The sequence below is a fragment of the Lytechinus pictus genome, chromosome 9 (assembly GCF_037042905.1).
Source record: "Lytechinus pictus isolate F3 Inbred chromosome 9, Lp3.0, whole genome shotgun sequence".
Taxonomy (NCBI): Eukaryota; Metazoa; Echinodermata; class Echinoidea; order Temnopleuroida; family Toxopneustidae; genus Lytechinus; species Lytechinus pictus.
Window position 1 is genome coordinate 12,192,110 of NC_087253.1, and position 132,891 is coordinate 12,325,000.

Sequence of the window (132,891 nt, forward strand, 5' to 3'; positions counted from 1 at the left end):
AACAGTAAGGTCAATTTAGTTTTGCCACCAAGTTGCTTGGACACAATATTGAAAATAAATAACTGGTCACATGATTTATTTAAGTCAATTATTTGATTTGATCCATGTCACCATTTAAAAAATGATATCAAAATGACAAATTGTTGAAAATGTCAGATTCTGCATAATAGAAAATAGTAATTAAACAGACAGTCATGGCAGTATGCAGCCAGGGGGGGGCAGTGTCCCCCCCCCCCCAAAAAAAAAAGGGTTACTGAAAATTCTTACAAATTCAGGTAAAGTGTGCATGAAATCCTTCAATTTCACTTTAGGAAATGCAAAAACGCCCAAATAAGAAGCTCAGTCACTTTGCTCGCTTGCTTTCAAGTTTCATCAAAATTTGTATGCGTCCTGCCCACCACCCCCCCCCCCCCCCGGACAAATTTTTCTATACAACTATGCGCACAGTTTTTCATGATGATAAGCTGCGTATGTTTATCAGAGGTGTAGCGTACTGGGATGAAGGTGAACTAACAATGTTTTAAATTGTAAGTTTATTTTTCTTTGAAGTCACATTTCATGTTATAATTTCTAGCATTCGAATTCCAAGATACTACAAACATGTCAAGGAATTAACCAAGTTAACTAAATTATCCAAGTTTTGATATAAAACAGTAACCAATGAAATGTATTATTTAAACAAGGTTTAAGTTAATCATAAGATTATGGCTTTGATGTTTTTCAACAGAGTACAAAGTAAATCAACTTATTATGGAAACCAATGAGAGCATGGAGTACATGTAGGAATGACTAAAATACACCTACTTAATGTTTGATGATTTATGTTGTCTTACTTAATTCAAGAAAAACAAATGTTAGGTCTATTTAAACAATTGTATCGATTCCTTATTCTTTTTTTTTTGTAGTATTCTTTCCATTTGTGTGGTTCTACATGTTCTGCCAGACATTCAAATGCTCTTTGTGTTAGAAGAGTCTGTACTGTCTTTTGTTTGAGTAGGATGTATGGCTTGGATGAAAATGCTATTCATCATCATGATTGTTATCCATCATCGTATTTTAGTTCCTGTAACATGTGACTAGCCACCGTCCCCCAAACCGACAATAAGTCGCCCTGGGTCCCGTAACACAAAGGTCAGTACACTCGATTTTCACAATTGATTGTACATTGTAGTCAATGCAATCAATCGTAGAAAAATGTACTATGATCATTGCTAAGCTTTGTGTTACAGGCCCCTGGAAGGTTCTGTGTAAATAGCCAAAATGGTAACTTGGTCTTCAAAAAGCATAATTCGGAAATTGGCGTCTCTGAAAGAGTCATTTTTCTCCTTCATACTATCAAAATTTCAAGATGTAAAGTTGAATAGAAAAGGGGATGCAATAGTTTCCTTCATGAAAGTTTTTTGCAGACTAATTAGAAGTTTCACCGAGATAACAAAATATAGCAAATTCTGCTCATTTTATGCTTGAGTGAACCCTGAACTTTGAAAATTTCTTTTTCCTTTTTTAGGAAGCTCTTAAGTTTCTTCTGCATTCCATCAGGTACTTAGGGGAATTTTTGTTGATCAGTTTTGACAAGTTGTGTTGGCTCAGTTGGTAGAGCGTCCGTCTCACAACCTGGAGGTCGGGGGTTCAACCCCCCGCGTCAGACCAAAAGACGTTAAAAGGTGGGAGTTGTTGCTACCCTGTTTGGCGTTCAACGATTAAAGGGATAGAGCCTCGTCGATCTGGCGCTGCACAGCGGCTGCCAGGCCCACGATCAATTGGGCAAAGCAAATTTTCTGAGTATTTCATTTCATGTCTATTTCGAACAATAAAATATGGATTTTTATCTTTTCATATCATTTTAAAGCTTAGGATTTGCTTTTTCACACTCAATCAAAATCTCAAAATTCATTTTTGGCACCTAATTGTTGGATTTGGGAGTGGCTAGTCACACAGTGTGCTTGATGTTGCAGGGTGTGCTTTATTTTTATTGAATTGTGTGCCTTTTTATCATCAAATGTCAAAACATAATTGCTTCAGCAACCATTGTCTATTTTTGCTCCCGCCATTTGCCTGACCACGTGGTATCAAAAATAATACTACGATTGTCTGCCTGTGCTGGTTCTAGGATCGCCATGTATAAAACTCTTAGTATAAAACTTTTCTTAAACAAGTGTACACATTGTTTACCAACGATGTTTAGAGCGTTTCCAATTATTTGTATGTAGGGTAGAACAGCACTGTTGATTAATGCCCTCCATGTAGGCATAGGTGTCGTGGCCGGGGATTGAACCCTGGACTTTCGTGTGGTGTTTCTACTCTGGCACCTTAGACCACTTGGCCACGGCATGTCAACACAGTAACATAGTGAAGTGGTAGTGATACCAATGACAATGATGATATTAATTATCGATGATAATCATAATAATATTAATATTGTTTGTAGTAGTAGTTTTTGTAGTAGGGCAATTCCATAAAATGGTCAACCTTTTTTTAACGTCTGACCCTCATTTTTCTCAGGTTTTACTTCACTTCATAAACTGACCAAGTATATATCCATTGAGAACATTACACACTGTCAAAAGAACCAGAAATCAGAGACAGAAAATTTCATGAAGGTCCCCCATATACGGGGTCGGGTGTACAATAATTAAAAAAATAACAATAGTAATAATAATAATAATATGAATAATTAGAATGATAATAATAATAAGACAAACAAAAGAACAACACTAATCATGACCATAAGCAAAACAGATAAAAATTATACTAATAACGATGATTTAAGTAACTTTGAGAAAAGCAATAATGCCACAGAGAAAGCTGTCCCAAAGCATGTCAGTACATAGAAATCAATTAAGAATATTATGTGGCCTATTATTCATATTAATTTAATAATTTTACTGCTTTCAGGGTCCATGGTCAAAACTAACGTCTTAGAAATCTGTATATTGCATTTTATTAGAGATTTTTATTTTAAGAGGGAAAATAGCATAGTAAAGTCTTGCATTAACATGGGCCATAGATCAAGTGAACACATCTACTCCTTATACACACTGTTGAGACATGTTAATGTGCCTGGAAAAAAAAGTTTGACAAATGTGAACACAGTCGCACGTGAGAATGCTCCAATTCATCTGTATGATATAGTATGAACACATATAGTTACTACGTGAGAGTAATTTAATTTATCAGTATGGCAAAGTGTGAACACATAATTACTACACATATAGTTACTATGTGAGAGTAATTCAATTTATCAGTATGGCAAAGTGTGAACACATAATTACTACATATAGTTACTGTGTGAGAGTAATTTAATTTATCAGTATGGCAAAGTGTGAACACATAATTACTACACATATAGTTACTTTGTGAGAATAATTTAATTTATCAGTATGGCAAAGTGTGAACACATAATTACTACACAAAGTTACTATGTGAGAGTAATTTAATTTTTCAGTATGGCAAAGTGTGAACACATAATTACTACGTTAGAATTTATCCAGTTCATTAGTGTGATACAGTGTAAACGCAGTCACTATGTTGGAATGGTCCAATTTATCTGTGAGATAAAATGTGAACTCATTTACTATTTGAGCATGCTCCAATTCATCAGTGTGGCACAATATGAACACAGTCACTATATGAGAATACGCCAATTTATCCCAATGTGAACACATAGTCGCTATGTGAAAATGCTACAATTTATCAATGTGACACAGTGTTAACACAGTCACGATTTGAGAATGCTCCAATTTATCCCAATGTGAACACATAGTTGCTATGTGAGAATACTACAGTTTATCAATGTGACACAGTGTGAACACAGTCACTATTTGAGAATGCTCCAATTTATCCCAATGTGAACACATAGTCGCTATGTGAAAATACTGCAATTCATCACAATTTGACACACAGTGCATAGTCTCTATTTGAGAATGCTCAAATTTGTCACAGTGTAAACAGTAATGACATAAAAATGCTCGGAGTTAACACAGTAATTGCTTGTACTGAATATGTGTTCACATCGTGTTGCACTGTGTTTGTGCTAGCATAGTGTGATTGGTACGTCCAAAAGGGAACTCACAGTGATTGGTGCAGTTTCATGTACATGCAACAAATATTTCTTCACACTACATGTACAGTGTATGCCACACTGTTTCTCCAGTTGGGTAGGTATGGCTAAAAGTTTCAATGCATAGTCAATATGCGAAAATGGTCCCAAGTTATCAGTCAATTGGAGTAAGTTCATATACATGTATTGAGTGTGTGTTCACACTGTCCCACTTTACTTGCCAGTAGGGAAATGAGGGTACTAATTGATGCCTATGTGCTGCTTTCTTCGACAAGATAATGATATTGATCCCTTTTTTGTGATAATTTTCCCTCATCGGAAACCATGTGCTTTCCAAACTGCACTAAGGATCCATGCTGATGGGTCGTAAGTAAGTAATTTTTAGCAGACAAAAATAATGACGCGCCATGTGTGCGCTCTTTGGAAATCACTTGCCTGGGATCCATATTTAGAGATATTAGTTAATACTTGCATAATTCATGTTGTTGCCTATAATTTAATGCTTGTTTTTCCTTTCTTGTCTGGATGTTTTTTGTTTACTGATTTTGAGGCAGTTGATACTTTGATACTTCTGATTTTTTTGTATGTCATCAAAGCACCAAAGTAAGAAGAATGTGTTTGAATTCATACAAACTTGCCTAAAATTGTTTTAAACCATAACAAATTCCTTACTACTGCAATCTTTGGCGGTGTGCTTGATTTGCTTGGAATTGCTTTTTTTTCATCCCTGTCTTACTTACAGTAAATTTTTTTTTTTTTTCAGTTTTCATAAAATTCCACCAACCCAAACCCTGTTCCACAAAATTGTTTCTTGTGACAAGTTGCAATGAATGTTAAAAGCTACTGAAATAGTGGCATGTAATTGGCCGGTTTTAAATTGTTGATGAAATCCGATCGTTGGTCAAACAGGCTTCTTGATACTTCTCATAGTTTTCTGTTTGTATTAAAGCAATGCTCACCTGTAATTTCATGGAGGGAAATTTCCATTGAGACAATATGTGAATATAGATGTTACACTTATCTACTTAATTGGTAGATTGGAAATACTGTCAGCAAAGATTGACATATTGTAACGAAAATCTCTATTTATCTTGTATATATATATAGACAAAGAGGTTATTCCATAGAGTGGATAAATTAATATTTGTATGATTATCAAATAAATATCTTACAATGGTATGTTATAAACTATATACTTTGTGTTGTGTTGTATTCATTATCTATGCAGAGTGTTGTGTGTCAGTTTGATGAGCCACAAGTGTATGTACATCTCTAAGTTTAAAGAGACCCAAAGCCCACGAAAATAATCTTATTAAAGACAACACCAAGTAAAATAGCAGGAACAAGTTAAGTGTCGTCAAAATCAGTTATGAAACAGGGTTATGGAAGTTTGAAAACTCTTGCAACACTTTCAGTAGGGATCCTCATTTGGTTGACATGCTTAAAATGGCTGATTTTATGGACGACTCTCCCTTTTTGTACACAAATTTTTAAGTTTCCCACTTTATTGTTAAACATTTGTAATCAGTGAAACTTGTTTTAATTTGTTCCTCTCATTTTACTCTTCTCAGAAAGATTTTCACTTTGTTTTGTTTTTTAACTCCCTTAATCAGATAGGTTTATATGTTTTTGTTTGTAGAAAAGCTCGAATATTTTCTTCGTTTTTTAGATAAAAATTCAAGTTTTTGTGAATTTGCACATTACAAATATTAGACATATTTCATCGCTCAAATTGTATGTGTCATGAATTCAAGCATAATATGTTGTTTTTTCTGTGCGAATCGTTTTCAAAATAGCAAATTCATAATTCAGAAAAGAAGAAAATTGATACTACTAGTATTTATATAGCGCTCTTCACAATGACTGTATCAAAGCGCTTTTCACATGAGCGAAAATCAAATTAAAAAAAAATACATAAATGACAAGTAATTAACTAATAAAAAGAAACGTCTTTAATGACTGCTGAAATGCTCCCAGAGATGACGATTTACGGATGCAGCGGGGGGGGGGGGTTCAAGATCGAGGCGTGGCGCGGCAGCAGCGAACGGTCGGTCCCCTGAGGTAGCAGTTCTCGGTCTTGCCAACAGAGTAGTATCGTTGCCTCAACTTCACGTTTGTCCTTTGGGACTGCGAAGGTATACAGCTGCACGTCTTCTGAGTAAATATAATAATGTATACCTTCATGCTGTTCGATGATACCCGACATGGGCTGGGTATACAAACTGAAAAGCTGTGGACCAACCACCGATCCCTGTGGAACTCCGAAATTAAGAGGAACCGATTCCGAGAGCTCGTTCGCGACCTTCAGCCTGAAACTCCGATGCTTCAGGTAAGAATCGAACCAGGATTCCACACTCCCAGAGATGCCAAATTGACTAGTGAGATGATTCCCGGGGATGATTCAGTAGAATATCATGGTTGACGAAGTTCAACGCAGCAGAGAGGTCTAGGAAGACAAGAAATGTAAGTTTGTTGTCTATCGCTCGAAAAATGTCATTTTGAACAATTAAGAGAGCAGTCTGTGTGTATGGTCACGTCGGTAGACTGACTGATTCTCCGATTCTTAACATGCAGATCATTTGTATCCAGATAGTCCAAGATTTGGGACAAAGCAGCCCTCTCGATGATTTTGGAAAGAAACGGAACATTGGAGACAGGTCTGTACTTTTATCAGTCTTTTCTCTGTTCATAAAATCATGTAATCCCAAATCCTGGATTTAATTTGGGATTAAATGATTTTATAAAAAGAGAAACGACTGGTTAATTTCCTATTTTCTAAATTATGAATTGGCTAGTTATAAAACAATTCGCACAGATTTTGAAATCCATTGTCATAAGATGACGTCGTAGAATTGAGGCCATTGAGAAATGAAATAAAGCCCATTTCAAGGCTCGCTAATTTGATTATTTATTCGTAATATTTCAGGTCATTCATGTAGCATCTGCCTTTTAATTGGTTTCTTTTGATGTAACTTACTGGAAACAATATTAAATTCAATTCAATTTTATTTTCCACATATTGAGTAAAAAACATGAAATATCATTACAATCCGAATCGAATACATACATAGATAATAACAACACAAGTATAAATAGTTACAATATATTACATAAAAAAGACATAGAAAATCAAAATGTGGAGGGGATTGACAAAGGCCATATTGATCTATCAAGGTCAATCCCCAGTGAAAGGAAAAAAAATGTAAAGAAGATATAATGAATACACTCAAATGTCATTCATAATTGTAATAATTTTATTTTAACGTGTAACAATTTTTTCTGAAAACAATATACACTGTAAAAACTGCGGTGTTAAAACTGACACCAGTTGGTGTTAATAGAGGACCACACCCCGAGGTGTTAAAATTACACCCTAGAGATTAAAAATAACACCAAAGCGTGTAAATGTAACAACCAAAGGTGTTGTAATGACACCTGTAAAACTAACACCACCAATTCAACACCGGTGTAAAATAACTGGTGTGGTCCTCTATGTACACCGGTTAACACCACAGTTTTTGCTGTGTACAACGTAATTCTATAACATGCAACAAATTTCCTGTAGGAACAGCTTCTCACGCGAATACCAGGGGTCCGTTTCACAAAGAGGGTGTAACATTGCCATTATAGCATCTACCATGGTAACAGGGCTCAGCAGCCAATCACGATCAAGGTTTCCATGGAAGTTACATCATTGGCAAAGCTACATTAATTGTAAATCTTTATGAAACGAAGCCCCAGAAGTGGTTTATTTTGTTTTAAACAAAAATGCAATTAACGTTTGAAGAACGTTTAAACATGTGGGAAAAAATGCATAATCGGATTGAATAAATCTATGAGCAAGATAAAAAAATACAATTGATCCAAATTTCACAGGTTCAACACAGCAGCTACTATACCTTTATCATGATATTGAGAAAAACAAAAATTATACGAGAAAATCTTGGAAACAATAAAGAAGAAACGAACCGACTACCGCAAGTGAGTCAACTACTCGAACTGGGCCAGGTTCCTGAACCACAATGCATCGTTCCATAAAGCAGTATAGTCTCGTAATATAGGCCCACTTGAGTGATACGGGCTAATTAGATACTCGACACATTCATACCGAAGTAATTATGTTACCAAGTAGCAAATAGGGGTACCTTTCCTCTAAAAACATTTTAGTTTCTACACAAACATTTTCATATAGCAGCAATGCTGACTTTGGAAACAAGTACAAAATAATTATTCACAAAAAACACAATTTCATATGATAATAAAATACTATGTTCATTGACCCTAAATGACATTTGACTTTGATCGTGTGACCGAAGACTTGCGCAAGACGATCAGTGATACTTGATTATTATACCCTTGTGTCCACATTTTATGAACTTGATCCATAAACTTTCAAAGTTATGATGGCAAGTCAACAAATGCCCCCAACACCGTCAACACGGCCAAAGTTCATTGAACTTGGTCATGTGACCTGAAACTTATGCAGGATGTTCACTGATCGATGCTTGATTACTCTTAATTATGTCCAAGTTTCATGAACTAGATCCATTTAGTTTTTACTTTCAAAGAGCGGTTATGACATTTCAAAAACTTAACATTGATTAAGATTTCGTTTTGATTCGCCCAACATAATCTAAGTTCATTGACCCTAAATGACCTTTGACCGTAGTCATATGACCTGAAACTGATACTGGATGTTCACTGATCGATGCTTGATTACTCTTATGTCCAAGTTTCATTAACTAGATCCATATAGTTTTTACTTTCAAAGAGCGGTTATGACATTTCAAAAAACTTAACCTTGGTTAAGATTTCGTTTTGATTCGCCCAACATAATTGTCCATTGACCCTAAATAACCTTAATCATGTGACCTGAAATTCACAATGGATGTACAATGATACCTGATTACTCTAAATGTCTCGTTCCAAGAACCAGATCCATAAACTTTAAAAGTTATGATGGAAATCAACAAATACCCCCACCATGGCCAAAGTTCATTGACCCTAAATGACCTTTGACCTTTGGCATGCGATCTGAAACTCTGGCAGGGTATTTAATTAGTAATACGTGATTACCCTTATTTTCAAGTTTATTAACTTTGTCTATATACTTTCTAAGTTATGATGACATTTCAAAAACCTAACTTTACCTAGGTTAAGATTTGATGTTGAGGCCGCCGCCGCCACCATCGGAAAAGCGGCGCCTATAGTTTCGCTCTGCTTTACAGTCGAAACATAAAATTATAACCCAATTTATCATCTGTATTCATGGGTGTCGATCACGGGGGGGATGGGGGGATATATCTCCCCCAATATTTCAAGTGGGGGGGATGGCCTGTATTATCATCCCCCCAATAATTTAGGGTAGAAAATTTATAATAATGATGATGAAAAAATGTAAAGGTTTGATCATGATGATTATAGTGATGATTATAGTATGCCATCAATCAGTTTGTTTCCCTCGCAATTTGTGTATATTGTTATTAAATAAAAACATTCTTTTCCAGGACTTTTAAACAGATGGGTGGAGGTTCAAGATGAAAAAGAATGAAATGTTTACGTATATGATATTTTTTAACACATGACATAAAAGGACCCCGACGAAAAACAACTTTTGTTGATAGGGTGTTCCATCCCACCAGTGGTAATATGATCATATTTTTACAATTTTTAATAAGTGAAATCAATTAATGGTTTTAGAAAGAATAATCATTCATTTCTCTCTAAAGCGTATCTTCGGATATGAACATCGGATTTTTTCCCCATGTTATTCTTGTTATTGTTATGGACTTGAATAACTAAACTTGATTGGCTCTTTCTTATTTTGGCAAAAAGAAATCTCTTTTGAGTTTGGAAAGGGATGACAGTTTTGCATTCTATATGAGCACACTCATGCGGTACGTAAATTTCATTTTAACACATAATTAGCTGATATTACACACTGATGGTTCAAGAAAATGTTGGAGAAATATCAAAACATGACAGTTGAGTTTCGATTGTTTTTGTTTGTGTTTGTTTTATGCACTTATAAAGCATTTAAAACATGTTAAAATCGTCTAAGGAATGACGGTAAGTCCGATGGCGCACGAGAAGCCACACAGTTTGTAATTTGTGCTAGTCTTAATTTGTCCAAATCTGCATTTTATCATCATGCATTAAGAAGAAAAAAGATATCGCCAGTCGGGTTAGATTTTAAGAGAGAAGTTGTATACATCATGCTCAATAAACAGATCACTTTGTACATGGTCCAGACAATTTTTGTCATTTTTTCTTTCGTATGAGTTTAGAATAGGCTTACTTGTAACACAAATTGAATCAAAGTACAGTACACTGCAATAATGAAAGAATTTCCTAGAACACAGTGGCGTAACTACGGGGGGGGGGGCATGGGGGCACGTGCCCCCCAATCGGCTGGCCAAAAAAAAAAAACGGGGAAGAGGAGAAAGGAAGAGAAACGTAGTGGGAATGAAGAAATTATTGTTCATTATAATGTTATATTATAATAATGTTATGTTATAATACATAAGAAACATTTTTTCATAACTTTATTTTGCTCAGGCCTAGATTTCTTCATTGTTCCCGGTACTCGGATTGTCTGTTTAACGTTTTTAAGTCAATATACACCAAATATATTTCCTCGCACTTCGACTTATTATTGTTTAATGTAGTGACATATGGTTCTTTTTCATTACTACTTAAAGTGATCGCCCCATTTTAAGGTGTTAATATAAAACATTTCATGTCCGTGCTTACGTTCGCACTAGTAGATTGGTGAGATATGACTGCTCTTCATGAATTCCTAAAAATCAGTCCTTAAAATGTCCCTTTTTCTGATCTGAATATCAACATTTTTCGATCGCATCATTTGTTTAGTGAAATACGTATCGTATGGTCTTAGTGAATTCTTACAAACATGCCTTAGAATGCCTCTCTTCAGGTCTGAATATCCTAAATTTTCAGCTCGCGCTTCGCGCTCGCAATATTTGATGAGTGAGATGCGTATTATCATGATTACATTGACTACAAAAAGTGCTTCATGTGTTTAGATGTAGCAAAATTAGCAAGCGCTTTGCACTCGCATTAGATGACTATGGTGAGATATGTATACTCTTAATGGATTCCTAAAATATAGTCCTTAACATGTCCTTGTTTGGGGTAAATATTTACAAAAATTTCAGCTGTTTGTTAAGCGAGACAGGTATGTATCATGATTACAAAAATTTGCTTATAATGTCCTTTTTTGGTCTGCATATCAGAAATTTTCAGATCGCGCTCGCGCTCGCATTATTTGAGCAGTGAGATACTTATCCGTTTAATGGCACTGTCCTTAAAATGTCCCTATATTAGGTCAGTATACCTGGCAACTGAGCGCGCTTCGCGCGCTCCTAAGTGACTCAAAAATTTTGCTGGTACCCCCCATGCCGTGAATCACGGTACGCCACTGCAAGAACACCATGCATATCAACCACTCCCAAATGTCCTAACTTGTGATTTTAGTGGGGGTAATGTTGAAAGATCCCCATCCACAAGAACATTTGTGTCAATCATCCCCCCCAACCAAGAATACCGATCGACACCCATGTCTGTATTACTAATAGTTGTCTTAAAACGTAGATTTTTAGACTAGCTATTAAAAAAATATTTCAGAACACACAGTCAATGAGAAACAACACACACAGTGTTTGTCAGTTCGCTCCCCTAACCCCTTTTAGCCCTGTAATAATCATTCATTAAAGGGGTGCTCCGGGCTGAAGGTATTTATATCTAGATAAGATAAATAGAGTAAAATTCAAAGAGCAAAATGCTGAAAATTTCATCAAAATCGGATAACAAATAAAGTTATTGAATTTTAAGATTTGCATTAATCCGGTGAAACAGTTCTAGGCATAAAATATTCATTCATGATGATGTCACATCCCCACTTTCCTTTTTCTTATATTATTATATGAAATCATAATTGTTTCATATTTTTCATAAATGTGTAAATGATATGTCTCCATTATGATGAAATAAGTTGCAGCAAGAAATAATTAATGCACTGTTGTCAATTCAATTGTTTTAGATCTTGGCAAAAATTGAATAAACCTCATTTCATATAATAAAATACAAAAGATCAAGCGGGGATATGACATCATCAGCCCACCTGATGAATATTCATGAAGATAAGCCTAGAACTGTTTTACCGGAGTAATGCAAATCTTTAAAATTCAATAACTTTATTATTTGTTATCCGAACTTATTTGATCAAATTTTCAGCATGTTGCTCTGTGAATCTTACTCTATTTATTGAGATATAGATATCTTGAGCCCGGAGTATCCCTTAAATCGAAGCTATCAGACATCAAAGATTTGACACCATCCCTTGTCGAAGAAATTTATTGCCAAATGTATATAATAAAGCGCTCAAATATATAAATAGCATGAACTTTGGGTCATGAATAATGATAATGAATATGTACAAGCGCTAAAAGAAAGAATTGACAGAGACAATTGTAGCACTTTCTACAATATGAATGAGTTCAAAAAAATTATATTTTTTATTAAATCAGTTGGCAGATTTAGCAAATAAAGGCGCTTGTAATCTATCACAACATTATGAACTTTGGGTATATTAAAAATAAGAATGAATATTAAAATGCTGAATAAAAGGGTAAAGGTCAAATCCACACCAGAAAAATGTTGATTTGAATCAGTAGACAAACATTTAGCATAACGCTAAAAATTCCATCAAAATCGGATGTAAACGTAGAGAGTTATGACATTTTAAACTTTCACAAAACAGTTATATATGCACAACTCAGTAACATGCAAATGAGAGAGTCTATGTCTCTCACTCACTATTTCTTTTGGTTTTTTTATATTTTGAATCATACAATAATATCAATTTTTTACAGATTTGACAATAAGTACCAACTTGACTGAATCATTTTTTAATGTTCAACAATGGTGATACCACATGTTCTGGGAGGGGAAAATATTTCACTTGACAATGAGGAAAAAATTATAATCTTATACATACTCCATATTATAAAAAAAAAAAAAAACAGTCCCCTCACATTGATCGGGATGTGCATATACTGGTTTGTGAAATTAAGCGGAACCTAAAATGTATAACTCTTATTTTACACCTGACTTCGATGAAACTTTCAGTGTTATGCTTGTTGGATTTTTCTCTTTTCATTCAAATCACTTTTTTGTTGGGGAGGACTTTTCCTCTAAAAAGCACTATAATACGTGAGTACAAGGAAAACACTATGAAGGGGGAGCCCATAATGATCCATATAAACAATTTATCTGAATAAAAAAAAACATTAAAACGCATATCACTCAAAATTTCTTTAAAATCGGATGTGGCCATGACATGTTGGACATTTTAATTGCTTATTATTCACAAAACAGTCACGCTGTATCCATAACACCGTGATACACAAATCAGAGAGTCGAATGTATCACTATATTTTGTGTTTTGCTGTTTAAATTATACAGTTTTATCTATTTTATGTGTTTTTTGTGTGTGCGTGTTTGCAGAAATGTCAAAAGCGATATTCTAATTAATCGAAATATACGTTACAAATATGGCGATTTCCCTTGTACAAAGATAAAATCAAACTATATTTTCATGTAATAAATTTGTTTTAAAAATCCCCAAAACAGTGAGTGGTTGACGCCATCGATTCCCTCATTAACAAACCAGCCAGCGAGGCTGTGCATAGGTGTAACTGATATCTGAAATGAATTTAAGCGAAACTTTAACAATCATTTATAGACTTAATTAGACCGAAAAATCGGTGTTTTTCAGTCATGATATATGCTCCACTGGGAGTTCTGGCTTAACATCCCTCCCTCCATAAAACGAAAATCAGAAAGTATTTTCCTTAAAAAGTCCTCCGAAACAGACGGATTTTCATTCTGTTAGAGACTTAACCCATTACAGAACCGGGGTTCCAGGACCCGGGGTCAACAGAGTCTGCAGGCCCAAAAGAACTGAAGGAGATGCCAGCATCAAGCCTTCGCTGTAAGTGCCGTTCTCTTGCAGATATATGGAGCATGGGACTCGTAGCAGGTGAACTCCTTCCATGTATGGCTGGCTTCCGGTGGATTTTTCGTGGTTCCACTTCCTCCAGCTCCGTCGTTTGAGTCGCCACGCCAGAGATACGTTGCGTAACACAATGTGGGATCAAACCTGGCGCGTTGGGCATCAGTTTCGTAGTCGTGGTAAATCATCGGGCTGTTGTCCACCCACGACTGCCTCCCGTCACTGATTATGATGCCGATCAGGCATTCGTTCCCGACAGAATCCTGCATGATGATGGTGTGATCGTGGTGGTGATGCATGATGATGATGGGGGTGATGGTGGTGATGATGATGATGATGATGGGGGTGATGGTGGTGGTGATGATGATGATGGGGTGATGGTGGTGATGATGATGGTGACGATGATGGTGATGATGATGGTGATGATGATGATGATGATGGGGGTGATGGTGGTGATGTTGATGATGGTGATGATGATGATGGGGGTGATGGTGGTGATGATGATGATGACGACGATGATGGTGATGGTGACGATGATGGTGATGATGATGGTGGCGATGATGGTGGTGATGGTGACGATGATGGTGATGATGATGATGATGTTGATGATGATGATGGGGTGATGGTGATGATGATGGTGACGATGATGGTGATGATGATGGTGGCGATGATCGATGGTGGTGATGATGATGATGATGGTGGTGGTGGTGATGATGGTGATGATGATGATGGTGAAGATGACAAAAACGATAATCATAACGGTAATGATAACAATAAGATGACAAAATAATAATAATAAATAACGATAACGATGATGATGATGATGATGAAGAAGAATCGTAATAATAATAATAGTTATAACAATAAAAACATCCCAAGTTTAAATATCACTTTTTACAACAATGTCCCTAAGCGCTTTACGGATTATCATAATCTACCTGCAATAGTATAGATATATGGACTGCTTTGAGAGGCATGGTTGTTTCTAGAGGCTCAAGGGGACCGCAACTCGACTATGCCCGAGGGCTTTGCCCGAGGGCATGGTCTGGCCGATGCGGTACCCGCGAGCCGAATTGAAACAACCATGTCTCGAATATAAAAGCAGTCCATATATATTTTATGAACCGAATTATTAAACATTAGATCTAACGTTAGGGCCTAGTCTAGGTCTAGATCTAAAAGCCTGCCAGGGCCCAGTCCTAGGCCCCAAGCTAACGTTAGGTCTAGGCCTTAACTTAGCCCTGACCCTGAAGTTTGATCTCAAAATCGAATATCAAAGCAGTTCATACCGATAGGCCCTACTCTCTAGTCTAGGTCTAGGCTAGATATTTTTATTTTAGTTACCAAATTAGGCTCTGATTCTGAATAGGGTGATTCTAGGCTAGATCTAAAGTTAAGTCTTAAATCTCCATTAGAGTGTAATCTAACGTTAGATCTAGTCGACTAAACCTACGTACGCCCTGAAAACGTTAGTAACGTTAGATCTAGAGTCTACACTTAACTTCTAAGCTAACTAACGACCATTAACATTAGATCTACCCGTCCTAACGCTGTCGTTTGTCATACCTATCTGTCCTAACGTTAATTTGAACGAATAACGTTTATTGTTAGAAAGTGCAGTGACCGTCTAATCTTTTCACCCGACTCACCTTTTGCGAGCATGCATTTGGGCGAACTGCGACAAGACTTGATGATTGATACATCCGTTATGTCCTTAATAAATTAGTTTTCTTTTCAATAAATGCCATATATTTTAACAGGAATTAACAAGCAAAAGTCAAAGATCGGCATTGTTCCATCGATATGTCATATCCGTTGCGCGCACTTGCGCAATAAGCGCGTAAATGCGCGAATTGTCTAAAACTTTCGATCAAATCGCGCGGATATTTATGGTATCCGCAATCACCGCAGAAAGCAACATTTTGCATGCAATCAAATAAGGATTTCAGCCAAATTTTGCTATGCCCGTCGTTAAGGGGCGGATCAGGGGGCAACGGGCAGAAATCTTGTTAACTATGCCCGTTGCCCTTGGTTACCACCTTAGTTTGTTGTTTTGAAGGCATGGTCGTTTACATGACCTTAATTTTGACCAATCAGAGGAACGGATTATTCGAGATTCTTAAAGAGAGGTTTATAATCTCATATATGCCATTCCGTCCACCAACATTTCATCTAACAACTATTTGGTCCAATAACCATGATCGGTCCAATCCTGATTTCGTCTAATTTCATCTATGACCATGCATTTCATCTCACAACCCGAGTTAGTCTAATATCCAGTTTAGTTTCATTCATTTCGCCCAATTAACACATAGGGGGTGTTGCAATATTTAAAATCAGTTGCAAATTTTCTGTTGCAGTTTTACAGTTGATAAATCAATTTTAACTGTAGCAAATCTGATTAAACTGCTTGTTTCAAGAAGCAGACGAGGAATTAATTGCAAATTCGCAATCAAAACCTATGATTGATATAGGAACTAAAAATGAACTTGCAATTGATCGCAAGTTTCTTGCAATGCGCCATTAGTCCAATTAGACCAAATGGTATATGGATTAAATGGTTATTGGGCCAACTGGTTATTGGACGAAATGATGAGGGGATGAAATGGCAATTAGACCATGTGGATAGTCTACGAAATGATGGTAGATCAAATGACAGTAGACGAGTTGGTAATTGGACGAATTTGCATTGGACCCATTGAAAATAATTTTAGTATTCATAATTATGTGATAGCCCTTTTCGATGTCACTATAGAGTACCGAAATATTGACGTCACTAAACCCCTTTTCCGCGTCTTCATATTTTGGTATAGGGATTAGCGTGATGAAAGAAAAAAAACCCACAATTTGGAGGAATCGGTTCATGGGGGCCTTGGCTGGGACCTCATGAATACATAATTAGCCCCATTGAAGTCAATGCATTATGGTCTGGTTCCTAACACTTAGAACAAGCCCAATAAACAATACATTGACTTCAATGGGGCTAGTAATGTATTCATGAGGTCATTATCTTGGAGCACCATAAACCGATTCCCAGCAAATTTGGGTTGTGGGGGGTTTTCATCATGGTATGCCAAAATATGGTATCAAAACGCGGAAAGGGGGTTTTGTGACGTCATCATTTCGGTACTTTATAGTGACATTGAAAAGGGCTATCACATAATTATGCATACTAAGGTTTATTTTCAATTGGTCTCAATGCAAATTCGTCCCAATCAAAAACGCTGACCTGCAAAAAACGGAAAATTGACGACGTCACACTTCGGTACTCTATTGGAAATAAACTCACTGCCGTTTGCCAGAGGTCGAGAAGGAATTCGTTTTCCTCTTTGCTATGGATCGAGACAAGAGATGACGAGACTGAAAGGCAATTACTCCAAGCGCCTGACAAGTACGCTTTATCGGAGTAATAGCGATAACAACTGCCTTGGAAGTAGACCCAGGAAGCCTGGCAAGGTTTTACGTCACCTGTTAAACAAAGGATGTAAAATGAATGAATGGATAAGTAACATATCGCACACGTAACTATGACAAGAAATTGGTTTTAGTACAATGATTGCAAGGAGTAAAATGTACCATATAGTATTGTGGTGGTGGTGGTGGTGGTAGTAGTAGTAGTAGTAGTAGTAGTAGTAGTAGTAGTAGTAGTAGTAGTAGTAGAAGTAGAGTAGTAGCAGTAGTGGTGGTGGTGGTGGTAATAGTAGTAGTAGTAGTAGTAGTAGTAGTAGTAGTAGTAGTATAGTAGTAGTAGTAGTATAGTAGTAGTAGTAGTAGTAGTAGTAGTAGTAGTAGTAGTAGTAGTAGTAGTATCAGTAGTAGTAGTGTAGTAGTAGTAGTAGTAGTAGTAGTAGTAGTAGTAGTAGTAGTAGAAGAAGTAGAGTAGTAGCAGTAGAGGTGTAGTAGAAGTAGTAATAGTAGTAGTAGTAGTAGAAGTAGTAGTAGTAGCAGCAGCAGTAGTAGTAGTAGTATAGTGGTGGTAGTAGTAGTAGTAGTAGTAGAAGTAGAGTAGTAGCAGTAGAGGTGTAGTAGTAGTAGTATTAGTAGTAGTAGTAGTAGTAGTAGTAGTAGTAGTAGTGGTGGTGGTGGTGGTAGTAGTAGTATAGTAGTAGTAGTAGTAATAGTAGTCGTTGGAGCCCTTGTTGTTGTTTTGTTGTTATGGTAGTAGAGGTAATACTAGTAATAGAAAGGCGGATCAAGATTTTGCCAATAAAGGGGGCCGGACTAATAAGAGGTAGAAGATGCAGTCTACGTACGTAGTAACAGAATTATATAGCAGTAGATTGGGTAATGTCGATTATGATGATGGCACCAATGACAATAACGAACTAAGGTCTGAATATAAAACATTGGCGGAATGGTGAGATATGTCTGTTCTTCATGAATTCCTAAAACAGTTCTCAAAATGTTCCCTTTTATCTAGTCTGGATATTTAAAAAAAAGCTCGCGCTTCGCGCTCGCATCATTTGGTGAGTTGTAGAGTTTCCCCGTATTGTGAAAAGTCCGGAATGTCTTACCACAGGTTGTTCCGGTGAACTCTGGCTCACACACGCATTCAAAGCCGGTCAAAGTCTCCTTGCAGGTACCTCCATTTTGGCAGGGTGACGAATAACAGTCTACTCGGGTTGGTGATGTCGTGGGGTTTGATAAAAAAAGCGAGGAAAAAATTACATTAGACATATGAAAATATGTATATCCATGTAATAGTCCTCCCCATCCTCATATCCCGTCCCCTAATTGCAATTGTGTAAAAATACAAATAATAAAAATGGATGGCGAACTGGTCAATTGCGACTGTAGTCGTGCAACCTTACATGCGATTTCTAATAGAAGAGGTTGTTGTATTATTAACGCACAAAGTTGATTGAAAGCAAAAATCAGTTCATATCAAGCAATTATGACCAAGTGAGAATTGGAGGAAGATGAAAATCGCTTACCCTATTAACTTCTTCGATTCAAAATCAAACGAGATCCACATTGAATAGTGCACTCTAAAAAAGGTTTACCCAATATTGGGTAAAATGGAAACATGCGTGTTGGTTGGGTAAAAAAATACCAAATATTTTGTAAATTTTACGCAATGTTGCGTTGAAATAGCCCAATATGGGGTAAAAAAATATACCCAACATGCTTTTTTTCCTTTCTACCCGATGTTGGGTAAAAAATTTAGAGCGTGACAAGCTGAATTTAACACTAAACTGCAAGGACTTTTAGGTTAACTATTTTCATCTAGGTTAACTATTTTCATCTAAATCCTTGGAGATTAAAAAAGAATCGTTAGGAGTCAAATTAAATCAAGGGTTCGATTGTTCACTTGTCACAGCCGATGGGTGTTTCATAAAGATAAATTAAGGGGCTTTCACAATTGCACGTGCGATCGTTTGCCATGTTTGCGATCACTTGATCACAATATATGTTGCTCAGAATCGCAACGGTTGTAAGCAGTCGACACAACAATTGTGAAAGGGGATTTACGAACGACTGGTGATACCTCTTTGTGCTACATATAAAATGAATGAGAAACAGATTATAACATCCAAGAATGTATCACAAGTCGTTCGCAAAATCACTGGTAACTTACAAACAGCTTTATGAAATAGGTACCCGCGATCAGTTTGATTTTAAATCCATGAAATTTAGAGGGTGAGCAGGGTAATAATAAGAAAGGTAATATTGGAACAAAAAGAACTTCAGCTAGAAAATGTTTAATGAAATTGATAATAATAATATTAATAATAATTTTACACTGTAAAAAGGAAGTGCTAATTCAGCACTTACAGTGCTTGTATAGTGACTGCACTACGAGTTTAAATTTGAACTAGAAAATCAGCACTCGTAGTGCAGTCACTATACAAGCACTGTAAGTGCTAAATTAACACTTCATTTTTTTTACAGTGTAATAAACAGAATAATAGTAATAATGAAATTAATACTACCACTATACTACTACTATATACTAATAATAATAATAATGATAATAGTAGTAATAATAATAATAATACTGATAATAATAATGATAATTAATAATGATAATGATTATTTTATCATTATTACTACACTGCAAAAACACCGGTGTTGATTTAACAACAGTCCAGTATCTATATCGGAAAACACCAGGGAAGTGCTGAAACAACACCAGTTTAGAATCAAACCGATAGTGGTTTAACACAGAATAGTGTTGTTCAAATGCCTATCTGGTGTTAGCCTAAAGCCGAAGTGGTGTTGTTTCAACACCTCTCTGGTGTTTTATTTTATAGATACAGAGCTGGTGTTAAATTAACACTGGCTTTTTGCAGTGTACTATTATTATGATTATTATTCTACCGCCATTTCCAATTTGCAAAAAAAAATGTTCAAGGCTCTTTATTATACTTTTCACACTGCATTTCCTTAACCCCATACTATCCTTAACCCCATACTATCTTTTTTTCGATTCACACTGTCTTTCTTAACCCCGTACTATTTGCTTAGCCGGGGTTAACGCCTTAACCCCGGGCAATCACACAGCTCATAAATATTGATGATTTTACCATACAGAGCGGGATGAACGTGCAATTTCGACTTCTGTGATTGGCTAATGCTTAGCCCCACTTTTGCTTAGCCCTGTTTCGTTTTACACTGCATCTCTTAGCACCGCAATTGTGGTGCTAGCACCACAATAAGCCGGCTAACCCTGCTTTTTTGCAGGGCCAGATAGTACCGTACTATTTACCGTGCTAGCCCACTTTGCTAAAACGTAGTTTGAAAACGAAGTGGGCTAAGCCTCACCCCGGGAAATTGGTGGGGCTAAGACCCCCCTTAGCCCCACCAATTTCCTTGGGTTAAGGGAAAAAATTGCAGTGTGAAAAGCATATAAGAATACTATAAGTGACGTGATTAAAACGCAAGTTGTAACAATTCCCATTTCACGTTACTTTTATAGGAAAATGCAGAGTTTTAATTAAACGACAAAAAGTACAATAATACACAATTTCATTTACAAAATGCAATAAAGTAAAATTTCATTTAATAATGTCATAAAACATATTGTCAAACGAACCTGGGACTTCACAGAAGAATTTTTGGGGGACGTTCCGGAGCTCATGATGATTTCGAAGTATCCATAGATTTTCCTGGGTTACTGTTTTCGGTACCATGGTAATAGTCTCGCCGTCGTCCAATGTCTTGGTGCCACAATTTGCGCTGCTGATTTGCAGGCAACTGTCGCACTCGCACACGACATTGCCGAGTGACGCTTAAGGGAGGAACATGTAACTTATTTAATTTAATTCATTTTGCAAACACTGTAAAAAGACGGTGTGTTAGAACTAGCACCTGTTGGTGTTTCTTGAGGGCCACACCTTCATGTGATGTAATAATACACCCTAGATGTTGAACATAACACCACAGAGTGTAAAAATAACAACGGTAGGTGTTTCAATAAATCCTATTCGTTTGTTTCATCATCTGAATATGCCTTTACTCTCTAGTGTCAATTCTTTAAGGCCACCGCACACCTACGTCTGGTCTGCGACTCGACATGGGAACAAAACGTCATAAAATTTGATGCAAATATTGAGGCATGGTGCATTTTACCTTGTAAAGGCCTAAATCGTTGTACTAATACGTATGTTCAAATCTGTGACTATGCTATCGATAGAATAAAGGCGACTTGAATATCCAATCGGAATGACGTCATAACAATCGTACGACTGGCTACGCTTTGACACTAATTTAGTCTTTACTGAAAAAATAGCCTTTACTTCAAAATAAAGACTATCAATCATCCAAAAATAAGAAGATATATACACTTTTCATTCCCATTTTGAGAAAATAAGCAAAAATTCGATTTGTTTCAAAATCAGTTCATGGTCAGGTCGTAAGGTATGCAGTGGCCTTAACACAATTAATTTATCTGAAGAAAAGCTTCATACGTATATAAAAACAATTAGATAACTATATTAAAAGAAATTAGTTATTTGGATAGATTCTTAATTGTACAATTATTTATCATTTATTCTATTCAATTATCGTCAAGTACAAGTTAGTATACATATCATTACAATTTTTAAAGAGTTCATATCGTCAGTTAAGTAACGTCGAGGTGGATCATGTCGATGGCAATATGACGGATTTCATATTGTAATTGTGAGTGACAACTATGAATTAAAAAAACTTTTATAAAAACAAGTACTAAAGTTATAATAATAACAAATGATTAAGTAACAATCTGATAATTTCAGGTCATTATGTAAAATCATATTAAAACTAAGGGGTCGTTGCAAGAAAATATTTGAATCAATTGTTGATTTTCGTTGAAAATTCCCAAGTTATAAATCAAATTTAACAAATCAAACAATATATTATATAATTTTGAATGCAAGAAGCAGACCGGCCAACAATTACAAATTTGCAATTAATTACATGACTTTTGATTGATTTTGGACCTAAAATTGACTTGCAATCGATTGCAATTGAAATTGATGTGACCAGGGGACCGCTCCATAAAGAGTTACAACGGTTGTAACTTTGCCACTATGGCAACTACCATGGTAACCTTGATTTTGATTGGCTGCTGAGCCCTGTTGCCATGGTAGTTGCCATAATGGCAAAGTTACAATAGTTGTAAGTCCTTTATGAAACGGGCTCCAGGTCTCTGAATTGATTTTTAAATAAAGCTGTATAAGTATACACTCTAAAAACAAATCAGTCAAAAATGACTAGTTAATAGGGTCAGCTGCATGGGTGCAACTGTCATTCTAGTCGTATTGAACTATTTTCTAGTCATATTTTACCAGAATTGAGTTATTTCTGACTAGAATATATGTCAGAAATGTGACTAGACAATCAGTTGCACCCAGCTGACTACTGGTCTAGTCAATTTGACTGATTTGTTTTGAGAGTGTATAGTCAAATTGCAAATCGTTTACAAATGATACAATTCATTGTAAATATTAAGCCTATCTATTTATCTCACACCCTCAGAATAATGTTGCGTGCATTTATCATGTCTATAAATGAAAAATCCCTATCTTTTATGCAAATAGTTTTAATACATTCATGACAAATATTAACTAATCTTCGAAGAAGTTCTTCTGATCATCTCTATAAATGTATTAAGGCTTACTGTTTATCTTCCTTCATGTGTAAAGATTTATCTTTTTTCATTGTTGTATTTCAATTCAAGTCAATTGAAATAAACATTTATTTTTCTTCGTTTGACATTTTATCCATAAATCAGTTAAGAATAAAACAATGAGAATAAATGTTTTGATAAAATAACAGTTAAGCGAAATGAAACGCGATGCAAGCAAGTTCTAATTCTATTTGTTTTAGAATTAGGTTCATAATTAAGCACAGACTTGGGGCGTAATAATGTTATATCAATGTATCAATTTAATGCTTGATTTTAGAAATGGTTTATTATCTGACAAAGATGTAAAAACAACTTCTATCCATATCTTGTGTGAAATCTCACCAAATCATGTTTTAAATTTTTTTTTAAATAATAGACAATATAAAAAAAAGCATTACCACATATCACGCAAATGATAAATGAAAGTTCTTTTCCAAGCTGCTCTAACGTAAATGCCATCTCACTTTGCACCGGTCACGGAATGGGTGCAAGAGGTTGAAATTGAACGATAAACAACTCCTAATTTGCTCGTCTTGAAAGAGGCAGTTAGTTTCCTTTGCATCAGGTAAACTATGAACCAGAATCATGCAGACTGAGGTGCAGAGAAAAAACTGAACGTTTTCTCGATTAAGCGACAGCCTTATTTATTAATGAATAAGCAACTTCTTTGGTATTTGCCACCAAAATATTTCCATGCGCCTGCGCAGAAAATTTAGTTCTCGGCGAGCGCATGCGCATGACATAAGTTGCCAGATTTGTCTCGATGCAGCGTCAAAAGTTTATATTGCTGACTAAATAATTTATGCACGCATTCGGCACATGAAGGTGCATTATAAGACTTGTAAGTTTTCCTTTAACAATTTTACGAAAGCAAGTTCAATTTGTGTACTTTATGCTAGCATTGCAAAGGGTACTATTATGAAGAATTCTTCTTTTGAAAATAAATCTTCAGTTTTATATACTGTATAGCTTGTCAGCTCCTTTTCACATATATTTTTTAAGTTTTCTCCTACAATATCAATGAATAGTCAATTAGTCCGGTCAATATAGAGTTTGACCCACCACTAATTGCAACACGAGATATACCACTGCAATTCTCTCAAGGAAGGACCACTAAACAACATACTAAAAGTCCCAAGAAATCCAAGCAGTGGAAATTTATGAAATTTGCATATTATGCAAATTAGCCATAAAAAGTTAGAAAAATAAGGAAAATAGCCCAAAGATTACAAATTGAGTGTCCAAAACAATTTAATTTGAGCGAAAATTCATGATTAATAACTATATTCAATGTTTTTTGTCAAAAGTGCAAAAATATCTACCTCATTTGCATAATATGCAAATAAGCATCCTTATATGGAAAAATGTCAAGGTATTGTGATTTTTCTCTCATTAACTGCTTGAAAATTTCATTAATATTGAAATTTACATGCTGCATCACTAAGGACGTTGAATACATTTGTATTCAGCTTAGTGTCTGTAGTGTAATTTGCATATTATGCAAATAAAAGTATCTAACATGTTATAAATATTCAAGAAAACACACTGGTGATACATCCTCAAAAATTGCAAGTAGATTATCTATTGAAATTTGAATATGGCAATACCTTGCAGGAAGGTTTCCTAAACACCATATTGATAATCCTTAAATATACAAGCATATAGGAAAATCACAAAATTTGCATTTCATGCAAATTAGCCATAATAAATTACAAATAAGGAAAATAATCCAAATATTGGAAATCAAGTGCAGAAAACAATACGAATTGAACTGAAGCCCATGATAAATTTTACAAATTTAGTTATTTTAAAATAAGAAATCGTAAATAAATCTACCTCATTTGCATATATATGAGCATTTTCATATGGAAAAAAATCAAGAAATTTTGATTTTTCTCACAAAAACAGCTATGAAAACATTTCAGTCTAGATCAATATGATGTGATCACTAAGAATGGCAAAAACATTAATAATCAGCTTAATATCTGAAGTGTAATTTACATATTATGCAAATAAGCATCCCACATGTTATAAATATTCAAGGAAACACATAGTAATACTTTCCTCTAAAATTCCATGTAGATTATGTGTATTAACCATGATGACCTTCCCTACACTTCTTGCTTAGTTGATATTGACTTTTGTCACGAGCAGTTACCCCACTCATATTGTACAATGATGAGTCCATTCTACATGGATCCCACTGCTTGAATGCTTCATTATTTCCATCCAAGTCTTGCTCTATTCTTGACTTTGTAGAGACTTTGCGTTTCTTGCGAGTATAGTCGAAGCTAGCAAGCTCCTGGATTGCCAAGTGATCAGCACAAGCAGTGGCGTAACAGGCGGGGGGGCAGGGGGGGCAAGCTGCCCCCCCCCCCCCCCCTGGCGGAGCTCACCGGGAAAAAAAAAACGGGAAAAAGAAAAAAAAGGGGGGAAGAAAGGGAAAGGGAAAGGAAAGAAAAAAGGGGAAAGGGAAAGGAAAAGGGAAAAGAAAACTAAGAAAAAACATAAAAAAGGGAAAACGGAAAGATAACGGGAAAAGGAAGGAAAAAGAACAAGTGACAAAGAACAATTCGCCCCGATATACAAATACATTAGCATGATTAGTAAGACAGGGAAATAAATTAAAGATGACAAAAAGGCAAACAAAGACGGGAAATAAAGGCAGAATGGAATTAGCCAAAATCTAAATTGGAAAATAAAGAATAGGGACAAGATAACGTACACTACCGGGCTGCCGAGGATTGAGATAACGAGCGGGAAGAAAAATGGATGGTATATAGCATAATGTCGTATGAAAGTCTATCATAAACTTGCTAAATCTCCAAAGGCTCTGTCCAAGAGTCAAGACCCCGTGCAGTGGGGGCTCTTCATCTGTAACCTCCAATGGGTTCTATAACGGGCCCCTATATGGACCTTTCCTGCATTAAGCTTTACGTTGAAGCACTGGCGTACCGGGGGGTGGTTCCACAGCCAAGGGGAAATAAAAGAAAATAAAGGAGGCAGCGAAATGAGATGAATGAAAAAAAATATATGACATGATATTTGCTATAATGATGTAAAAATCTATCACATAATTAGAATTTCATTTTAACAGGCCATTTTTTTCTGGCTCGCTTCGCTCGCTGGCGACTTTTTACAAATTTTCCCACATTTGCTATGGTGTGCCCCTCACAATATTTGGATGATTACGATACACAACTGCATTGAATTTATGTGTTGTGTTAAAGCTATATAAATATACACGCAATTTGATTAAAATAAGTGGCCATCTGTAAGGTTTAAAATGGCTTTGATATCAAGAGGTTCCGGGGCTCTGCCCTGGACCCTACCCATAAAGCACTGTTATATGGATGAGTTTGGACCATGGCCCCCAAAAGTTCTACAACCAAACAAACAAAATGAGGAAAGAAAGGAAAGTGTATTATATTTTTCTGAATATCACGTTAAAATCTATCTTCATGTTAGATTCTCATAAAAAGGTGATTTTTTATCTCGCTCGCTTCGCTCGCTCGGGACCTATATCAAGCTACTTCTTGCCAAAAGCGCCATACTCGGCCCCCTCAAGCATATAGAGCTTCGCCCTGATGTTCACAATCATAAGTTCATAACAAAAATCCTGTTCACCGTGGCGTACAAAAAAAGAGAGAAAAAAGGAAAGAGAGGAGGGTGAATATATGATATCATCTTTTTAACATTATGTCAAAATCTATCACAAAATTGGATTTTTTGCAATAAAGATGTCAAAAAAATTTTGCTCGCTCGCTTCGCTCGCTCGCTTATATATATATACATTTTCCCGATACGCCATATCGCCCCCTCAAAATTTTTGCCTTATGACGCCATTGCCTGTTCAATAATATGACCGGGAAATTTTTGGCTCTTGCCCCCCCTGGCCACCGACCCCTGTTACGCCGCTGAGCACAAGATGTCACACCCGTACAAATAAAAGCCCATTAGCTTTGAATATTTGGTCCTTGTAGCACACCACTTAACTTATAAACTTGGGGTCCTTGTATTTAAAGCGCTTAACGATAAATCTCCACACTACATATCAGAGCTCTTATCTCAGCATATAGACCAACACACAGTCTCATATCAGCAGATCAAGCATTGCCGAGGGAATCTCTCAGCCACACAACCTGGGGTGACAGAGCCTTCTACATCTCTGGACCAAAGCTGTGGAATAGCCTTCCCAAATTTATCAGGAGAGCAGAGACCCAATCAACTTTTGAGTCTTATATACCTGAAGACCTTCCTGTTCCCCACTCCAACATTATCCCAAGAATAACTCAATTGCAGCATTACTAGAACAGTACTTGAACTGAATGATGATCCTAAGCACTGTTTGAAGACATTGACATTTGTGAGATATTTCCTATTTTTGAGCAAGCGCCATGAGCGCCCAGCTGAGGCGGATACCGGTGCTTTACAAGAACCCATCATCATCATCATCATCACTTGTCTTGGTGGTGAATATGAGTACTTGCTTGGATCACAAGATCTCTGGGCATGCTTAATAAGAGTAACAATGGGCATTTGCCTATACGAGCGACATGAAAGCCATTCATTAATTCGTGATGAAGGCTGAAAGTGCATTATAGGCATCTTTCTCAGATACAGGAATCGTGATTAGACGTTCTTGCTGAATCCAGTTGCTGCTTCATGATGAAGCATCAATTTTCTGTTCTTTTCTCTTTGATAAATCTCCTATGGCAACTATTTCCAAATATTAAAGCTCTAGTTTCTAAGTTAGTCGTATGCAAATAATAATATTAATGTCCTGATATTTATGGTAAACAGAAATTCCTCAGTGAGACAATGAACAAACCAGATGGAGGACTAAGCCAGATTATTGCCTTTCCAACAAGAGGACACAACATAATGGAACACCCTTAACATCACCATCAAATACCATCCAACATTGATTAGACAGTGTGTACCACTTCCAGGATTTATTTGCCACAATGTGTTACTCATGTGTATACTGTGAGGTTGTCCAGAGGAATAAACCTTTTAGTAATTATGGTACGACTGAGGATGTTCTTCTGGAGGAATGCTGACTTTAATAGTGTCATGCAGATGTACTTTGGACAATCATACAACTCTCTGTACTGAAATCCGACAAGTCGAGCATAGGAAACTGAATGCCAATCAAGAGGACTTTAACAAGAACATCGAGGCACAGACTGGAACTTCAAAAAAACGAAAAAGTTCTCTCCTTCTACCCCCGTCTCGATCGGCCATTTTTGTTATGAATCGTAACAAAATGGCCGATCAAGACTGGGGTAGAAGGAGAGAACTTTTCGTTTTTTTGAAGTTCCAGTCTGTGCCTCGTTGTCAGGAAACTGCCACTCGTTAGACCTTCATCCATATAATCGTGGTAAGTGCATAATTTCTGTTTTCACAATTCATTTGGAGAAATATTTAGACCATAAATCACGCTAGTCCCGGAGTTCCCTGTGTTACATGCATGTATGCCCGTTCCATAGGGATGAATACGCAGTCACACGCAGGCGACCCGTTCCAAGGACCCCCGTTTTCATAAACATTTGTCGTTCCGAAGCCCGTTCCGAGGACCCTCCTTTTTACAATAAGCCCACTCCAAGGCCCCCGTTTTTTGTCTCGCCCGCGGCACATACCCACTACTTTTTTGGTCGAGTGCCCCCCCCCCCCCCCGGGGCTCAGAATTGCTACAATGCATTAAAGAGGACCATAAGAGGGTTTGTAGACAAGCCTATAATACTAATTTGTTGACCGGATTGACAATGATCCAGGCTGTAATAATTAGCATGTTGGGAGCCCTAATATCAATAGCTATGACTACATTGGAATAGCATTATTAAAGGAAGGCAAAGATTTTAGTCTTAGTATTCACCACTGATGATGATGATGATGACGCTGCTCTACAAGTCCTGGGACCCAGTCCTGACCCAGATATGGCCAGATAACATATTGTTTAGTCAAACAGGTGTAGCCAGACTACTGACATGACTGAAGAAATTGTTAAAGAAAACACCCTGCATGAAGCTACTAGGCCAGATGGAATCTCTGCTACACTTCTTAATGAGACTACCATCAGATCTTACCTGCCATAAGTTTGCTTTTCCTGGCCTCCCTTTATCATGTTTATACGATGAATTTTCAACAAAGTATAAATCGTTCCCATCCATATAAGAGAGGGTTGTCAACTCTAACAAACTACATACCAATTCAAATCCAGTGCATTGTTCCTGCCGATCCCATCATCTTGTCAGACTAACAACGCGGCTTAAGAAGCGAAGAACATATTTCCAGTATTTTTCCTTGAATATAAATCATATTAGGACAAATTTGAATGCTTAGTGATAGTTTGATAGCAGCATATTAATTTGAAAAACATATATTTTTTCACTGCAGTCAATGTGATAAAAATCAAATTTCTTGACATTTTCCATATAAGGATACTTATTTGCTGAATATGCAAATGAGGCAGATTTGCTAGCTTTTTAAAATAAAGACATTGAACTTATTTATTCATCATGAACTTTTGTTTGAAATTACTTGCTGTGGACATTTAATTTGTAATCTTTTGATTAATTTCCTCATTTTTTATTTTTTTTAATGGCTAATTTGCATAATATGCAAATTAATTTTCAGGCATTGGGATGAATTCTCATGCTTAGTGATATAGTAGCATATTAATGTCAACATTAATGAAATGTTTTCAAGCAGTCTATATGAGAAATATCACAATATCTTGACATTTTTTTCCATATAAGGATGCTTATTTGCATAATATGCAAATGAGGTAGAAATTTTTGCACTTTTGATTAAAAACATTGAATTCAGTTATTTATCATGAATTTCCATTCAAATAAAATTGTTTTGGTCATTTAATTTGTAATCTTTGGATTATTTCCCTTCTTTTTCTAATTTTTCATGGCTAATTTACATAATATGCAAATTTCACAAATTTCCACTGCTTGGATTTCTTGGGACTTTTAGTATGTTGTTTAGGGGACCTTCCTGGAAAGCATTTCAGTGGAATATCTCGTGTTGCAATTAGTGGTGGGTTACCCCCCTATTCTGGCTAGATTGACTGGACTAAATATGATTACTGAAATCCAACATCGATCTTGTTTTCATCATTAACTTCGTCTTATTTTGTTTTCATATAGGGGACCTACATCACATAAGCTTAGATTTTAGAAGATTCTTCCATCTATCTTTTACCTTAATATATTGTTCTCGTATCATCTGCATACTTGTACTTGTAGATATAAATTTTTGTAGATGACCAGAACTTGATTGGTTCTATTTATTTATTTCAGATAAAATCAGACCGGACGATCGATTTTGAATTGTTGATGAGGACACAAAGGCTTAAGACGATTGTGGTTACTTTAATTTGATGGTAAACTTGTAATAATGATATGAAACATTATATAGCGCTGAATACAAATTTTCTATAACGGCTGCACACTAATACCCCGCCATTAAGAGGTACCCAATTACTAAACCTGGGTGGAGAGTGGCAAACGTACATAAAAGCACTGCCAAAGGACGCGAGTGTTGTGGTGGGAGTCGAACCGCGGACCTTGTTGTTCAGAGTCCGGAGACTTATCCACTGAGCCACGACACCAACACTGACATTTAGACCCATTGAGATCTGTTACCATGGCTGTTATCATCTGACCATAATGAGAAATTTGATTGTAACCATAATATCGACTTTAAGTTGTTCATGAAACCGGCTCGTAATAAACTCCTCAAAAAAGTTTGGAAATCTGACTTTGATCGATAATCCCTCCTCGGTTTTAATAAACATCAATGTGTAATCAAAATAAATAAATAGATTCTTTAATTCTTTTTTTAAATGGCACCCTACATGATATGATTATGGTTCACATGGAGGTGCAGTGCCTTGAAATGTGGGGCAAGGTCAAAATTCAAAAGTTGCAAATGACACAATATTGAAAGTCACTGTTCTTTTTTCCGTGGTGATGAGTGAGTTTCTCAGCGGTTTCTTTTAATTGTTTTCATGCACCTTAACATCAACATTAACATGGAATCAAACACACCTCTGCACAAGGAAACACATAACAAACAAACAAACCATCACTACATAAACCACCACAAAACATAAAAAATGAAGAAGCATGCAGGAGCTTGATTTGGATGGATTTTCATCTCTATTGACACAAACAAAAGTATCATGTTCTGTATTGACCCTTCATGACTATTTCTGCTCGTTTTGCAGCTTTTCAATTTAGACTTCATCCAACACTTTTGAATCCTGCTCTTTTTGTGATGGCATGATCATAACAAGCATCGGTATCATTTCAATGAGAATTAAATGATCTTTTAAATGATGTCAAATATACATTGTGTAAAATTGGGAGTTGGGAGAAATTAATGGCCAAACTCAGATTTCCAAACCTTTTTTGAGGGGTTTAGTTTAGCCTCTGTCGCACTCTTATAATGGCATGAAATGTGGAGCGTTGTGGCCCAGTGATTTAGTCTTTTGAAACAGAGGCTTGTAGGTTCAAATCCCAGCCATGGCGTCAATTTCCTTGAACAAGAAGTATATCCACATTGTGCTGCACTCAACACAGGTAAGGTAAATGGGTACCCGCGGCCGGAATTTATTCCTGTGATATGCGCTATACAAGAACTTGGTTATTTTTGCTATAAGTATAAAATGAATAAACAATCACGTGGATGAAATTATGATCCCACATGCATAAAATGAAGTAAAGAGGAACAGGGGTAATTTTGTATCATCACGACTGGCAATGCATGCACCCAGTAATAATTAAATAACGATTTCTACACGAAGCGAGACAGTAAATTCCTCAAACTTTTATTGCACGAAGTACGTTCACCGACATTAAAAGTATTGTATCGTTATAAATGCGGGGATGGTATGAGATTATTTTGATTAAAGGATATGTTCGAAAGACAATATTATTATTTGATTTAAAAAAAAAGGTGTATTGTACAGAAACTTGTTCAAGCGTTTTCTTCATCACAGGGGCTGCGGAACGGTTTTGAAAGGGGAGGGCCCATTATTCCCCCCCAAACAAAATTATTTTGCTTTTTTTTATGTTTGTGGACATGTATCCAAAAAAAGTGTGGAGCAACCCCCCCCCCTCCCTCCACGACCCTTTACCATACTCTTTCTTTCCCTTCACTGTTAAAACTGTGGGGTTAAAACTGACACCAGTTGGTGTTAATAGATGACCACACCCTGAGGTGATAAAATTATACCCTAGAGATTAAACATATAACACCAAAGAGTGAAAATGTAACAGCCAAAGGTGTTGTATAACACCTATAGGTGTTAAATTAACACTGTCTATTTAACACCGGTGTAAAATAACTGGTGTGGTCCTCTATGTACACCGGTTAACACCACAGTTTTTGCTGTGTTTTATTTTTCACTACGGATGAGGAATTACAGGGTGCGATGGCACATTTTCATTGTAGGCCAACAGTGACGCCCCTGTGAAAGCTAAAGCTGGAAGGGGAAGGACGTATACCTGAAAGAAGAGTTGACGAAAATCTCCAGTATGTCCAACAACATAAATCATTACAACCATGACAATGCAGTAACATAATTATATAGTGGATGATATTGGTGCAGGGGAACCGCGTACCCACTTTGGGAGGACAAAAAATGTCAAACGTTTGGAAAAGGCATAGAAACGTATTAAAGCAAAATAATATTTAGGCCCCATTCCTGGTATCAAGAGAGGTGGAGATAAAAGAAGCTACGTTTTTTCATTATTTTTTGCTTGCCAATTTTTTGTATGGGCGAATGCTCACCATGTGTGTTGTTAATGTTTTTTGTTGGTTGTTGCCTGATTGCTTGTCACGCCACAGTCACGGAATATGGGGGTGAAAGAATTGGGCGCGCTTAAAGCTAAATTACAGTAGTTGCAGTAAAACACTTATTTCGTGAGAAAGTCTGTAAAACCAAGATTAAGTATGATTATACATCGTGGATCTAGATCTAGTACAGTTACATAAACTGAACTTTGTGAAATCATAAAATCTAAGCTGAAATACGATCACGCTGAAGATCGCCATATACAGATAGGCACAAGTGGGACAGTGTATTATCATTGCTGGAATAAAGACCCGACGGAAGTGACCGAATCCGCGCTTATTTTGCTTATTTCTCAGCAATTACACAATTTCTTCCAGAATCCTTTGGCACATATTTTTTATTCGTACAAACAGACACTTGGGTGGTCATTATATTAGATTCTGTAAGTCATTTTGAGATCGTTACCAGAACTGGAATTTACCTTTAAGAGCGCCCCAACCACTCGTCACCCTTAAATTCACCACTGTGCCTAGCAGAAAATGGTAGCATACAAAGTTAAAGCTGACGATGTAAACAAAACAATAAGTCGTATAACATTGCTATAAGTCGTAAATCATTCTAAAACTCTCCAGTCAACCGGCTGGACGATTTTCTATTTCCAATCTAAAGAAAAATGTTTGTTCAAGTTCCAGAACTTTAAGTGCTTTTCGAATTGTTTCAATTTCGCTATAGAAATTACGATTTGAATTTCATTGATCAAAGATATACTTTTAATTAATTAACTATTTATTGCAGGGAACCCATACTAACAAGCGTTGCTTTCCAGCGTGTTCCCTTTTTTCATTTCTGTATATTATCTTTTTTGTGTTTTGCTATACATTGTAACTTTTGTTAAATTTTGGAATGAAAAAGAATAAATGCAATCAATCAATCAAAAAAAAAATGTATACGCAGGGCCGTAGCCAGAAGCATTTTGTTGGGGGGGGGGGGGGTGTACCAGCTAAATTTGCCAACTAAATGTGAGCACAGGGGGAGTTGATGTGCCCCCCCCCCCCTCCTACAATAATCACATGCTAAAAGATTTTGAATTTTTAGAATTGAATTAGTGGCATTTGGTGAATACGTTAAGGTAAATTATACAAAGATATACAAATATTTGCACTGGTTAGTGTGCCGTAGTTGCTAACTTGCAGTATAATGCCCTATGTGCATTAATAATATCAAAATCAAAGATTTGTTAATTTTTAATTGACCTTCTGTGCAAGATGTCTCAACTAAAATTTCAAGAGTGATACTGCTAACAGTGGCGTACCGTGGGTCACGGCATTGGGGGACACCAGCAACAATTTTGAGTCATTAAGTGGGCGCGCGAAGCGCGCTCAATTGCCAAGTATACTGACCTAATAGATACATTTTAAGGACTGTGCCATTAAACGGATATATATCTTAGTGATCAAATAATGCGAGCGCGAAGCGCGAGCTGAAAATGTTTGATATTCAGTCCTAAAAGGGACATTATAAGCAAAGTTTTGTAATCATGATACGTACCTGTCTCACAAAAACAATGCGAGCGCGAAGCGCGAGCTGATTTTTTTTGGTATAACTTAACCCTAAACAGGGACATTTTAAGGACTATCTTTTGGAATTTATGAAGTGCGTACGTATCTCATCATAGTCATCTAATGCGAGCGCCAAGCGCTTGCTGATTTTGTTAAAATTACACTGGTACATGAAGCACTTTTTGTGGTCATTGTAATCATGAACATGATACGTATTTCAATAATGAAATATTGCGGGCGACAAGCGCGAGCTGACAATTTTTTAAATTAGGACCTGAAGAGGGGCAATTTATGGCTTGTTTGTAGGAATTTACTATTTCACTAATTAAGTGATGCGAGCGCGAAGCGCGAGCTGAAAATTTGTTATAATAAGATCAGAAAAAGGGACATTTTAAGGACTGTCTGTAGGAATTCGTGCACTGCAAAAACGCCGGTGTTGATTTAACACCAGCCCTGTATCTATATCGGTCCACACCAATGCGAACGTAAGGACAGACTGGAAATGTTTTATTAAGGCCTTAAAAGGGGGCAATCACTTTAAGTATATAGTCATGAAAAAAGCATATGTCACTACATAAAACAATAATAACTTGAAGTGCGAGGAGATAATTTGGTGCATAATCTTTATGGACTTAAAATACAACAGGACTATACATCTCATTAGTCAGACAATGCGAGCACCAGGAATGATGCCACCCCAACCTGCCCCCACTTCCACCCATCCCCACCCCAAGCACATTCTGACACCATAAATTACAAAAAAATCTTCGGCGACAGAATTTAGTAAAAAATAACTTAAAACATTTTTGTGTTTTTGCCAACTGCAAACTTGCAGACAAGTCTACAAGTTGTAGACTTGTCTTCATGAATTTGCCAACTGCAGAGTTACCAGTTTTTTAAGTCTTGTGTTCTGTTCTTTTCAGATCTGAAACGGGGCAGTACTTGTACATCACTTTGCTGACTGGTAGAGCATATAGTGTTCTGCCACTTTAATAGGCCCACTTTATAATTTGCCAACTATAAGTTGGCTTTGATTATTCAACTTAAACCTTGGAAATTCATCCCACCCCATATTTATTTACCTTGTCTTGCCTCTAATTTTACAAAACTAATGTGTTTGTTAAATCGTCAATAATTGTGGTATAATTTGCAAACTCACAAGCTTGTTTACATTGGGGGAGGACCGGGGGCTTACTTTGTGTGTTATTATAGCTCCATCTGTTTTGTCCTTTGTATTTTGCTCTAAGCCTGGCTACATGGACTTGGATTTGCCAACTGGTTGTCTTTACTCTAAAAGTCGTAACCTTCTTCGAAGTTAGTACTCCTATTTTTCTTTCCTTTTTTTTTTTTCTTTCTTTCTCTCTTTCTCTCTCTCCCGCTCTCCCCCCTCTCTCTCTCTTTCTTTCTTTCTTTTTCTTTCTCTCCCCCTCTCTCCTTCTTTCTTTTTTCTCTTCCTTTCTTTCCCTCTTTCTTTTCTCCCCTATCCTCCATTTTGCCAACTGGTACATGATTTTGCCGACTGCCATGAATGTTGGGGGGGGGGTCTAGCTACGGCCCTGTGTATATATACGTATAGTTTCAATTCAATTTGGAGCTATACCTCATGCGCAAGTTTGTTCAAGAGCCACTTCATTTCTTTCCTCCATTAGGATAGTCAAATTTCAAAGCAAGATATAATGTAAGCATGCCTGACATAGCAGGGTGCAGAAATAGACCATGCAGGTGGTGGTATTTTATACACCTCTACTTAAAAGGTATTAGCATAATGTATACTTGGCCAATTGTTAAATACCAGACGCTAACCAAATTGGCTTATCAATGAATGCATCAATAATTGTTTTCCAGTTGATCGAAGGAAAAGTTTAATTCAATATAATACATGAATAATAAAGACACCAAAGTTGGTACTTGTATCATTGAATATCAAGCCATCATGTTATCTGATCAAATTAACTTCTGATCATGTGTAGAATTCAAGGGGTCGTTTCATAAAGCTGTTTGTAAGACACGACTTTACGCACGACTGATTACCCTTTCTTATGCTAAATGCTATTTTCCAGTTGGTCGTAAAGTTGTGCGTAACTTAACAAATAGATTTATGAAACCCCACCCTGGGCTATTACTTCAACAAAAGTGCAGCGTCCTTGTTTTCTTGTTACCAAGGCAACTGGAGATGAAGAAAATAAAGACATCATAACAAATTACTAAAGAGCCATAAAACTTTTATGGAGGTGATGTGAAGTGCGTCGTCTTTTGTAAATCGCTCAGACGCCGACCGCATCTCTTCTCTTTTCAAAATTTGGAATCAGTCCTCAAGTTCATAATCAAGACTTATGCAAAGGAAAGCTCGCACTGTCAGCGAGATTTCGCTCAGCAACGTACGGGGCTTTCACCGACCCGATGCGGGCGTATGGAAGGCCCTTCTAACATTTATTCCTATTTTTTATATCAAGAAATACAATAATCTTGTATTCAAAAATTATATTTCTTGATAATAGAAAAAAAAATTATATGAAGAATTCAGTTCTCGATATCAAGAAATGCAATTTATTATATTGATAATTGTCTTTCTTGAAAAGTGCGCATAATACACACTTCGGTGCAATAGACGTACACATACCAGTATATTCTCTTAAATATGAACTTTTAATACTAGGTTAGGAGTTAAAAGAAAGGAAAAATTAACAACGTTATTGTTTTGTGCTTCCATTGTTTTATTGATTTCTAATGTATTCCATGGAATTATGCGGAATTACATTATTATTTCATCTATGGTATTTTCACATTCAAAGAAAATAATCTAAACCAGTCATTAAACATGTCGATATCATTACATTTCTTTACGATATAAAATTAATCTTCACGTTGATATTAAAACTTCTTGAGAAGACCTAACAGAATGGTAAATGATTTCTTAGTACTGTACATGGTACAAACAAATTACTGTCATTCTTTCAAAGTATACGTAACCAAAATATAATATAGGCAATGTAGAGAATATATACCACACCAAAATATTTCTTTGAAAGCCTAGGATATCTAATTAAGCTCGAGTTTATACGCTAAATTGAACACCTCTAGCAGCCAATTAAAGTCGGTATAAAAGAGAATCATTGCATTGTAGAGGGTCAAATTAATCCATAATAAAATAACCTAGTATAAAGTCATAGTTTTAAAATGTAAGGCAAAGCGGTATGAAAAGTTCATCGTAAGATATCTTTTAAATCGGCTAATTCGGCTGTAAAGGGTCCTCAAAAACTCATTGCCTTTAGAATTGTGCGATCATCATAAAATATGGATATTGATTACCTAGATTTAGATTAAATGGTTAACATTTTCCAATGGTTCACTTTACTTCATTATCTAAATTAGGAGTATTTAAATCTTCTGCTATCAAAATGTTAAAAAAAATACTTAATCCGTTTTTCAAAGATCATATTTTTTTATACAAGAGGCAGCATCTTTACATTTATCCTTTTAAAAAAATGAATTTTTGGGGTGAACATTACGTCTTAAAAAGTAATACAGAAATAAAAATACACAAACGACATTCGAGACTAATGCTACGCCAAGTTTCTACACACACCAGATAGTTATATAACACAAAAATACGATTCTAAAATGTGAAAGACAAGAGCAGGCTATATATTAAAAACATTTCATCACAATGTATAAAAGCATTTTATAGGCTTATATACACGCGTGCAGCCAACCATTTTTTGTTAAAAATATAATGCACAATTTTTCTTAAAGTACGTAGCAGCTAATCTTAAAGCATCAGTGTTTAAATTACATAATATTCACTAACATGTTGGTACTTAACTTTAAACTTTTTAATTGATTATATACATCTGAATCTGAATAATTTAGTCAGCAAAAATGTCTCTTCCAATGACATCAACGCCAAGTTCAGGTATGATATTCATAATAACCAATGCCTTACTATACTGGCAAAAATACTCTTTTCAAAGAGTGCTTAAGATACTGTACTGTACCTGTACCCTTTAGCTTTACATTAGAATAATAGGCTTATATGATTAGTAAGAATTTCTTACATCACCTTTAAAACAGCGACATGCCCGGTGTATGATTAATTTGTACTAATGCCTGAACAAAGTTACGTGTAGTTTTCGGAAGGGGTTGTGTATATATATATATATATATATATATATATATATATATATATATATATAATGATCTTTGATAAGTCGCCATTACATCAAGGTCATGAACAGTAAGTAAATATACCTAGTCACGTTTAGGGTTTCAACCAATCATAGCATTTGCACAAATGAGCAAATAATTAACAAGTTGCATGCAGCAATGATAATAGTTATCATTATACACGGACTGGCATCATTTTCTCAGGGCAATAGCTTTTAATATCGCACTGCTTAAGAAATGAATGGTATGTAAACCAAATAATGACTGCAAATTTTACCAAAATGTTTACCACTCACTGATCTTCATACGATAGGCCTGAAATAAATTCTCAAGATCACCTTAGGGGCAATCATGATCGGTCAATTTTGTACATCATGAAATATTGTAATATTTCTGGTAGAACTACTTCTACTCTCACTACTATATTACTTCTACTACCCCTCCCCTACTACTATTACTACTACTACGACGACGACGACTACTCCTACAACTAAACTCTAAATCCAGCTGAACTGTAATTAGAGACCAATCATATTCTGGATTTATTTTTAATCTTAAAGATTCACTTTTCAATCTCGAGAAATTTGAATTGAAATCCTTGGAGATTTAAAATGTATCTTTACGATTAGATCAAACTACATTCACAATTTGATTGGTTCCCAATTACATTTTACCTGGATTTATTGCAAGTCTGTGCAATTTACTATTACCAACACTAATTCAGATATCATCATCATATATCATTTTCTGAAATTATCATCAGGCCTATCATAAAGATGTAAATCATGAATCTACAACGGAGTATCTTCACTTTTGCTGTTTCCATACTGGACATCGTTCTGTGGCTCATCCTGTTTATATGCCTTGTTGTCATGACTGCCTCCATTCGCATTGTAGCCTGGAATAATAAAGAGATGTAAAGATTATATCAATGGTAGTATAAAGTACGTATCAATCGTTCTGATTCACATCATATGGATTAAAGTAGAGTCGCAGTTGAGTTTCAAATTGTCAATCTTTACTACTAAAATGCCTTGATAATAAGAGTTATTTTTTTCTTTATTAACCTTACTGATGTATCCTGTTTGACTTTATAACCCCCCCCCCCCCAAATTAGAAAAGAAAAGAAGGAAAACAAAGAAAGGGAAAGGGGGTGAAACGTGATATCATTTTCTGAGTAGGCCTACTTTAATCTACTTTAAAAACTAAAATTTTAACATGGTAAAAAATCCGGCTTCGCTCACCGCTCACCCCTTGCGCCATATTTAGCCTCCACAAAACTTTTAGCTCATGGTCTAGTGGTTATAATGAATACTAATAATTATCATCATCGTTTCATACACCGCATATTGCGAATTGCCTCTAAGCGGTTATGACTCTCGTCTTTCAATCTGAGGGACGTGGGTTCGATTCCCAGCCATGGCATGTTTTCCTTCAAGAAATTTAATCTCATTTTGCTGCAATCGATCCAGGTGAGGTGAATGGGTACCCGGAGAGAAGAAATTCCTCGGAGGCCAGAGCGCCTGTAGGCAGCACGGCTATAGCGGAGACAAAATAGCAGCGCGGCTTTGTATCCTCAGGCAAAAAGAGCTTTGAAAATCCAGTTATTATTATCATCATTATCATTGTTATTATTATTGTTACCATTATTATTGCTGTTGTTATTATTATTTTTGTAGTTATTATCATTGTTGTTGTTATTATTACAATTATTATTATTATTACTGTTATTATCATCATCACCATCTTCATCATCATCATCACCATCATCATCATCACCATCACCATCATCATCATCACCATCACCATCATCATCATCACCATCATCACCATCTTCATCATCATCATCACCATCATCATCATCACCATCACCATCATCATCATCATCATCACCATCATCACCATTACCATCATCATCATCATCATCATTATCATCACCATCAGCATCATCATCATCATCATTGTGAGAATATACTTACTTGGTGGAGGTGAATGAATAGCGTTAATGACCAGATCATCTTCCCAGCCGCTGCCGTAGCTCGAAAGGGGGTATGCTGGCTCACCATGCTTGGGAATATCCAAACCTAGAAGACAAAATAATGTGAAAACTGAATAAGACTTCACCTGAGATGAATATAATAATAATGGTCTTTATTGGTACATCAAAAACATTCGTTGCAGCCAAAGGCTGAATTACGAATGCTAGTACAAGGTAAAAAAATATGACATATAAATTGACAAAAAACGCAAATATACAAACAAGGTATATATTATATATGGATAAAAACAAATAAATAAATAAAACAGCCAGTCAATACACAATAAAGAGTGACCTCCATTCGACCTTGCAAAAGTAGCAAGAAACATAAATGAGTGGCGATATGAAATTAGATTGATAAAAAATTAATAAGTACGTGTGGAACGGAAACAGTAAGAACAACAGGGAAAAAGAAATGCGTAACAATTGGCAAAGTCATTGAATAGCATTGTAAAGACTTCACAAATAGTAATTCTTCTGCAATGTTTTTAATTTCTTGAAGCCAAATGCACTCTTAAAACAAATCAGTCCAATTGACTAGACCAGTAGTCAGCTGGGTGCAGCTGATATGACAATCACTGATAGTCACATTTCTTACATATATTCTAGTCAGAAATAACTGTTCTAGTTAAATAGTCAAATATATGACTAGAATATAAGTTGCACCCAGCTGACCCTATCAACCAGTCATTTTTGACTGATTTGTTTTTAGAGTGTGGCAGCTCTTTAGATTTCCTTTGCTATCTCCTCAATTTTTGCATTACTATCTTACTTTTGATGTATTTTTACTGAAATGTGTTAGTATAATAAATGAACCCCAAAAATGGCCACCTGCAAAATGCACTTGAAAGTGTGAATTTTCCATTTATTCCCTTTGATTAATTAACAGGCATAGTATACAGTTATAGTCATTCAGGCATCGTTGGAATTAAGGAAAGTATTCCAAATTAAAGTAAAGCAATGTAAATTACAGTAGTAAAGTAATGTAAAGTAAAGTAGTAAAGTAATCTATAGTACAGTAATGTAGAGTGATGTTATATAATGTAAAGTTAATGTAAAGAAAAGTTATGTAGAGTAAGTAAAGTTAAGTAACGTAAAGTAAGAAATGTAAAGTAATCTAAAATGAAATAATGTAAAGAAATGTAAAGTGATTAATGATTAAAGTAAATTGATATAACGTAATGTAAAGTATATGTAAAGTTATGTAAAGTTAAGTAAAGAAAGGTACATAAAGGTAAAGTATAGAAACATAAAGTAATGTAAAGTACACTCTAAAAACAAATCAGTCTAAAATGACTAGTTAATAGGGTCAGCTGGATGCAACTGTTATTCTAGTCATATTTGACTATTTTCTAGTCGTATTTTACTAGAACAGAGTTTTTCTTACTAGAATATATGTCAGAAATGTTACTAAACTGACAATGAATGATTGCCATATCAGTTGCGCCCAGCTGACTACTGGTCTAGTCAATTTGACTGATTTGTTTTAAGAGTGTAAAGTAACATAAAGTAGCGTAACGTAAATGAAAGTAGATAAACCAGTCATGGATATATTGATTGTCTGAACGCACCTTTCTTCTCCATCTCTGGATCAACCCGAAGAATCCTTAGACATCTCAACGTACCGAACATGATGAAGGAGAGAAGAGCCGTCCATGTAAATATGACAATTACACCAAGGAGATTCCAAGCGAAATGCTACAAAAAATATATACTTTCGTTTAATCGAACATACTGCATTGATTAGAATGTCAACATATTAGAAGTAAAGGCAAGTATGGATAGCCAGTGACAACAATACGGTACATACAGATAGTAAGAATCAGGGACAATAAATTCCCCAAACTGTTCATTTTGTAAAAGAGACCCTGAAACAATTTTACATATTTTGTGTGATTGTCCGGTTGTTAACATTGTGTGGGAAGATCTTTCATCTATTATAAACCAAAAACAACATTCGAATATTATCATTTCCCCCTTTGCAAAGATATTTGGTATTCAAGGTGATAATTTTTTAACATTCATTTTCCTTGCTTTCAAATACTATGTTCGCTTTTGTAAATTTGATAACAAAACCCATAATTTTGTGGAATTCAAAGCTCGTATCAAAGGTATTAAGGATATTGAATATTTTTTGGCGAAGAAAAATTGTAAATTACCTGTACATTTAAAAAAAATTGAAATTTTAAATTGAATTTGTCTTATGTATCTGTCTCTACAAACTTATACATACTCAAGTGCTGCTCTGTTTAATCATGTAAATAGCTTGTTGATTTGTTGATATTGTAATTTATACTGTGATTGATAAAGATTGAAAGAAAAAAGAGTCAGGGACAACTCGGACCACGGGCCGAGTTGTCCCGACCCCGATAGTAAAACCAATTTGAGAGAAAAGAAATGACTGTGGTCATCATGAATTTATTGGTTTTAAAGAATTACATTTAATGCTCGTTTAAGGGTAAACGGTGGTAAAATGAACGAAGTCACAATTGATTATAAAGCTATTGTAATAAAGAGAAACGTTGAAATAAGGGGAAAATGTAATAAGAAAAAAAGGAGAAAGGAAAAAAGCTGTTATGAGAAAGGTTAAAATAAGAAGAAATGTGTAATAAGGAGAGGATTAAGGAGAAAGTTGTAATGGGGAGAAAAGTCATTAGGGGAAAATATGTAATAAGGAAAAAATGTCAGAAGGAGAAAGTTGTAATAAGGAGAAAGTTGCCATACGGGGAAAAGCTGTAATGAGATAAGTTGTAAAAAGATGAAAGTGTAATAAGAAGAAATATGTATTAAGGAGAAGACCCGTAATATGGAGGAAAGGTGTTAGAGGGGAAAATCGTCACAAGTAAAAAGGTTTTTGAGAGAGAAGTTGTAATAAGGAGAATGATATATGGGATAGATTTTTAATAAGGGCAAAGTTGAAATACGGGGAAAAGCTGTAATGGGATAAGTTGTAAGAAGGAGGAAAGATTTGTAATAAGGGGATAGTTGTAATAAGGAGAAAATTCGTAATAAGGAGAAAATAATTAATAAGGAAAAATTGTAACAAGGAGACTAGCTCTAATAAGGAGAAAGTTTTCATACGGAGAAAAGCTGTAATGAGATAAGTTAAAATAAGGTGAGAGGTGTAATAAGGAGAAATTATGTAATAAGGAGAAATTATGTAATAAGGAGAAATGATGAAATAAGGAGGAAATTCATAAGGAGAAAGACGTCATAGTGAAAAATCATTATAATGAAAAAGGTTGTGATAAGGAAAAACAATGAAATATTCCACTTACCAACCACGGTATTCTATTTGAGATGTCAAAAAGGATTCCATCTGTCATAAAGATAGGCGTGGCTAAAACTCCCCAGAGACCTCCCCCAAGATGAACTGTAAATATAAAGGTCAAAGGTCAAGGTTAAATTCAAAGGTCAATGTTCTAGGTATTGGTCTAGTGGTTCTGACTCTCGCCTTTCAAGCAGAGACTCTTGGGTTCGAATCATGGCCGTGGCGTGTTTTCCTTCAGCAAGAAATTTATCCACACTGTGATGCACTCAACCCAGGTGAGGTAAATGGGTACCGGCAGGAAAAAAATCCTCAAAAAGCTGTGTGCACCTGAATCGGTAGCCTAGCTTAGCCGGGTAATAATAATAGCAGGGCCAGCTGGGAGAACAGTTTTCGGAACTGAAGTGGCTACCCTGGGTAAATATACCGTTATTATTATTATCATCATCATCATTATTAATCTTGGTGGTCAATGACGAAATTTCAAGTTTCAGGCTAGATATTATTTCGATTTTCAAAATTATGTGAAGTTTGCATCTTTGTCCAAACCTTGAAGGTTAAAACTTCGAATGTCAATGATCAGTGTTTTCAAGGTCAATTAAGTTTGGGGGTCAAGGTTTGAATATCTCAGATCAAGTTTTGAAGGTCATTTAAGAGTTTAAGATCCGGTTGCGATTACCATGCTCGTACAGCTTCTCGTTGTAATACAGGAAACGTTGTCAGATATATTTCTTAGTAATATGTCAGATACAGATTGGGGGAAAAGAATACAAAGAAGAAGAAGAAGAGGAAGAAGAAGAAGAAAAAGAAGAGGAAGAAGAAGAAGAAAAAGAAGAGGAAGAAGAAAAAGAAGAAGAAAAAAGAAGAAGAAAAAAAGAAGAAGATAAACAAGAAGAAGAAGAACAACAACAACATTAACAAGAAGAAGACGAACAAGAAAAATAAGAAGAAAATGAAGAAGAAGAAGAAGAAGAAAAAGAAGAAGAAGAAGAAGAGGAAGAAGAAGAAGAAGATGAAGAAGAAGAAGACGAAGAAGAAGAAGAAGAAGAAATTTAAGAAGAACAAGAAGAAGAAAAAAAGTAGCATGGGAGGAATGACAAAACGAAGGAAAATCTTCAAGAGAAAATATAAAAATGAAATGTCTTTGCTACCTGCTACAGCGTCGAGTGGATCATCTATCCTCAGTCGAATAACTGCAGAACTCCAGAGAATATATGTGATACCAGCGACTGATCCGATTGCCGCTGCTCCCCACGCATAAACAACATTACACCCAGCACATATAGCCACCTGGGAGTAGGAGATGCAGCGAAATTGGTATTTGAATTAAGATTATTATCATTAATCGTTAAAGGATTATCAAAAGTGCAATTGCCCATTGAGGAAGTTTGTTTACTGCATGGAATTTATGGTAAGTAGCTTCGGAAGCTCAATCAATTTTTACTCTCTGAAAACATTAATCTACTCAAAGTACCTAGATACTTTATGAGAGGGTCATTTAATAGAATCTAGGTCTTTTTCTTAAAAGTTAAAATAAATCTTCGAAAATATAAGTATCTTGTAATTTACACGAATAGAATCCAATTCATTTTGATAGGTTTCTTTTATAAGCGAAAATCCACTAAGTACCCCTCTGATGATGTGTCTGTTATATAACCCCAGTGACTTGAAAATAAATTTATAAGATATTCTTTTCTCCTGATCATACCACAAATACATTTTTAAGCTTTATTCCTATAGTCAAATATATTGATTTGGCTGTTGTGTATCATGAAGCTTTGAATTTGTATTACTTCATCAATCGGAGGTTTACAAGTCAAGACTTATTATCAGGCCCATATGAGCCTAGCGCCTAGTATATGAACCTCCATGAGAACAGGGGAGGGTGCGCTTAATCTGTTGTGTAAACCCTTCAATCGTAAGTGGTCTGAAAGCGCAGTCTACAATCACTTGTGTCGAGTAGGCCCCCTAAGTAGGCCTTAACAGCAAGTTTAATGTATTTTAGTCTTGTGTGAAGACCCACTTTCTTGTTGATCAAAGTTTCAATCAGTGTCTGTGCCTGCAGACTAAGGACGCAAATGCCTCGGTCTCACCAACGAGACCTCCTCCAATAGTCTCTAAACCGACCGAAGGTATGCCATTGGAAATAGCGTAAATAGCATTGGTCGGCCTGGAGACTGTTTTCGCCGGTCTGACTGGGGTTTTATCATAGAGATATATATATATATATCTCTCTCTCTATATATATTATATATATATAATATATCTCTATGGGTTTTACTTACCATCCCCGTTAGACCACCGTTGATCGTTGTCAGAAGCGACCAGTAACTGCCACTGAACCCAACGCGGCGGCAAATCATGGAAGTGAGGGCGGCAAAAGCGCCAGAGATGATGGTATTGACGATGGCAAGGGCGACCGCCTCCCCGTCCCCTTCGGCGGAGATGCTGGCCTGAGAACCGCCGTTGAACGCAAAGAAGCCAAAGAACAAGATAAAACCGCCAAGGGAAACCATCTAGTTTAAGATGAAAAGCGGGATGAAAAGAAACATCAGATGAGCACAAACGTTGGTTTGTTTCAGCTATAATTAATCAGAAGCGTATATTCTAGAATTTTATATGTACTTGAAAACAGTACTATAAATATATATAGGGCTTACTGACTTGTTCATGTTGTTGAAATGAAATGGATTTATTACTCACATTAATCAATCTGTTTGGGGATTATAATATATTGCACCTTCTGGGCAGGATTCATAAACACTTAAAACATGCATGCTTTAAAATGTATGGAAGCTTAAGTGTCCCACCCAGATGTTCAGATAATCATCTCGTCATATCTACGTCTCTTAAGGGAATATGAGATGACGAGATCTTGGATCTCGTCATGTTTGTATCTTGGAAAAGGGATGATCAGCTGACGTGATCTTATCGTCATGTCTACATGATGACATGACAAGATCTTGGATCTCGTCATGTCTACATCCCGTGGGAGAGATGATGACATGACAAGATCTTGGATCTCGTCATGTCTACATCCCGTAGCAGAGATGATGAGATGACAAGATCTTGGATCTCGTCATGTCTACATCCCGTGGGAGAGATGATCGATGACATGACAAGATCTTGGATCTCGTCATGTCTACGTTCCGTGGGAGAGATGATCAGATGAAAAGATCTTGGATCTCGTCATGTCTAGATCCCGTGGAAGAGATGGTCAGATAAAAAGATCTTAGATCTCGTAATGTCTGAATATTGTGGGAGAGATGATGAGATAAAGGTTCAAAAGATCTTATCATCTCTTCCACTGAATGTACATGTAGACCGTGACGAGATCCAAGATCTCGTAATCTCATATTTTTTAAGAGATGAAGGCATGACGAGATGATTATCTGAACATTTGGGTGGCACTTTAAATCTTCCATAAAAATGTTCGGATATAATTTCGTCAACCTACCGGTACGGTATGTCCAGCAATGACTATCGGATTCCCATTTGAATCGTATCGCCCTATCCGAGGTCCCAAGATGGCGGCTCCTACTAGAGCAGCTGTTCCTCCGACACAATGAACCACTCCACTTCCTGCGAAATCCTGAATTCAGAAGTAACAAAAAAAATATTGGTATCATCTAAATGATGCATTTTCATTTATTTGATGCAAGATATAGCAGTGTAGATTAAAGTGGCTTGGTCGAGGGCCGTGCCGGTATTCAAACCCAAGACATTCATGGTGAAGTCGGGCGCCTGAGACCAATTGGCCACCTCGCTAAATTCATTTTGGAAGAGTATAGAGACATAAGATGAATGAACTTTACAAAATCAGAATATTATCATTTTCGATCTTAGCTAAGGTTGCAAAAGAAAAATCTGCTGTTGATTAATATCAACAACACTTTGGAATTGATAGATAAATAAATAATTAGTTGGTATAGATTAATTACTTCATACTTTGTATTGCGAGAAGCAAACTGTTGCCTGATGTTCATAAAGAGATTATTGTTGAAAATTTATTAAAGTGAATCTCGATCGTATTGTTCTTCTTTTATTAATTCGAATTGATCGACATTAGGGTGGAAGTCCCATTTGATAAACCATTGTCACGCCAACGAAACTGTGACTCCAAATATATCAATACAAATGATATTTCGAGTAGCAGTGGCGTACGAGGGGGGAAGGCTTGGGGGCTTGCCCCCCCCCCCCAAAAAAAAAAAAAAAAAAAAAGAAATTACGCCCAAGAAAAAAAAAGGGAAAAGAAAAGAGAGAAGGGCGAAATATATATGATGTTATATTTTGAATATTATGTCAAACTCTATCACAAAATTTACTTTCTGTCGAAATGTTTGCTCGCTCGCTTCGCTTCTCACAACTTTTTCTTTCTTTTTTTAGATATTGCCCGATACGCAAAATCTCGCCCCCTCAAAAAATTTGGCTCATTACGCCACTGGTCGGTCGGTTTAAAATCAGTTTCGTTGGTTTTATGTGACTGTGATATTAAGGATTCAAATTGGTTACCATGAAAGCTAGATACGTTCCATTAGCAATCTCTATGCCACTGTTGCCAAGCCAACCGTCTGATGACCACGCCCAGTGAGTTACTACTGGGTAAATGAATCCTACAAGAAAATGAAAAAGGTGAGATTTAACGTCAATACACATCTGGCTTTCATCCAGATACCATTCTGACAGATAATATCCCAACAAATTTCTTACAGTAAGTTGAAATCATTTTTTTTTGTTGCCTTTCAAAGGCAATTAAGCAAATTTGGACAGTTGAATACTGCACGTATACTCGATGAGGAAGAGCGCATCAGTGTCCACGCGGTGACATGCCTACCCAGGTAACAATACAGCGTTGGACCAACGTTGGATCAACGTTGGGAAATTTTTTCCCAACGTTGCCTCAACGTTGGCAGGCCAACGTTGCATCATCGATAGAAGTGCACGCGCATACATCGTCAGACCAACAACATTTCCAACGTCAGTTCAACGTTGTCCAGCAACAATGTTTCAACGTTGTCTGGCAACGTTGATCCAATGTTGGCTAAATAGTCAAATACAACATTGCTACAACGTTGGTAAGCAACGTTGGATCATCGATAGAAGTGCACGTCCATACATCGTCAGACCAACAACATTTCCAACGTCAGTTCAACGTTGTCCACCATCAATGCTCCAACGTTGGTATAATGTCGGCTGAGTCATCAATAACAGCATTGCTGCAACGTTGATGGGCAACGTTGAAGCAGCGATGGACGTGCACTTGCATACATCGTCAGTCCAACTATGTTTACAACGTTGGTTCAACGCTGTCCAGCAACAATGCTCCAACGTTGTCTGGCAACATTGCTCCAACATTGTTACAACGTTGTCACAACGTTGCTCCAACATTGCTCCAACGTTATTCCAACGTATGACAGTAATTAACAAAACATTAATTGGTTTCAAGGTGAAGTCCACCATTACAACTCTTCACTCTAATCTTTATCATCATGTCTTATCCTATCCTAAAATCCTACATCCTAATCCTATATCCTATTCCTATCATCCTACACCTATCCACTGTATCCTGTCATTGACTCCTATATATAGAGCAACTTTGCTATACTTGGCAGAATACAGTTAATATCATTTTCCACACTTAACCTTGAATATTTCACTTAGAATAATATGTTTTGATTATAAATGATATGGTAATGGAGCCACATACTTTTCTGAAACTTTTCATGGTGGAAATATTGAATAAACATAAATACTCTAATTATTATAGCAATATTACCTAAAATTTTGGTCATTTACTGATGTAATGAATATTCATGAGTGCATAATCATTGTCCAGATGAGGCAGGTTTGGCAGCGTTGGTCCAATGTTGGTCCAACGTTGGGTGACGTTGATCCAACGTTGGTATAATGTTGGTCCAATGTTGATGGAAAGTTGATTCAACTTTAGTCCAATGTTAGCGTAAACGTTGATTCAATGTTTGTCTAATATCGGTTAAATGTTGTTGTAACGTTGATTCTTTGTTGGTCTAATTTTAAACAAATCCAACGATGCACCATCTCCATCAAACAGTTTTCAACACTGTGCCATCATCATCTGTAACCTGTTCATGATTCTATCAAAAAACATTACAACTATTATTACAGCTATTTATTTCTTTTCATTCTTTCTGTTACAAGTCTCTACACATAATTAAGAGGAATCAAGAGAATTACGTGTGATATTTATTTATCACAAAAACTCACATGTGTAATTGCAGTCTCTCAGTATTTACAAAATCTAAAAGGGAGGTCGCGTAACTTGGCCTCACTCAGAGTAACGTAACTACTGCCTACTGTAACTAAAGAGTGCCTCTTTTTTATTAAGATAGAAGTCAACTGATATCTCAATATGCATGGCCATGGCCCAGTCTCGCTCGTGCTATAACTATTAAATGATATTTCAGCGTCAAGTGTAGCATGCCTCACATAGCAACTACAGGTTTGACTGCAGTTGGAAAACACTCGGTCCATGCTAGGCCAGGCAGGACCGACCAGGTCAATTCAAGGCAGCGTATAATAAATAAGGCAGGAATGCCAGGTAGCAAGTCATTGGGTGATTTCAAGTACGGTGTACGGTGTTGAGAGCGTGAAAGGGCTGCTGAACTGAGCTCCAACACCAAGCGTAATATTATTTTTCATTGAAATGTATTAAAACTCTAATGATTTGCTCTCATCTTAAATGTAAAAGATAATTCACGGAGATGGTTCGTCGTGTTCGCCCCCTGTTCGTGAGCTACAGTTCATCAACACCAACACTGAACTTTAAATCACGATTCTCCCAATCCCTGGGGGCCGGTGTTGCTGAATGGGGAAATTGCTTGTAGATCATCAACACCATGCAGCCACAGTGCAGTGTTGGGTTCAGCAGATGACAATCAACACCAGCCTTCAACACAAACTGCCGGAAATACACCATATTTTCCAAGGTCAATCTCAACACCAGCCTGATTCAAGTACGGTGTTGTCAAAAGACTCACAACTCCAACACCAGATTTCAACACTGTACTTGAAATTATTGAAATCACCCAATGACTGTTGCCTTGCCCTTGGTATCGCATACTCGTTCCCACTCACACGTATTGCGAGGTTAGTATTATATTAGTCACTCACACAAGCTAATTACGAGGTTAGTTAGTATGTTATACTGTGCAGTGACTGGTGTTAAGTACTACTTTACTACTACTTACACGAATATAGTAGCGTCGGACTGTACGCGCACAGAAGCTGACTCCGGGATCTTTCGGAGGGGATCAATGGTTGCAGTTACCGATTATCTGCAAGTGCAAAGAAAATTCCACTGTAGATTGTAGGTCCTAAATATGCAGCTTATAAGTACTGTTCCAGATCACTAGATATTCTGGAATTCAATTGTCTATATCCACTATCCAGTCCAAATTCTACCAGATTCTTCAAGTTCAAAATTGAAGGAAGCAGCCTACACAGACATGACAGAAGGAGTCCGACGTCGAGACTAATTCTGCGCATCAGAATAGTATGGTATTTTTAAATAGGCACATTTGATGCTTGTATTTCCTTCTTCAATTTCTTCTAGTTATGTGACGGTAGGCCTATGAATTATCTCGTACTTACTGTGAAAGGCCGAGCCAGCTGCAAAGGACGAGGGCGTTTCTGGAAATTCTGGTCTTGAACTACATTTTTTTTTTTTTCTTGTTTTTCTCCTTTATTTTCTATATCAATCGACACATTTTCATCCCCAGGTGCATGCAGCCTCTCTATTCTACCCCATCTTATTTTTGTTTTCCCCTTAGACTTAGTTTTAGTTCCTCTTTCCCTTCCCATTATTTTCCTTCTCTCTCGATTTATTTTCCCCTTATTGCTGGGGGATACCAAGGGTGACATGGATAGACAAGCAAACTTACTTGATCGACCCCCCCCCCTTGGCCCCATTAATAATTATGCGAGTAGTCGTCTGTATATCATTATCAATTCTCCAATGAACCAGTTTCTAACGTTCTCAAAACTGTGTATATTATGCCGGGATATTATGTTGACTGTCAAACAAATATCCAACAAACTATAGTTTCCAACATTGTGTCAACAACTCTCCAATAAACTATTCCAATTACGCTGTCCACGTTGTGCCATTGTCCGTTGTTCAACAACTCTCCGTCAAACTAGTTTCCACTCCTTTGTCAACGTTGTGCCATTGTCGACTGTCCAACAAATCTCCAAGAAAATAGTTTCCAACGTTGTTCCTTTGTCGGTTGTTCAGCAACTCTCCATCGAACTAGTTTCCGACGTAGTCAACGCTGTGCCTTTGTTGGCTGTTCAACACCTATCCAATCAAACACGCGTTTCCAACGTTGTGACCAGTGGCGTACCGTGGGTCACGGCATTGGGGGGGCACCAGCAAAAATTTTGAGTCACTCAGTGAGCGCGCGAAGCGCGCTCAGTTGCCACGTATAGTGACCTAACATACATTTTAAGGACAATGCCATTAAACATATATATATCTCACTAATTAAATAATGCGAGCGCGAAGCGCGAGCTTAAAACTTTTGTTATTCATACCTAAAAAGGGACATTGTAAGCAAAATTTTGTTATCATGATACATGCCGGTCTTGCTAAACAAACAACGCGAGCGCGAAGCGCGAGCTGAAATTTTTGTATATATTGACCCCAAACAGGCATATTTTAAGGACTACTTTTTGTTAAGGAATCCATTAAGAGTATACATATCTCACCATAGTCACCTAATCGAGTGCCATGCGCTTGCCGATTTTGTTAGAATAAACACATGAATTACTTTTTGTAGTCATTGTAATCATGATTATTATATTCATCTCACAAATCAAATATTGCGAGTGCGAAGCGCGAGCTGAAAATTTAGGAAATTCAGACCTGAAGAGGGAGATTCTAAGGCTTGTTTGTAAGAATTCACTAAGACCATACATATTTAACTAACCAAATGATGCGAGCGCGAAGCGCGAGATGAAAATTTTTGATATTCAGATCAGAAAAAAGGACATTTTTAGGACTGATATTAGGAATTCATGAAGATCAGACATATCTCACCAATCCTCTATTGCGAACGTGAGCACGGACAGGAAATGTTTTATATGAAGACCTTAGAATAGGGCAATCGCTTTAAGTTGTCATGAAAAAAAAGCATATGTCACGACATAAAACAATAATAACTCGAAGTGCGAGGAAATATATTTGGTGTATATTGACTTGAAAATGGAAGTTTTTAGCACCACAGGATTATATATCTCGTCAGTGGCGTACCGTGGATCACGGCATTGGGGGCACCAGCAAAGAAATTGAGTCATTTACTGGGCGCGCGAAGCACGCTCAATTGCCAGGTATACTGACGTAATAGAAACATTTTAAGGACTGTGTCATTAAACAGATATGTATCTCACTGATTAAATAATGTGAGCGCGAAGCGCAAGCTGAAAATTTTTGACATTCAGACCTAAAAAGGGGATATAAGCAATTTTTGGTAATCATGATACGTACCTGTCTCATTAAACAAACAATGCGAGCGCGAAGCGCGAGCTGAAATTTTTGTATAAATTAACCCCATACAGGGACAAAAGTACTAGTTTTTAGGAATTAATGAAGAGCATACATATCTCACCAGTAATCTAATGCGTGCGTCAAGCGCTTGCTGATTTTGTAAGAATTACACCTTAACACATGAAGCACTTTTTGTACTCATTGTAATCATGAACATGATATATATCTCACTAATCAAATACTGCGAGCGCGAAGCGCGAGCTGAAATTTTTGAAATTCAGACCTGAAGAGGGGCATTCTTAGGCTTGTTTGTAAAAATTCATTCGTATTTCACTTACTAAATTATGCGAGCGCGAAGCGCGAGCTGAAAATTTCTGATAGAGTTTTCAGACCAGTAAAGGGAAAATTTTAAGGACTGTTTTCAGGAATTCATGAAGAGCAGACATATCTCACCAGTCCATTAATGCGAACGTAAGCACTAAATGGGAATGTTTTATATTCAGACTTTTAAAAAAGGGGCAATCTCTTTTAAGTAGTCATGAAAGAGAAGCATGTCACTACATAAAACAATAACTCGAAGTGCGAGGAAATACATGTATATGGTGTATATTGACTTGAAAACGGAATGTTTTAGTACAACATGATTACACATTTCATCAAACAGAAATTGCGAGCACCAGGAATGATGAACACAATGTCATAGGCCCTCAGCAAAATATGTTTCATAAAGTTATGAAAAAAATATTTATGTAATATAATATATTATAAAATAATATATCATATATATAACTTAATATATGCACTAGTTTCTTCTTCCTCTACTACGCCTCTCCTTTTTTCTCCCTCTTTTTCTCCTTTTCCCCGTCTTTTTTTTTTTTTTTTTTTTCTTGCCAGCCGATTGGGGGGGGGGCACGTGCCCCCCCATGCCCCCCCGTAGTTACGCCACTGGTTGTGACGTTGTTGGCTGTCCAGCAAATCTCCAACACACTAGTTTCCAATGTTGTGCCATTGTCTGTTGTTCAACAACTTTCCAACGTTGCCAACGTTGTGTCATCGTCGACTATCCTACTGATCTCCAATCTACCAGTTTCCAACGTTGTGCCAGTGTCAGTTGTTCAACAACCTCCCATCTAACTAGTTTCCAGCTTTATCAACGTTGTGTCATTGTATACTATCTAACTAATCTCCAATCTACCAGTTTCCAACGTTGTGCCATCGTCGACTATCCAACAAATCTCCATCGAACTAGTTTCTAGCTTTGACAACGTTGTGCCATAGTTGGTTGTTCAACAACTTTCCATCGAACTAGTTTCCAACGTTGCCAACCTTGTGTCATCGTCGACTATCCAACTAATCTCCAACCTACTAGTTTCCATCGTTGTGCAATTGTCGACTGTCCAACAACTCTCCAACTAACAAGTTTCCAACGTTGCCAACGTCGTGTCATTGTTGATTGTTCAACAACTTTCCAGCGAACTAGTTTCCAACGTTGCCAACGTTGTGCCTTTGCTGGCTGTCAACAACTATCCAATCAAACGTGTCTCCAACGTTGTGACATTGTCGACTGTCCAACAACTCTCCAACTTACTAGTCTCCAACGTTGTGCCATTGTCGACCGTCCAACAAATCTCCAACAAACTAGTTTCCAACTTTGTCAACGTTTTGCCATTGTCGGTTGTTCAACAACTTTCCAGCGAACTAGTTTCCAACGTTGCCAACGTTGTGCCTTTGCTGGCTGTTCAACAACTATCCAATCAAACGTGTTTCCAACGTTGTGACATTGTCGACTGTCCAACAACTCTCCAACTAACAAGTTTCCAACGTTGCCAACGTCGTGTCATTGTTGATTGTCCATCATCTTTCCATCAAACTAGTTTCCAACGTCGATTCAACGTTAATCCATCAAGTTTTTCCAACGTCCAACGACTTTCAAGTTTCCAACGTGGAGCCAACGTTGGCTTGTTACCTGGGTATAACATTAAAAAGTCTAATCAAAAGAGATAATAGATAAATGAATGTCTTTTGAGGCATCAAACTATACTACGAAATTTAACGTCCTATTATTTCAAAGGTTTTCGATTGACTGAACTTCGATTCGAATACTAATCTTAGTGAAAATTGAAACCCTATATTCTTTATCTCACAAACAGTTCAAGTGAATATTTTTGCTGACTGACGATGGTCATAATTGATACATGTCTGTAAAAAAAAAGCAACCAAGAGTATAAAAGATGACAGGATAATCTCAAATAACACCTTCTTTAAAGGCCTTACGAAAATCACTAAATTCGATTTGTCAGTCAAGTTCCCCGTTGACCTCAAGGCCAGACGCGCAGGCCAGATGCGGGCGGTGTTCTGCCTCTTCTTTGGTACCCTAACCAAAGGGTTTTTGTGCTTTATCTTTTAGGATTCCATGCAAAGTTGGCATCAGATCCTACAATCTAAAATGCCCCCCCCCCCCTCCAAAAAAGGAGAAATAAATAAGATAATTTTTAATGCCATTTTGGTAAACCCGATCGCTTCGCTCTATCACTTCACGTTTCACATGATACACTTCAGTGTATATACCTGTTATTACCGACGAATACAGAAAGTAAGCTACGAACTCGGTTCGTTCCGCCATCGCCCCGGATACGATGGTGGCTGCCGTAGCGGCAAAGACGAAATGAAAGAAGAAGTGCGAATAGTTGGCCGATCGTAAGTTTTCAAAAAAGAAATTCCGATATCCGATGAAAGGGTTTGACTCTTCTCCGAAAGCAAAGGCGTATCCAACGCCCCAGTAGGCTACCGCTCCGATACCTATGGATAAAAAGAAAGACAAATATTTTCGGAAACAATTTAGTAAGTTCATAATCAGGTGTGGCGCGAATATAAGTGTGACTAATTGTGACGTCACACTTTTCCTAGATTAAATGATAGCCATCAAAACTGCTGTAGACATGTTATTATATGCTAAAACGATAATCTCAATTGTACTACGGCACTTACTCTTAAACGTTTACACTTTTTAAAAGCTAGATCCCATTAATTTGTGAGTACTAAAATGTTACAACTTTATTTCATTTTCCACTAATTTCATTGTTTCCTTATTTTTATTCTACATAACATCGAACAGTACCTTAATTATTCATTCAGGCCATTTGGTTGCCTCGGCTTTGATTATAATTATGGTATATGATTGTTGCAGAGCTGATTATTTGGATTTGCATGAATCATATGACATTTACTGTATTAAACATAAACACTCCCACTATAAAATTTGATTAGATCGCGTTATAAAATCTTTATTTTTCAAATTCAATTTAACTTATTCATTGAATACGTTATCTAGATTAGGATGCCATTATTTATTTCAATGTTTTTTTAAATGTTATCGTATGTTCTTTTGTAATATTGTATTAAACATGATTAATTGTAAATTGTACGCAATTCAGCCGTAAGGTTACTACGCGCAAGCAATGTTCTTTTATATCGAAATTAATAAATAAATTATTCTATTCAGAATAATGCATAATGTTTGATGTAATAATGAGTTAATAAAACACATTCTAGGTTTTATCATAACACTATTTGTTGTTAAGTTCATAATAATTATTATATGATTTATGAGGGGCCAATTATCTAGTTGCCTATTCAATGGCACACTATATATTACCCCGGCTATAGCTCCTGCTGCGAAAGGCGCTTGGAGCATTCAATAAATGAATTGATCCTGCTGGGTACCCATTCGCCCCAGCTGGGTCGAGTGCAACACAATGCGGGTTAATTTCTTGCTGAAGGTAAAACGCGCGATGTGGCTTGGATTCGAACCCACGTACCTCTGATTTAAAGACGTGAATTGTAACCACTACACCACGGCGCAGTTTCAACTGCATGGTGTGTCTTTATGTTAACAAAATTAGGGTGTGGTCTTTACATAAAGTGATGATTTAACACTGTATTTTTTTTCTTTATTTTAGTGTACTTTGGCATTTGGGGGTACTTACAAACATCAAGCATATTCTTGAGTAAGATGTTGGTTGTATTCTTAGCACGGACCGATCCAGCTTCCAGAAAGGCAAATCCTAACTGCATCACTAAATAAAGAAAAAAAATGGAGGGGGTGGTTAACTTGATAAGTTCGATGGTGATCACGATGAACTCTGCGACAAAACAGGTAAGGGAAACATTATATTTACTGACTTTGTCTAAACTGTAATCAGAACAGAAATAAAGCGTCGACTGAAAGTATTTTCTTTGATGTGTATACATGTATGTTAATGACACGAATTATGGGATCATGCTGCAGAAGCAGATCCAAGATAGAGGGTAAGAGGGGCCTACTTTACCTAATTAAATACTCTGACGGTCAAACAAGGGGAAAAGAAAGATCATGGCCATTTTTGATAGCACGTTGTTGTCCACATTGTCTGACAAAGAAAAGACAAGCCTCAGACCCACCCTCTTTCATACACTGGGGCACAGAACTTTGAGGTTCTTTATTGTCTTGTCCAAAATTTCCCCCCGCGGGGGGGGGGGGGGGTGGGGTGGGGCTGCAAGCCATACACTCTCCATCTGAATCCGTACACGGCTTTTTTTTCTCTTTGCCTCTTCCTTGAGGATTTATTGTTTCAAAATTTTACATATATACATATTTACACAGGAATAACTTTTTTTCAAGAGTCAAATGATATAATATTTATAACAGGAATTACAATATATCAATAATTTTCTTGACCTCTAATACACAAAATTGTTTAGATCCGTATGATTTAAATAAAACTTCAAATATGAAACAAATTCGTGATCAATCTCTTATTGCTATGATTTAGATTTTGAAGGTTGCATTTTACATAATGATTATAAACTACAAACTGGGCAACATTGATCGTCAAATTAATAAGAACAAATTTTGGTTTGTCTATTTTATACCCAATTAACAATGTTTTCATAGTTATCACCATTTCTTCTTTTTAAATAAAATAAATCATTCTCGATAAGATTTTCCAATAAACTTTAATCTTTTTGCAAAAAACAGAAAATGGCCAATGGTCTCAATTTCATTACAGAATTCGCATTGATTTGTATTTACAACTTTCCACTTGAACAAATTGTCTCTAGAATGTAATATTTTAGGTAACAGTCTAAAATTGAATTGCTTAATTCTGCTATCTTTTATCTTTTTGAATTTAAAATGAAGGATATCTTTCCAAACTAAATTTTCTGGCAATTTTAGTTGTTTTCCCCAGATGTCCAAAATATAAAAATCAACCTTCAATCAATCTGTACACATTTACATCTTTTCACTTCTTTTTCGCTTCTCTCCGCATTTCATGATTTGTATTAATATTTCAGTTTTTGAGCGTCAAGCAAAGTTCAAGAGTTCAAATCACGAATTATGTAGGCATTATAATCACATGACTTGCTTGCATCACAATGGAACACTAAAATACAACGCCTTTTGATCGATTTGGTTTGTGAATTCTCAAGTCATAATTATGTTTAATGGTCCGTGTGGTCCCATTCTCTCGTGCGCGGTGCTACAAAAACAAGCCAAGAAGAATAACGAAAAGTACTGAAGAGAAAGTACCGAGTTGTCTTATTATGACACCCCTATTTTCTTGTTTGATAAAAAGTGAAGTCACCTTGCCCTATCAAATATTAAGTATTTAAAAAAAGGAGATATAAAACCCAACTTCTCAGTAAATATTCAAATAATGTATGACCAGGTTTCTTTTCTTCCCCCTTCTTTTTTAGTAATTATCGTTGATATATATATTTATATATATATTGTCATTGTGTTATAATTTGTATTTCCCCCTTTTATGTTCAATGTTTATATCTGGTATTCAGTTTTTATTACATCATGTATTTTACAATAACATATATATATTCAGTTTCCAGATTTTTGTAAAGGTGGCAGCGCTAATAAGGCTTTCCCTTTCTAGTTGCCTCCTCATTCATTTATAAATTATGTACACTTTGTTTATTCAACTGTTTCCCAGATTTTATCATTGTATTATCTGCAATTTTCCCATGTAATTTATGTAAACTTTGTATGTGCTTTGTTTTTGTTTTTATGATGAATGGAATAAATGCTATCAAATCAAATCAAATAACAATTGAAATTCACATTTTAATGTCAGAACAATATTTCATAACGCATTATCGTTATTTTCTTGGATAAAATGTCATAGGGGCAGTTGCTTGTACATGATAATCAGTTATCCGTTTCTTTTGTACGAAAAATAAAAGATATCTGAAAATTGACACATATATATTTAAATGCACATAATATATACATATTTTATTAATTTGCTTCCTTAACTGAAACTGAAGCTATGTGGTGTTCTGGAAAACTGTCATACATTTTGTCATAAATCTAATATTTCTCTCCGAGATGTGACACCGCTATGATTTTTACAAATCGGTATACTGAATATCGTCTTTTGTCTGTCATATCTCTGTAAGTTCCCGCCCATCTCAAAATAAGTTTAAATGCTTCCAATTACAAAATTAACAATGATACATTTAAATCATTTTTATGAAATGTGATGCCACGCAATGATCATGCTCATCGGGTGTGATTATGCAAAGTGTAAATAAAACTGGATATCGTTATTCAACGGTGGGTTTGATAGTCGTTTTATAATAAAGCGCGGTTACTCAACAACTGGGGCAGTATAATTATACATGTAGTTCGACTATCCCACGAACCATGGGCATGATGGGAACAGTCAGTTCAACGAAACTGACTTCAAATCGACCTATGGTATGGCATTAAAAAATAATGTACATAATAGATTTCATCGGTCTGTTAATGTTAAACAATGGTAATTCCACATGTTCAGGGAAGAATAAAACACTGTTTTACATGACAATAAGTAGAACATTTAAATATTTCATATTAAAAAAAAAACAACAAAAGAAATAGTGAGTGATATATTCAGTCCCCTAGCTCATTTGCATACGGAACAGAATGTGCATGTAACCATGATAACCGTTTTGTTAAATTAAGGGAAACTTTGAAATGTCATAACCTTCTTATATTACATCCGATTTTGATGAATTTTCAGTACTATTATTGTTGATTTGTTTTTCTTTTTATTCAAATAAACTATTTTAGGTGTACTTTTCCTTTAAATATTAGCAGGGCTCGCTGGGAGAACAGTTTTTGGAACTAAAGTGGCGAACCTGTGTAATTATTATTATTATTATTATCATTGTCATTATTACTATTGTTATTACTAATATTATTATTCCTCTAAACAGGATCAAGTCCGTATTTTTTTCTTGAATAACTTTGCTCTAACAAAAAGCACCAAGTAATTTCAAGTGCAACTAGGAACTTTACACTACTAATGTCCGAGAGTCTTTCTTATCAATCTGGTTGTACCCAAGATAGCTGCCTTCTGAATGTCGTACATCCGAAGGTGAGGAGAGATCTTGGTTATGCAGGCTTCCATTCCCTTCTTATTATTATTATCATTATTATTATTGTTATTATTACTACTATTATTATCATTATTATTATTAATATTACTACTATTATTATCATCATTGTTATTATTACTATTATTATACCTTGCTGTTTCAATTTCAGGCAATATGGCCTTCAACACATTGTAGGCTGCGCATTCAGACCTTTTGACTCGAGTGAAGGGTTTGCACAGCAGACTAATCATCCCCTGGACGCGGGGGTCTGGTACTATTATGACGTTTGAATGGATTTACGGTAGAGTTACGATAAATAAGAGATAACACCTGTCCGCAGCACCAACAAATGTTATAATAAGAAAATGAAATATGAAATCGATTCATTCCAAACGGCACTGAGCCGTATATATAGCAATAACGAGTCCTGCAGTTTCATTGTGGACTAATTGTGGAATTAGATGATTATTGCGTGAGGCATATCGAATTAATATTTTCTTCTTTTTTATACATTTTTTTTTTATTATAATAAAAGTCGAATACAGTGTTATTCTGAGCGAAATTGATATAAGCAATATCTATTCATGCAGTTTCGTTTTGGGTTCATCGTGAAATGAGATGATTATTGTGTGGGGCAAATCGATTTTATTTTCTTCTTTTCTACATTTTTTCAGAAATACAAACCGCTATAATACAGCATGAATTTCATTCTAAAGGACTGAATAAAAGTAGCAAGTTTCAATTTGGTGTGATTTTGAAAAATAGATTAATTTGTTGAGCATATATGAAATGTGTTTCCCTCTTTCTTCCGTTCAGAAATAAAAAGACAATTATAATACAGCATGAAATATATTCTTAAAGACTGAATAAAATCAAAAGTATCTAGTCAAGGAGCTTCACTTTGATTTGATTGAAAGGAGAAGATTATTGTTTGGGGCTATTGGCATATCGAATCAGTAGTCCGTAAAAGGATTAAGGTTAATGAATTACAACAAGAAACAAGAAAAGAGGCAACTGCTATAATTTATATGTAAATAATATGTTCAGGCCTAAATACAAATTTCATGTATACCACCCCCCCCCCCCCCTCTCTCTCTCTCTCTCTCTTTCTTTCCTTCTCTCTCTCCCTTTTCTCTTTCTTACTTATACCCTTTTTACACAAGATTTTCTTAGCCCCGGACTATCGCTAACCCCGTACTATCCTTAACCCCGTACTATTTTTTTTCCTTTTCACACATGCCAAATTGTTATTGCTAACCCCGGATAAGGAATGCTTGCTTTTCACACACGAAACTCGCTAACCCCGGACTAGTGGTAGCTCATTCACTCGTACCTTTTTACACACGCTAAAATGTCCTTAACCCCGTACTATAGGTGAGGCTAAATTGCCATTTAGCCCCACCTATAGTACGGGGTTAAGCTTAGCCCACTTTCGTTTTACACTAGCGATCTTAACCCCGTACTATCGCTCTTAGCACCGCAATTGCTGGGATAACCCTGCTTTTTTGCAGGGCCAAATAATCCCGTACTAAAGGTGGGGTTAGCCCACTTTGCAAAAATGCTATGTGTAAAAAGAAAGTGGGCTAAGCTTAAGCCCGTACTACAGGTGGGGCTAAATGGCAATTTAGCCCCACCTATAGTACGGGCTTAAGAAAAATTTCAGCGTGTGTAAAAAGGGTATTAATCTTCCTCTTTTTCCATCCCCATCTTTACCTCTTTCGAATATGAACAAGTTCTACGTCGGCGCTAGAAGAGTAAGTAAACAGAGTAAAACTGAAATAAATAGTACATATAGCAGGAAATATATCCATTGTTTCCATCGTGGTGTTTTAATTTAGTTAGAGAATATACTCTAATCTGTTTTGTGTACAAATGACAAATATGACCAGCCCCCCCCCCCCCCCGAATATGTAAATTTCACATATCTATGATTCTTTTTATTATTCATTTTTGTTTTCCTTATTGGTTTTCAACCAAAACCGAAGTATTACCATGGCCCTGATAGGAAAGCGGGGATATTGAAGCACCAGCAAAAATGTTCTAAGGGTGCGCATGCATTACCCCTGCATGCCCTCTGGAAATTAGGTTTGTATGCTTTAATGTAGAGATTTGACCCAAATCACCTTCATTTGAGAGTAAGCCCTCCTTTGTTTGCTTGTCATTTTCTTCTGACCAAAACCAAGTTCATTAGGGAGCAAAAAACCCTTTGGGGAGGGGGGTTATCAATTTTGCTCTGATCAACCAAAATCACCTAAATTTGAGACTGAAAACTTTTTATATTTTGCTTGTCAAAATTTTTCTTACCAAATTCACCCCCAATAAGTTTTTTGTTTGCTAGTCAGACGTTTTTAAGCAAGCCAGCACCATGGGCAGCACCCACTCTTTAATTGCCATTTGTATACTTATAATCTCTCTGTGTTAAGTTATTTATCTAATTCGGTACAAATAAAATGAAAGTATAATACAATGAGATGATATACATAATAAAAACAAGTTGATAGAAAATTATACAAGCCTCAGTGAAAATCATGAATATGTACGTATTAATATGAAAGAATACTGTGTAATCTGGGGCCCGTAACCAAAAGCTTAGCAATGATCGTAGAACACTTTTCTACGATTGATTCCATTGACTACAAAACACAATCAATCGTGAAAATCAAGCGTACGATTAATCGCTAACTTTGTTTTTATACTTCGTAACTCTGCATACTGTATATGCAAACATACTTTTACCTTTGCTATGTTTCAATCGTTTATTAACTTGTCATATATATCACAAATTCAACTGTATATATATATATATATATATATATAAATTAAAAAAAGTGGGTGCTGCCCAGGATCAGGATGCTGGCTTGTTTAAAAATGTCTGACTGGCAAAAAAGAAGCTTATTGGATTGGTAAGGAAAATTTTGACAAGCAAAAATAAAAGTTTTCAGTCTAAATATATATATATATATATATATATATATATATATATATGTTTGTATACCTATCTATCTATTAACCTTTGTGTCTAAAACTATCTCACTCGGACACAAAAGTTTTATATACTCACAGAATATGATACAGGACATCACCAGAAGAAAAAAATGATCCATGTTTTCCCTGAGATAGCCAAAGTCATCTTGGAGTTGCATCAAAGCAAGTTCACTTCCATTAATTGGCGGCATTCTGTGGTAAAACAAACGTTCCTTCTGCCTTGGAGAAAGTAATCGAATCAACCTTAATCAGATACACCGCACATATAGGACGTGAGAGTTCTGGCGCCTCGTTCAGTTCTGGTGGAAGACTCCGAACGCCAGTGAATGGGTGTCCATTCTCCCGCAGAATGCGCACGCAATAAAAAGCTGCTCGCTCCAGGATCCAAGCGTGAACACAAGGTCACGTGCATCGATTGGGACCACGTGGTGGTATTTTAGTTCCGTGAATGGAAACTTTGATAATAGTCTACAGGGGCGGATCATGCAGCCTTCGCCAATAGGGGGGGGGGCCCGGATTTTTTTTCAGCCATATTTTCCCCGATCGGCCGCTCGATTTTTGGTTTCTTTGAAGGGGTAGCCCTAATAGTCACTTTTTAGCTTTATTCTTATTACTCAACATAAATACATGATCCTTATTTATATAATGCGAGCGCGAAGCGCGAGCTAATTTTTTTCTGGAAATCTTGTGTATTTTTCCCCTAAAATTTGAACATTCTGGGCAATGTTTGTTATCCTGAAAAAGATGTGTATGCAACTAAATAATTACTACGAACACGAAGCGCGAGCAGAAGTGAACTGATGGAAAAGGTACCTGTTAAAGACTGCATGCAGTTAGCCATGAAGTCGTTACCTATTTTAAAAATCAAATAATTCGAGCGCAAAGCGCAAGCTGAAATTTGTTGAAATTTTTACCCGAAGAATGGAAATTCTAAGCACTTTTTGTAACTTGAACATAATAGGTATATAACTAAACAATTAATGCGAGTGCGAATTAAGCGCGAGCGGAAAAACTAGAGATTTAGACCTAAAAAACGGGACACTCTATTCATGTTTTGTAAATAATGAAAAGAATGGGTAATAGGGGATCTTTCTACATTAATAATGAGAGCACAAAACGCGAGCAGAAAATTTATGATATTGTGATCTGAAACTGGAAATAATAATGTCCTTAGGACATTTCATCATATGAAAATGAAGACTGTCTTCTTATTCCTCTTGCTAAGCTCGAGATGAAACAAAAGGGACAATTCAATTATTAAATTAATATCTTATTCATTAATGCCTAATGAGGGGGCGAAATCTGATGATATGATGGCCTGAAAACTGGACATTTCAATCAGTTAATATGTTATTAACCATTAATGCGAGCGCAAATGGCGAGCCTAAATTTTTTATACACTGTCATGAAAAGGGGATTTTAAGTAGTTTGTTGTATAATCAATATTGAGACATACATAACTCGCCAATCAAAATGCGAGCGTGCAGCGCTAGCTGATACGTTTTAACAATCAGACCTGAAAAGGGATATTTTGTAAACTTTATGAAATACACGAAAATAATAGGTACCTGATAAATTTGCGAGCGCGCAGAAAATGCTAATATTCAGAGCATAAAACTGACATTTTTTCAGAGCACTTTAAAAAAATCAAAATAAATTACACAAAATAATGAAAGTTCGATTTCCGAGATGAAATATGTTTTATATATTGACTTCCAAACTTGATATTTAAACTCCATAATGAACAAGATATGTAAATGAGCTAAAAGGCAATGCGAGCGCGAAGCGCGGGCGAACATTTTGTTTTTAATGACATGAATTATTTTCTTAATTATTTTCCAAGTCTTCCCCTCATCTTAATTTATTCACTCGTCTTCTTCTTCTTATGTTTCCCCTTCTTTTTCTCCTCTCTCCTCTCTCCTCTTCTTTTTCTTTTTTTCTTTCTTTCCCCTTTTTTTTTCTTCTTTTTTTGCTCCGCCAAAAGGTGGGGGGGCCCGGGCCCCTCGGGTCCCCCTGGATCCGCCTATGGTCTACAGACTTCTCAAAATTTAGATGGTATAGGAACGGTTTTACTTTTTGATTTAAACCTGTCTCCCACTATTTACCGGGCAGAGGAAAGCGACTCCGGCATCATCACCCTCGCTGTGTGTGTTTTTTTTTTTTTTTTTTTTTTTTTTTTGGGGGAGGGGCAAAAGTGGATGTTTAGGAAGCGAGGGGTTTAAATATTTAAAAAAAGTTTGTGCTGCCAGACTAGTTCAGCACACTTGCTTGTGTTTCGGAGTTGGGGTTTCCCCCATTTTTTGGTTAGAGTTTTTTTCACGTGGTGTGCAGCTTCTCTTCTTCACTCTCGACCTTTATTCATCCATTCTGATGTTAAAATATCTTGAGGTTTGATCGATTTCAGGATTATCTTCTTTTTATTCTAGTCTCTGACCCAACAAAAGAAGATTTAGGTGCTGAAAATACATTATTTCAATGTAGGTCTATAAAAAGGGCACTAGAGAGTTGTGACGACCAATCAGGTTAGAGAAGGGGATGAAAGCAAAGGATCGGAGTAGGCAGACACAAAGGGAAGTCAGTGTAAGTAAGGCCAGTAAAAGACCCTAATAAAGCTGTGAGGGATCAAGACAATTGGGCAGGCAACATCAAACAGGATCTGGAACAAAACAGTGATGGGGGTGGAGGAAGAGATGAATAACAAGAGAATTAGTGAGAGGTGGGTCAAACAGGTTACAAAGAAAGGCATAATAAACTGGTGCATAAGAGTGGGGGGAAAGAGAAACAACTGATAATGTGCAAAAGACATATAAGTAAAAAGGATAAAGCAAACAAAAATCCAATTAATAAAGATTAACTTCATGACGTCATCCGCCTTTTCTTTTCATATACATTCCGGACCTTGTTCCGGACCTTGTACCGGATTTGACAGTCCCCTCGACAAAAATATTCATCTAAAGTTGCATGCCACGAATTAAAAGACCCTTTTTCTATCTATCTTTCTATCATCTATCTATCTATCTGTCCATCTTTCTTTCTGTCTTCTTCGTCTTCTTCTTCTTTCTTTCTTTTCTTTCTTTCTTTCCTTCCTTCTTTCTTTCTTTCTCGTCTCCTTCTTCCTTTTCTTCTTCTTCTTCATCATCTTCTTATTCCCCTTTCTTCTTGTTCTTCTTTTTCTTCTTCTTTTTCTTCCTCTTTCTTTCCTTTTCTTCTTTTTCTTTTTTTTCTTCTCCTTCTTTTTCTTCTTCTTCTCCTTTTTCTTTTTCTTCTTCTTCTTTCTTTCGTTCTTCTTCTTCTCATTCTTCCTTTCTTCTTCTTTTTCTTTTTCTTCTTATTCTTCTTCTTCCTTCTTTTTTCTTTCTCTTTCTTCTTTTCTTCTTTCTTTCCTTTTCTTCTTTTCCTTTTTGTTCTTTCTGTCTTTTTCTTCTTTTTCTTCTTCTTCTTCTTCTTCTTCTTCTTTCTTTCCTTTTCTTCTTTTCCTTTTTGTTCTTTCTGTCTTTTTGTTCTTCTTTCTTTCCTTTTCTTATTTGTCTTTTTCTTCTTCTTAATTTGAGCTATGTAAAAATTAAGTATTATTATCATCTTATCTTATCATAGTCACCTGCAGTGCAAGCGATAACGTGGGATCGGAATCGCCCTTGTCATGATATGCATGCTTGTGGGTATCTATGTTCAAGAGGATCGTTGGGGATCGTTTTTGTCTATTGCCTTTCTTTTGAGGGACTATGATTGTGGGGGTATTATGCTCTTCATTGCGAACTGAACCATGATGTTCAGTCTTGCCTTATAGCCTCAAAAAGATGTCCCAAACAACTCTTCCCAATCAATGTTTATTATGATGTATCACGCGTGTTTCGCGTGATCGACCATGCCTTTGGCCCATGGTAGCGCGTCAATAACATAGAAAATGTCGCTAAATTATTGTTTGGTTACAAACATAATCAACTCGACGGATTGTTATGGTTCTCTCTTAAAAAATCGAGAACTAAACAGGTGATAAAGTAAGCTGAACGTTGCCTCTATTTTGTGTTTTTGTTTCCTTTTGTTTGTAGTTTGTGTTTATTTTTTGTTTTGTGTTTGTTTGTTTGTTTATTTTGTGGGGAGATCATTATTTTTTTCATTTTTAAATGATTTCAATAATTAATGTCAAAGATTCAGGGGAAACTGTATGACCCTAAATGCCTTTTACAAAAAAAAAACACCACCATATGTATCAAAATTTACTCTATTTACTCGTTACTCTAGCTGTTAAACGATAATCAAAGTTTTCATTTTTATCTTATACCGGAAAGCATCATAAACGGCCTATAACATACATCATTGTTTCCCTCATCATATAAACACACATTTAATCGCTTTACCCCCATCAAAATGTTTACAACACCTCATAAATAAGAAGAAAAAAGAAGAGGAAGTCATTATTACAACTCACCAAAGCCGTTTTAAAACATTATTAAGGTAAGCAACCGGATTTCAGAACGCATATCAGACAACATTTTACGAAAGTCAAGTGATTATAAATGTTTTTAATGTAATAACATTTATATTCACTGGTAATTAATATTGGTTATGTACCAGCTCAGCTGGCATTATACCAGCAAAAAGCTGTCCTGTCGAGTTCCTTCGGAGTTACCATAATGAGAATCAGAAACATACTGTGCTTGTTTCATGCATTTCTTACTCCTTGAAATATTAAGATATTATGTTTATACATTTTGTTCAAAATATGTCCAATTTCATTTTACTGTGTTTCATTTCTATACTGAATAAGAAAATGCAAGTATTTTCTTTTATGTGTCACCATGGATCTAGTAGGATCCATGGTGTCTGTGAGTGTGTGAGAATTAATACGACTGTGTTGTGATGATGTAGGCCTATATGTGTTTTATAATTTGCATGAATACACTTTTTGACTGTGATATCATAGGAATACGAATAAACATAATGAACTCTCATTTGACTGTACAAAATGTGCATGCTATGATAACATGGTCCATCGAGCGCATTGTCCTTGACCTTGTGTATATTTCATATCAATTATTACTTGATGCACATGGCGCACAGAGGTGGGGGGCTTTGGGGCTAGAACCCCCCCCCCCCCCAAAAAAAAAAAAATAATAATAATAATAAATAAATAAATAAATAAATAAAGATAATAATAATAATACCACCAAGAAAAAAATGAGAAAAGGAATTTTATGTTAAAAATGTCAAAACTATTGCTCGCTCACTCGCAGCTTTCTTGAACTTTTCCCCGTGCGCCACTTCTCGGACCCTCTCAAAGTCTGCGGTTCATTGTGGCTGTTTGCCAACTTATTAAATCATGGGCTTATATATTTATAATATTTTCCTTTCAGTGTTCGATTATCATTATCTTTATCATCATTGATCATAATTGTATTGTTTCTGTTACATTCGACCTCAATTCCTGTTGCTTAATATTGATTTATTCATTAAATATCTAAATTTCAAAAAGTCAGCAAAAATCAAATTATATTCGAATCGTGATACTATTAATACGAAAATGTTTTTTTAACATGGTGAAAATATAAAACGTTTTCATGCAAGTATAATGCAAATGTAATAAAATGTTATAGTTATTATCATTATCATTATTCATGCAATGAAATGTACGGCGTTATTAGTCCAATATACAACACAGTACAGATAATAGATTCACTGGACTGCCAGGTAGGTTCAAATGAAATTAAATGAACCTTACTTTTGTCATTGGAGATACATTTATTAGACCCTATATGCATTGAATGCTTACAAAATGTGATGTCGAACAAGAATGTCTCTAAATCAGTGTTATTTCTTTGCTTTAATTACTTTGCATTTTTATTTGGGAGGGGGTAAAGGCTGCATATAATACATGTACAAAACGCATACAAAAACACACTGTCCAACGATTGCCCAAACCTTAGTTACGTCATTATTTTTTACTAGTTTACGCTTTAAAAAATGTGGATAAAATATAGTTACTATATGACAGTTCTGCTTGTGATAATGTTAAGAAAACATTCATATAAAATGTGCCGTGCATCGATCAAAATTTTGGAAGTAAAATGTATTCTCGGCTACTACATGGAATTTATTTGTATCGGCTTTGAAGTGTACAGTCAAACACTACGTTGAAGTACAAGATTTAGCTTGAAATAATAAACATTTACTTATACAAAATGGGTTGGGGTTGAAAATACATTTCTAAACATTCAGAATATTCATCAAATTATATCTTAACTTTACTTATTCAACCTTTCGCAGTCATCCACTCAGAATGTCACAGACGGGAAAGGTATGCATAACTATGCCTGTTGCTACTGCAGCAGCAGCTTCTCTACTTTGTTCTGACCTCGCATATAAAAAATAAATAATCACTATTTGGAGCATTATTTATCAAGCGTCAAGCCACTTGAGGCCAAGTCACACATCATTGAATCATTGTGAGACACAATAAACATGTACCTTCAGAATGAATTTTTCCAACTTATTTGCTATTGTAGTTCCCTTTCATACCCCAGATCATTTTTCGATCGTCATGTTATTATGTGTAGTCTAAATCACTCACGTAGTTGCTTTTGAAACAGTATATTTGATGTGAATTGTTTGCAGTTATTGAAGTAAAATCACATAGGGGCCCACCGAGGGTGATTTGTGACGACACTACCGAATGTGCATTGTTATCATTTTTGGACAAACATGATTATACCAGCCGCATCTAATGGAGTTCAAGGATGGCTTAACGTAATGAGCAGAAAAAAAATAATGAAAACAGAATATAAGGAAGCTGAACGTGGTTATAGGGCCTATTATTATGGGACAAAATCCTGGGGCCAAAAGATGAACAAAAAATACTAGAATGTTTGGGATATTTGTTAACTTTATGACTTGACTTTGAATCTGAGCTGCAAGATCCCATTTGCCTTCTGTGTTTGTAAGATATTGATGAAACCTGAAAAGTTGCACCCGAAATATTTATCTATTTCAAAAGAAAGTGAAATATAATAAATGTAAAGCGACGGCCGGGATACACCATCTCAATTTTGTTTCGTAATACATGATTAATCTCCCATACAGGCTGCAGTAGCAAATATCTTCAGTCTGCACGAATTCATTTTTTTCTGCACTGTTGGCGCGGCATGATCATTCAGAAAGTCCAATGAGAAACATCAGGGTCCCGTTTCATAAAGAGTTACAACTGTTGTAACTTTGCCATTATGGCAACTACCATGGCAACAGGGCTCAGCAGCCAATCAAAATCAAGGTTACCATGGTAGTTTCCATAATATCAAAGTTAAAACAGTTGTAACTCTCTATGAAACGGGCCCCAGGTCCTTGTGCAAATGTAAAGCGAACTTTTTCACACGCTAAGAAAACCTTATTGCTCAATCTGTGACAGTGCTTTGTATTACACGTCATTTTGGTTGAGAGATTTTGTTAAATATAATTATTTAGTCACACAAAACACAAAAGTAAACTAGTTTCAAATCTCTGCTCTTTGACTCTCTACCGAAGGTGAAAGATCATAGCAGGCCTACACATTTTTTTGGACTGAAGAAGACAGAGAATCCATGTCCATAATAATGAAAAACATAAATGCTTAATTCCACCATCTTTTTGCTTGGAAAAGAAAAGTCTAGACCGTCTAATGCGGAAAAGCATGCACTTTGTTGGACTGTAAACCCGGTAAAAAGTCCAGGCAGTACATTTTAGAATTAACCATCTACATATGTAGTAGTAGTAGTTGATATATCAGGGGTCCTTTCGTACTCTTGTATTATTGTAAAAATGTAAAAACAGCTAAAGAAAGGACTAAAAAATGCTTTAAAATGTTTTTTTTTATTGAATTTCATTTGATTCATTCCTTTATTTTTACATTATTGCTGAAATATCAACACCAGTCATCGCTCCGTATCTGATCTAGTGATTAAGGAAATAAAGGGCTTATATATAGGCCTACTCCAACTACTTATAGAAAATAGTAACACCATGCACTTAATATTAGATCAATATATCACGCATGATAGGGCCTACCCCAAAATATAGAGCAGATAGATAAATGAATAAATAAATATCGGACATTTTAGTTCTGTTGTATAATAGTCCGATATATAGGATTAGTACGTTTGTCGATTTTCCCGTAAATCCCACTATTTACGTTAATATTCTGTTTATGGTTTAATTCTGCAGTCAAACAATTTTTTCTCTAAATAAACAATTGGTGAAAGACATATTTTTGTGATCTGCTATAGTACCTTTGGTGATTTTTTTAACACCAAAATAATATCGAATTGAATCTTTTTTATTGAAAATTGATTCTTGAGTGCCCTGATCAATGACGAAACGAATTTTAACATAAAGATATGTTAGGCTTTTTATTTTGCTCTTTTTCTGAATTTTTGATGTAAATGATTTCACACTTTTGCCGGGGTGATTTGCTTTGTTCTTTTAAAGGACAAGTCCACCCCATGCACTCAACAAACACTTGATTTGAATAAAAAGAGAAAAATTCAACAAGCATAACACTGAAAATTTCATCAAAATCGGATGTAAAATAATAAAGTAATGACATTTTAAAGTTTCCCTTCATTTCACAAAACAGTTATTTGCACATCTCGGTCGGTATGCAAATGAGGGAACTGATGACATCACTCACTCACTATTTCTTTTGTATTTTATTATATGAAATATGAAATATTTTGATTTTCTCGTCATTGTCATGTGAAATGAAGTTTCATTCCTCCCTGAAGACGTGGAATTCAAATATTTTAACATTTTGTGCTTCATGCAAGGAGGTCCTAATCATCAAATTCGTAAAAATTGAAATATTGTGTAATACAAACAATAAAAAACAAAAGAAATAGTGAGTGAGTGACATCATCGACTCTCTCATTTGGATGTAACTGGCTCGTTCATATAACTATTTTGTAAAAAAAAAAAAAGCGAAACTTTGAAATGTCATAACTTTCTTATTTTACATCAGATTTTGATGAAATTTTCAGCATTGTGCTTGTCTGATTTTTCTCTATTGATTCAAATCAACATTTTTCTGAGGTGGACTTGGCCTTTATATATTGCACTACTGATCGGAGAGGGCGTAAATATTTATGATCCCGCATTGAACTTTCTGAACAACCTGACAACTGGTAATGGTTTTTCTTCTTAATGAAAGTAATTTTGAAGGTTTAATTGGATAAAATGCACATTTATGATGATTGTTGATGGAATCGGTGTGAAATTTTATTGTGAAATGGTTCTGTTTTTGCGTATAACGTGAATTGATGTGTGTTTTCAGCGAGATATTGACCTCGGTCCCACATGCTTATATTTGTGTTACCCCAATTGCCCCCTATTTTCGGCATTGTGAGTGACATTGTCTGATTTGTCACTGGATTTTGTGTTCTATTGTACATTGTCATCACAACTTCACAAGTATTACCATCTTCATGCTCAAAGAAAAAGGGTGAATAATAAAAAGAAACAAAGTCAAAGTAATGACTAATGAAAAGAAGAGAAATGACGGCAAAACGAGGGAAGGGGAAAGAAGAGTTCAAACTCAAAAAGTAAAGTCTACGACTAAAGAAATAAACTGAAATTTTGTGAAAAACTTTAAGCAAGCGATACTTACAAAGAAAGATATTGTCTTGTCTTGTCTTTCCGTTAATGCCCACAATCATTACAATGAATATTATGGCATATGAACGTCAAGATTGACTTGACCTGAATTTTGCCGGGACCGGCAGGTGCAATACACCGGGTGAACACCCTACTCTTTGACGAATAGTGTATTGGTTTTAACGTGCATAGGTTGTGACTCTCCTATACACGGAGTGACGGGACCAACATTTGCGTCCTTTCCGATGGACGGAGTGTTTTCCAACTGCATTCACACCTGCACTGAATACAGTGGTGAGGCACGCTAACACACAACGCTATACTAGCATCAGATTTTTTGTCAGACGCGTTTCGGCATGAGCATGATGAGCGGGACTCGAACCCCTCACGTTGAGATCTACGATCTTATCCGAAACATGCGCTCTAACCGACTGAGCTACGCTGCCTCCCAAGATATGTTTTCTCATGTTTTCATTTCTTCACTCTGTCAGCGATAGGTCCAATTTATGACTTTCAATTGATGTTTAACCTAGTGCTGTAGCCGAACCGAACGGTAGTTCGCCGAACATGGCACTTCCGAACCGAACAGAACCGAACCAAACACTAAGACTTGGTTCAGAAGTTCGGCAAAAAAAAAAAAAAACGGCTTTCAGCTAATAAATTTATAAGTTTACACCCTTTCTAATCATTATATTTGTGCATTCTCTATTTAATCTTCTTTGCAATTGTATGTTGGAAGTATGCGCTTATTTTGCGGTTACTAGATTTTGTTTTCATTTTCATGCTGACATTGTGGTTTTTACGGCCCTGATTAAGAAAGGAGATCCGATGAATGATGTTGCGCGAGCTTGCGCTATAACCATTTTACTGGCTTTCATCATCTCTCGCTCTGTGGCCGAATCGCCGAAGCATGGTAAAGAAAACCAAAACTGTATGAGTGTTCATTGGTTAAATCTAATTATCTAAAATATTGTTGTTTTTAGGTGGCGAACAAGATTCTTGTTTGAAAATCTTCAAAGTATTTTGAATGAACGAGCTCAATAAACTGAAAGTGAAAGATAAAGTACAATTAATATTACGAATTACGATACGATGTGATTAAGATCGTAACTCGTGTATTGTTGCGGCGGAGAATAAAGATCTGATTGAGGTGATTGACATTATTATTGAGGTGTCGGCTCGCTACTGTCTAGTTTTCATGATTTTAGAGAGAAGTAAAGAGTTTTGAAAACGAGAGATCCAGTGAAAGTGGGAAATAAAGTGAGTGACTGTTAGAGATGGAAAGGAGAGACGCAAAACAAATAATATAGAAATGAGATGAGGTGAAGTTATCTTTTTTATTATTAACAATCAGATGAAAATAAAAATCAAACACTCATGAATGATTACGGTATAGCATATAGCAAGATCCCCTTCCCCTCGTTGACAAGTTGAATGTAGATAAAGCCATGCGGAAACATTCATCTCTTGGGGGAAAATGACCCCCAATCTTTACTTTTTTTTTCCTTTCTTATCAACTTCTCAAATTAACCATAAACAATGCGATGATCACTCTACTCCCCCTGTCCCATTGCAGTCGTAAAACTTTGCATCCCACTTGGTCTGTATGTTCATGGTCGAATGAAATCTGACCAATGAAATCATAGAAATCTCGGGAATTGCTCTTCAATCAGTGAGCTGAGTTTCGCGAGCAGACAAAGCTCGTGGCTGTATGTACCGATGTGACAATCAGCGACATGCGATTGGTGGTTTAGTTCACCCATCGAGCCAATTAGCGAAAGGCGCATTACATAAGCACGCTTTCTTCGACACGCCCCTGGCCCTACTATGCCTACAGTTCAGTGCACTGGCGCTGGCCGCCTCGTATGTGATGCAATTGCCAATCACGTTTGGCCGGACTGTATATATAAATATTCATGAGCTCAGAGTCCCGCTACAAGGGGACTGCATGCGCTGGCCTAGCTGGTACGAGTGCGAGCGTAGTTAATTTGGCAAGTATCCAAAGTGTGGTCCAGGTATGGACGACTAGGAAGAGTCGCCATTTTAGAACTGTGAGTTACCCAATAAATCTGTCATCAGATAATCAAATTCGAGATAACAGTTGATTCGTTGAGCGCTATAACTTTCATAGTTTCATGTCAACAAGATTGAGATAACATGGTTTGATGTGACAGAGGTACACGCGAGCACATGCAGTCAATCAAGTACAAATTGTCTATCGGTACGCTACGTATACCTGAATGAATTATAGCTTTATCAGTCTATCATTACCGAACCCCGAACCGAACCAATGTTCGGCAAATTTCTGCCGAACCTTGCCGAACCGAACCGAACCCGAACATGGCGCCTGACTTGCAGCACTAGTTTAACCTCTTACATCACAGACACAGGATCACAATCTGAAAAAAATTAACAGAAGAATATAGATCTAAACTAAGCAAGATTAGCCTGACGTAGGCTTACTCTCCATGGAGCCTGGGACGGGACTATATGCCCACACATACCGAGTATTTTGGAGACAACAATATTGCTCCAAAATACTCGTTCTCTTTAACTTACTAATAGTAATACTATACTTATGTTGATGTGCTAAAACCTCATTTCCCCCCACTAGGAAAAAAATGAAATTCTTTTTACACGAAAAATGATATAAAAAAGAAGAAAAATCATGTAAGAAGATGAGCTATACTCACAGATGTTACTGTCGCCATCTTGCCATCTTTGACTTTGTTATTGTAGCCAAAGATACAGACGCGTATAGAGGCATGAGCAGTGCCAACTTCGATTTAAAAAAATACTTGCGTCAGCTGATAAATATCATGGATTGTAAAATACTTGCATCGGCTAATAAATATCATGAAATCACTTCATGATATTTTACGATTCATGATATGTATCGGCCGACGCAAGTATTTTTTTTAATCGAATTAATTATTTAGTTTTTGCCTCAAAAAGTTTGAGAAAGTGCTGAAATCTATTGTTTTAATAATATGATTATTAGGGAGAACATTTCCACTTATTTACATAAATAGACCCATATTTGAAAGATAGTCTGCCTTCTACTGACTAAAGGAAGCAACTCAATTTCTTTCTACTTTTTTTTCTTGATTTGGGATATTTTCTGTATGCTCTACATGATGCTAAAGGAATTGGAATCACATACCCCCCAATGTTTGAAAGTTAGATGTTTCAAAAGCAAGTACTTTCTATATTTCTACATTAAACAATGACTCACTTTCCTAAGTCCACACAAAATTCATTCCACAGAATAGCTTCCTATTGTCAGTACTGACATACCTGTACAGTAGATGTTACTATCATTGTTCATTATAATCTGAATCATTCTCTCTAGCCTGTGACCGGTTACCATGGCAACAAAAGATGATGATGTCTTAGAGGTCCCTCCTGACTGGAAAGATACATTCACGAAAGAAGACAACCCCCATGGGCTGGCCGACGAGAGCTCGTTTGCGACGCTGTTTCCAAAGTATCGGGAGAAGTACCTGAAGGAATGCTGGCCACTGGTTCAGAAGACTCTAAGTGAACATGTGAGTTCAAGCACAAGTTTTCATTCATTTTATTCTCGATTTAAACCTATAAGGACTAGGACAATGATAGCACCACAAAACCTCACATTTTTTTGCTTTAAAGGTCAAGTCCACCCCAGAAAAATGTTGATTTGAATCAATAGAGAAAAATCAAACAAGCACAATGCTGAATATTTCGCTTATTTTTTGGAAAATAGTTATATGCACAACTCAGTGATATGCAAATGAGAGAGTCGATGATGTCCCTCACTATTTCTTTTGTTTCTTATTGTTTGAATAATACAATATTTCAATTTTTACAGAATTGACTATATATAATGACAAACTTGCCGCAACCATAAGATGTCAAAACAATGCAACTCCACATGTTCAGGAAAGAATAAAACTTTGTTTCACATTACAATGGGGAGAAAATCAAAATATTTCATCTTTCATATATTAAAATACAAAAGATATAGTGAGTGGGTGATGTCATCAGTCCCCTCATTGGCATATCGTCCAGGATGTGCATATACTACTCTTTGTGAAATTAAGCAAAACTGAAATTTTCAGTGTTGTGCTTGTTGGATATTTCTCTGTTTATTCAAATCGACTTTTTGCTGGGATGGACTTGTTCTTTAAAGTCTTGCGCAACTTTTGAGACCAAATTTGCGAGATACGTGTAGCATCGCAACACTACATGACTCTTTACGAGACGATGTCAAGCCGAAAAATTTTTATACTTTGTGTAAAAAGTCAGTTGGAGATTTAAGACGTATCTGAAATGGCCCAGTCCTTTAAGGGTTAAACCCCATCTAAAGTGTTGGAAAGGGTCAATAGGTGAATTATATTCTTGTCTTAGTCATAGTCATCAAACATACAAATCTGAAAAAGTGCAGTGGCTGTTTAATCATTTATTTCATTCTTGATTAAAAGAAATAGGTGAATATTACAGAGTTTTTGTTCAAAAGTAACTGAATAAGAACTTGATTTTGTGATATCAAGAAAAAGAATGAGGAACCGGCTTGTCACATTAACTGTTCACAAGGTACGTATTTCTTTACTAATGACTGATGGCCCTTTTTTCTACTGACTTTAGCACGCCACCTAATATGTTCCAATTGTCGTAAAGTCGTTCATAACTTAACAAAAATTTTGATGAATCACCATGCTGGTGGGTGTTTCATAAAGCTGTTCTGAGGTTGAGAGCGACTTTAAGAACGACTGGTGATCCTTGTGGTACACCATTAAATGATCATTGGGGCAATTCCATAGGTTGGTAGACATGAGCTCAATGTGTCTTTGTACATATAGCCCATCTGAACCGTAACGTGAGTAACCACTTTATCTGCACCCCTAGTAAAAACCATGTGTTCTTTATTTTTTTTAATTATATACAAATTTGTCTCCCTAATATACGTCTTTGAAATGGATATAATCAACTTTCATAAAAGCCTTGTATGAGGACACTTTTCACTTATGTCCACTTTTCATTTTATGCATGTCCAAATCATGTAACATGAGTAACCGACACATTTCAAAGATTTGCCAGGAGCATAATGAAATTTCCCAAGTTTTGTTTTTATACAAAGGATAGTCAGACTGCGTACTATGTTGTGATAAAGAGATGTTCCTATCAATAATAATGGAGTTACAGCTCCAAGTATGAGTCAAGGTGTCTCCAAATGTAACGTGGGTAACCGTGGAATAGCCCATTGGTGATTATTTAGCGTGTAAAAAAGGTTCACCAGTCATTCTTAAAGTCGCTCTTAACTTCCGAACAGCTTTATAAAACAGCCCCCGGGTGTTACAGCCCCTGAAGATAGAGTCAAGGTAAACATATTTGTGTTTTTTCCTGTTGTATGGCAGGGGATCAAAGCAATGCTTGACCTGATAGAGGGCAGTATGACGGTCAAAACAACGAGACAGACGTGGGATCCATTCATCATCATCAAGGCCAGGGATATGATCAAGCTACTAGCGAGGAGTGTGCCATATGAACAGGTACAGTCTATTTGGGGTCCACTGAAAGCGCCACATTTCCGTTGGTGACATGATCAAGGTTAGACGTTTAGGGTCAATGAACTTCAGCCATGTTGGGGTATCGAGATTGAAATCTTAATCATGGTTGGTTTTTAAAATATTATCGTAACTTTAAGGTATATGGATCTAGTTCACAAAATTTGGACATTAGTTTCAGGTCACTTGACAGAGATCAAAGGTCATTTTGGGTCAGTGGACTTTGATCGTGTTTCTTAACTGATGTTAAGTGTTTGAAATGTCATCATAACTTTGAAAGTTCATGAACATCGGACTTGAAGGTTTTAAGTGAATATTATGATCTCATCTCCTTTATTTCCAGGCAATTAGAATATTAGATGATGGTCTTTCTGCTGAAGTGATCAAGATTGGTCGCATGGTGAGGAACAGAGAGAGATTTGTCAAGAGAAGACAAAGGCTGATTGGACCGAATGGCTCAACTCTTAAGGTGATAAAAAAGATTGGTTGCTCTAAACTCTGACTGACCTTGATTGACCCCCCCAAAAAAAACAATAATAATGATAAAAAGAAAGAAACGAAGGAAGGAAGGAAGAAAGAAAGATAACTAAGATAATAAAATAAATAAAAATGAAAATAAATGAATCAATGATTGATTGAATGGATGAATGAGTAAATAAATGAATGAATGAAATAAGTAGATATATATATATATATATATATATATATATAGATAGATAGATCAATAGATAGACAAACAAACAGACAGAAATAAATAAATGTATTTAAGGTCAAATAGTACATGGCTATAATCTGATATTTCACGACAACAAAGTGTAAGATAACAATGACGGCCTGGCGAGCGACCATGCATCATTCAGATGTCATATGCACTGTACTGCATGGGGGGGGGGGCACTTGCATTGACGAGTGGATACCACGTGTGACCAAAAAACATTTAAAAAGGATCTCTTTTTTCAAGATAGGGCACGTTACGTACGTAACATAATAAGGGTTTCAAAAACACTAAAATAATGAAAAAGGGTCCAATTTGAGAGGGTATAAAAAAGACTAAAATACTTCATAAAGGATGTACTCTTTGCCCCAACACTCATGTGTGTAGGGTCAGATTTGAGCAAGGTGTGTGGGGTGGTACTCAGCCCAATGAAAGTAAAGGTAAATCTGTGATCATGTCCGTGAAATAACAATTAAGATATCGTTGTACTTGTTTAGGGGGTCAATTCAGGGAAAATTTGTCTAAGGGTACCGTTTTGTTTCCAATACTTGTTGAGGGTAGGGTCTCACACGCTAATACTTGTTAAGGGGTGCATTTTCAGAACGAGGAAAATACTTGTTTAGGGTGCTTTTCGAAACCCCATGGTCACGCATGGTATCCACTCGTCAATGGAGGTGGCCCCCCCCCCCCACCCCGGGCTGTACTGGGACACTCAACTGAGCCAGCTCGCTCATTAATGTGTGACCACTGATAGTTAATATGTAAACTTTGGTGGGATTTCTGATAATTCAGGAATCCTGATTGTTCAATCTATTCAATTGTTTTTTACATGAGGGAACAATTAAATGGCAAAAGGATTATTGTCCCAGGCCTGTTATTCAGTATTTCCTATTTATTTTATAATATTTTTTTCAGGCTATTGAGTTACTGACCCAGTGTTACATTGTGGTTCAAGGTAACACCGTGTCGGCAATCGGACCTCACAAAGGACTAAGGGATGTCAACAAGATTGTCACAGATACACTCAACAATGTTCATCCTATATATAACATCAAGGTATGAAAGGGGACTAGTGGCATTGGTGGTATTGAAGTGGGAGTTGTAGTGGAAGGAAGAGGGGGTTGGAAGGGATGGAAGAGGAGGAGGAGGGGGAAGAGGAGGAGGAGGGGGAAGGGGAAGGGGAGGAGAAGGGGAAGGGGGATATTCATCCTATATATAACATCAAAGTATTTCGGTGTAATAGTTGTGGTGGTGGTGGTGGTATTGGTAGTAGGAGGGGGGTTGGAAGAGGAGGAGGAGGATGGAGAGAAGGAGGAGGGTGAGGAGGAATAATAATAATAATCCGAATTCATATAGCGCTTAACACATCAGAACGATGTCTCTTAGCGCTTTACAGATATAATATTACCCTGGTCATCCGATCCTTGCATGCCCGCATACAATGTATGCACCTTCTCCACTCCCTGGGGAGCATTCCAACAAGAGTTCCAAGACTCGATTGCTGGGCATACTACATCGGCTTTCGCATCCTACCGGGTACCCATTTAACACCTGGGGGGAGAGTGGCAAATTGTGGATTGACGCCTTGCCAAAGGATGCTAGGTCATGGTGGGATTCGAACACACGATCCTCTGATTACAAGGCAAGAGTCAGAACCGCTACACCACGGCGCTTCTACTAAGGGGAGGAGGAGGAGGGAAAAAAGAGAAGGGGGATATTTATCCTTTATATTACGTCAAGGTATGTCGGTGTACAAGTTGTGGTGGTAGTGGTAGTTGTAGGAGGTGGAAGAGGAGGAGAAGAGAGAGAAGAGAAGAGGAGGAGGGGGAGGAAGGGAGAGGAGATGAAGTAGGGGAGGAGGGGGAAAAGGAGGAGAGGGTTGAAGAGACGGAAGAAGGGTAGGTGGTGGAAAGGGGGAGAGGAGGAGGGTAAGGAGAAGGAGGTGGTGGAGGAGGGGGAAAAAGGAGGAGAGAAGGGGGAGGAAGGGGTGAGGAGATGAAGTAGGGGAGGAGGAGGGGAAAAAGGAGGAGAGGGTTGAAGAGACGGAAGAAGGGGAGGTGGAGGGGAAGGAGAAGGAGGTGGTGGAGGAGGGGGAAAAAGGAGGAGAGAAGGGGGAGGAAGGGGTGAGGAGATGAAGTAGGGGAGGAGGAGGGGAAAAAGGAGGAGAGGGTTGAAGAGACGGAAGAAGGGTAGGTGGTGGAAAGGGGGAGAGGAGAAGGAGGTGGTGGAGGAGGGGGAAAAAGGAGGAGAGAAGGGGGAGGAAGGGGTGAGGAGATGAAGTAGGGGAGGAGGAGGGGAAAAAGGAGGAGAGGGTTGAAGAGACGGAAGAAGGGTAGGTGGTGGAAAGGGGGAGAGGAGGAGGGGAAGGAGGAGGTGGTGGAGGAGGGGGAAAAGGAGGAGAGAAGGGGGAGGAAGGGGTGAGGAGATGAAGTAGGGGAGGAGGAGGGGAAAAAGGAGAGGGTTGAAGAGACGGAAGAAGGGGAGGTGGTGGAAAGGGGGAGAGGAGGAGGGGAAGGAGAAGGAGAAGGTGAAAAGGAGGAAGAGGGATTACAAGTGGTACATTTTGGTTCACATCGTCTGTCTCCTACTCTTCTTCAGGTCCTGATGATCAAACGAGAGCTGATGAAAGACGAGAAACTGCGCAATGAATCCTGGGATAGGTTCCTTCCAAAGTTCAGGACAAAGAATCTCAAGAAGAGGAAACAGCCCCAGAAAATCAGAAAGAAGAAAGAGTATACTCCGTTCCCTCCACAGCAGCCAGAAACAAAGGTATTAATCAAGCAAAAAAAAAAATTCATTTTCGGGGGCTTCTTTCCACAACTCACTGCCTAAATTTGCAACTGTGGATAAGCTTTGAACATGCTTTAGTTTAGCTAATACAGAGCTGTCAACCATCAAGGAAAAACAGCATTTTTCTTCATAAAATTTTATTTTCCAAATGATTTTTTTTAGAAAATCATATCCTATTGAGAAATATGTCTCTTTGTGTTTCTATTTCATAAAACTTTCACAAGTTTCGATAATTTTTAAATGTACAGTGTATTTTCAAATAACTTGACCAAAGAACATTTGTGGGTCAATATTTCAAAATACATTCTTAATCGACTCGGTTATTTTGACGCCTAAGAAGACTCGGCCATCGATCGCGCGATCACGACGAAAATTGGCACGTGCGTTATCCATGGCGTAATCTACAAAATTGTAAGATCAAATTCTACGAAAAATAACATTGCTAATTAATTATACTAATTTATGCGTAAAATCAAAGTTATTTGCTCTGATTTACTATATAAAGCCCCTAAAATGCTAACTTATGGTTCACAGACTTTTTTTATAGGAATCTGATCAAATATACCGAAAAAAAATTCAACATCCCATTTATTTTCTTGTGTATTTTATTGTTTTCTAATTTTCTTATGTATTTCTTTGTTTTTGGCTTTTTGTTTTGTATTGTTTTTTTCAATGAAAATTGTCTTTGACTTTATTTTGACCATAAACAAGATGAAATTAATTGCTTGTAGAAGGACAAATTATGGCACATTTATGAACTTTGGCTCAAAACACTATTTGCATTGGATTTGTAGACAAATTCACATTTTTGAGCAATTTGGTGCCTGCATGCACTTACAAAATGTTGCGTTATTTTCGGACTGTATACCGGTGGGAGGCAATTTTTATTCCAAAAGTTGCGAGAAACTTGAAACAAAAATGTCGGCGGATTTAGGGTTATAGATCACTAATTACAGGTGAAGCAGGTGTCTTGGTTTTAAGTGTCATGTTGAGAAATCTATTTTCTTTGTCAGATCTTTTTTTCGACATACCGGGTAATTTTTTTGCAATATGATTCCTCTTTTTGGTTGCACAATGTCGGCAGCTGTACGAGGGTATGATTATCATCCTTTCTACTTTGTGTTATACGTACATGTGGCCCATCAAATTCGAACTTCTAATTTTCTTTCAGGTTGACAAGGAGCTTGCTACAGGAGAATATTTCTTGAGAGAGAATCAAAAGAAGGCAAAAATAAGGGAAGAGAAAAGGGTAAGATCAATTCCATTTTACATTATTAGTCATCTTGTATTGATGAGCCTCGGAGGGAATAGTAAATTAAAATCATTGTATGATATCTTCTTTGTGACAGTAATTTCTAGACAGCATTTACATAGTTTCCAAGCTGAAAAAATTGCTTTAACCTTTATGTTGTAGATGGGCCGAATTACAACACTTTTTGAAATAAATTTCATTTATAATTTCTTGCATGGTGTTGCCTAATCAAAGTGAAAAAAGTGTCATTGAAAAAGATTAATTTTTGTTAAAACATATAAACGTGTAGTTTATAATAGAAATTTGTTCTATATAATTCAACAAATTAATTGATGAAAAGCCAAAGAAAATTTCACTTTTACTAGTTTCCATTTAATCTTCAGACTTTATATAGATTTCTTCATATATTTTCGGATTCGTTAATGAATTGTCATTGCTATTGTGGTACAGGTGTATCAAAATCCCATGGAGCTTTTCAAAACCTGAATTGGATGATCATTACCATAATATTTGAAGATTACATGTATGTACTTGTTTATGTAATAGGTTTTTTCTTTATTCAAGTTTTTTTGTTGTAATTTTGGTTATTTGTTCATTGGATGTGTATTTTGTGAAATATTTTTTCAGTTCAGGTGAGTGTTTCATAAAGCTGTTCGTAAGTTAAGAGTGACTTTAAGAACGACTGGTGATCCTTTATTGTGGTAAATGGTATATTCATTGGCGATGGTTAAGCGCTTAAGAAAGGTTCACCAGTCGTTCTTAAATTCGCTCTTATCTTACGAACAGCTTTATGAAACGGCCCCCAGATGTCAAGCTGCAATCATATATTTATGAAAAAAATTGAATTCTTGTGGAGTGCATTAGGGTTGTTATATTTGTTGATTCCAGTTAAAGCAAGCCGAGGCCGAAGTGAAGCGAAAAGACAAGCGAGAGAAGCCCTTCATACCACCAAAGGAGAAGACAATATCGGAGACCAAATCAGCGACACCTACAAAAGACAAGATTGATGTGAAGGCATTCAAAGCAAAGATCAAACAATCACAGGTAACTTTATATCATGCCTTTGTATATTCTAACATGTCTCTAGGGCCCATAGTCTAAAGTCAGATTTAGCTTAGGCCATGGTCTAACTCCATGCTAAAATTATGCAGGCGTGATATTCTCCCGATTAAAATTGGAATTCTGATTATTTAATAATTTTTTTCAGATTTTTTTTTCTATTTGTTTTTTTTTTACATGAAATACTTTGTCCAAGAACATTCTCATGCTGTTTTTTACTGCTTTTTTAAGTCGAATGATAAAACTATCATGCAGACTCACCTTAAAAAATCACTTATGATTTCTTTACTATGCAAGAGCTTGTAACCCCGACCGGGGCGCCTCGGACTTCGTCGGTGACTTGGCGACCTTTTGCTATTTTTAAATTGTTTTTTTTTTCAGAGGGGAATATCATGCCTGAATTGTTAAAATCCTTGGTGGTGTGGCCTGAATCTGTTCACAACTTGTGTTTCCCCTCAGCTAATTTTCAAATCTGATCTTTGTAGAGTAACAAGCACATGAATGCAAGTTTTTTTTTATTTGTCAATAATGTCTTAGTGGAACCAACTGGAAAATGAGGAAATATCAATTTTAATTGTTTGTAATTACATTGTATTCTCATTATCAGTATAGAATTAGATAGGCAAATTATGAATGAGACCAATATTCTTTTGTTCTTCCCAACAGTCCAAGAAATTTCGCCAGCCAGGAGCCAAGACAACGTTAGTAACTCCAGGGAGTACCAAGAAGAAGAAAAAGTGAACAGCAAAACAATTGACTTTGACTTCAATTCTGATATTATGTTGAATATAAGACTGTGGTCTTCTAGTGAAAAACTTTAGAGGGGGAGAGATGTCGTCAGTTAAGTCCATCGTTTGGATTTGGCATAGAAGGATGCGTGGACCTGGACACCATTAACTCAAGTATGGCTAGGTGGAAAATAAGAGACTCAATCACCTTCAAATAATATTGATTAATTCATTGAAGATTTGTGATGAGCTGTTTTATGAGCCATTGTTAGCTATGATTTTCAGTGAGAATCCAGTTTGCCATCTTTTTACTGGTTGTTGGTCTACTCTTGAATGGTTGAATTCTCAGATCTCATCAACACCAAATGTGAAATCTACCAAGATGTCTGGTTCCAGCGCTCGCCTCTTGACAAGCGGAAGAGAAAATAATAAATCAACTTTAAAAAATATGCACGAAAGGCAAGTCCAGCCGAACAGGAACTTGAATTAAATTAATAGAGAAAAAAACAAAACAAGCATAACTTTGACATTTTCAGCAAAATTGGATGTAAGATAAGAAAGTGGTAACTAAGCTTTGCTCAGTGTAACATAATATAATTTGGTCCAATTAATCAGCCACTATACATAGTTTTTATTTTGCATCAAGAATGCAAATTCACTTGTGCTTATTTTTAGGGCATATAAACTAGAAAGTATACTTTTTCTGGGTGTTTTAGTCACAAAACTTTGTGAAAATATTGCAATAATGAGATATACAGCTTGTACAATATTTATTTTGTTAAACATGTATTTTCGATATGAGCGCTTTGTAGTTCTGCATGTCATGAAAAAAATATCTTTGATATGCTTTCTGAAGATATGAAAAGAAAGATCACAAATGCAGCCAACCTGTATTATAAGCTCATGCCCTTGGATATTCAAACAAATTTGACCGAGCTCAATTTCGGCTATGTTTGCTCAAGCAAATTTTAAGCCCTGAAATGCAAAGAAATGATTTTTCTGCTGGAGAGCGTTCATGCTCTTCATTCAAAATGCATCTGAATGTAGTGGCCCACAATCAGCGTTGTTTTTGTGTAACCAAAACATGTAAATGTGCAGCCACCCGTCCCAGTCATCATATCATTTTATACAGAATCATGTTTCAAAACACAACTTTGTTGTTAGAGAATTTTCTTGCTAAAGTATTACATTTCTCTCTAAAGGCAAAATCTATTGTTTGATTTCCTCCGTAATCAATGTCTGTGGCGCCATAATTTTTTTTTTTTCGGGGGGGGAGGGGGGCGCTATAAATTTTCCCAGTACTATTCCTATTATAACTGGTGCTGTTCTATAAATACATGTACATATGCTGGTAGATAAGAAGAGAAATAAATTCACAAGGTAAATCAACTATAATTTCTTGTTTCATTATACTCTTTGTCAATATGAAAGTAAACTTATTTCTTTGTGTATTTCATTTTTTTACACAATCTATGACGTGGGATCCAAATATCTTTGTAAATAGAAGTGATTTCAAGGCATTATGCATTATCTCTCTTTTTTCAATCTTGTTTATATTCTCTTTTCAAGTTATTTTTGCTCTATCCTATCTTTTATTCATCAACCTACAATCAGCGTGATTTGAGGACTTTCCAAAAGGAGGGGGCACATTTTCCCTAGGAAAATTCAACAAAAAAAGAAGAAGCAAAAGGTTTTCGCTAAAAAATGAAGGCTGTTTTGTCCACGCAAAATTTGACAAGCAAAAAAAGGGGGGAAAAAGGGTCCTCGGTTCTCACTTGTGTATGAACAATATATTCCCAGGAAAAATATTTGCTGTGACTCACAAAGGGGGGGGGGCTCACTTGTGTATGAACAACATATTTACATTAAAAATGTTGGCTATTTGCCTGTCTCCCCCCCCCCCCCCCAGATTCGCCACTGCCTACAATAATTCTCATTTCTCATACCGGCACTGTTTTTATAGCTCAGCAACTCCATAGAATATTCAACCTTTTTTGTACATCTAACCCCCCACTCACAACTGCTCAAGCCATTATAATATGGACTTTTTGCAACTCTATGCATATGCATTCTGGAACATTGAGAATCTATCGTGAAAAGCCATTCATGACAGAGCAGCATTTGTCAAAACTCTGAAAAAAACCCAGCAGTGTCGTCCTAGACTGCACGAACGATAAACATGCAATTTTCTGTCAGATCCGAATCTTAGCACGATCTGCTGTCCCGATATACCAACTTTCAAGAAAGACCTCTGAGCTGTCCATTTTGATTTGACAGGCATTTCAATAGATTTACTGTAAGTTGTTGACTCTATCCCTGTTGCATTTGAGGGAAAAAAACTACTGTGATACATGTAGCTATATACATGTAACATTTCATCATGAATTTTGAAACAGAGAATCACGTCAGATAGGTACATACATAATGGATTTGCTCAGCTGTATCTATTATCTTTCCTTACACAATCTTTCATTTTAGAAGTTCCTATTTCACTGCATTCTCTTCTTTCAAGTTAGAATGATACCCCTCTATTCTCTCAAAATACTGACACCTAATCAGATCTAATTTTTATAGCTCTATTTGTTTTCATTTCTTATAAGTTTGTATTTTCCCTTGCAAATTCACAATTTCCTGTCATTCTCCCTTCCTCTCCTCTCCCTCCTCCCCCCCCCCCCTCTCTCTCTCTCAACATCAGGGACACACTTTTCAGACTAAAGTTGGGGTTCAGACTTTGTAAACAATGTTCATTTCTTTCTCAAATGGGAAAGGGGTCATTCTAGATAATAGCTGGATTTATATAGCGCTTTTTGCCTGAGGATACAAAGCGCTTGCTATTATTACCCCGGCTTTAGCTCGAGCTACCATCACCGGCACTCAGTGCATGCAAGGAATTAATCCTGCCGGGTACACATTCATCTCACCTGGGTCGAGTGCAGCACATTGTGGATAAATTTCTTGCTGAAGGAAAACACGCCATGGCTAGGATTCGAACCCACGACCCTCTGTTTGAGAGGCGAGAGTCAGAACCATTAGACCTTGATGCACCCACATGATTTTTTATACTTTTTTATCCAGCATAAGTGGCATCTCTGCAGCTCCCCCTTCTCTCTCTCTACCCTCCCTCTCTCAACAAAAGTATATCCAAAGCAGAGAAAATACAGACACAAAATTAAATATCTATTCTTTATTACACCATGAATGAACCACATCATAGGTGCATAACATTGTTCAAACTTCTTATATTTATATACAATAAATTGCGCAAGAATACCACAAAATGTCAAAGAATCGTTCATTTATGTCAATGTCACTTCACATTGAATGATAAACTCAATGACTGCTGAAACAGCTCACTTCCATAGGACCGTCTAGTTGGACTAGCCAATACATCTCTCAAAACATGGTGATAGCAAAGTTTGTGGATATGCTGTTGGTTATATCTCATACACAGAATTGAATATCCCGAGAATAATTTTCTTTAAATCATTTCTTAGTAACCCAATAAGCATTATATATGGCATGGGCCCCACATTTCAAATAAGACATAGTGTGGCGGAATGGGGCACAGGGTTCCAGTTTGAAGAGGTCAGAGACTTGTATCAAGTCTAAAATGGAGTTAACAAATTTTTCAAATACAAGATTATTCTTACCCTCTAAAGTTGAAAGAAATACTAGGCAACAATCAGGCCCACGTAACACAAGGCTTAGTTATTGATTTTAGGGCTGATTTAATGCATAACAGTGTAACTACATGCAATTAAGCGTACAACCGACTCTATGATCAATCAGTAAGCTTTGTGTTCATGGGGTCCAGATCCCTAAGTAATAATGAACAAAACATGAATAATTTGGCATTCATGCTCCTCTGGTTGACGTTTCATAAAGTTGTGAGCGACTTTATGAACGACTGATGACCCTTCATTGTGGTAAATGGTATTTACCACATTTTCATAAGTGTTAAAGGATCACTAGTTGTTCATTAAATCGCAAGTAAATTACGAACGGCATAATGAAACACCCACCTGCTGTAATTATGTAATTTCAATTTTATAATTTGGATATATCACAGTTTTGAAATTCTGTGATTTAGCTTAGAAATCTAGGTTGAAAATAGCATGCAAGCAATGCCTTTTTCATCATTTTCATAATTATTCTCTATAGTGTGCAACAATGCTGATGCCAACAATCTTTTATATGTCTTGTACAACAGGAGGTATGACTTCACAATCATTCAAAATCGTCACAATAAATCCGACTCTATCTCCAACATTCTTTGAGTATATACTTCATTAGACTATCCGAGCTTCACCATTGAAACACACACGAATATTGTTCTTCTCTTTCTTATTTGACAAATCGTGTATTCTTGCAAAAACAATCCTAATGAATGCCATCATTATTTGATTATAAGGGGACCCTCGACCTCGTCGATACCGAGGTCAAAGTATCTATCTGAACGATGTCTACGGAGTCCCCTGATGGCCGCGTACTCGACAGTGGTCGGTGTGACATTGAGATCCTCGAGACCCGGCATGCCGCTTTGGACTACATCAGTTGTATGTTGCTGTGAGGATAAAAAACAATCATTAATAGTTGAGTCTGCCTCTTGAGATCATATGAGGGATAGAGATGGTTTCGACTTGGAAGAAAAGTTGTACGAAATGTACTACACCAACAAGTCATTCCTCAATTTCCCCAGGATTCACTCAACTTTACAAAGAAGTGAGACATGGCAGTGGGGAAACTGTACATATGAAATGCTCAAAATATTTGTTGAAGTTTGATATCGCCATCAATTTATAACTTGTAATCCCAAGCGACAGAATAATAACAGGATGAACAGACTCTGACTTTACAAATAATGGCTACTTTACTATATCACTGTCATTTCAATAATGCAAAAGGTTGATGATTCTCCAAACTACCATTCAGGTCTACATATTTTTTTATTTTTATACATATATTTATGTTTGTTTTGTAAATTGGAAAACATTCTATAGTTTAATCTTTTTATGTGCATTTTTATGCGAATAAAGAAGACTTTGAATTGAATTAAAATAAATCCATGGTAATTAAAAGAAAGACAAGGTGTAAGGTCCTTTTTTTTTACAGGGCACTTCAGGAAAGGCAAGGCGGTGCTTACTTTAGGGGGCACACAAGACCATAAAAAAGGGCCTCAACAGGAAAATGTACATTTCAATGGGGCATTGGATTACTGCAGGGTACAAAGGCCTCGGGCAAAAAGGGCACTTTTTTTGCCGTAAATCTACAAATATTTCGAAGGGCAGTAAGGCTATTCTTTGTGAATCAGATGCCACGGTCTTGGGTTAATTTGAGCCCTGTAAAAATATCAAAATGTAACATCTGTGACACGACTTATAAAGAGTTACAATTGATCCAATCAACCACAACTATGGAAAGCTAGCAACGTCAACATCTAAAATACATGTTTGTTCAAAATGTTTTCTACATATGATGTATATTCATACAATCATAGTTTTCCTGAAAATTCAGAATGCTCCTCTTTGTTTACAAAGGACATCATGGAAATTTCCTCTAGAAAAGATTATGACGTTGATGGATTTCCATATACTTGACATTGATCGGATCAATCATAACTCTTTGTAAGACGGGGCCCTGTACTATGATAAATAACATAATAATCACATACCAGTTCCAGCATGTCCCTCGTCAGGAAGGGGTCAAAGGGCGAGAGTTCAAACCCCCTGGCGACGAGTCGTAGGATGGGGCGAGGTACAGGGTATCGGATGTAGGGTCGGCGGGTCACTCGGTAGATGAAATCCACTAGGTCGGTCAAGCGGTAGCCATTAGGTCTGTAAGGAATAGTTGCATAACACTGGTAACTGATGTGCACAGAAGACAGTGTATATTAAGGCCAAGGCATACCTTACGATTGTTATATGTTATACCGAGGTTGTGGTATGCGACCCTAATTATGGAATAAAACGTAACATTTAATGCCAATATTGAGACGTGGAACTTGTTACTGTGTAAAGTTCGAATTAATTGTACGAATTCTTATTGTACAATTCTGTGACTATGATACCATTCTCACTAGAATAAAAGTGAATTGATTAACTAGTCATAATGATGTCATGGCAATCGCATGATTGGCTACAATTTGAAACCAGTTTGTCCTTTACTGCAGAATTAAGGCTTGCAATCATCCAAACTCGTTACATTAGTACATGTATTCTTGCAGGTAAATTGAACCCCATATCGAAAGATCCTTTCATTCACATTTTCAGAACATAAGAAAAAAGTGACATTTAACAGTTTCTTTCTGCAACAGGCATAAAGGAAAGCAAACTACTTACCCGGCCAGCTCATAGGTCTTTCCATCTGCATCTTTCTCATTGATGATTGACATGATGGCTTGCGCAACATCAGAAACCTGCATTTGAATTGAATTTTACTTGTTTATTCATTTTTCTATTTAAAGTATACAGAACGCAACAAACATAGCAAGGCATAAATATATGAAATTATACAAATTAAATTCATTGTATCATAGTTCTGCACTGAAAAGAATAATATGACTCGTGTCTAGGCATCGGAGCTGCCAACCTGAACAAGAATATTTCACATTTCAGTATTTTACAAGCTGAAAATAATTATTTTTGGTGAGGAAATCGGCACTTTCAAAGAAAAAAATAACATAAGACAGCACGTAAAACTGAAGTTTAGTAATCAGTATTTTGCATGAAACCATCAGTAGTATTCTCATTTTTTGGGGTACTTATTACTGAAAATCAGTACTAATTGGCAGCTCTGTGGCATGAGAAAATAATCTTTTTCCCACAATCATGAATTTTCTCTCTCTCTCCCTCTCTTTTTTTCTTTGGGCCATTAGCACTCTGCAGAGTGGATTTGATGCATGACATAAATCATCTATCGTTATTTTTATCAAGCACTATCAGCATTTTATTTTGTTAAAAACCTCAAAACTTACATAAACAGGTCTCTTGATAACTTTCCTAGCAGACGGATACAAGGGAACACCACCAAAGAACCTCTGGTCTGGAATAAAAAATAAAAAAAACAACATGCAATCACATCGTAAATTTACATAATCATAGGTTCTACAGTATCCAAGTCAGAGCTAAAGGGGGGAGTGAACTGTGTGTGGTCTCTCATTCACTGTGTGTTATAAATACAGTCTTAAAATATGCATTTTCAGATCTACTATTACTACAGAGAATAAATTGACCTATAATTGTAATTGTATAGAGAAACTAAAATGTTTTGAGAGGAAAATTAATATTTTGCTACTTGGTAACATAATAATTGCGGTTTAAATGTATTAAGTAGTTAATTAGCATGTTATCATCCAAGTGGGTCTATAATACTAGACTACGCTAGCATTATGGATCAGGAAACTGGCCAAATATGAGTAGTTGAGGACTTGAGATGGCGCTATTGGTTCGTATCTGCTTTAATGCTTGTTGTATACAAAAGAAGAAATAAGTTCACTTTATAATACAATTCTTTAATGAACGAGGGTGGGGGGGGGGGGGATTATTCATTGATTTCTCTATCAGACTTACTTGCAAAATGGTTGAGGAATCTATCTTCACGTCCATACATCTGAGCGGGTCTGACAATGACGGCCTCTGGAAACTCCTCCCGAACAACCCTTTCTCCAGCAGCCTGAAAAAATAAATCAGATAAGAAAGATTACTAGTAAAGCTAAAGCTAAACTAATGTAGTTGGAAGAGTAAATGCCTTGTTCTAAGCATGGTTATCCACTATGATTAATAAAAGAACAATAAAACCACTTACTCTAAATAAAAATAAAAATTTTCCATACTTCTTTTTCTCCTTCAGAAAACATATTTTTAGAACAAAATCTTGGGTTTTCAAGAATTCATGCTCGAGCTCAAATGGCAATGTTTGCAATCTTCTAAAAATAAATGTCACCAGTACTTGATCTGATTCAGTAATATGGTACAAAATAAGAGCAATCATAAATAATATAGGATATTTGTATCGCGCACATATCCACCATTTTAGGTGCTCAATGCGCTCCTACTCGTCTACAAATTCCAGTGCTCACAGCTTTTTGAGAAATTTCTTCCTGCCAGTACCCAATTACCTCACTCGGGTTTAGTGCAGCACATTTTAAATGGCTGGGATTTGAACCCATGACCCTCTGTTTCAGAGTCCGGAGACTAATCCACTGGGCAACAATGCTCCACAATCATAATACAATAATAAGAAAAAATTACCTTTGTCCGCAGAAATTTGGCTGGAGAGGCCATATCGGCGCCCAAGGCAGACACATGAATTAGTCTGGGTACTCCAGCCTCTTTGCAAATCTTGGCAAGATTTCTGGGGGCCTCGATGTTGATGTCTTCAAATGTGAAATGCCTGGAAAAATAGAGAAGATGGGCATAATGAATCATAAAAAATATTTGAGCATGAAAAAGAGAGACAAAATTAAGAGTGTGATTGTTAACGAGATAGGGGACGGGGTCGTTAATGAGAATAAAGTGAGTTTTATTGTGAATGGGAAATAGAAAATATATTCTGTTTAAAACAGAAAAGTAAACAATCAAGCAACTGAAAAAGAGAAAGAGACAAAAAAGCTTAATATATTTCCATGGAACGCATTGAGAAATATTCATTATTAATGACTATGATTGCCCTGGCTGTGGTTTACAAACATAATCTTTGTCATTTCTAACTTGGATTATCCACACTGGTCAATTCAATATCTGGGTAAACTCTATTATCCATTTACAAAGTCCAATCCAGTTACTGCATTTTATTAAAATTGTAAAGGCAGACTTGCTCTATCAACCAACTGTATAGAAATGCCACAATTAAATATAAAGTCTGCAATGTTGGATTCCCTTAGGCTATATTCTAAAGTGAAACATGTATTACATAAACCTATCCATAAAGACCACCTGCTCATTTGTGGGGGCATCGTGGTCTAGTGGTTATGACTCTCGTCTTTCAATCTGAGGGACATGGGTTCGATTACCAGCCACAGCAAGAAATTTACCCACACTGTGCTGCACTCAACCCAGGTGAGGTGAATGGGTACCGGTAGGAACAAATTCCTTGAATGCTTCTGCGTCGTTATGGTAGCTCAAGCTAAAGTCGGGATAATAATAGCAGCGCTTAGTGTCCTCAGGCAAAAAGTGCTTTATAAATCTAGCTATTATTATTAAAATCACTTTTCTTGTCTCCCTGTTTGGTCTGTATGGGCAGGTTTGACTGTATCATACCTTGTTTCAAAGTCTTTGCCGAGTAGATTGACGACCACAGTGCAATGCTTGACGATGTCTCTGATCATATCGTGTTCACGGAGTTCGTATTGCTGGAGAAATTAATTAATTGTAAATGCCGTAGTGTAAAAATTGAAAATTTCAAAGCAAGAAAGTGATGTAACTATAAACAGCTGCATTCAAGTCAATTGGACACATTTCTTTACATAAGCTTTGATTTCATGAAATGTCATTGTCACCAATGATGGTGATTCTTTCAAGGATTAGAAAAAAAAATATTTGTGATTAATTGCATGTTTTAAAGCAGATACGAACCATTACCGCCATCTCAAGTCCTCAACTACTCATACCTGGCCAGTTTGCTGACCCATAATGCTAGTGTAGTCTAGTAATATAGACCCACTTGAATGATAACATGTTAATAATTAACTACTCAATAATTTTATACTGCAATAATTATGTTACCAAGTACTAGTAGCAAAACAATTACTTTTCCTCTCAAAACATTTTAGTTTCTCTCTACAAATACAATTATAGGTCAATTTGTTCTCTGTAGTATTAGCAGATATCTGAAAACGTATATTTTACGAGTTAAGACTATGTATTGTTAACACCTAGTCAATGAGAGACCACACACAGTTCACTCCCCCTTTAAAAATTCTGTAGATGGGGAACAGAAACACATGGGTTAAGGGGTGCAAAAAGATGCATCGTTGATCACCCTGTCAATTCAAAGTTTTATTGATCATACATTAGCCTTGAATTCATGACTTCATGATGAACAGACCTGCCAACCTCTGGGAATGAAAAACTGTATTCTGTGATTAAAAAAAACTGTATTTTTCCCCAAAAAAGTGTATTTCATAATAAAATGCTTGGCGCACTCGCTCATTGTGGCGCTCAAGCTGCATGCAAGCTAAAATGCGCACTGCTCTTGCAGATGAAAAAAAAAAAAAAAACATGTGTATATCTTCACCCTGGTTTGAACAAAATGATTGAAAAAAAAAACAAGTTACCTGAAATTACATTGATCTAATAACCATATTTGTGCACGTTTTATGAAATAGAGACATATAGAGATTATTTTTCTCAATAAATTACGATTTAGTTCATTTTTTTTTTTTTTTTTTACAAAAAACGTATTTTTCAACGAAAAACGTACTGCCGTAATTTGGTTCCAAAAACGTACTAAATACGGCTAAAACGTACTGGTTGGCAGGTCTGGATTAATCCTTGCCTGCTAAAACTCTCACTGACCAATTTCTCAGAATTTCTGCTTTAATTACAACAACCTCAATGCCACAATCCATTTGAGCACAAAGCAAGGGCAATGTTAACATGTCTAATTTTGAAAATCCAGACAAGCATGTTATCTAGACTGAACACAAGAAATTATTCTATTGATTTCAAATTGCATTAGGATTGGGTCGTAATATATCCTGGAATTGATTGGAAGTTTCTGTCAATGCCTCATTAGTGTAAAAAAAACAGAACAAAATATATATACAAAAAAGTTCTAAAAGTTCAACAAGTTCCAGTCTTAAAATGGGCCCTATAACATAAAACTTAGAAATTGATCGTAGTGCTGATTTCTACAACTGATAATTGTGTATGATTATGAAAAAAAAACATAACATTAATATTCAGTCTCTTAAAGTGAGGCCTACAACATAAAACCAAGATGTAGTGATTCATCAAGGTGCAGACTTCTACGATTGATTATTGTGTATGATCAATTGTTAAAATCAGCCTCATGATCAATTACTAAGTTTTATGCAATGGGACCATGACCGAATTCCCAGGGGGGGCCACTTACATTGACGAGTGGATACCATGCGCGACCAAAAAAACATGTAAAAAGGATGTCTTTTTCAAGATAGGGCACGTTACGTACGTAACGTGATAAGGGTGTCAAAAACACAAAAATAATGAAAAAAGGTATCTATTTCGCTAGGAAAGCTTACGTGTTTAGGGTCAAATTTGCAGGGATGATAAAACAAAATTAGAATGTTTTATAAAGGATGTCCTTTTTGCCCCCAACACTACGTGTTTAGAGTCTGATTTGCGCGAGCTGTGGAAGGTAGGGCCGTACTTAACCAAATGATGTGTAAAGGTAAAAGCGACGACCGACGGACCCGTGACGCCCGTGACATAACAATAAAATATCGCTGTACTTGTTTAGGGGTTCATTTCAGGGAATACTTGCCAAGAGTATCGTTTTGTTTCCAATACTTGTTAAGGGTAGGCTTTCACACGCCAATACTTGTTAAGGGGTGCATTTTCAGAATATGGAAAATACGTGTTTAGGGTGCTTTTCGAGACCCCATGGTCGCGCATGGTATCCACTCGTCAATGGAAGTGGCCCCCCCCCCCCCCCCCCGGGCCGAATTCTTACCCTGAACATGATTTGACCGAGATCACCCATCATCTTCATTGGTTGTACATAGTATTCATCACATCGATGGGGTAACACTACCTGGGAGCCCTCTCGACCTGTTACAAAACATCAAAATAAAACAAAACATTCGTATTCAGTTCCAACAGATTGAAAGGGTGAATCGGCCTATAAAGTCGTTTCACATTAGAACAGAAATCTCTGTTTATTGTTATGGAAAATTCAAAGATATGTTTACTCAACATATGCTTTGCATGATTTCTGATTTACAAGTACTTAACTTCAACCAGAATATCAATATTTCTATGATCAAGTTTTTGGTGAGGCTTCATCAGTTTGAGCAAAAAAGCTGGTGGAAAATAAAACAAACAAAAATTCCTGGGTTAATTCAACTCAGATATGCAATGAACATATAAGAGCACAGGGTTTAGAATAATCCATCTTACGAAAATCATGGCCATGGAAGCCTTTTAGATTGGCCTCAACGCTCCTTAAATTTTCAAATTTGTATTTTCAATACTGTAATATGGTAATGTGGAAATGTGCCCTCAATAGAAAAGTGGCCTTGCTCGCACACAATGTTGTCAAACTTACCAAGCCTACTGACGATGTACCTTCCAAGGAAGCCATTGCCGCCAAAGACGGCTGCTACAATACCACTGAACGATGACCTACCTCCCCTGCCCTTGGGGACGAGAGAGTGATGGTAGGTGCTCTTGGATCGATGAGGCTGCAGGCATACCACCGTACTAGCACTGCTCCTTATTATGAGGGTCGGAACTGTTCAAAGAGAAGAAAATTACAAGTCATTGTTTTGAATGAAAAGAGAGCAATCAAACTATTCACATTATGATTATCACCATCACAAGGTCTATTCCAGGTTACCCCCAACAAAGTGTTGATTTGAATAAAAATAAAAAATCAAACTGTATACTACCATGGTCCTACTAAAGAAGGTCCATGATACTACTTATTAACACCATCACAGACAGATCTAGGTGACCTCAACAAAAAGTTGATATGAATAAAATAGAAATATCACACTGTTCACTATTTGTGATTATCACATTCACAGAGGTCTATGCTGAGTTAGGTCATCCCAGCAAAAAATTGATTTGAATGAAAAAGACACAAATCAAACAAGCATTATGCTGAAAATTTCAATGAAATCCGATAAGTTATTCTAAAGTTTTGCTTCAATTTCAAGAAACATTTATCCAGGTGGGTGTTTCATAGCGGTTCGTAAGTTAGAGCGACTTTAAGAACGACTGGTGAACCTTTCTTCTAACGCGCATAACCATCGCCAATGAACATATCATTTACCACAATAAAGGATCACCAGTCGTTCTTAAAGTCGCTCTTAACTTACGAACAGCTTTATGAAACGGCCCCCGGGGGGGGGGGGGGGGTCGGTATGCAAATGACGGTGTCATCCATTCATAACTTATGTATATCATTTCATAAAATGTGAAATATCTTAATTTTTTACACAAAAACAATGTGAAACATGATTAAGATTCCTCCTTGAAAATGTGAAATTTCCATTGTAACAACCAATTAAAAAATTCTATATTTCTATAACACACAAAAGAGTGTGTGACATATGCGACTCTCTTTGCATTGGGTAAAACTGTTTTTTGAAAGTTAAGCGACATTGAAAAATCTGTGTCAAAATGGCATGAATGGGAAATTCATGAAATAACATTTAATTTTATGTGTCTCATGCAAAGGCCTCAAATTTTAAGGGCAGTCTTTCTCATAAAGCAGTGCCAGAACTAGACAGCTGGCAGCCGTCTGTTTCAAGGAGTTTTTTATCATTTTTATTATTATTTTTTATTTCTCCTCGTACACAGACGGCTCGTGATCGTGCAGCTGGCTGCTGCCTTTAGGGGGTTAACAGTGCAAAATCCCCCCCGACCCCCCGAGGCTCATCGATTTTTGTCTTTATTTCATAAAATATATAAAAAGAACTGGACCAAAATAAAGATTATTATTCCATTTTGGCATGAAATTCACCAAAACGGGGAAAAATAAACTTAAAAGGAAAAAAACAGTGACTTACTTCGGCTGTTGCACAAATCCCACTGCCCTGGATTATCCGAACTTAACATAAACTAAACATATGGCCATAGAGTCCCCTGTACAGATCGAGTTAGAACTTCGGTTTCTGTAATTGGTGAGTGGAGCCAATGGAGTTCAGCGAAACAACCAATATAACAGAGACCGAAGCTTTTGGTCTAGAGCGGATCCACTATAGGCATACCACATCACCCCGTCAGCAAATGGTGTGAACTGCAGACATGGGATGCCATATTTCTTCTTTTTATCTTTCTAGAGTTGAGACTCAAATTTTCTTCACACAAGCAAACTTTGATCTAACCCAGGGAGCTCCGGCCTGCAAAGCAGGCCGGAGCTCCCTGGGTTAACTTTGATCTAGAGTTGAGAGTCCAATTTTCTTTACACAAGATATTAAGCACACTTTAATCTACTCTTCATCTTCAGAATGAAAGAAACAATTTTTTATTGAAACTTTGGCGCTTTAATGTAGTTTCGCACTGGCCGACTTTGAGCAAATTTCCCTACCAGTTATGTCATGCTCATGCTCATGAATCATATTTCACATTTCAAGTTCAATAATAATATGCCCACTGCTTTTCTGAATATCACGTTTGGGAACAGCTGTATTTTGACTTTGATCTCTACATCATTGTTCAAATCCTCAGAGTCAGACGTCATCCCTTCACTTGAAGCTTGTCTTCGTCTAGACCAAAAGCTTCAGTCTCTGTATTTTGGTTGTTCCGCTGAACTACGTTGGCTCCACTCACCATACATAGACTGAAGGGGATGGGGCCCCGTACCTACAGCCAACATATAGTGAACTAGCGTTTTATAGATCGCGATTTAAAACTGTTTTTTAAGCAAAATTGAAAGTTTCATGGTTTCCATTATCAGGGAAATATAAATAACTTAAGTAATTGCATACCTTGGGCCGGAGTTATTGAAAAAAATCCTCTGGATGATTGAGAAATCTGTCATCTAAGACATTTTCACCTGACCTGACGGTTTTTCTTGCAAGTTGCCATCTTGAATGACGTCATTATCGTTATTAACTTAATGTCTCGAATCGATATATCGCGATTATAACTAGTACTAGTACTAGTATAACTAGTATCGTTTATCTTCGGTTTCGTTCGCATATGGAGCAGATCGTATAATATCGAAAGCAATATCGATATCACATTCGTGATTGTTGACGTTCGTTTGTAAATATTTTATAGTTTGGCTGCCATTTTGACCATTTTTATCGTGTTCAACCCAATTAAACATCGGTAAAGTATATTTTTCATGCCTTCATGCCTCATCTATATCGTTTAAAGTATCTAAACCTTGAAATATCAAGTTTTAAAAGTTTGTTGTTTATACATCCTTAGATTGTAAATTCGATGTGTAAAATTACATCAAACTTTGGACTGTGAATTGACAAAAGGGAGGGAATGAGAACACATGCGAGCCCACACGTACACCCTACCGTCGGTAAATGGGGATTACAGTAAAATGTCAGAAATTGTTGAATAAATCCCCAGAAACGACGGTTATTCCTGTGTAGTCTTCGTCATAATTTTGATATGGACTGAAGCTGAAGTTAGCGACCAAAATCATGTGAAAATGTGGCGAACGAGTGAGCTGTCACAGGCAAATCTTTTTTGGTCGCTAACTTCAATCCATATCAAAATAACTGCGAAGCCAAGCGAAGTCTGACTGACAAAATGACAATTTAAACAATGTCGAGATCAGAGTAAAAAACGTTCCCGATCGCAATATTCAAAAAAGTGATGGGCATATTGATCATATTGTCCTCAAATGTGACTGAGACTCTTGCTAAAAGCAATGCCAATGGTGGCCGACTTTGAGCAAATTTTCCCACCAGACATGCCAGAAATCGTTCGCAAATGATTTGCGAAAAAATTCTGGTGGGGAAATTTGTTCGAAGTTGGACGGTGCGAAACTGCATTAGTGCCCAAACTTTTGTAAAACTTAAAAGTTATGAGTAGATCTAATCCTTGTTTAATCTTAACTTAAATTTTAAGCACGACATGATGGACCCCCGGCCTCCCGCTGCACTGTCCCTTCATACACGCGCACAGGAAACCCCGTCGATACTTGTCCCATTTTGAACCCGGGAGTTTCGGCTAAACTCTCCACCAAGATTACCATCGTCCGCGGTGGTTTACTTTTAGCTAGGCGGCGGTAATCGAGGACAAAAGAGGCCCTGTCCCTTCATGAAGTGTTATTTTACAAAAAAAATTAAGTACACATGCAACCAATTTAAAAATACACATCTCTACTAACAAGTAAGTATTCATAAATGTGGAATCATACTCACGACCCAAAAGAGAATTTTTCGTGGCTGCCAAAGCCGCCATCTTGAACTCAAATCGGCAACGCAAAAATTTGAGAAGATTCGATTCGGCTCAAAATGTGATTTTCGGAAGAATTGGAAAGAAAAGGAAAGAAAAATCCCCAACCCACACCCATATGCGTCTAATGCATGTTTCTTATTATTATTTTTTTCAAGCAATGAATTCGATATTGTAATAAATCGTTAACATCGCCGTACTTCTTCTTCTTCATCATCATAATTATCATCATCATCATTATCATCATCACCATCATCTGCAACATCAGCACCATCATCATCACATCAATCATCATCGATCATCATCATCATCAATTTATCAATTTGTAAAGACATCAAACTTCTATTTGTTATATATATTTTATTTTGTATATGAATTGAAGTTGTCAATAAAAACTACTTAATACAAAAAAAAAATCACCACCACCACCTTTGCCACCATCACCAGAATCATCAATTATCACCGTCCATCCTCCTCCTCCTCCACATCATCATCATCATCATCACGGGCATCATCATCAGCCACCACCTTAACCACGACCATGCGCCATCATTATCATCATCATCACCACCACCACCTTTGCCACCAGCATCACCAGAATCATCAATTATCACCGTTCATCCTCCTCATCCTCATCATCCTCCTCCTCCACATCATCATGTGGAAGCGTCGTGGTGTAGCGGTTCTGACTCTCGCCTTGTAATCAGAGGGTCGTGTGTTTGAATCCCACCATGGCCTAGCGTCCTTTGGCAAGGCGTTAATCCACACTTTGCCACTCTCCACCCAGGTGTTATGGGTACCCGGTAGGATGTGAAAGCCTATATATGTAGTATGCCTAGCAATTGAGTCTTGGAACTCTTGTTGGAATGCTCCCCAGGGAGTGGAGAAGGTGCATACATTGTATGCGGGCATGCAAGGATCCGATGACCGGGGTAATAATATGTCTGTAAAGCGCTTAGAGACGTCGTTCCGATGTATTAAGCGCTATATAAATGCGGAATATTATTATTATTATTATTATCATCATCATCACATCATCATGTCATCATCATCATCATCACGGGCATCATCATCATCATCAGCCACCACCTTAACCACGACCATGCGCCATCATTATCATCATCACCATCGTCATCATAATCAGTAGTCATCAGCGCCGCAGGGATCGAGCATCCGGGGCGACCGATTTGTCAAGTATTATAGTAAAAGGTAGATTAGAAAAAAAGGGGGGGCGGGGAAATCAAAACATAAAAAAGGAATTTTTAGTCGCCTATTTTAACTTACAATTAAGATGCCTAGGCCCTATTTGATCCCCTATATATCGCAACAGGCGCAGTTTCTGATAGGCCTATAATGCTTACCCTTGAAAATGAACAATGATAAATGAGTTACAATGAGAACAATAACAAAATTCTATCATAATTGATAACGATAATCTGTATAGCAGAGGATGGGAAAAGGAAAATAATACCCCCCCCCCTATTGTGTATAGGGCCAACGGATAGGTGGTGGCGGGTATACAATAAAGGAGAAAAATAGGGGCCGGGAAGCGGGAAAAGTTTGGGGACAAATTCATATTGGAGCGTTGTAAAAAAAGCGCAATAGATTGCAAAATTATTTATTTACTTCTAGAAATTTTCGAGTTCCCAAATCAATTATAATTACTTGTAGTGAATTGAAGTGTCTGCTTCTTATCAACAAATATCAATTGATTTGCGCTAGTTGAAATTGATTTATATTTTTACTGAAATTTTCAATTGATTGCAAATATTTCCTTGCAACTCCTCCTCTATCAGTTAATTGTAATTATAGCAATGATCTTGGCTGGCAGAAAAACAACAACTAAAATGTCAGTGTAAAGTTCATGATTTTCTTTATTATCAGGCCTATTTATTTTCTGATCTCTGTATGACTTTCAACTCTTAGTGATACTGATAAGGTTTTTGGAGTATACGCCAGGCTGAAAAATATAGGATTCGAACAGATAATAAAAGTAAAATTAGATAAAACACCGAAAATGTCATTAAAATCGGACAAGGAATAGGCCTATAGCGTTAAGGAATCAATACTGAGCTATGACATTTTAAAGTCAATATCCGTGTAATAGTTATATACATGTCTGATGAATATGCAGATATTGTCCATTAGGCCTATATTCATTTAAATTTTATCTTCCAAGAAATGAACAAAATTTGATTGGCAACTGCCTTAATGCGTAAGACATGTAAAATACCCGGGTAAGATAATCCTTGCTGCAACTGAATTAAAACTAACGATCGAGGGGGACAACAGCATAAAGTATGATTTCATGAAAAAATGTAAGAAAAAGGAAAGTGCATGCATGATGACAACATTAGCCAATTTATTGCATATGCATAATATTTTACTCGATTTTCAGCCCGGAGTAGCCCCTGTTGCCTCAAAAGAACAGCCTGTGGCCGGCTGAAGATGCATGGCCATCCAGCCCATGCACGAGTGGAAAATAAATAAATATTTCCGCCTCTCATATTCAACATAATTAATGGAATCCCACAGAAAATATATTCATACAAAAAAACTTTTTAGATACTTTGTCTAGAAAATAACGCTGTGTGTATCACTGATCTATAGGCTAATACCGATTTGTTAAAAATTGAAGCACTTTAACAAAAAGCACCTCAATAATTTATTTTTAAGATGTTGTGCATCCTCGGATCATGTTATATACGCCCGTGGATTAAATGATGTTATTTTAATAATGTAGGCCACTGGCTGATCCACGGGGGGGGGGGGGGGAGCACAGCCGGCTAGTTAACATTTCTAATGTAAAAATGCCGTTAGATCGAACACAAGTGTGCCACCGCCCCCCCTTTTTGAAAATGAGGAACTTTTTTCTTTCTTTTTTTTTTGCTTGTCAAATTTTTCGCGGACGAACTACGGTATACTTAATTTTTGCATGGTTGAAAACCTTTTTTGTTGTTTGTCAAATGCAAATTTTCCATCGGAAAATGTGCCCCCCTTTGGAAAATCCTGGATCCGCCCCTGATGTAGGCTTATTCATACTGACTTTTTAACAGGAGTTTCGAAAAGTTTGTTGCTTTTGTTATTTTTTAGTAACATAAGGTAAAATTGAGAAATGAAGAAGGATGAAATTAGGAAATACTATAGTTTTATTATTTTCCTATGTTACTCTTGCTAGGGCTTTGAAGAAAATCTGATGTCAACAATTAAATGTATAAAAAACAACATATTTACAACATTTACAATAAAATATTTTTAGCTAGGGAGTAATACAGGCAACACTAAGAAAAGAGATAACATGTGAGCAATGAGTGATGATCAAAATAGTATTTATTTTGATAAAAAAGGACATCAGAAATGAAGAATATTTAACTTACGTAATATAGAGTGTGTGGCAAAATAGTCACTCATGACTAATAGTAATTGCAAAATAAGAGTAAATTAATAAGGAGAAGAATTAAGAAGATGTAATTTATAGCATAAATAGTAGGCCTACCCACAAGTTCCCGCACAAGTTACTATTTCGAATTTCGTATACCGGTACGGTATACGTTTGTCATCGATCCCTGACTTTGGTCAAACGCCATCTAGCGTCGTCAAGCTGTCGTGACTGAAAAAATTATTCATTGATTTTACCTGTCAAAATACTGGCCGTCTGTCGGTAAACATGGCTCGGAAAGTCTTTTTATTTTGGGTAATATACATCTAGCAGGATCCGTAAGTATATTTTCAGTATGATATTATTGTTCTTCGTAATTCTGTGAGTCTAGTGTGCGTGGATGTGATCAGAAAATGAGGAAATTTTAATTTTGTGAAGGTGCTGGTAGCAGCTGCTGAAGTGAGACCGCAATTACAGCCCAGTTCGTGAAATGACAGCCGATTCGGGCCCGGACGCAGCCGGGGCCGACGAGCGAGGGCTGGGCGCAGTATGCTGCACGCCTAGTAATGTACCTGGCTCTAACTTTTTACTCTCTTGTCTTGTGATTGAAACCAGGGGCCGTATTTTGAAAATTGTCTTAAGATTAATATTCTTGTATCTGCAGAGTTACAATAAAATCTGTATTGTGAAAATTCTTGTATCTTTTCTTGTATTTTGTAACTTTCGCGGATGAGTGAGGAGTGATGACTTGTTAATTAATAATTTGCCGTAAAGTAAAAAATGTCGCATAAATATCTCTGTGACTGTGCGCAAGATAACTTTTCGAGATATTCTGAAAATTCTCTTATCTTTGCTTTAATTCTGTTAACTTCCTTGCCAAATACAAGAAAATAGAGAGAGGGGCTTTGCCTTTGCATATTTATATGTTGCGTGTGATATTTGTCCGTCTGCAATAATAATTTCTTGCTTATGTTGTTTGTGCTTGCTGATGGGGGGGGGGGGGGGGATGGGGGTAGCCTAGGTCTCCTAGAGAGTTAGTGAATGATTTTTACTCTCTAGGAGCCTCCTGGTTAGGGGGGGGGGGCAAAATTACATTGTTTGAAATATGACATTTGAATATTTGAAAAGACTGACTCTATGTAATTGATATATTCTTTCATTACCACAAAGTCAAAAGAAAGAAAATATCATGTATCGGAGCAAAACAAAAATTCCACCATCCTGTTTTCCCTCTCTGAACACCTCTTGATTTAGCCGCCAGATTCGGAAGGGGCTCTGCACACTCGATCATGCAAAGAAATTGTTCATCACCCTGCACGGTTCAAAACAGAGAGTAGGCCCTACACATTTTGCCATTTAAGTTGAAGCGCAATGTAGTGACTTTAAGGCCCCCGTAACTTTCAGCTTGATTGTGGTCATTAACAGAACGAGAAAGACAAGAAAAATAGTCTTACTTTTTTAGCTCTTACTTTGGTAACGGTACTCAATATTGAAAGGAGGGTAATGAAATATTTTCTTTATTTTTCTGTCCACATAGAGACTTGTTTTCTTTTTGTATTTATGTCAATGGTATTTGTTGGATTGTGCTCATATTTTTTCCTTCTCATTTTACATTGCAGATCATCATGAATTAAAATATGCAAGTCAAGATTAGCAATTGAAGGGAGTTATTGATACTGAAGGTGCAATATCCTTATATTCTACTGTGACCGTTACCGCATCCAATCAGAATGACATAAAGTGGATTAAAGAAGGAATGTGTTTATTATCGTTAAGAAAAATGTGCCAAAGTTGGAGAAAAATCTGTTGAAACACAGCATCTTGTATGCCTTAAGACTTCCGGAGAAGTCATAATTTATTGCAGGAACCGTGCCGAATAAAATAAAAATGAATAAAAAGGAATACCTTTGCCCACGGTTGCTAGACTATATCCTAATAGTCGGGGCTCGCCGTCCAAATAACAACAATGATGTCGCGCAGACACCTGAACTCCTGCGACGCTTTCCTAGGGAAGACCATGATGACTTCCCGCTTCCAAAAGACGTTGTTTACTTTTGCCAACCAGAAGGCTGTCTGACGGTTGGCCAGAAGCGTTTCAGCATGAGAGAGAACACATCATTTGTGTTCACACTCACAGAAAAGGACACAGCACGTATTAGGTTCGGAGTTTGCGTGAACTTTTACCGACCGTTCAAAGTCTCTGAGCGCAAATCGAGCAGTTCATCAGAAAAGAGGGAAAAGTCGCTCCTGAGTACTCGGCAGCACTCGAGCAGTAGCAATGATACACTGAACATTCCCGATGATGGCACGGACATACACAAATCGCCTAGAACTCGTAGAAGGCTCAAACAGGCGAAGAAGATCCGTAATAACTCGTTAACGTCGCTTTGTATTTTGAGTCACCACCCGTTCATATCAACGTTTAGGGAGTGTCTCTTTATCTTGAGGAAACTAATTGATTCGTGTAATGAAAGGACAAGTAGTCGGAAGGTTGGAGGATCAAGATCATCACTCAGGTATAGTAAAACTCAATGGCCCATATTCTGAAGTCAGGTTTAACTTTATAGACCACAGTCTAACTCTGTGCTAAAATTATGTCTTATGTCTTAAATTGAACTTGTACTGTCAGGGATTTGTGCTCCAATTGGCTTTCCATAGCTAAACCAGGGTTTAATTTAAACCCGAGTTCAGAATAGGGGCCAATGGCTCATATTTCATATGTCTATTCGCCACACTGGTCCAGACATATGGCATTCTTTACCAATGAATGTTAGAAACTCTTCTTTATTATCTTCATTCAAACAACAGTTAAAAAGGCAACTCCTTGACGCTTATTAATATGTACATAACTATTCTTTACATACTTACATAAATACATGCATGGTGGGGGGGGGGTGGGTTGGGTTATTAGTTGTAAGTATCATATAAATGCAATATATCTTTATCATTGATAGAAGTTTTATCCGTTCAGTATTTCAAATAACTGTATTTTGTATTCTATCATTTACCGATTAATATATCTTTTGGGGTGACCCAACTTAACAAGCATACCGCTTTCATGGGCATCCAATTTTCCTGATATATAATGAACTGGTATTTTTTTAAAAGTATGTGTATGATATGTCATATGTATAATGTCTCATTTTTATACTTTGTAATGTTTGTTTACATATTCTTGACTTTGTATATTTTTAATGGAAAATAAATGAAATCAATCAATCAATATTCTGAAGTCAGGTTTAAATCAAACCCTGGTTTCATGTTGTGGTTTAACTATGGATAGCCAATTGTGGCATAAATCTCTAATGTTAAAGGTTCAATGTATCTTCTCGTTTGGCTCTCAAATCATTCTTAACTGCCTGGGAAGAGTAAATAAGATAAAGTCTTCTCCATTGAAGAATTAGAAAAAACCACAGTGAACATAAGAAAGATACAATGTAAATGAAATTCTGACATTTTTGGCTTCCCATAATTTAAGCACATGGTCTAAGTTAAACCCGACTTCAGAATACAGGCCAATGTCTCATATTCTGAAGTCTAGTTTAACTTATAGACCATGGTCTATGAAATCTGTGCCAGAATTACGAGCCAAATATGTACAGGCCAATGTCTCATATTCTGAAGTCTAGTTTAACTTATAGACCATGGTCTATGAAATCTGTGCCAGAATTACGAGCCAAATATTTCAAAAGTTTGTTTACACTGTACATTGGACAAGGTAGGGCTCAGTGTAATTGACGAAATGTTCAATTACAATTACTTTTCAATTAAATAACATTTTTTTCAATTACAATTACTTCTGTCAATTACTCTACTGAAATATTTTGAAGAAAATGCTGAAAACCACCATCCAAAATTGATGTCAGAATTGGTTACTTGACAAAATACCCTGCAAATGATTGTATCCTCAAAGACAGTCTTTGAACTGTGGACCTTTATGGAACATTGTCTCTTTGTACATTTGCAGAGATTCCGTGTGGGGTGTATTGACCGGCATCTGCGGCGATATCCCCCCTCTGGTGAAACACGATGTCCGACAGATTGAGACCTGGATGCTCCGCCTCCTTAGCTCCCCTGTTCCGGTCCCGGGCAAGACCAGGGTTGAGATCGAGATCCTGGAATCCCAGCCGTCCCTGGTCTTTGCCCTCCCCGACCACACCCGATTCTCCCTGGCGGACTTCCCCCTGCATCTTCCGCTGGAACTCCTTGGTGTGGATACGTGTCTCAGTGTGCTAACTCTCATCATGCTGGAGAATAAGGTTGTTACCGTTTAGATGATTCATTAACCTGTTGGAAACTGAAAGTGACTTTACATGTATAGTGAAATCATTCAGTCTCAAACTGGTTCATGTTGTAACTTTGTTTCTGGACCTGAAATGTCTAATTATTGATGAGGATGTTGTGAGATATTTGGAGGTTTAAACAATATGCACACTCCTAGAAGAAAAGATGGTGATGATGATAATTTTGATGATGGTGAATACATGTATGATGATGGTGATGATAGTGGTGATGATGGTAATGATGATGATGATGGTGATGATGATGATGGTGATAATGGAGGTGGTGATTATGATGATGATGGTAATGATAATGGTGATGATGGTGAAGATGGTGATGATGACGGTAATGATGGTGATGATGATGGTAATGATGGTGATGATGGAGGTGGTGATTATGATGATGATGATGGTGGTAATGATGATGGTGAGGATGGAGGTGGTAATTATGATGATGGTGATTATGATGATGATGATGGTGATGATGAAGATGTGAAGGTTGTTGATGATGGTGACTGTTGTAAGTTGATGATGATGATAATATTTAGTGAGGAAGATGAGGATTTGGGTGGTTGTTGTTGATATTGATGATGCAGTTCATGTTTTTGACAGTGAGTTACAGTACAGTGAACTGGTAATGATGATGGTCATAATAGTGGTGATGCTATTGGGGTCGATGTCGTTGATGATGACATTGATTTCAATGAGAATACAGAAAGTGGTAAAGGGTAGCGGTGACAACGATGATGGTGGTTGTGCATGGTGATGGAAATAATGGGTGGATATGATGATGATGATGATCAAAAAGATTCTGCTGTCAATACGTTGATGACTTGATGATGACAGCATTCAAATTTTATTCACAGTTGGTGAATTCATGATGTTGGTGTAGTGGTGATAGTGATGATGTTGGATGGTGATGATGATGTGGGATGAGGATGTTTGGATGGACAACCTAAGTAAACATGCACAGATGCCAATTTCAAAGTATCAGATTTCAAAGCAAATATGAATTATGAACCAATATCCTATATCCTTAATAACACTATACTCAAATCTCGCCTGGTTTCTTGCTCTTAATGCAACAGTCTGAGCATTGTCTTTTATTAAATATAGGTCCATTCAAATTGTAGCACACTATGTCACTTCAAATATGTTATTTTCATGTACCAGGTAGCAATGTACCGTAAGCACTTTTCTTCTCAAAACCATTTTGGGTTGCAGGCTCAAAAAATGAAATTATAGGCTTATCTCTGTAATAGTTATCGCTATTCTAAAGACACACTCAACAAAAGACTACACACAGTGTTCATGCCTCTCCTTTAAAAGACGGATGAATAGTCACTGACTTGTAATAGTCAGGGATGTACATTTTCTGACAGAAGTCTGAATTTTTACTTTTTCAATGTAATCAGTTCTTGACCATAAAAAACCTCTTTTTGCATACAAGTGTACACACATGTACGCGTAAGGGCCATTTTATTGATGATAAACAGTACTACTTAAAAAATTAACAATTCTATGTGATGTCTCTGCATGTAGCATACACTGCTCATTGAAAAGGAGACAGCATTTCAAGACTGATGTCTGTACTTGTCTCAAACTGATTTACTGTACAATGTAGTGTAGCTACGGTACTTGATTGTCAATTCATGCACTCATTCCCAGTCAGTGATTGCGTACAATACATGTATGTCTGTCTGATTCTGGCATTCGTATTGGACAATTATATCTAGCTTCAGATCCTTAGAAATTATAATACCTTTTGATAAAGACAAATCCAGTGCATTTATGCCTGACATTCTTTGAATTTGACTAGCTCAATAATAACTGTATTCATGTACAGTTGCCTTGATACTTGTTATACCAAGGTTGGCTATACAGGTATAAGAGGATGAAAAGGTTACATGTATATAGTCTGTGCAATGATCCTTATCAAATTATGTACGTATTGGTGTTCTGCGTTAGTAAAGTAGTTCTTGCAGATCATTGGCTTTTACCGCTGAATGCATGCAAGGGGTGTTCAGAGGTCACATGCAAGATTACAATTTAATTTAAATTGGTGATTAAATACATGTACATTCATATGAGTGAAATTATTGAAAATTCTGGATGCTTTCCCAGAAATTGTGATTGTAATGTACATGTACGTGTACATTTATGTCAGTTGTAATAGGAGTGGGCTATACATGGGTCAAAATTACTTTTTTTGTCATTTTAATATGGTAACAGTTTTTATCTATTCCTTGTAATGTCTCAACATGAAATGACAATATTTTTTGTCTCGGGTCCGAGGAAAAAGTGTGCCGGGCCAAAATCCAAAATGGCCGCCCAAACCCCCCAAAATCACAGTTTTGGCCACAACTTCTTTATTTGGTGGTCTTTTTATCTGGTTTTGGTGTCTATTAATATGTTTTTGGGGGCAGGCAATCTGTTTTACCTGAAATTAGTACTTAAAAACATTATTTGTAGAGTTAAAGGGTGATTTTACCTAAATTTACACAATTTTAGACCCATTTTTCAGCCAAAAATTAGGTCTCATCGTCTTGTGGTTCTTGGACATTGGACGATATGAGTTCCACAATAGCAAGTAGTTTCATATAGCTATATTACTCTCATTGGACTCTACTTTGGGTTCTACGAATATTTGCGAAATATATCGTATTAGATTTTTAAAAATGTTATTTTTCCATAGGGGCCATGGTAAAAACAAGTCTCCAAATGAAGAAGATAGGGTGGTGATGATGATGGTGATGATGGAGGTGGTGATGATGATGATGGTGATAATGGAGGTGGTGATGATGATGATGATGATGGTGATGATGATGATGGTGAAGATGATGGTGAAGGTGATGATGATGATGCTAATGCTATATGATATAGAATGAGATTCATGATAAATATATTCAGTCATACATGTATGTAGAACATAGTTTTTGAGCCATTTGAATTAAATAATTTGAATACATTTTAATACTTTATGCCAACAAAAGATACATGGTGTAGGCCTACCGTGAAACCTACTACACGAATTTTACTGATGTTATTTTCTTTCAAAATGTGTTATTTAGAGAGTTTGGGATGTGCCTTACATCCTTGTGATTATTTGTTTGATTATTTCTATTACCTTTACTGTTTGTCAGGTGGTACTCCAGTCCCGTGATTACAATGCCCTGTCAATGAGCGTGATGGCATTTGTCGCAATGATATACCCACTGGAGTACATACATATACCATCCTTGTCATTATTTGTTTTATTATTTCCATTTTTATTTCTTTTACTGTTTGTCAGGTGGTACTCCAGTCACGTGATTACAATGCCCTGTCAATGAGCGTGATGGCGTTTGTCGCAATGATCTACCCACTGGAGTACATGTTTCCAGTTATCCCTCTTTTACCAACTTGTATGGGATCTGCAGAGCAGGTGAGATCTATACCACATGATTGGATATTATATTAAAATAAAATTGAAATTGAATGCACAGTTCAAATGTCAAATTGTGAATCTGTTTTATATTTGGGGGCAAAGAATTAGGATTGTGTTTTTTATGTAAAAAAAGAAGCTTTGTCTTGAATTTGGATTGCTGAATGCTAAATGTAGAATTTTGAATTTTTTATTTTGTATATATTTTTTTGAATTTTGAATTTGAAATAAGACTTTGGAATTGGAAAATTTTGAAATTTGAATTTGAATATGAATTAAATTTGATATTTCAATTTTAAATTAAGAATTTCTAATATTGACATTTTGGAATTTTGGAATTTGAATTTGGAAGTTTCTATTTGAATTGGATTATTGGAATTTTGAGTATTTGTTTTGTTTTTTAATGCAGTTATTGCTGGCACCTACACCATTCATCATTGGTGTGCCAGCTAGCTTCTTTCGCTACAAACCTTCATTCAAGCTTCCTGATGATGTTTGGATGGTGGATCTGGACACTAATAAGGTAAGATTTGATTTGATTTAATTTGGTTTGATTTGATTTGATTTGATTTCAGTTGAGTTGAATTAAGTTGATTTTATCTGATTTGAGTTACGTTGAGCTAAGTTGAGTTGAATTGAGTTGATTAATTTGTTTTGATTTGGTTTGATTTGATTTGATTTCAGTTGCGCTGAGTTGAGTTGAATTGAGTTGATTTGTTTTGATTTGATTTGATTTCAGTTGAGTTGAATTAAGTTGATTCTATCTGATTTGAGTTACGTTGAGCTGAGTTATGTTGAATTGAGTTGATTAGTTTGTTTTGATTTGATTTGATTTGATTTTGTTTGATTTGATTATTGATTTCAGTTGAGTTGAATAGTTGACTTTATCTGATTTTATTTGAGTTGCGTTGAGTTGAGTTGAATTGAGTTGATTTGTTTTTATTTCATTTGATTTGATATCAGTTGAGTTAAATTAAGTTGACTTTATCTGATTTTATTTGAGTTGCGTTGAGCCAAGTTGAGTTGAATTTAGTTGATTTATTTTGATTTGATTTGATTTCAGTTGAGTTGAATTAAGTTGATTTTGTCTGATTTGATTTGAGTTGCATTGAGCCCAGTTGAGTTGAATTGAGTTGATTTGTTTTGATTTGATTTGATTTGATATCAGTTGAGTTAAATTAAGTTGACTTTATCTGATTTTATTTGAGTTGCGTTGAGCCAAGTTGAGTTGAATTTAGTTGATTTATTTTGATTTGATTTGATTTAAGTTGAGTTGAATTAAGTTGATTTTGTCTGATTTGATTTGAGTTGCATTGAGCCCAGTTGAGTTGAATTGAGTTGATTTGTTTTGATTTCATTTGAGTTGAATTAAGTTGATTTTATCGGATTTGAGTTACGTTGAGCTGAGTTGAGTTGAATTAAGTTGATTAATTTGTTTTGATTTGATTAATTTGTTTTGATTTGATTTGAATTGGTTTGATTTGGTTTTATTTCATTTGAGTTGAATAGTTGACCTTATCTGATTTGATTTGAGTTGTGTTGAACTGAGTTGAGGTGAATTGAGTTGATTTGTTTTGATTTCATTTGAGTTGAATTAAGTTGATTATCTGATTTGAGTTACGTTGAGCTGAGTGGAGTTGAATTGAGTTGATTAATTTGTTTTGATTGGATTTGGTTTGATTTGGTTTGATTTCATTTGATTTGATTTTAGTTGAGTTGAATTAAGTTGACTTTGTCTGAATTGATTTGAGTTGCATTGAGCCGAGTCGAGTTGAATTGAGTTGATTTGTTTTGATTTGATTTGATTTCAGTTGAGTTGAAGTAAGTTTACTTTATCTGATTTTATGTGAGTTGCGTTGAGCTGAATAGAGTTGAATTAAGTTGATTTGTTTTGATTTGATTTCAAATGAGTTGAATTAAGTTGATTTTGTCAGATTTGATTTGAGTTGCATGGAGCTGAGTTGAGTTGAATTGAGTTGATTTGATTTCAGTTGAGTTGAATAGTTGACTTTATCTGATTTGATTTGAGTTGCGTTATTAAAGCTGAGTTGAGTTGAATTGAGTTGATTTGTTTTTATTTGATTTCAGTTGAGTTGAATTAAGTTGATTTCGTCTGATTTGATTTGAGTTGCATTGAGCTGAGTTGATTTGATTTGATTAGACTTGACTTGACTTGACGTGACACGATTCAACATTTTGATGTCATTTCATTGCAAAGAACAGTGATACGGTACTTGAACAATGACTGACCATGGTCAATGTAAAATCGTGTTTTAATAAATCTTAGTCCTATAGACTAACTTAACCCGAACAGTGATTTTCTTCATTAGCATGCTGTGTGCAAAGCCAAGGCATTGAATTCTGTAATGAAATTGGATTTGAGATTACCTTCTAATACATGAAGCTCCCAGGGCAGATAGATTACCATGCAGCCCGTGCTCTTTATCTTGGTAATATATCAGCCTGTCATGGTGAGAGGGGCCTATTATTAGCTAAATGAAATGAATGTTTAGAGTGTGGTGTGAGCTGTGCTGGAGCCATGTCGTGATGAATTGATAAAAGGATTTTCTTGTATTGATAAATGGATTTATTGCGGCAGTGAAATGTGATGAAGAGAGATTTTGAAAGGAGTGGGAGGGAGAAGAGGGGGGGGGGGGTGGGGATGGAATGTGGGGGCGGCATCCACTTTTATATTAAAGATGTTTAGGCATTTATAAGATTTCATATGTTACACTTGTCCAAAGAAAATTGTCTGATTAACCAGTTTTAAATTGGAAGGATGTACCTAGAAATATTGAGAAGATTTAGATAAGATGTCGACATGCTTTTAGGTTTAAAAAGAACAATACCATCACACAAACAAATACGACATCAGGGGGTTTTCATGCAGTAAAGCTACATGTACACTTAATGCTTATAGTGGCAACCCTCCAACCTTGTTGAACCGGTCATAGAAAATACAACTTTGTTCATTGTTTTGATACATAGTTTGTCACTATTTTTGTACCGGTACTTCCTTTATTGATTGTTTATGACAAAGATGAAGAAATCAATAAATGAAATGAAAATAACAGAAGAGGAGATTATCTAGATTAGATATCAACCTATTGCAGTACATGTAGGTCATTTTAGCTTGGTTACTGTTTATTTTTAATTAAATTAATTTCAAGGACAGGGGGAGGGCTTGAATAAATACGCTGAATAATTCACTGACATAGGAATGTGTTCAAATTAAATCAGTGAAATTAGTTTGGAAATCAATACATGTATGAGGGGAATGTCCCATGAAGCAAATGGTCAGTGATTTTTACTATCAGTGATAAGATCATAACTGTCACAAGCTACTGAAATCCTCTCATCTGATTGGTCCAGAGCAAATAAGTCATTGAAAGTCACTATTTGTTTCATGAAATGCCCCCATCTTTTATCTTGAAGACTCTGATTCAAATTGAATTGAATGATTACGATGTTGAGTCTTACATGTACATGTATGTTGGGCTATATGGCATGCAACCATACTTGATTAGATTCGACTACTAGTAGCATGAAGAGAAGACTGTGATTAGGTAAATTAAATTGAATGTCTATCATGTTTACTTCTTTGAGGTACGCAAGAGAAAGAAAAAGGGAAACTTTATAAGGGGGGGGGGGGGGATAGTCTGCAGGCACAGACCTTCAACTTTCGTAATTCGCAAAGTACATGATGCAGACTTGCAGAGTCTAAAGTAGTGAGACTATATTGTATATTCACTATGTACAGTGGCTGCTTCTGCTTTTTTTGGCGCAGAGATTTGGGAATCTAGTCTTTGCCCTACATGTAGACATGGTATAATTATTTGTTGAAGTGTCAAATTTGTGTCTGTGCTTGCAGACTGGGGAGAGAGGAGAGAAAGAAACTTGGGGGATAAAAACAAGGAAGTAGTAATAAAGAGTTAAATTCATATTCTGAAGTCGGGTTTAACTTAAACTCAGGTTTAAAGTTGTGGTACATGTATAAGTATGGATAGCAAATTGTTTAAATGCATAAATCACTGACAGTAGAGATTTCAGCTCATTTGGCTCTCAAATCATTCATTATTGTCTAGGGAGTATAAATAGATGATTGTCTGCACCATCGATGAATCAGGAAAGAGCACAGTAAACATAAGAAACATACAACTTAAAGGGATGGTCCGGACTGAAAATATTTATATCTTAATACATAGAGTAGAATTCACTGAGCAAAATGCCGAAAATGTCATCAAAATCGGATAACAAATAATAAAGTTATTGAAGTTTAAAGTTTAGCAATATTTTGTGAAAACAGTCATCATGAATATTCATTAGGTGGGCTGATGATGAATTCTACTCTATTTATTAAGCTATAAAGACTTTCAGCCCGGACCATCCCTTTAATAAAAATTTTTGACACTTGGCTTCCCATAATTTTAGGACAGAGTTAGACCATGGTCTAAGTTAAACCTGAGTTCAGAATATGGGCCATAGAATAGGGAAAATTGAATGAATGTAAATGAGATTAAGTCAGGATGATGGAGGGGGGGAGGGAGTTGCCCTTATTATTAGGGTAGAAGAATGGAAAACATTCCGTTTGTTTTTAATCGAAAATCAAGCAGAAATTCTTTTTTTTCCTCCATATCCATGGATTATTTTGTATATTGCCTATACATGTACATGTATATAATTATGTTACATTTGATATTGTATAATTTGAACGCAGAAAGAAATGCAACCAAACAAACATTATCAAGTAATTCGAAAACTCTACCTATTCAGCATTTCTGATAAATGCGTCAGCCATACATGTACAATAATATTATGGCTTAATAAGATATTGAAAGATTATGACACAATATTATACTACATGTATAACCTAACTGTTCCTCTGCCATCTCAGAATTTGAATAAGTTACAATGCGTGGGGTGTAGGAAATCGCTATGGCGCATGCCACTTTGTAGTGTGGACATGTACTCTATGTGTGTGTTTATCTCCATCCGGACACTATATGGCTTGTGATTAAACCATACAAACTGCATTTCATGACTTAATGAATAATGAGCTCTCGTCGTCGAGCATTGAACATGAGTCTCTGGTAATTAACTCTGTTTTTATCACGGAGGGTTTATGGAGGAGGAAATTGCCCTTTCTGGATTTCATGCGCATAAAAGACACGGTCTCTAATAGAGAATGAAAGCCTTTATGGCTACCATCTGCCTCGCTCTATGCAGCTTAATTACTTACATAACAGTCCCCCGTTGATGCCCCTTATATGGAAGGTGCTGTCATGTCCAACACACTTGAGTTATCCTCATCTTTTATTATTTAAGCTCTCAAGTGCGGCGTGCCTGAAAGGGGAAACTGCCATAAAGAGAGGATTGGAATTGTTTATAAAAACCAAGATATTTCCTCATTGGAAAATTAAAGGGATGAAAATAAATGGATAGATTGCAGGAGTTTCTGCATTTTATTCATAAATCAATGATAAATTAACATGTTCACATAATATCAAACGTATAAATGAATACAATTAAAATGTGACAATTGAAGAGATACATTGTAAATAATACAGAAAAGACTGATAATTAAATCATACATAAGCATGTGATATAGTGAATTCGGTAAAATACAGGGGCCAGCTTTTATAAGCACAGAGGTGCTTGAAGCAAATGGATAGATGTATCCTATGAAAGAGTATGTAGGGGTGTACAATAAATATCTGCAAAAAAATTGAGATTTTTATCATTTTTGAAAGAACGGTAAGAACCAATTTGTGGTAGAAATAAAGTGATGGTGTACATGTAGATGGCAAAGTTCATGAAGTAGACCTTTTCCTTTCCCTCATCCTGTTTTCAAAATGATCATTAAAAAGATTTCTTTTGAAAAGAAACCTCATATACTGTACCTGTACATGTACATTAACTTTGACTTACATGTACATACGTGTGTTTTTCATAAAATCTTCCTCGTGTTGACCGATGTAGGAAAAAAAAATAATTTCTTGGGATATCCCGATGGTGACTCCCAAGAGTTAGAAGTTCATGATTTATAAGCTACCCTGACATGAAAGTAATTTAGAGCAATTTGAGTAAACCAATTTCATGGCCTAATTGGTTTTGTGGTTCATTCCAAATAAGAAAGAAAAAAACCCTCACCCACTCATACTCTGGAATGAATACAAATTCAGTCACTATTTTGTCATTTGCATGTTGAATGTAAACACATTTTTGGCTTGCACTCAGTAAATAGATCGCATGTTTGATCTGTAAAATAAGTCAGAAGAAAATCTTGTAATTAGCACCGGGATTTGGACCTATCATCTTCTGCTTGCTTGGCAGTGAATCCACCATCAAGACATCACTAGGTGGTTTCAGACCGCCTCGAAGTTCGTCAGTTCCAGGTATTCTCTGATCGGGAAATTTTCCCTGATCAGAAAATACCAGGTATTTTGGTAATGTGAAAGCAAACTACGCGTAATTTCCCCGAAAGAAAATACCCGCTAAATAGTAGGTACTTGGCAAAATTACGAGAACTTTTGCGGGAATTTTTCCAAGGTCGCAGGTATTTTGGCAATGTGAAAGCAATTTACGGGAACTTTTAGCCCAGCGTGTTGTTGGGCTCGGGCGCCGTGGGTGGCTGCTGGGCTAGTGGTTTTGAATCTCGCGCCTTGCCTGCTTATTAGACCATACTGCGCATGCTCCTAACTTCAGGAATTTATCCCGAAGGGTATGTTTCGGGACGGTGTGAATGCAGGAATAATTAATGGGTATTTTTTAGCCTAAAAATGTTCTCGTAATTTAACGGGGATTCTTGTGATCGAGGCAGTTTGAAACCGCCTATTGGTCCATAGCACAGTCAACATATTAAAGAACAATACTTCAGTACCTCCAATTTTATGCTGGTTTGCATTTTAGTCTCATTAATGTAGGCAATAGAACAGAAGGGAATGTTAACACGGAATAATTTTCCTGGTATCGCATCGCAATTTGCTCCACATTTTTTAAAGCTAAATGAAAGTAGTTGCAGTAAAACACTGATTTCGTGAGAAAGTCTGTAAAACCAAGGTTAAGTATTACTATATCATCTTGGATCCAGATCTGGTACAGTTACATAAAACGAACTTTGTGAAATCACGAAATATATGCTGAAAACGATCACACTGAAGATCGCCAACACAGATAGGCACGCGTGGGACAGTGTATTATTATTGCTGGAATAAAGACCCGACGGAAGTGATCGAATCCGCGCTTATTTTGCTTATTAGATTCTGTAAAAAGTCATTTTGAGATCGTTACCACAACTGGCATTTATCTTTAAAGACTGCTATGCTTAAAGTCTTTTGTATAGCATATTTCTACTTACAGTGGACTGTACATTACTTAGTTGAGAGCTTTTCTCTTTATCCATGTATGACCAAAAATGCTATTCGAATTTGTACAGCAAAGTTATTCCCTTTTCGGCTTGATGGGGAAGATGGATTGTATGTAAACATATTTCTGGCTGTATTATTCAACATTATTTAACTCCCCCGGCAAGCCTTCCATTATATTCTATAATATTTTACTACTTTTACATACATATATTATCAACCTGCTACCACTTTGCAGGGTTATTATTAAGGTAGTGATGAAAATTTCTCTTTTAAATCTATACAAACCTTATGGTAAAGTTTTATACTCGTAAGATATTTGCTTTTATTTTGTTTTTATTCTCATTTACTTCTTAAAAGAATAAACAACTACACGTAATGCTCAGGTATTAGATTTACATGTGAGTACAGTACAGGTATGTAGTTTGTGCTATAAAAAAGTGTGAGATGTAGGATGCAATTTACACAAATATCTACTGAGGTATTACTTTTATCGCATAAAATATATTGTGTTTTATTGGAAGATGTGTGTGTACGAAATGTATCTAAAAGCATCTTAAAACAATTCTTCAGATCATCTCTTTTTACCTTGCATTTTTTCCAAAAATAAGTCTCATTGACAATCTCCTTTTTTTCACCAGGGATAATCTGTATTTAACAAGAATCATAACATGTAGTTTGATATAGAGTGTGGGGCTGAAATTAGACTACTATCTGTGACATTTTGGCTCATTATCTCCAGACTGTGCAATCTACAGTAGATATCGACTGATAGGTCAGATACACTGAACAGAAAGTGTGTGTGTGTGGATTTGTGTGTGTTTTAGAGGCATGGCGCGAGTGAGGGTTAGGCATTGTGTGATAGTGTGTGGGAGTATGTGTAGCACTGCATGTAGCACTGTGTGTGGAATAATTGATGTCACATTAAGCAGGTGGTTTCTCCTATAAGCAGCCTGTGTGTGTCTGTGTGTGTTGGGTATGATAGTGCTGTGTGGCAGTGTGCATTGGGCTTCCGTGAAGCCTAAGCACATAATGCACAAAATGCAAATGACCCTGGCGGATGAGGCTGCATTGGGCCAACGATAAATGCATATGAGCATGTGTGAATAAGGAATGCGTCAACCGACGTAATTTTGCCCCTGTAAAGACAGTGTGACGTCAGTGCGATGGCCTCGTTTCTGCCCCTCTCTCCGAACAATGTGGAGATGTCAGGTAAAACGAGTGCTTGCAGGAAAGCGAATGACGTAGGCAGTGGCGAGACTTGACTCAAAATATCCGCTGCACGAATTGCCCTTTTATGCTGGCTTGACAGGGCTAGAAAATATTCTGCATGTTTCTGCTATATTTCGGATAAAAATAGTTTTTTGACATTTTTGGTCTCGAATATATTCTGAACGAAGCAATCCTTAATAGTTGCACGGGAGTCTTTAAGAATGCATCGGATGTGTGGGGGATAGAAAATTAACATAGCGGAGTTGCATTGTAAATTACAGAACATATTTGTAAGTGACTGTGAAGATATAAGAGATCAAATTAAAAGACAATGAAAGCTTTCTCATGAAGAGACAAATTAAAACATGCATTTAGTGATGCGGTTGTTTTATAAATTCATGTTATGTTTATTCTGGAATCTGGATCTCAAATAGTACATACATGTTACAGACAAAAAAAATTATTTGTGGTGTAGTGTTCCTGCTTTGTGGTACGTCTAAAAAGACACCCCAAAAAGAGAGAAAAAATGTTTTTACTCTCAGATGAGCAGAAGACAGGATGAAACCTGTTTTGATTGTTTACAATTTGATATGAATTCAAGTATTGAAATTGGAAAGTTTGTTGGAAATTGGAAAGGGATGGTCCGGGCTGGAAATATTTATATCTAAAAAGAGTAAAATTCACATAGCAAAATGCTGAAAATTTCATCAAAATCGAATAACAAAGTTATTGAATTTTAAAGTTTATCAATATTTTGTGAAAACAGTTATATGCACATTGTCATGAATATTCATTAAGTGGGCTGATGATGTCACATCCCCACTTCCCTTTTTCTTATTTTATTACATGAAATCATATGTTTCATTTTTTCATACATGTGTAAATGATGTGTCTCCATTATGATGAAATAAGTTGCAGCGATAAATAACTAATGTACGTAATCAATTGTCAATCGAATTATTTTAGTTCTTGGTAGAAAGATTTTGAATAAACCTAATTTCATATAATAAAGTACAAAAGAACAAGCGGGGATATGCCATCATCAGCCCACCTAATATTCATGAAGACATGCCTAGAACTGTTACACCGGAATAATGCAAATCTTTAAAATTCAATAACTTTGATATATAATATATCCAGCCTGGACATCCCTTTAAGGGATTAAAATTTTAATCTGACAAAATACAACCATGCCCACCATTTTATACAAACTATCAGCATCAGTCCTCATGAAAACACACAAGAAATTGGGGACACAGTTTGACTGTTTGAGGAAATATTTTTGTGTAGCCCTGTACTTCTGTTTGGAGTATACATGTACAGTATGTGACCAAATACATGTAACTCTGTAATCTTACTCTAAGTCTTGAATTAAGACTTGTTAGAGTAAGATTAAGGAAATAGATTATCGTCATTACACATTCCTTGCAATAAAGAGTTATCCTAGGGTGCTCTATGGATGACCTTTTACGCTTTATTATGGTGAGATACTTTCTTTCACATTCTAGTTTCATGCCAAGGACTGTGAAACACAAAGCTTTGTCATTTATCGTATGACTGATTTTAACAATGGTAGCATGGAGTATTTTGTGCTATCAATCATAGAAATCACTTGCTTAGCCTAATGATATAGGATCCTGGGCCCCCGTTTCATAAAGACTTGTTATAATAACAAGCGCACGTTTTCTATAACAAATTCACTATCAGCCAATGAGATTGAAGGATTTCAGTAGCTTTTAACTGTTATTGTGAATTTGTTATTATAACAAGTTTTATGAAACGGAAGGGGAAACTATGCATTATCAGCTCCGATAAACATACATGTAATACCCAGGCGCTTTACATTATTTGCGTCACTCGTGCCCTATCGCCCAGACAGGACAAAAATAAGCTTGCTTGACATTTACATGGTAAATAATGAATGCACTTAACATTCTTTTAATAGTCAAGTACTTGCAGGACATGAACTATGAACCCAAATAGAATGCTGTTTATTCCCAATATCGGTGATGGATAAGGCATGGATAAGTACGTAATATCCCATGGAGGTGGATAGTCTCCAGTCGCAGACTCTGAGTAGACACTTTGCTATTATTTTTAATTTCCATTGCTCTAAACCTACCATATTTTTGACCACTGTTATCAGTTTCTCATCCAACATGTTTATTTGCCGAAGAACATATACAGTACATAAAGTATATTGACCAATTAGTCTCACAGAGTAAGCCTTGATTGTAATTTATATTCATGATGGACCATAGAGGGTCTGTTCTCCCTAAACTAGCTAGCAATAGTATTGATCGGAGTGGCAGTTGTACGCTATTGATCTATTTATGGCTTGAATTAAGTGTCAGAATAGACAGGAATTTGTGTTATTACTGTACTCATATATTGAAGCCATATGGAAAATAGATACACATATACACACATGGATATGAAACACAAATTACCTTGAAGTAGAACCCTTTTTGCAAGTACCGTTTCAAACATTCCAAATCTGTTTTGTATAATGAAATACAAGTTCATGATGAGGCACCAAGGAAATTTTATTTGGTTGAAATACATGCATTCAATGTATGCATTGTTTTATATTTTATCTATAAAGCAATGTTATTATGCACTGAACTAGGCCTTCAAAATAAAAATGAACAATTTATGTGTACTTGACCTCATTAAAAAACAATGAAATGAAATTTAAGAATCCAAACTCTTTAATCAAACAAAAGTGCTGGTTCTTATTTTGTGATGGAACTTAAAGGAATGCAGGATGTGGAAATGATAATCAGTAGTCAACTTTTTGATGACAAATTTTTTTTAGTCTTATCCATTTACAGTGCATTTATACCCTTCATTTTATTCTTTATAGTGCATAAGTGCAAAGTAGGACTTGCTTGTGACTGTCTAATACCCCTTTCATAAACCTATCCTCCAATTAGCCGCCCAATAGTAATGCAAACTCCGAAAATTATCCGCATTATTTTTATGAGCGCCCGTCCTGAAAAAGGCGGATAATCGTCATGACAACTGGACACGCCCCCTCCGATGCGGTTGTGTTGGAAAAGGGTGACCTTGTGACCGCACCATGGCAATTATCCGCATTATTTGGAAATACGTTCATAAACTCAGAATCTCGTCCTGATGCTGCTATTATGCGGATAATTACAGCATCAAAATAATGCAGATAACTCTGGTCCTCCTCCGATTTTACGACCAAATTATGCTGCTATTAGCCGCATAATTGGGTTTATGAAAGGGGTATGAGTTGCATTTATAACTCTTCTTGCAGCACAACCCAGGGCCCCGCCTTGCAAAGAGTTATGATTAGGTTGTGCTGCACCATCCTGAGTTTGCTCAATCTCGAGATTTTAGCCCGATCGGCCCACTTCGCGATTAATCTCGAGATTCAAGAAACCCCGTCTGCACCATCGCAAGACAGCGATTCCTGCTCGAGCGAGGCAACAAACCCGATATTCCGAGCATGCGCACTTTCGGATCTTGGAGTTTCAATGGCCCGCGCTTTTGAATAACTTCCCGCGATATGCAAGCAATGTACTCCTTTCACTAGCACTTTCGCCGAATTCGACCGGTGTTATGCAACAATCCTCTCAGCTCAGCGAGTGAAGAAGTGATGTATTCTTCGTTAAATATGATGGCGGAGTAGGAGGCAACGACAGATAGAGAGAGAGAGAGGGAGAGAAGGAGGAAAGAAATGCTATTTGCTCACATTTTGCGAAGGAATAAGACGACACTGCTGTCAGTGTTGTTATTGAATATGACCATCGTCGATGAGCGCCTCCCCCTTCGTTCTGGTCTCTATCCATTCACTGGTGGGACACCATCGGTGCTGATGAACGCTATTCGCGATAAATCTATTCGCATGTATAAAGTTGACTTTCGCACGTGTTTATGTTTTGACCAAGGCGGAAGTGGAACGCGAATTGCATTATGGACTGACGTCATGAATAAATTACCCCGAGTCCAATCTCGAGTGCGTCTGCACCTACGAATTAGCGGGATAATTCGTAAAATAGCGCGCTATTTTGCAAATAAACCCGAGTTGACTTGGGATTGCAATCTCGAGATTAATCCTACGAACTAGCACGATAATTGCGTCTCCACTGCAAACTATCTCGAGATTTTTCAGATCGGGATAATTTGCCGGATCAGAAATAGCGCGCTAATTTGAAAACTCGGGATGGTGCAGACGGCCCTATTGATCCAATCAACCTCAGCTATATTGGAAATCCATGTCATAATTTATTTCTACAGGAAATTGGCACAATGCCCTTTGTAAACTAAGAGAGGCACACTGAATTCCCCCCCCCCAAAAAAAAAAAAATATATGTGTATGAATACATCATACCTAGAAAATATTTTGAACAAACATGCATTTGAGTCTGAGATGTTGACATTGCTGGCTTTCCATAGTTTCGGTTGATCGGATCAATCCCAAGTCTTTGTAAGATAGGGCCCAGATGGTAATAATATAACAATACAGACCTTTGGAGGAAATAATCAGAATATTTCATCTCTGGTTTAGATAGGATTTTCGCATTTGGAATACTTTTTACTGTGCACTCCTTAGACTCCTATAGGAAATGTAGTAATTTCTTTCATATTTTTTTTTGGAGGAAAATCATCCCTATTTTTCAATCAGAAAGGTTAAGGTCTGACAATACATGCAATTCATTTTGAAACAGAACAGCCTCCACAATTCTAAATGATTAACGTGATAGATCTTCATGTGGGCATTAAATATTCATGGCCTCAGGCTTTCATAATTGCTGAAGTTTCTCAGGAATACCACCTTCGCAACAGGAAAACAACAATTTATGAACACCTACAACTGTATGTGGAGTTTGTGTAAAATACATTCATATTGTATTGTGCACTGAAATTTTAGCTGCATAATTGGACCTGAATGGGAAAGTAGTTTTTTTCTTCATATTCTTTGAAAAAAAAAAATTAGTCGCTCAAGTTTCTTTGTAATACATCCCACTCAACAGAAAATACAATGATTTATGCATGAACGCCTACATGAACGCCTACATGATAGGGAGATTTTGTGTATTATACATTACATGCATGCAGGTTTTATAATCACTGAGAGTAGCTGTAATATCTCCCGGGGGGGGGGGGGGGGCAGTCAAATGTATTGCTGTACACATGCGTGGCCAAATTATTTCCAAACACCCCCTAAATTAGTTTTTTTCTGTGTGCAAAATAACCCTCTAAACAAGTTTTTCGCAGGCTTTATTTACACATTTTGGCCCCTAAACAAGTTGTCGCCAGAATATGACCTCGGGGAAAAAGCTTGGGGGAAAAAACATACCCTAAAAACGTTTGGCTAGTCTTATAAAAAGCTTTGGAAAAAAAACATACCCTAAATATTTTTGACCCTGCGATTGACCATTGACCGGTCTTTCAAAACTACCCGTTTTTTATCAGTGTTTTTGATACCCTTAACGAGTGCACGTGCGGCCCGCATCAAAAACTGAACAAAACACCCCTTTAAACATGTTTTTTTTGGTCACGTGTGTGTACAACAATTTATTTGGCTGGCGGGTTATATCTACAAGGGAAAGAAGTATACAATAAAGGGTTGTATATATAAAGAAAATATGTGAAAACTCAGTATCTATAGAGAAGGGGGAGGGAGGGACCTACATGTACATGTACAATTTGGAGATTCACTCTATTTTTAGTAGTTGAATCATTGCTCAGAATTCTTCAAAAATATTGAAGCCATACAAACCCCCTTCTCTGGGGTATGTTTTATTTTAAAAAAATCAGCAAAGAGTCATTAATTTTACATTAGAAGCTCTTGAAATACCGGTAGTAAAGATATTCATGGATTTTGTTATCCACTCCTCAGTGTTTCAATGCAACCTTTCATTATGTGTATTAAAAGATGTGAGGTAATGCAAAGTCACACGTACGTACGCTCTGCGTTTTCTGACTGAGAAAATATCAACGTGGTTTACGACATGTAGTATAAACACGAAAGTCGTGATGATGATGATGATGCTGATGCTGATGATGCTGATGCTGCTGATGATGATAATGGTGGTGATGATGATGATAGGATGATGATGATGCTGATGATGCTGATGATAATGGTGGTGATGATGATGATGATGATGCTGATGATGATGATGATAATGGTGGTGATGATGGTGCTGATGATGATGATGATAGTCGTGGTGGTGGTGGTGGTGATGATGGTGGTGGTTGTGGTGGTGGTGGTGATTATGATGATAATGATGATGGGGATATTGTCATCATCATCATCATCATGGTCATGATCATGATCATCATCATTACACAATATCATTTTCATCTTGATTATAAAGGCAAAGAAATCTTTAGGAAGATGCAGTACAAGAATATATTTCAAAGCTGAAAAGGGTTGACCAAGTTGTTAAGATATATATCATTATAATTCCTACAAAATTTTCAGTGGGATGGAAATTAATGAAGCCCATTTTGTGGCATGCTTGTGCACGCTTGCATACAAGCTATCGTTAATTATGCAATGCATGCACGCATGACGTGATTCCCAATGCTCTACTCGGCGGCGGCATAGAAATTGATTATTTTCATTAATATCGTGGCTTTTGTCTATCATGGGCACTTACATGTAATATCAGCTTCATATGTAATTGACTGGCTTAAGCTCATCTGCCTATGATTTGGAAAGCTTTATGAATGTCATCTCCTTAAACAATGTATTACACAGTAAAAACGCTGCTTAAGATTTTGTACAACGCTGTTTACTATATGAACCTTACAGTATTTGGTTAACCGTTTAAACAATTGTTTAATTTATTGAAGATTACATATTGAAAATTAAACTTTGTTGCTTTAATAAGATTTAAACACTTGTTTAAACTGTTCATATAGTAAACAGCATTGTATAATTTTTTTTTTACTGTGTATAGGCCAAGACCTTTTCAATATTATTTAACTCAATTTGCATACAAATTGATTCCATAAATTTCTTATTATCGCTTAATAGCTTAGATTGAATTACTTTCATTATTTATATTTTAAAAATCCAATAAAATGTTCATTTGGAGTTAAGTCTACATAATGACAAAAATGAATTGCAACAAAAGTAATGATTGATTCCATAAAATTCCTATTATTATTTAGCTTAGTTTGAATTACTTCATAATTTGAAAATGCTTTAAAATGTTAATTTCGAGTCAAGTCTACATGCCAAAAAGTATTTGCAACAAAACTAAATCAATGTGCTTTATCCCTTCCCCCAAAAATCTTTATTTTCAAGGGCTGCTTTTCACAAACTACTGTTTTGATCTGGAAAATTTGGGATTTTCCAAGGCTCTCTCGAGCAGTTTAGGGGTGAAATTGCCCTGAGGCCCAGTGTATTTTCCCCCTGATATTGTGTCGACATTTTCCTTTTTTTTATTCAGTAAGATGTGATAGTTCCCTAAACCATTTTGTCTATTAATGCATGCTACTTATTTGTGTGAAGTATGCTTGACTTGGCTGCAGTGTGAACTGTAATAGAGAACCGTCAAAATGCAGAGAGCAAAAACTTGATACAATACAATACACGTGCCATCACCGTGATACAAGTATGAATGATACCTACTAGGGTACAAAAAAATGTTGCTTTATTATTTTTCACAAAAGGAAAGCCAAACCTTGTTATCTACAACCTCTTTAGATCTTGGGTTAACAGAGGGTCGTTTCTTTATAGTTGGGATGAGTGCCTCGGACACAAAACCATATTCAGGTCATGAGTCTGGTGACAAGACATTTTCTCCTGCGGCAATTGCTCTTGGCTTAATTTCGACTAAGATATAGGATTAGGGTTGCAATAGGGGTTTACGTACATGTATGTTAGGTTTAGAGTAGGGTATGGTGTCAAACCCAGGGTTGAAGTTGGTCATTCCATTAGTGTGTGGAATTCAGAGCGGAGCAATTGGCGCCGGAGCAAATGTCATGAAACCCATGAGCCAGCTTGATAATACGCCACATTAGTGCTATATACATGTAATGCAACTATCATTATTATTTAAAATCACAAGGTTTTAATTTATACACATTACATATGATAAACATTTATACATGCAGCAATATGTTAGGTTTATACATGTACACAAATTCAAAATTTGATTTGCATGTCCTAAATTTTTTCATACCCTATAAAAGTTAAGCCTGTCCAAGATGACTTCAAAGACCTCTCTGCCCTGCTGAATTATGAAGCGCCCCTGAAGTTATGGCTGTTCAAACCCACCAAGATCCCATTGACTGGCCAATAGAACCCTGAGGGATAGGGAATAGTTTGTTTTAAACAATATGTTACAATCTGACAGTCACATTATATCATTGTTTATTTATTAACACAAAATGTGTAATGTACAGTTTGATTTGATCAAAAAATGAATCGTATTCGAACGGTTAAAATGTTTCCAGCTAAATAACTATATTTTTTTTAGCAAACTTGATTAAAACCATGAATTGAAACCTCTAAATATTCATATTACCCAATAAAGAGTTAATGAACAGGTGTATTTGCAGTATAAATTACAATCTTGATAAGGTCTTCAGTCAACTTTGTGCTAATGATGTCAATACGTGTATGCTCAGTAAACATTCTTGAGCCAATACATACATGTACATGTAGTCTGACTCATATATTATCAAATTGTCAAAATTCTCAATGATGTGAGGAATTTGATATGATCTGGGTCCGGTAACACAGAGGTTAGTGATTAATCGTACGCTTGATTTCATGATTGATCGTACATTATAGTCAATGTAATCAATTAAAAAAAATTGTACAATGATTGCTAAGCTTTGTGTAACGGGGCCCCAGGTGGGTGTTTCATAAAGCTGTTCCTAAGTTACGAATGATTTTACGCACGACTGGTGATCCTTTCTTGTGCTATGTGATATCCCTATGTAATTCAGTTATGACCTAAGATCATGTTCCAGTCGTGCGTAACTTTATGAAACCTACTACTCTATTTTTCTTTGCCATGGAAACCTTCAGAAGTTACATCACCTACAGGTATGTAGCTGGTCCAAAAATGTTAGAAACGGCTGTTTTTTACTCCCTGTACGGCGCCATTTATCATGCACTTGGGATTCCATGATGAACTTGAATTTCCTGTTGGGCTCCTGACCTCTTGAAAAGCTTAACAGTTAGCAAACCTATTGAAAATATATATGGTTAGAAATTTCTATAGACCCACTCTTCCAATTCATGGACAGGTCATATAATTGAAGTTTGACCCAGTTTTTCAAAATGTTATTCATTTTTTTAAATAAAGAGATTCAATAGTTTCATATCAGACGGACGGAAAATAGGAAGACTTGTGTTAAAACCTGTTTAACCCATTGCTGCCAGGAACCAGCTGTTCTCTGTTCAAAGCCTAATAAGAATTACAGAATTTAGTAGTCAACAGGTTAAAAGCCATTGTCCACTGGAACTGGATGGTCCCCGACTCGCTGTACAAAGTGTATGGGAATTACAGAATTCAGAAGTCAACAGGTTAACCCGTTGTCTACTGGAACAGGGTGATCCCTGTACAAAGCCTATGGCCTGTATTCTGAACTCCGGTTTAAATTAAACCTTGGTTTAACTATGGAGAGCCAATTGGAGCACATATCCCTTACAGTACACATTCAGTTTACTAACTCATATGACACCCAAATTGTTCATAATTGTCTGGGAATGATAACTGAAGTATTTTTCTTCATTATAAAGCAAAAGGAAACAAAATAGTAAACATAAGAACTATACAATATAAACAGAATTTTTGAATTGTTGGCTCCCCATAATTTTAGCACCGACTAGTTAAACCTGACTTCAGAATACGGACCTATGGGAATTACAGAATTCAATGGTCAACTCATTGTCTTCTGGACCCGCGTGGTCCCTGGACAATGCCTATAGGAATCACAGAATTCAGTCAACCCATTACCTACTGGAACCAGGTGATCGATCCCTGTACAAAGCCTATGGCAATTACAAAATGATAGCCTCTGGAAATTAGATAATTCAAAAGGGTTATGTGGTTGAACAATTTTCATATATATAGGGGTTGACGATAGAATTCTATTCTAAGAACAAAACAGCAATAGTACTTTTGATTGAAATTAATTTTGGCAAGTTGCTTGTGGTGTGTATTTGAGTTTTGTCAGACGTGTATCAATCAGATATGATTATTTACGTCTGGGACCGACCTTTAACGTCACCATCCGAAAGACGTGACCAGGGCTCGAACCTCTGCATCAATTTGTAACTTCCCCGCATAGCTTGGATTACAGGCGCACGCCACAACGCCCAGTTGTGGTCTTTCACAGTTGACTGAAGTAGCAATGAGGTTGATGTGGTTACCCTAGTGTGCTGTGCAAACACTTCATCCGAGTAAAGGGTCTGAATTGCAGTCTACTCGTGCCTCGTGTACTGAAGGCCCTCTCGCTTGAAACAGCAAGTTTTGTATGTATGCTAGTCTTTGCTTGGAGACACACTTGTTGATCGAAGTTTCAATCAGGGTCTGTGCCTGCAGACTAGTTATTACCCTAGTGTGCTGTGCAAACCCTTTATCCAAGCGAAGGGGTCCAAATGTGCAGCCTACATTGTGTACTGAAGGCCCTCTTAACAGCAAGTTTTAGATTTGCTAGTCTTTAGTTAAAGATCCAATTGTTGATCAGGTTGATCGACAGTTGTTGATCAGGGTCTGTACCTGCAGACTATGGTAACCCAGTGTAGCAATGCATGGCCAATGCTGGACAGTAAAAAAAATCAAGAAAAATATATGTGGGATTTGGGGCATATTTGTCCAGGTGGGTGTTTCATAAAGCTGTTCGTAAGTTAAGAGCGACTTTAAGAACGACTGGTGATCCTTTCTTGTGGTAAATGGTATGAATTGGCAATGGTTAAACGCATAAGAAGGGTTCACCAGTCGTTCTTAAAGTCGCTCTTAACTTACGAGCAGCTTTATGAAACGGCCCCCTGGAATTCTTCTTGTAGCCCTATTAAAAAAAAATAGCCTAGGTGGGTGTTTCATAAAGCTGTTTGTAAGTTAAGAGCGACTTTAAGACGACTGGTGATCCTTTCTTGTGGTATATGGTATATTCATTGGCGATGGTTGTGTGCGTAAGAAAGGTTCACCATTCGTTCTTAAAGTCGATCTTAAGAGTCTTAACTAATACAAAAAGCTTTATGAAACGGCCCCCTGAAATCACCAAAGTGTCCAATATGGACTGTAATCACTATGCTAAGCTAAAAAAGTGCTGTGGAAAAGAAATTAGTAATTTCTGCCTAAAATGCATTATACCTACTACATGTATACCTAGCAAGGTTTTTTATGGTGCAGTTACAGGGCTTTGAGACCTAATCTTCTGCTAAAGTAACTCCAGTATTAATTTGGCAAAGCAGCTTTCCACAACCTCAATGCCAAGCTGGTATATAACTCAATTACATCTAGAAAACTTTTTTTTATGT

At 36.5% G+C, this 132,891-nt stretch overlaps 4 protein-coding genes across 6 annotated transcripts; 2 read left to right on the top strand and 2 right to left on the bottom strand.

Annotated features, from left to right (window-relative positions):
* Positions 1-38,721: 38,721 nt before the first annotated feature.
* On the bottom strand, positions 38,722-64,277 carry LOC129268273 (putative ammonium transporter 1). The gene is made up of 11 exons (XM_054905844.2): positions 64,049-64,277; positions 57,561-57,650; positions 56,143-56,373; positions 48,564-48,664; positions 47,509-47,643; positions 46,337-46,567; positions 45,203-45,341; positions 44,062-44,156; positions 42,355-42,481; positions 40,725-40,829; positions 38,722-39,643 (listed from the first exon to the last, which is right to left on the bottom strand). Exons 1-11 carry the CDS (start codon positions 64,161-64,163, stop codon positions 39,537-39,539), a joined length of 1,476 nt encoding a protein of 491 aa, XP_054761819.2. The 5' UTR covers positions 64,164-64,277; the 3' UTR covers positions 38,722-39,536.
* Positions 64,278-67,949: 3,672 nt separating this feature from the next.
* LOC129268271 (KRR1 small subunit processome component homolog) lies at positions 67,950-87,074 on the top strand. 3 transcript variants are annotated; one of them, XM_064104712.1, is made up of 9 exons: positions 67,950-67,970; positions 76,940-77,135; positions 78,984-79,118; positions 79,477-79,602; positions 80,764-80,904; positions 82,447-82,617; positions 83,810-83,887; positions 84,779-84,934; positions 85,616-87,074. In XM_064104712.1, the coding sequence occupies exons 2-9, from the start codon at positions 76,956-76,958 to the stop codon at positions 85,688-85,690; spliced, it is 1,062 nt and encodes a 353-aa protein (XP_063960782.1). In that variant the 5' UTR covers positions 67,950-67,970; positions 76,940-76,955; the 3' UTR covers positions 85,691-87,074. The 3 variants fall into 3 exon arrangements, with proteins under 3 accessions (XP_063960782.1, XP_063960780.1, XP_063960781.1); XM_064104710.1 differs by lacking the exon at positions 67,950-67,970 and adding an exon at positions 72,868-73,118; XM_064104711.1 differs by lacking the exon at positions 67,950-67,970 and adding an exon at positions 73,093-73,143.
* A 1,772-nt stretch (positions 87,075-88,846) lies between these two features.
* Positions 88,847-101,909, bottom strand: LOC129268269 (NADH dehydrogenase [ubiquinone] 1 alpha subcomplex subunit 9, mitochondrial-like). Its single transcript, XM_064104708.1, has 10 exons — positions 101,714-101,909; positions 97,924-98,109; positions 97,330-97,427; positions 94,935-95,026; positions 93,927-94,068; positions 93,246-93,348; positions 92,651-92,718; positions 92,016-92,092; positions 91,349-91,511; positions 88,847-90,241 (listed from the first exon to the last, which is right to left on the bottom strand). Exons 1-10 carry the CDS (start codon positions 101,751-101,753, stop codon positions 90,074-90,076), a joined length of 1,137 nt encoding a protein of 378 aa, XP_063960778.1. The 5' UTR covers positions 101,754-101,909; the 3' UTR covers positions 88,847-90,073.
* A 3,446-nt stretch (positions 101,910-105,355) lies between these two features.
* Positions 105,356-116,447, top strand: LOC129268789 (MAP kinase-activating death domain protein-like). The gene is made up of 5 exons (XM_054906287.2): positions 105,356-105,464; positions 106,746-107,642; positions 109,094-109,385; positions 112,699-112,830; positions 113,240-116,447. The coding sequence occupies exons 2-5, from the start codon at positions 107,014-107,016 to the stop codon at positions 113,372-113,374; spliced, it is 1,188 nt and encodes a 395-aa protein (XP_054762262.2). The 5' UTR covers positions 105,356-105,464; positions 106,746-107,013; the 3' UTR covers positions 113,375-116,447.
* Positions 116,448-132,891: the final 16,444 nt, after the last annotated feature.

Coding starts and splice junctions, on each gene's coding strand:
- LOC129268273 (XM_054905844.2), bottom strand. CDS start 64,163: ATGCCGCCAATTAATGGAAGTGAACTTGCTTTGATGCAACTCCAAGAT. Junction 46,568..47,508: donor TTGCTGGACATACCGTACCG/GTAGGTTGACGA, acceptor ATCTTAAACTAG/ATGGTTTCCCTTGGCGGTTT. Junction 40,830..42,354: donor TCCAGAGATGGAGAAGAAAG/GTGCGTTCAGAC, acceptor TTTGTCTTCTAG/GTTTGGATATTCCCAAGCAT.
- LOC129268789 (XM_054906287.2), top strand. CDS start 107,014: ATGAATAAAAAGGAATACCTTTGCCCACGGTTGCTAGACTATATCCTA. Junction 107,643..109,093: donor GGATCAAGATCATCACTCAG/GTATAGTAAAAC, acceptor GTACATTTGCAG/AGATTCCGTGTGGGGTGTAT. Junction 109,386..112,698: donor TCATCATGCTGGAGAATAAG/GTTGTTACCGTT, acceptor ACTGTTTGTCAG/GTGGTACTCCAGTCACGTGA.
- LOC129268271 (XM_064104712.1), top strand. CDS start 76,956: ATGGCAACAAAAGATGATGATGTCTTAGAGGTCCCTCCTGACTGGAAA. Junction 77,136..78,983: donor AGAAGACTCTAAGTGAACAT/GTGAGTTCAAGC, acceptor GTTGTATGGCAG/GGGATCAAAGCAATGCTTGA. Junction 79,603..80,763: donor CGAATGGCTCAACTCTTAAG/GTGATAAAAAAG, acceptor TATTTTTTTCAG/GCTATTGAGTTACTGACCCA.
- LOC129268269 (XM_064104708.1), bottom strand. CDS start 101,753: ATGGCGGCTTTGGCAGCCACGAAAAATTCTCTTTTGGGTC. Junction 94,069..94,934: donor GGCAAAGACTTTGAAACAAG/GTATGATACAGT, acceptor CTATTTTTCCAG/GCATTTCACATTTGAAGACA. Junction 93,349..93,926: donor CCAAATTTCTGCGGACAAAG/GTAATTTTTTCT, acceptor TTATTTTTTCAG/GCTGCTGGAGAAAGGGTTGT.